At 40.7% G+C, this 141,594-nt stretch overlaps 3 protein-coding genes across 5 annotated transcripts; 1 reads left to right on the top strand and 2 right to left on the bottom strand.

Annotated features, from left to right (window-relative positions):
• Positions 1 to 3,299: 3,299 nt before the first annotated feature.
• Positions 3,300 to 51,989, bottom strand: LOC149313082 (inorganic pyrophosphatase-like). 3 transcript variants are annotated; one of them, XM_089526031.1, is made up of 12 exons: positions 51,750 to 51,989; positions 50,092 to 50,156; positions 45,592 to 45,636; positions 43,935 to 43,988; positions 40,240 to 40,359; positions 38,601 to 38,687; positions 36,751 to 36,877; positions 27,004 to 27,131; positions 23,110 to 23,195; positions 20,756 to 20,825; positions 13,803 to 13,842; positions 11,328 to 11,625 (listed from the first exon to the last, which is right to left on the bottom strand). In XM_089526031.1, the coding sequence occupies exons 1-12, from the start codon at positions 51,958 to 51,960 to the stop codon at positions 11,597 to 11,599; spliced, it is 1,062 nt and encodes a 353-aa protein (XP_089382157.1). In that variant the 5' UTR covers positions 51,961 to 51,989; the 3' UTR covers positions 11,328 to 11,596. The 3 variants fall into 3 exon arrangements, with proteins under 3 accessions (XP_089382158.1, XP_089382155.1, XP_089382157.1); XM_089526029.1 differs by lacking the exons at positions 11,328 to 11,625; positions 13,803 to 13,842 and adding an exon at positions 3,311 to 3,580; XM_089526032.1 differs by lacking the exons at positions 11,328 to 11,625; positions 13,803 to 13,842; positions 40,240 to 40,359 and adding an exon at positions 3,300 to 3,580.
• An 11,494-nt stretch (positions 51,990 to 63,483) lies between these two features.
• LOC149313081 (rho guanine nucleotide exchange factor 38-like) lies at positions 63,484 to 112,985 on the top strand. Its single transcript, XM_089526027.1, has 14 exons — positions 63,484 to 63,794; positions 72,856 to 73,046; positions 78,074 to 78,197; positions 81,396 to 81,543; positions 83,852 to 83,869; positions 91,278 to 91,477; positions 93,340 to 93,473; positions 98,781 to 98,885; positions 99,615 to 99,737; positions 100,820 to 101,140; positions 102,781 to 102,921; positions 105,912 to 106,110; positions 108,254 to 108,513; positions 109,237 to 112,985. Exons 1-14 carry the CDS (start codon positions 63,590 to 63,592, stop codon positions 109,420 to 109,422), a joined length of 2,355 nt encoding a protein of 784 aa, XP_089382153.1. The 5' UTR covers positions 63,484 to 63,589; the 3' UTR covers positions 109,423 to 112,985.
• A 4,093-nt stretch (positions 112,986 to 117,078) lies between these two features.
• On the bottom strand, positions 117,079 to 132,964 carry INTS12 (integrator complex subunit 12). Its single transcript, XM_089526028.1, has 7 exons — positions 132,793 to 132,964; positions 130,373 to 130,536; positions 127,509 to 127,661; positions 125,196 to 125,383; positions 121,426 to 121,585; positions 119,894 to 120,046; positions 117,079 to 117,772 (listed from the first exon to the last, which is right to left on the bottom strand). Exons 2-7 carry the CDS (start codon positions 130,526 to 130,528, stop codon positions 117,194 to 117,196), a joined length of 1,389 nt encoding a protein of 462 aa, XP_089382154.1. The 5' UTR covers positions 130,529 to 130,536; positions 132,793 to 132,964; the 3' UTR covers positions 117,079 to 117,193.
• Positions 132,965 to 141,594: the final 8,630 nt, after the last annotated feature.

The following is a 141,594-nucleotide window of genomic DNA, read 5'->3' as shown; positions in this document are numbered from 1 at the left end:
AAGGTCAGTTTAGATCCATTTTTCTTACACAGCTCATGGTTTGCCCTTCTATGAGTAGAAGTCCACTCTTACAGGCAGCATCTTTGTATTCAACCCACTGTCAACTGCCAAATAGCTTGCATACAGAGGAAAACTTACTTTGGATTGGTGGGAGGGGGGATCAATCTTGTAAATAAGATTTGTGATTTTGATGTACAGAACCCTGCCTCACAATAACTGAGTGCGGGAAACCAGATATTAATTTTTTTCTTGTATAGGATTATCAGGTTGACTATAGCCATACTTGAAGATGTTTCTGAGTGGTGTCAACTTTACTTGAATGGTTTTTCTTTCCTTCTTGATTGGCACACAGCAGTGTTAAAGTTCACTTTTAAAGCTAGTGGCTAACTATTGCATAGGAAACTTTAACAGTTTGACACTAAAATAATGAACTTTTAAAAAAATGTGTGTGCATTTTCTAAGCTTATGTTCTACTGTTTGGGTTGTGTGTTTTTTTTTAAAAAAAATTACTTTCCCTCATTTTTCAAAGGTTTCTTTGATTTTGTCCATAAAAATTTGAGAATGGTTATAAATACTGTAAGTATTGTAATGTAATGAATGCAGGTTATTTGAAAAGCTGTTTTATTATATCATTCCTGATAACGCTGAAATGTGGGTGTTTTTAATAAAATTTATATTTATTTAATGCACTCTATGCTTGCCTTGTGAAAAAGTGTCTGTGTCTTAAAATAATTCAGGTTTAGGCAATCCAACACCTTCCAGATGGTTTGGACTGCAATACCCATAATCCTGAACATTAGCCATGTTGGTTCAGACTTATGAAAATTGTAGTCAGAAACTTTGGGGTCTACCAGGGTCTAATTGCTACCACCAACATGAATCAATTGCTGATTGGTAAGTCAAACTTCAGTTGCTTCAATGAGTTTGTTCTAGTTGGGTTTGTTTAAAATTCAAGTCAGAGGCCAAGGCCAAGGCCTTTTGATTAAAGCTCAAATTTACCATTCACAGATTGTGTTTTTGGAAGTATAAATGATCCTTCTTGTCCTTTAGTGGACGGAATCAATCTGTGAATGGCAAATCTAAGCAAGAATTGCCTTGCTGTATCAGTCCTTGTCCACCATTCTGTTTCCAGTAGCTGCCAGGAAATATCTCTGTATCACAAACAATGTGGCTGTGTGACCTGAATGGTGGGTGACAACACTGTCATTCTTGCTTTAAACAGAACATCCACAGAAACAGTTTGAGAGCAACCATGGCATATATATTCCACTGCTCTTGGTGTAAGGGATGAGGTCCACTGGGAGTGCCTTGTCTGAAAGTCACCAAGGACCTCTGGTTGGTATTTTCCTAGTGATGTTTCCCAGCACCTGGGACTACAAGCCCAGAATTAAGACATAGAGCTTTATCGCATTGGCTCCTTCCGTTCCGTTCTGAGCACGGAATGGGAGGAGAAGGGACGAGTGCGGAACAAGTGGGGGACGGATTTTACCGCACGCACCCGTCCCTCATTCGTTCCGTTCCCCCTCTCTTCCGTTCTTAATCTGTTCCAGAGGGGGAAATTTTTGAGAACTGTTCTGAACAGTTCTCAAAAAGCGTTCCCTCTGGAACAGAATGGGCAGGGAAGAGAGGGGGAACGGAACAAGTGAGGGATGGGTGTGTGCGGTAAAATCCGTCCCCCACTCGTTTCCGTTTCCTGCCGGGCCAGGCCGAGAACCCGGTGCGATAAAGTCTATAGTTACATAGGAAGGTGACTTCTATGAACTCAGACTATTTGTCTGTATGTCTAGACCAGGGGTTGACAACTGTTACCCTTTTGGCCTACAACTCCCATCAGTCATAGCCAGCATAATTACTGGTCAGTGGTTATAAAGCTTGCAGTCCAAAAAACTTCTGGAGGCCCCTAGTTGATGACCCCTAATCTCACGTCCAGGTCTTTCAGACTTCAACTCCCAGAAACCCTAAAAGTTTAGCCAATTGTCAGGAATTCTGGGATATAAAATCCAAACATCTGACGCACCAAATACTGAGTCCCACTAATCTAGGCCATTATATGTCTTCAATGACTGGCAAGAAGACTTCATGATCCCAAATAGAAGTTTTCCCAACACCCACTACATTAGCCTTAAAAAAAACTACAGGGATTGAAGCTGAGACCTTCCATCCATAATTCCATATTGGATTTAGTTAACATGCATATTTTTGTATTAAAATAGTTTTGTTTTAACCTAGTGATAGCTTGGAATCGTAATTCCCATTAGCCCTTCCCAGCCTGGTCAATGGTGAGGGCTAATGAGTATAATACTTCATCAACACCTGGAGGGCTGCAGATTCTCTAGGCCGGGTAACACTGCCTCTATAATTGAAGGCTACTAACAAAGTGATAGAAAATATGAGATATCTGGAACAGGGATGCAAATCTTCGATTACTTAGAACTTTATCGCACCGGGTTCTCGGCCTGGCCCGGCAGGAAACGGAAACGAGTGGGGGACGGATTTTACCGCACACACCCGTCCCTCACTCATTCCGTTCCCCCTCTCTTCCCTGCCCATTCCGTTCCAGAGGGAATGCTTTTTGAGAACTGTTCAGAACAGTTCTCAAAAATTTCCCCCTCTGGAACGGATTAAGAACGGAAGAGAGGGGGAATGGAACGAATGAGGGACAGGTGCATGCAGTGAAAATCCATCCCCCACTCCTTCCGCACTCATCCCTGCTCCTTCCATTCCGTGCTCAGAACGGAACGGAAGGAGCCAGTGCAATAAAGCTCTTAGTCTTTCTTGGTGAGGACAAATAATATAGTTTTCTTCCCACCGCAGGAGAAAATAAATATTCTTTCACAGTGGTCTCCCCATATCTAATCATGCTGAAGTATTGTACAAGAATTATTCTGTGGAGGGGAGAAAAACCTGTTTTCTGCACAGGAAACCTATTCTCTGTGCAGAAAATAGTTTTCTGCAAATAAACATGTTTTTTTTCACAGAATAATCTCTCTGCAACACTTTGGGACATTGTTTATCAAGAGGAAATTGAACAACCTTCTCCTCTTCCTCCTCATTCCTGATGGGGTTCCCAATAGTTTTTCTATACTTAATCTGGACATCAAGAAGTGATGGAGAATTTAAGAAAAAGTTGCCTATTTCTAGAATTCAAAACAGACAATATTCTTGTAAATTGAACTCGTAATTAATCAAGAAAGAGTCTTTTACATAACAGTAGATAGGAAAATAAAAGGGACAAAAATAAATGAAAGTGAATGAGGTAGTAATGACAAATTTCATCCTAGGGCTTATTAGCCAAAGTGATTGGGAAAAATTATTAATATAATGTGACCACTTAGGAATAATTTGTAAAGTTGAAACACGTTATTATAAAGCTGTTTGAAACAGCTTATTATAAAGCTGGAAAGCCACCCGAAATGATCAAGAGATCAGAGCACCTTCCATATCAAAAAGGAAGAAAGAGAATGATGAAAATTGTGCAGAAAATTCTGAAGTTCTAAAGGATGCGTTTGCCAGTTAAGAATCTTGCAAGGTGGTCAAACCGTTTGGCTTTCATCTTCAGCTGGTGGTCCATGGTTAGACCCTAACAGAAAAAGAAAATAATTAATAACAAAATTAATAGTGCATAAAAAAATTAGTTCCCAGAGAAGGAATATAATTAATAGTGTATATAAAAAGTAGTTCTCAGCATTCTATCATGTCCAAAAAAATGGAATTTAGGAAGTAGATACAGTATGTACATATTTCATCATGCCTATTACGGACAAAATTAGAGCTGCTCAAAAACTGGATTCAGTAACAACTAGCATGGTCCACCACAATATTATAGGATTCATCCCTATCATAAAGTGAATGGCTTCTTCTTACTGAAGGTGTATAAAAGCACAGATACGTCAATCCATATTGAAACTAGAGTAGATCCCCCAATTCATTGAAACTAACCAAATTCTCACAGATTCAATTGGTCTGCTCTAGTTGGGATGAACAGTTGCAATCCAGACAAACGTTTAGGGACAGCTCTTTGATAGTGGTACCAACACCTCCAGCAAGAGATACATTGTACATTGACATATAGACTAGGCATATGCACTTATTCTCCTTCATATAGAACGAATATATGTACAAGGCTGGCTGACTACATGCAGAGAGTAGTCAGTCAGCCCTGCCAGAATGATCCATGGTATTAGTTTTGCCTTTGTTTTATTGTGAAAATACTGAAATTATTAGAGTCCCATTCAGTGCCACCTGAATGGACTTCCCACTCACTGGCTGCGGTTTCCCTGTCCTCTGCCCTCAGCCTATTGCACAGGGCTGCCAAGGCTACTGAAACAGACATGACAATATGCAAGAGGTTGAAGGAGAAAGTAAATCTTTTCTACCAGCTTGAGTTCCCCTCTACTACTGGATAGCTAAATAGTAAATAATTGTGCTCTGTGTGCTTGTTTGTTTGTGTGCGTACATCCCTTCAAGTCACCTGTCAGCTTATGGCAACTCCATGAATTTCATAAAGTTTTCTGAAGAAAGGAATATTCAGAGGTGGCTTTGCCAGCTCCTTCCTCTGAAATATCAACTACAGCATCTGGTATTTGTTCGTGGTTCCCATCCAGGTCCTAAACAATGCTGACCCTGCTTAGCTTGCAAGGTCAGACAGAAGATGATGCCTTTAGGATATTTAGGTCCTATAGTTATGTTGTAGTAGTGATATTTTTTTAAAAGACCTGGGATCCTGGAACATTTGAGGGAACAGATTTTGCAAACTGCTCAATCAAACCTCTCAAATGCCAATGATAATATTTGGCAAGACCAAATTGAAAAGTTGATTTTAAATATTAAAACCACTCAGGACTAATGGGCGCTCCTGGTTCATTCAACAGATTTGTCATGCAGTCTTAATGGATACAAGGACAAATCTAATTATAGATGTATGAAACAGTTCTGTAGTGACTGTCACTCAGTTCCGTGTGCCTGTTTTTAAAAGGGCTATGTCCCTATTAATGTCCTAAAAGACATGGCTAAAGATTTCCAATATGTGCTTAGTTATGTATTTGTTAGGGTGTTCCTTTTCTGCTTTAGGACTAGGAACACTTGTTCAGACCAGAACCATTAAAGTAAATGGAAAAACTGCTCTTGCTTTGTTTTTAGTGCCGTTTGCAGCTGTTATCACTTTCTGGAAACACCTGAAGTTAAAACGTCAGAGTAAATCCCAGAGCAGATTCACATCTTCACTGACATCAGGGGCCATTAGCTCCTGCTTTTTCATTTTAATCCTATTGCACTGCCTGCAGGACCAGAACCTAGTAAGGATAGTTTCTCAAACCCTGTTCAAAATCTGAGTTTTTGTGGGAGGTGTGGGATGGAGGTAACACTGAGAGGAAGATATGTATATAATACTATTGCCGTTTATCTTTTTTCCATTTCAGAGAAAGTGTAGATGAGAGCAGCTGCACAGCATGTCTCGTAAATTTGTTTTAGTATGGGGAGAAAAGCAGTGAGGAAAAGAAGCATTGATTCTCGACCTCATGGACATCAGAATCCCAAATTGCTCCGAGTTGCCATTAATGGTCTTTCTGCTGTGAAGCCTGAAAGGAGCAGAGTAGCTGCTCATTCGGGGGCCGACATAAAAGCAACAGAGGATGCCAAAATTACTTTTTTGAATTTCCTCTCGCTGCAGTTATAATTGGGCACCCCAAGGTATTCAGTTCTCAGTCACAATGATCGCCACTCACATCTGCCATTTTATTTCACCTAGCTGACAGTCCAGACCATTTCTGAATTGGTTTGTTACAACATAGTAACAAATAAAAAAAAATGTTATTGCAGCCTGCTGAATTCTATATGCATGAGAAATGGGCTTCCCCAAAAAGAGAAGACAAAAAGGTGTGCCTTTGCTCTCTTGGCAGGGGCAAAGTAAGACAGCAAATCTGTTAGTTCCTCACTTCTAATGATGCTATCCATCATCCTTCACTGGTTTGCCTGGTGGTAGAGTTACCAGAATTAGGTTCTTGCTGACAAAATGTCATGTCAGTAAACAAGCGTATCTTGTCTTTGCAATAAAGTCTAAGGCAAAGAGATGGACCTACAGCACAGAATATTCAGTCAGCATCTTATCCTTTCCAGCTAACCATTGGGGGGGGGGGGGGGGGAATGATACTGAACAAAACATCCCATTGTGCCAAAAAAACATCCCTGGGCCTTCTGCATGAGCTAATTGTCTTGATTAAAACATCTCCACAATGCCTTCCAGAGACTGAACTACAAACAAAAAGCACGTTTAAGATCTCATTGCCAACTCAACAGGGGGAGGTCATTAACTACAAAAGAACCAACTTGAGTTATTTTGTAGATTGCAAGCATGTGGTCTCCTCAAAACTGTGTTCCGTTTTGGACCGCAGATTTAAGTATGTGCCTACCATGCAGATGAAGCCACTTCATCATGAAGAAATGAAGCTTTGTTTACTTGAAGCATAACAAAGTATTCCAAATTATTAAACAGGAGAAATGTTAAAGACAAAAGTTCTACAGTGAAGGCAACACTGAAGTGGCATGTATTCTCTGAGTAAGGGTTTCAGGTTGGTTTGGCACACCAGTGCCGTAGTGGTAATCTTTTGAAATGCTGGCACTCACCAAATAATTCCCATAGTTATGCTCTAGTGATCCACACCTATCTATGCACATAACACACAATCATCATCATCATAGTTAAAAAGATCACTTTCCTGACCAGATGGTAACACTCTCAAAATCATATTTTGGTCTTCCAGATGTTTTGGACTTCAGCTCCCAGAATCTTACATCATTGACCATGCTGACAGAGGCTTCTGGGAGCCGAACTACAAAACAGGTGGAAGAGTTCTTACTTACTTACTTACTTAATTTATATGTTGCCTTTCTCCCAGGCCAGCTTCTTTTCCCAAATATTGTTTGAAAAAATAATTTGAAATCCTTGTAAGAATACAAATGTCTTAAACTGGAACTTGTAGACCACAGGGAAATTTTTTAGGAAAAGGTATTCCATATCTGGATATCATCATAATTTTTTTTTAAAGGCTTGTTGTCTGTTTGGCTGCTAATGGCAGTAGCATTCTGGCAGAAGCTGGATTAGGATGGATGCCATTTTTAGATGTAAAAGTCCATCCCTTCATAAAGCTGTAAGGAACTTTTCTGAATATTAAACAACAGCCAAGTTAGACCTTGGCATTTTGGGTGCTAGTGAAGATCCTGATAATTCCCTTCAACTTCTACCTAGTAAGGCTATCAGACACCAAAATAAGTTTACAAAGAAGGCAAAATCATAAATATTATTGAATTGTTTGGCTGATAGCATTGAAATATGTCAAAATGACCTGTGCAAATATTCACTAGGTCCTGGATGCATTCTCCCATCTACCAGACAGATTACAGATGCCCACACTAGTTGAAGCATTACTTTGGGGGGGGGGGGGGGAGATGCACTAGCGGCTAGCCCAATCTTCCTATTTATCCATTTCTATTTAGTATGTCACTGTATATTAAATATACAATGAAATAAAGACATGTCCATGTATACTAAAGTTAACTTTGCCCGTGCCATCGTTTTTCCAATTTCTATGTATGCTTCACCTGGTCAGTGAAGAAAGCTGATAGACAATAATCCCTTATGGAATGTGCTGCTGGAGAGAGTTATATGGACACTGTGGACTTCAAAAAAGACAAATAAATGGGTATTAGACCAAATCAAACCCAAAACTCTCCCTAGAAGCCAAGCTGACTAAACTGAGACTGCTGTATTTTGACATATCAGAAAAAGACATGACACACCAGAAAAGGCAATAATGCTTGGCAAGGTAGAAAGCAAAAGGAAAAGAGGCCCATGATCCAAACAGAAAGGTTACTTTCAATCCAGTGGCAGGTTGAAGCATCCTGTCCCCTCCCCCCCCCCCCCCCAAAGCAAACCACAGATTGTGTCTTTAAAAAGTTCTGTAAACTGAAGGCACATAGAAATGTATTTACAGGTTCACATCTTTATGACTTGTAACATGCTTTTAACAATGGCTTCTGCACCTTTTGCCTCTAGCAAGTCAACATTTAATGTATTTAATCTTTATTTTAGATTGTCCCTGAAAAAAGGATACTGATCAGAATCTTACTGATTAAGCCCAATTGGAATAAACCTATTGAACTGATTGTTAAATAAGTCAACAAATAAATAAATCCAATTGGTTTTATGGGCCTATTCTACCAGGGATTTAGGCCAAGATTTGTCCAAACGATATTGGGCAGCTCTAATAAATGCAAGCACTTAAGGAACTGAGTTTCTCTCATGATATTTTGTCCTTTCTAAAGCATGTGATGCTCAGAATGGCAAGTAAACCCATTAGCCAGGATATGAGATAACTGGTAGTTGGAACTCTTCCTCAGGCACTTGCTCAGTATGGTTTAGTTACCTGTCCAGACAAACAGAAATACCAATGAATTATTTCTTCCCTGCTACTTCCTGTCTTGTTTAAAGTTTGATTCTGTAAACAACTGCCACGGATTTAACTTCAAACACATTTCATTTACTTCAGGACCACACAAGCAGGCATGGGGTGGGAGAGAATGGTTTCTTACTGATGAGGTCCTTCTTCGAACAAGTCCTTATTAGACTCACACCCTAACCTCAGATGAACCAGAAATCTATGTAAGTAACATAGAATCATAGAATTAGAAGAGACCTCAAGGTCCATCCAGTCCAACCTCCTGCTGTACAGGAACACACAATCAAAGCACCCCTAACAGATGGCCATCCAACCTCTACCTAAAAATCTCCAAAGGAGGAGACTCCACTACCTCTGAGGGAGTGTATTCCACTGTTGAACAGCTCTTACTGCCAGGAAATTCTTCCTAATGTTTAGGTGGAATCTCTTCCTGTAGTTTGAATCCACTGCTCCAGGGCCTAGTCTCTGAAGCAGCAGAAAACAAGCTTGCTGTCCTCAATATGACATCCTTTCAAATATTTAAACAGCACTACCATTATCACCACTTCACATTCTCTTCACCAGGCTAAACACATCCAACTCCCTAACTCACTTCTCATAGGGCAAGGTTTCCAAACCTTTCAACATTTTGGTCTCCCTCCTCTGGACACTTTCCACATACTTTTGATACATACCTTTGAATGTTAGGCCATGTTAACTAAACAGCACTCAGAGCCAAAGTGGTTTAATTCTATTTCCTTTCTATGTTGTATTTTTTAAAATCTCAATTGGGAATCAGCATGGTGTAGTGGTCTGATTGCTGGACTAGGATCTGGGAGACCAGAGTTCAAATCCCCACTTAGCTGTGCAAACCCACTGAGTGAGCCGGACCAAGTCACACTCGCTTTTTTAGGCCTTAGAGAGTAGCAATGCCAAAGTTCCTTTGAATAAATCTAGCCAAGAAAATTTTAGGATAGGGTCATCATAAATCAGTCAAATGAAAAGGCACATAACAATGAATGACTAGATTATTATTTTTTTCACCTTCACAAGTGTAGCAAAAACATCACAAGATTGAGCAAATTTATTATTACTTTTTATACCAAGCAATACACTTGAGTATAATTTGAACTCTTTCACACCCTGATATTTCACAATTTCCCCAAAAGTAGGCAAGTTTTTAGTCACTGTGGGGACTATCACTGATGGACAAGAGATAACACAAATGATACTAGTTGGTAATGTCTATTCCAGAGAGGGAGGCAGTATCTATCTTTTGAAATTTCAAGGCATGGTTTTTCAAAGTGGGGTTAATGTAAGTTAGTGAGGTTGCCACTATCCCAAAATACATTTTAAAAAATCAAGGCTCTGCTTCTTACTGACATGAATTTGTCAGATATGCATAGGATTTTCAGTTACTGATGTGAGGACCAAACTGTTGTCAGGAACTGACAACACATGCAGCCTTGATCCACAGAAAAAGCATGGTTGAATTCAGAAAATGTAAAACAAGGTTTGTGCTAATCATTGCTTACTCATTAGGAGGACTCTATATAACACCGGTGGTCCACGTGTGGACCTAGGCCAGCATACAGCTGCCAAAGGATGTTTCTCTTGTTCTTAATACCTTCAGAACTCCCATACCACCCTTTTCCTGGCTGGCTGGCTGATCCATTAGAGTTTAAACTTTGTGTTATGTGTCTTCAAATTGACTTTGACTCACGGTGACTGTCATGAGTTTGTCTTGGCAAGATGCATCCAGAGGTTTGCCACTGCCTTCCTCTTAGGCTGAGAGAATAACTTATCCAAGGTCATCCAGTGAGTTTCCACAGCTGAGTGGGGATTGAAACTTTCTAGATTCCTAGTCCAGAATTCAAATGACTACAACATGCTGCCTCAGAACTGTAACAACAATAACAACAAAAGCAGCTCTGCCGGATCAAACAAAAGAACTACCTAGTCCTATTGGCCACAGTGGCCAGCCAGACACCAATGGGAGGCCCAATAAGAAGACATGAGTCTAATAGCACCCTTACCCTTATCTTGCCCAGTAACTAATACTGAGGCATGCCAGAAGCCTGGTTTTGAAAATCTTTCTAGCACTTTGTTTCTGGTTGCTCTGGCCTCCACAGCCAGCCAGCCAGCCAGCCACAACCACATTAATATTTTTTATTTAAATTGAAACATTATGTCACACACTATTTTGCAAAGTTTTTCAAACCATGATTTTTATTCTAGCATGCCAGCTTGATCATAACCATTAAACACTACGTAAAACCATAATTAAAATGACAACATACAATGTCCCAAACATTGTTAGTCCTGACTACGTATAAATACAATAGTGAATAAATACTACTACAATATAAATACAGTACTGAATAAATGGGATTTACCTATGTTGATTCACTCCTCAACAATTTATTCAGTGGGTCTACTCTAGTTTGGATGAGAGCCAGCATGATGCAGTGGTTTGAATATTGGACTACAACTCTGAAGACCAGGGCCTGATTCCCAACTTGGCCATGAAACCATTGGGTGACCTTGGGCAAGTCACATTCTCTCAGGCTCAGAGGGAAGCAATGGCAAACCTTCTTTGAACAAATCTTGCCAAGAAAACCCTATGATATGGTCGCCATAAGTCAGAAATGACTTCACACAATACACACACGCTCTAGTTGGGACTAACCAAAAGGATGACTCTTCTCTTAATACAGTCCTTGTCCTTGCACTGGCACATACACCCCAAACCCACAATAATCACTCACTCTCAAAAGACAGGATCAGAAAGTTTCTGTCTTCCATTAACCATTTGTTAGAGCCATCAGGTTTATTTAGGAAGGTGGAGAAAATTTATTTGGGGGAACAATTAAAATTTCACACATACACAGAAAAGAAACTCTTAAAAATCACTTTTATTTACATGATAGAAAATTTGCATTGTTTATAAAGATTTTCATTTTTAGAATCCAGTCATTGGTGACTTTGTATGTCTATATTCAGACAAATAAAAGTGTGTGTGTGCGCGCGCACATATATGCATATGTGTTTGTATGAGTGAGAAAGAGAGAATACATGTGTGGGAGAATGTCTCAGTGGCAGAGGGGCAAAAAGGAAGTAGTTAGAAGACTTCACAGTTTAACTTCAGATAAATTTGATTGTCCTCATTGGCCAAGAAAATGCCACTGATCAACTAGAAGAAAAGAGAACAAATGTTATTCATTGCAAGGAACTAAATTCATATGAGTATCCAAAGCATGAATCACTGATGCCCTTTGTGTATAATCAGTATACACATACAAACCTGACAGTGTTATTCTGAGTTATTTTGTGATGCTCTACTAAAAGAAATTTGATAATACATACCTAGTGGTTGCCCTCTCTTACAAGGAAAAAGAAACCTCAGACAATAATGTAGGAAAACTGTGAAAAACATGCTAAAAGATATTTGGAATGTCATACAAGTAAAGAATCTGGTTTTTTTAGTGTCTTACTTTGAACCCTCAAGTCACAGAAAATAAATCTGTAAGAGGACAAATTATTACACAACCATTATATTCAGTGAAAACTAAGGACCAAACTATATGTGGCATTAAAGCATATAGATTAACTACATGCACTTCTTTTTAAACAAGAACCAGCAGTCATGGAGAGGGTGGCAAGGCTATTAAGAATGAGACTGTGGCACAAGGCAAGGGATTTAACTCTTCCTCCCTGCTGTGATTTCCATGAAACATGCTGCTACAAAGTTAATATTTGAAGCATGTGTGATCGAACTAGAGGCAACGGGAACTTTGCTCCTGATACAAATAGCACCAGCAGAGGAATGTGTTTCACTGGACAGAAAGTAGAAGGGGAGGTTAAACTTCCTTTTCTCGCTGCCCACAGTCCCAATCTGGATTCTTATTGCACAGCCCACCTTGGCTACAGGTTGGTATCTGCAGTTATAAAAGATGCATGCAACATTAAACCACATTTATTCTCATCAGTAATGTGGGCCTAGAAAAGTAATTCAAGATGGCAGCTCTGTGCACAACTATACCATCAACAATTCAAGTTGAACAGGAAGTAGTGCTTCCCAATGTGCGGCCTTGTCTGCAATTTCTGATCACCTCTGCAGGTCCTATCAGTAGAAAGGAATTTGTGTATAAACAATCTGTATAGGAATTAGCAGCTCCTGTGTTGCAGGTGAAGTGATTTAGCAAGCCTGGCACACACCTCTGCATGGAATCATCTTACAGATATATTGTGGCACATATATTGCCTAGTCCAACTAAAATCACTGCAACCTTTGCGTAAGAATGAGACATAGGCCTAATCTGCATTCCAGAAATAATACAGTTTGATACCAGTTTAACTCCATGGCTTAATGATATGGAATTCTGGGGTTTGTAGTTTTTGTGAAAAATTTAGCCTTCCCTGTCAGGGTGCTCTACTGTCACAATAAACTGTAATTCCCAGAATTCCATAGCATTGAGCCATGGCAGTTAAAGTGGTGTCAAACTGTATTATTTCTGCAGTGTAGATGCAGCCATAAGCTTGCCAACATGAAAAGAACACTACTAATAAATAATACATTCTAATAAATAAATGAATAAATAAACTCTAATAAAGGAATTTTCACTCAAATGGAAATAGTTCTATAGAGTTATTATGAGAATCACTCCTGTAACAAAACTATACTTTGAGCATTAATACCTTATTTTCAATAGCGCCATGTACAAAATGGAATATCTTGCAATATAATCTAACTTTACATAATGTTTATCACTCTATAATATGAATGGATCTTTGAAAACTCAGTAATCAATTCCAACATTTAGCAAAAGAGCCTTTCTCCTAAACCTCTGTCCTGAATTATCTCTTTTGCATGTCAAAATACTTCATAATTTGTTACATTTTTAATTCTATCCTTCCACCAAGGTATTTTCTTCCTCATTTCATCCTCACAACAGCCCTGGGAAGTTAGCCTAAGAAATAAGAGTCTGGTCAAAGGGAGACCAGGGAAATTTCATGGGTGAGTGGGAATGTGAACTTTAGTATCCCAAATTCTGAACAGACTCACTACCTCTTCCATTCTGGTGCCTTATTGATCTGCCCAGTCACAAATGCCATCATCCCCTGCTGGCCAGCTGGCTGGCACTATGCTGGGAAGGGCTGCATGACACTTCTAGCTCATGATATTATGCAGAACACTAGAACACACCATTATAAGCAACTTGCTGGAGGCACAAATCTGAGGATACTGACTTTGGCTGCATTCCTCTACATGCCTATTTAGGAATAAATCTCGTGGGATGCAATAGGGCTTACTTCTGTGATTCTTTCAAACTCAATTTACTTTTGTAATATATGTACAAGCAATCTTACCATCCTTGGAAACAGAACTCTCTTCTACAGGTGGCGGAGCCTATAGAAAGAGTGGACATTTATTCATTTCATTCTATCAAATGTGCACAGTGCTATATAAAGTACAAAAGGGGAACTCTCTATCCCAAGAAGCTTACAATCTAAAATTTGATATGGGAAGGAGAGGAGAGGGAGTCAGGATGAGCAGGGGAGGAAGTTACATATAGTTAGTGTCAGCTGCATGTTAAACTACAATTCCCAGCTTGAACAAGGGCCATATTCATTGGGGTTGATGGAAAGTGGAGTCCAACGTCAGGACTGTAGAAGACTGAACTACAGCACAAGAATTTTATGGTGCCAAAAGTACAATCTAATTACATAATACATAATACAGTGGTCCCCCGGGTTACGAAATTAATTCGTTCCGCTGCCGCTTTCGTAACCCGGAAGGCTTTCGCAAGCTGAATTGCCATAGGCGCTAATGGGGAAAAGCCGCGATTTCGTGCGAAATAGCGCCGAAAAGCACCAAAAGTTTTTTCGTAACCCGAAAAAACTTTCGTAACGCGGAACAGTTTTTTTAATAGGATTTTTTTCGTAACCCGGAAATTTCGTAAGGCGGCGCATTCGTATCCCGGGGTACCACTGTATGGGCAGCAGACACAAAAGGGGAGACCGTTCCAAGGAGCAAGGAGAACACCTGATTGATGACGATGGAGAGCTGAAGAAGCAAATGTCACTGGTACAGATTTATCAAGACTTTAAGATTGGAGAGCCACTTCTGCCTAGTTTGTGGGATTGTGCATTCCCATCTTGAACTAAATGATTGATTCAGCAATTTCCTTTCAAGCCGTGATGGCTTGGAATCTTAGAACTGTTGTTTTTAAAGGAGCTGTGATGTAAACACTGTTTTGCACCATGCTGCAGAGTTAATGCAGTTTGACACTGGTTTAACAGTCATGGCTGCATACTATGGAATCCTGGGATTTGTAGTTTGTTGTGGCACCAGAGCTTCTCTAACAGAGAAGGTTAAATATCTCACAAAACTAAAAATGCTAGAATTTCACAGCATTAAGCCATGGCTTTTAAAGCGGTGTCAAGCTGATTAATTCTGCACTGTAGATGCATCCCCCACCTCCCAGGCTAACTTCCTTCAGAAAGTGATCATGAGCCTCAAACATGATAAGCCCAGACTGAATTAAAAATTAAAATAAAACAGAGCCAGCATAGTGTAGTGTTACGCAAACTGGCAACCTGCAAACTGGTGTCAATCAACAAGCCATTCGCTTTTGGTTTAGGGTAGGTTTCCTGGGTGCTACGGGAATATAATAATATGGCACAAGTATGATATTGATCCTTGGTTACAGCAGAGGGAAAATTACTAGTCCCTCAGCGTGTCCAGAGAAGGGCAACCAAAATGATAAAGGGTCTGGAAACCATGCCCTATGAGGACAGACTTAGGGAACTGGGTATGTTTAATCTGGAAAAGAGACAGTTAAGAGGTGATATGATAGCCCTGTTTAAGTAGTTGAAGGGATGTCACATTGATGTGGAGCAAACTTGTTTTCTGCTGTTCCAGAGACTAGAGCACAGAAAAATGGAGTCAAGCTACAGGAAAAGAGATGCCACCTCAACATTAGGAGGAACTTCATGACAGTAAGAGCTGTTCGACAGTGGAACACACCACTGTGGTGGAGTCTCCTTCTTTGGAGTTTTTTAAACAGATGCTAGATGGCCATCTATCAGGGATGCTTTGATTGTGAGTTCCTGCATGGCAGGGGGTTGAACTGGATGGCCTTTGTAGTCTCTTCCAACTCTATGAATCTATAATTCCTTTCCCTTCCTTCCTTCCTTCCTTCCTTCCTTCCTTCCTCCCTCCCTCCCTCCCTCCCTCCCACCCAATGGTCGGAGTTTAGAAAACTTAATTGTTTGATCACAATTCCAAATCAGGGGTTGATGGTCCTGCAAAATTTCCAGTGCTGGCCCTGCTGGCCAGAAGGTTTTAGGAACCGTAGTTAAAAATAAATGAATGAATAAGGAGCCTTTCCAAGTTCTGAAGGAAACTGAAGGAAATTTTGAAAGAGTCATCTAAAATACATCAACCAATTTCCTATAATAAATGTGAGGGAGCATGAGTCACTGAGAGTTTGGCTTTTCAAGCCAAAGTGGATGTTGTGTTTGTAGCCGCTATGGCTGTACAACTGCCACAACTTAATCTTATCAAGCAGCCACTTTAACCCATTAATAGTTTTTAAAAATCAGCTTTCTAAATAGCTGGGATTGCTCGGGAGTGGGGGGAGAACCCTCTAAATAACTGATGCAATAGATGCAGCTAGCAAAGCAGTTTACAATTAGATCAGAATGTAACGTTTCATGTTTAGCAAAGAAGCAGGTATCTATATTTTTAGTTCCTTTGCTCAAGTCTTTTGTATTCATGAATGAATGAATGAATGAATGCAACATTTATTTATCTGGGGCGAAAAGGCAGCATATTTTCATTTCTCCTCCCTCTCTTTTGTCTATCTTTCCCATGACTGTGTGCCCACACAATGTTCCCTTTTCCTGCAAGATGAATTTAATTAGACAAGGTGGTGAATAAAAGTACGCTTTTAGCAATTAGACTAAGACTGGTAGTCAATGAGTTTTGCGTGGTAACTCATGGCAACAGAGTAGAACAAAAAACAAAGCAGAGTACAAAGATGGTAGGTAGGCTAGATACAAACTGGCCATCTTGCCATTATTCAGCACCAGATGATGAGGGAAGGGCTGACTCCTGCATGATGAAACATTTGGTGAAATAATCAAACGTGAGGAAATGCAGTTAGGTACATGGCACTAAAAATACTGCCCGTAGGCTCCGTCAAGGGATACCCATACCCATGAGAAAACTGGGTTCTACGTTTAATTCTGAAGCCAGATCCCTTTTTGCATTTTACCAGGGGACTTTCCAGATGTTTTGCCAAAAGCTCCCACATAGCTGTCCAATGGGAGTAACAGGTAGAGATGTAAAATTTCTAAAAGTTTTGAAGCTATGAAAAAAAAGTTTCGGTTTTTTATAGAGCAGGGATGGAAAAATTTGGAAATATTGAAAAAAATGCAGTTATGAGCATCCTTTACAGGCTGAATGTCACTCGGTTACTTTAGGAACATAAAAGGCACAATGGATAATTTAGCTTAGGCTGGGTACAGACAGCAGAAAAGGGGCGGTCCGCAGCCACCCCTTTTCTTGCCAGGTTGGAGGCAGGGCAGCCTCACCAGCAACCCCTGCAGCTCCAACCTGGCACTTTTCCAGGCCATGGGGAAACGGCAAAACGCCGCTTCCCTGTGGCCTGGAAAGGGGTGTCCATGGGACTTCATGTCCCATGGACACCCCAACAGGCACAGCCAAAGGAGAAAGGGGCCACTTGGCCCCTTTCTCCCTGGCTTCGTTCTTGCGGAATGAGGTGCCCTCCCAGAAGGAGCTCCGTTTCTCGTGCCACAAATAGGGCATCCTAAGCGCCCTCCAGCGGTGTGATGACATCATGCGCACCAGTCCATTTGGATGCAGCGCGCGTGTGATGGGATCGTTGCCGCTGCGTATGGACGGCGCCATGCCAAGATAGTGCTCTCCATACGTAGTAGGGCTGGGGAGCATGCAAATGCTGCGTGCTCCCTGGCCTGACTTTTGGCTCCAGCATGGCGCTTTCGCACCGTCTGTGCTGGGCCTTAGTTAAAAAAAAAGGATTATGTCTGATATATTAAGGCCCCATTCCCACTGGCCCAGTTAACGTGGGTGGAACTGGGTAGATCTGGATGCCCCTCCCCCGAATCTCTCAGTGAGCGAGTGACCACTACGATTGAGGGGCATTTTAACCCGAATGCCTTATCAGGTTTAACTTGAGGGCGCCTGCTGTCAATCAAGCAATCGTCATAGGTGACGTTTGCAGGGGCATTGGAAGTGTCCTCCCCCCTCCTTTTTTTTAAAGAGCCATGCACAAAATGCCCCAAATTGAGCACATTTTGTCAAATAAACCTCTTTGTGTGTGTGGAGGGGTGCAGGTTATGATCTCCCCCTGGCCCCATTTTCAACCCCAAAATGCAAGTTAATGCATTCAGCATCCCCCATTCCTTGCCACCCCAGAATGCCTCATACACAGGTAATAATAATAATAATAATAATAATAATAATTCCTCACCTCGGAATGCCAGAAAAGGATGCTTTTTTTTTGCTCTCCCTAGGCTACCCCTGAATTCCTAGCAAAAGCTGTATCAATTTGTCAATTTACATAATTGGAAAGAGAAGCATTACATTCAATTGGTAACATTAACCCAGCAGTCATTCCAAAGGAAATAATAGCCTGCCCTAGCAAATGCTGTATCAATTTGCCAAGTTGCAACATTACATTTGGTTTGTAACATTCATTCGCAATCCAGCTGTCATTCCAAAGGAAAGACTATGCGCATAGAATAGACAGAGAAAAATAATTTTAAAAGAATACACATCAAAGGGAAAAGGTCCCTGGTGGATAGGAGAGACTTGTCTTGCTCTGCCCCCCCCCGCCATGAAATGACCCTTGCTTCTGCTCACCATCTATCTATCTATCTATTGCCAAGAACATGTGCATTTCTTGCCAAAAATAATTTTTAAAAAATACACATCAAACGGAAATTATCAGAAATAGAAGAGGCTGCTTCTGCTGCAGCTGGATTTGCCTACATGCCCCAGCGTAGCCCCACAACCCAATTCCCACTGGAAATCCTCCTCCTTCTCCTCCTTCCTTCAGACCCTCTCCTTCCTCAGGGATGCCCATTGACCCTTTCCCCCAGCTCCTTCATCCTCCTCCTCCTCCTGCTCTGTTTTAGAATCCCCTCCATGGCTCCTTTCCTTCCACGGCCCCTTTCTCCTCCTCCTCCTCCTCCTCCTCCTCCTCCTCCTCCTCCTCCTCCTCCTCCTCCTCCTCCTCCTCCATCACTTTCTCCACCCCCCACCTCTCTCTGACAGCCCTCTGCAGCCCAAAAGTCACCCCTTTGCATCCAGATTCCCCTTCTTTGGCTCTTTCCTCCTCCTCCTCCTCCCTCCCTCCCTTCTGATGATGGGAGGGAATGCCCTGCCCTTTGCCCACCCTCTGACCTAAATCCCTCCCTCAATTTGCCCCAGTCATGATCGGGGGCAAGTTCATATTCCACAGAACCTGGGGTTTCTCAAAAGAAACGCTATTTGCGCCGATTTCTTTTAACCCGCTCTAAGGGGCATTTGCCACAGAACGGGTGTGCAAGCCTCTGATTCGCTTGTGGGGGATTTGGAGTGAATATGAACTTCACGTGCAAGAATCGATTTCAGAACCAGGGTAAATTGTAATGTGAATGGCCCCTAAGTTTATTCAGAACATAATTACAAATTGGAGACAGATGTTCCTGAGTTCTAACAGGGGCGTGTATGGCATCTGAAGTTTGACGGGTTGTCCATCTCTTCATTAGTTTGACAGGGTTCCCCATGACATTCTTGCAAACAAGCTAGTGAGATGTGGGCTTGACAAAATAACTGTTACATGGATTTGTAATTGGTTGACTGACCGAACCCAAAGAGTGCTCAACAATGGCTCTTTTTCATGCTGGGGAGAAGTGACCAGTGGGGTCCCACAGGGTTCTGTCCTGTGCCCAGTGCTATTCAACATCTATATCAATGACTTGGATAACAGAATTGGGGGCATACTTATCAAATTTGCAGATGACACCAAACTAGGAGGAGTAGCTAATACTCCAGAGGACAGGATCAAAATTCAAAATGACCTTAATAGATTAGAAAGCTGGGCCAAAGCTAAGAAAATGAATTTCAACATGGAGAAATGTAAGGTACTGCACTTAGGGAGGAAAAATGAAATGAACAGATATACAATGGGTGACACCTGGCTGAACGAGACTATGTGTGAAAGGGATCTGGGAGTCCAAGTAGACCACAAGTTGAACATGAGTCAACAGTGCGATGCGACAGCTAACAAGGCCAATGCAATTTTAGGCTGCATCAACAGAAGTATGGTGTCTAAATCAAGAGAAGTAATAATGCTGCTCTATTCTGCTCTGGTCAGGCCCCACCTGGAATATTGTGTCCAGTTCTGGCCACCACAATTTAAAAAGGATGTGGTGAAATTGGAGCGTGTCCAAAGAGCAACTAAAATGGTGAAGGGTCTGGAAACCATGCCCTATGAGGAACGACTTAGGGAGCTGGGGATGTTTAGCTTGGAGAAGAGAAAGTGGTGATATGATAGCCCTGTTTAAATATTTGAAGGGATGTCATGTTGAGGAGGGAGCTAGCTTGTTTTCTGCTGCTCCAGAGACTAGGACCCGGAAGAATGGATGCAAGCTCCAGGAAAAGAGATTTCACCTCAACATTAGGAGGACTTCCTGACAGTAAGGGCTGTTTGACAGTGGAAGACACTCCCTCAGAGTGTAGTGGAGTCTCCTTCATTGGAGGTCTTTAAACAGAGGCTGGATGGCCATCTGTCAGGTATGCCTTGATTGAGAGCATGGCAGGGGGTTGGCTGGATGGCCCTTGTGATCTCTTCCAACTCTATTATTCGATGATTCTATGATTAATACAATCGGTCCTTTGTATCTGTGAAGGATGTGTTCTGGACCCCCTGCGGATGGCAAATTCCACAGGACCTTAAGCCCCATTCTCTTCAATGGCGGCACAACATATATACAGCTGTGTTGGCGCAGCACGTGTATGCACTGCCACTGAGCAAAACGGGGTAGGGCCATCTGCAGAAGCTCCAATCCACTGATGGCATGCCCTGCAGAAATGAAGAGCCAACTGTACATATGACAGAAATTTGTATACCTCCAAATGTTGGACTATAGCTCTGATCATCTCTCATCATTAGCTATGCTAGCTAGTGCTAATGGGGGTTGTAGTCCCAACAATATTCGGAGAAACACAATTTGCCCACCTGTGTAGTTATGACATGGGGGTGTGGGGAAAGCAAATTTTCACTTACTGACTGAACAATTGCTTCTATGTCCTCTTCATTACAGCAATAGGGACTGGTACCCACCAGAAGGTTAGTGCTAAAAATTAACAACAAAAGAGAAAGAAATATATTAATACAAATTTATGAAGGAACAAGTGAATAAGAAGTGAAGGCACCCTCAATCCAGGACTCCAAGAGTGCTGGACATTCTCCTAGAGATACTGGGAGTCCAACATGTCTGAAAGGTACCAGGATACTGGAGCCCTGGTGTATACTGATTGTCCAGTTTACACACCCACACATACCTACCCACCTATCCTTGCATATGAGCTGATGAATGCCTGCCTGGGGCTATAGTGTAAAATCTGAATGGATATATCATAGCCGGTGATCGTGCAACAAATAGATGGCCTAGTTATAGTACCACTTAACTGGATCATGGATTGGCATTACATGGATAAGTCTGGAGGAACATTACAGAGGCAGGGAGGCATTTTTTACCCATTGTGGGTACCCATTCCACATGGTAAGCAGCAGAATTTGGAAACATTCTTCTTTTGGACTACATCTCTCAGACTCCCCTAGCCAGCATGACTGCATAGTTCTTCATACTGGACCATCCTGGGGTTTAGCTCTGGCTAGCAACAGAAAAGCAGGGATTATTTACTATTTGAGCTCCACAAGTTCTAACAGCTATGTCTTCTGCTTTTCCTTCTCTTCATCTTCTCTTCTTTCATCAACAGATATGTCCTAATCAGCTCACTATAAGTAAGGGGAGGGAAGTTTTGTTTTTGCAATGCTTTTACTCTTGGCTATAGTCAAGATTCACATCACAATCATATGCTTGTCTACTGCATTCAATGAGACATAATCTTCAGGTATATGTGTATAGAGGGATAGGCAATGTGGCCCTTCAGATGTTGCAGGACTGCTATTCCCATCAGCCCTTGCCAAAAGTCATCATATCTGGATGACTGGAGGATTCCGAGCTCCAGGTACATAGGACTGAAGACTAGCAGTATAAGCCTAGGCATGTTTACATAGAAATAAAAATCTCCAGTTCAATAGGACTTGCAATCCTTTAATGAGTTTGGAGAAAAATGCTATTTTTGGACTTTTGTTGTTGTTGTTAACTGCACTCAAATTGAACCTGACTCAGAGTGACCCTGTGGATGAGACATCTCCAAGACTCCCTATCCTCCACTGCTCTGCCTAGGTCCTGCAGACTCCAGCCTGTGACTTCCCTGATTGAGTCTCTCCATCTAGCATTTGGCCACCCTCTCTTTCTACTACCATCCAACTTTCCTAGCATTATTGTCTTTTCTAACAAGTCATGTCTTCTCATGATGTGGCCAAACTATGACCACCTCAGTTTCATCATTTTGGCTTCCAGGGAGATTTCAGGCTTGATGTGTTCAAGGATCCATTTGTTTGTCCTTTGGGCTGTTCACGGTATTCTCAGCACTCTTCTTCAACACCTCATCTCGAATGAATTGATTTACTTTAAAAAAATAAAAACAAATTACTTCTTATCCACTTTCTTCACTGTCCAGCTCACACATCCATATATGGTGTTAGGAAATACAATGGCTTGGACGATTCTGACTTTAATGCTCAGTTATATATCTCTACTCTAGGATCTTGTCTAGTTTTTTCATAGCTTCCCTTTCCATTCCTAGACTTCTGATATCTTGACTGTAGTCTCCATTCTGATTGATGACTGATCCAAAGTACAGGAACTCTTTAACTATTTTGATTTCATCATTTCTAAACTAAATAAATCCCAGAGCCATCATGGATTCTGGGAGATGTAATCCAAAAGAGTAACTTTTCCAAGTTTTGATTTTTTACCTTTCTTTCTGGCATTAAACACAACTTAACTCACTCAGACTTGCTCATAAATAGTCATGCATAACCTTTTCTCTCACTATTTTATACTAATATAAAATTAGTATAAAATTAGTATTAGTATTATACTCATATAAAATTATAGAGAGAGAGAGAGAGAAAGCGAGTGCTACATAGCTACAACACTGCCAAAATCAAAGCATCCTCCAAAAGATTTAAAGTTACAATTTTTGTGAGCATACAACAAATGGGGAAAAGAGGCCGATTTATTTTTGGAGCTGATACTAAAGCTTAATTACTAAGTAATCCCCAGGGCTCACTCAGTCAAATGAATGAGTGTGTGTGTGTGTGTGTGTGTATACACACAAACATACATACAGACTCACAAATGCATGCATGCAATATTACCAACAAAAACAGGCCTAAGAAATTTTAAAGAACAAAACTACTACTATCAAAATAGAAGCCACCCAAGATAATTTAGCATTAATTCACAAAGGATTTAGATAAAACACTGTAAATTGTATGCCTACCATTTTATGGCTCCTCCATCAGCTTTTTTGTGAACCAAGGCTTTCCAGTATTCATGTGTAGATTTAATGATTTCAAACGCAAATGCCTATTTAAAAAGTGAAATTGAGATGTGATTTTCTCTCCCATTTCAAAAAGGACAACAATGGCATGTCATTATCTCCAGGAAAACTGTACTTTCAACAATAGCTTGGAACATTCCAATTCAATTGCTTTGTGTGTGCAGCACTTGTGTTTGTGTGTGTGTCCACACCTTCAAGGCAACCCCATGAATTTCATAAAGTTTTCTGAAGAAAGGAATGCATATAGCCTACAGCACCTGGCATTTGTTGGCAGTGTCCAATCTAAGTATTAACTAGGGATGACCCTGCTTAGCTTCCCAAAACAGCTCTGGTACTTAAGGCATTTAACCTAATTCAGTCTTTAAACCACTGCACTTAAAAAAACAACAGGAATCTTCTATAATTTGTTCTTACAAAAAATATCCTAGAAAGCTTCCCAAAGTAGAATAAACACTTCCACCATCATCCAAGAATGACAATGCATGTTTCATAATAATGGAACCTCTTGAGCAAAGCTATCTATCATGTAGGACATGGGAAACAAACCATATTTGGGGAAAGGAGAGACTTTTTAGCATTCCTGTAACTGCTCTGAGAAGCCTTTCCAAGCCCATTCAAATAGAGAGCTAAGGAATTTAGTTCAGGCTTTGGCTCTGTTTTAGGCAAGCATTTCAGCATATGCTTAATTTTAGAATGCCAGCTGTTTTGGCTTCAGTCGTCTCCAAATCTCACTAAAACAGTTGGAAAGTGTCTAATTAAGGTCAACAGAAAAGCTGGGCAGGCAGCTGAAGCCAGAAGCATTTTTCCAAGGGGTGGGTGGAAAGGTAGGTTGGTGGCAGTTGTGATCACTGTTTTTCTAGAGAGATGAATTTTAGGGAAAGGAAAAAAGGAAAACTTTCATCAGACACTACAAGAAAATGCACTGCAAAGATTAAGACTTCTTTTTCCTCCAAAGGGAAGCCAGCACATATGTTTGTATGTTAAATGCTTCCCATGGATCAATGGGGAGCAACTTATTGCCCTCTAGATATCACTGGACTACCATCCCCTTCACTACTTACTACTGGCTATGATAACTAAAATCTATGGGAGCTACACTCCAGCAAAATATAGGGAAGTATTAAGTTGCCCAGCCCCTGACATAGATCTATATGGTACATGTGACAGAATCTGCAGCAATAATTCTATGCACACTCAAAACAGTTTGAAACCTACAACCTTCCCCCTCCTTCAAAGCACATCTGGGTCTGGTTGAGATAAACAGCCTGCCTCTTAAATGCTGCAACGACATCAGCCTTAAACTGGAAATAACCACAAGATCAGTAGACAAGTATAACAGATGTGGAAAATTGCTTTACTGTCCAAGAATGAAAGGAACATCTGAGTAGTCTTTTAACAAATGCACTAGGCACTTGTTAAAGGAAAACAGAGGGGTAGAATCTAAGCAAATGAAGAGGAATAAGTGCATTCATCATACTATTTTTTTTTAAAAAAAAACCTCTCCTAGTAATATTGTGCCTTAGGGGTCACCCAAGTTGGAAATGACTTGAAGGTACACAACAACTTGTCTCACAATTTCTCAAGAACTAAACTGTGACCAGTCCTCTTCAGTAATTCTAAATTCTACAAGACTGTCAGTCTGTCATTCCTCATCTCCACCCCAGGTTATCACTTCCCTTGCCCTCTAGACAGGATAAGCAACTTTCAGAAGGCAAGAGTCTCTTTAACCACAGAGCCTTTCCATTTAGCTGGAAACTGCATGGAAAGCCTCCACAGATAAGACGTAAGTGAACACTGCACAGAGTAGGGCTGGCCTGTTCCATCTTGTGTTTAATCTACATGGGTTTAAAATGGCTAAAGAGCTGCGTTTAGTGTACTTGAGTTTAGAATAGCTAAAGAGTCTAAATCCATTCCAGTGGATATAGTGTGTTGGACTCTGATTCAAGCCATACTCACAGTAAATCCATAAAATCAATGTGCCTTTAAATAGGACCATAAGTTAAACTGTTTTCAATAAGTATACTCCGACAATAGCCAGCATCCGATTAGCGACATATATAAGTGTCATTCAATCTTACATCTGCATATGCAATTCTTTGGTTGTTGTGGAGTCACCTAATCCACGTCTTACAGGGATCACTGTGTTGCTCTGATAACCTCCTCCTAACAGCCATTCTGTCCCTGGTGGAAAGTGGAGATTATAGAAAAATCTGGCTGTTTCCATAGTCAGATGCAGACTGATGGTATCATCTGTTGAGATCTCTGGAGATCCAGGTGGATCTTTGCACAAGATGTCCTCAGTCTATGCCTGCTTATGGGAACACAACAGATTTCCAATCCTACCCACTCTCCACAAGCCAAAGAATGTCCATTGTGCTCGGCCTAATGAAGTTACACAGTGAGTCCTGGGGTGTTGCCTTGAGCTTCCTCTGAAGCTGAGAGAGTGTGACTTGCCCAAGGTCCCCTGATGACACAGCCATGAAACGGAGATGTTTATCAAGTCACTAATGACTAGAATGATCACCAGTGCAAATGTCTATGAGGTATCCCAGTTTTCTGGAACCTGATACCTATATTTCTCCACCCCTCTTCAGTCCAAAATCTCATAAAGGAATAAATCAAAAAGTAATTCTTAATAAATAACACTTTACCATCTGAACCAAAACATAATATGGTACACGTTGAGTATCCCTTATCCAGATTCCCAAAATCTGAAGTACTCCAAAACAATTTGAGCTACAACATAAGTAGCGTAATACGTACTTGTTGTGTATTTGCAAAGACATGTGAAATGGCAGAAATCCACATCTCCCACCATTTCACACTTCCCACCATTTCACTATGTCTCTCCAGCCTTGTTATGGGGCTCGACAGACCACCCGAAAATGGTGGACTGGAGGCTCTCTTTTTAACTCCGGAGGGATGCTGCAGCAGCCAAACTGCATGGCATCCCTCCAGAGTAAAAAGAGCCTGCAAAAAGCAGGTTCTTTTTGTGGCATGCTCTGCATACCATGACTGCGCCTGTTGCACATCCATGATGTGAGCTTGGCACCCGGAGGTGTGGACACTGCACCGCACTTGCATCATGCATGCGTGCCCCATATGGACGGCACTGCGCAAAGATGGAGCGGTCCATACATGCTAGGGTTCCAGAGCGTGCAGATGCTGAGCGCTCTGAAACCCTAGAACTGGCCCCAGGCCGCCACAAACTGTATGTATAATGAGTCTTGAAGGCACACAGCATACACACACACACATGTATATGCAAATACAGGTATTCCAACCTCCTCCCCCCCAAAAAATAAAAATAAAATCTGAAATACTGAACACTTCTGGTCTGAAGCATTTCAGATAAGGGATACTCAATCTATACTGTATTATTATGTGGTTGTGTTAAAAGAGAATGTTCAGTGTATCACAATATTTGCATTCTAAGATCTTGCAAAAAGTGTCAAATTTTAAACTTTACTGAGGTCAGTTATGGCCTCAAATTTAGTTGGCTAAAAGGTACATCCAACAATGCAAGTAATTTTACACTCATGTAAGAAATATTACAGTTTTGAATACCATTACAAAAGTCTCCCCCAAACGCCTGGATTTGGAGACTCTGATAAGATTTAATACTTCTAGTTCCACAGTAAAAGAAGCTACAATTTGGAACACTACATAGACATTGTTAAAGAACATTTGACTTATAGTATGTTTTTTCTCTTAAGTCTCCCACTTGCTGTCGTCTCGAATAAAATAACAGAATTCATTTTGAAACTGAGGTTTCAGAGTACATTATTGAAAAACAACTATTAGTACAGTTTACCATCTTTAACAGTTCTTCACCTTGTCTTTAAATGTGCCATTGAAAGCAAACTGATTCTCTGGCTTTCCATCTGGGACTTTATATAATCTGAACCAGTTGACTGTAGCTTCAAGGTAACCTGGTTTGAACTTTCTGACATCATCAATATCTGTGATGAATTAGAAAAATATAGACATATGCACAAATTAGTGTTGTGAACCAATTTCCCCAGCCAACTCCACCTTATCTATAAAATAACAGAACTTGGATCTTAATTAAATACATTTCATAGGCAGCAAAGGTTTCATTCATCTCTGTGTTCATAGCTGATACAGCCAATTCATCACATATGCCAAACTTCTGGTGACAAGCCCCTCCACACTTATGTAGCCTGGTCCTCAGATGGCAGAATTGCAGTCCCCCACCAGAGCCATACTTAAAAGATGTATGGGCTTGAAAGAATCCACCAAAGCTTGTTTTCTATTGGTAGAGCCTTTAGGGGACCAGAGCATGGGTAGGTAACTGTGAAAGGCTTGGGGGCTGAATTAAGCTGTCCCCCAGTCCTTAGACAACCACCCTCACCACTACTCTTAAAAGAAATAATCAAAAAATGTGTCCTCAACCATCTTCTAGGGAGGGGGGCATTTTCATCATGTTTTGGGGTCTTCCACAGCTATTTCAGGTCTAGGAAGAGACCATTTTATAGCAATAGGAAGTAAGTTCCTTACTGTTTCAAAAAAAAAAGTTTTCTTCTGATTCTAAATTGGCCCAGTCCCTCGCTAAATATAGTGGATATGTCCCCCACAGTTGCGAGGGCATTTGGGGACAAAAACAGTTGGGGGTTGGAAAAGACTCCTGGTGGGGTCAAGAGACCCCCAAATATGATAGAAATACACTCCACATAACCCTATACAGGCATTTTAAGAGTATTTGGGGCATTTTTGACCCCTGAGGGGGTCCTAGTGGCCACAAAAATTGCCATCAATGGCCACTTTACTCACCATTAGTCTAGAGTTGCCTACATACCATAAAGAAACAGAGACCTTATGGTGTTATCACAGCAACTGTGTCATGTTCTAGAAACTGTTCAGTGCATTTAACAGAATCTTGATTATGTACATTGATTTCATGATTAAGCATTAGAGATATAAGTACAGTACAACCCCTATATCCACAGGACTGGTACCCACAGTTTCACTTATCCTACTCTGAAAATATACATCTCTCTAGGCATCTGGAGATCCTTCAGCACATCTCTATGCTCAACTTTAATAGGAAATATAGGGTACACTATTTTCCACAATTTTCAATATAAATCTGAGAGCATATCCTGTGTGGATGAGAAGGGTTGTACCATAATTTCTTACACCAATGGATTTTGAAAGGCACAACACCGTTTATCTCATTTGACAGGCCTTTGATCAACAGCATAGGCTTATGGAATGTGACCCAAGAATTAGACAACAGTGTTTCCCTCATGTAAAAATTGTCCATTGTTTTTGAAACTCTAAAGGCAAATAATTTCCATCACCACAAAAGAATCAACACACATGCAAAATAGTCACTCTTTGCATCAGGGATTAGCAATGAACAGTTTGTAGGTTACATATGTGTCTCTACTAATTCCTGGGTCCTCATCCCACACCACTGCTGGGCAAGAAGACATGTTTGTGTGTGCCAAAAATGAAAAATCATATTCCTAGAAGTCTGTAGAAAGGATGACTCTCCTATATAGCCAGGTATGCCCTTTTTAAAAAAAAAAACCAAGTAAGCTTCTAGTCCCGTGATGGCAAACCCGTGGCATGGGCGCGGTTTCGCCAGGCATGGGGGGCGAGGGAGAAGGCGGAGACAGCGGGAAGCCAGAAAATGGCGCCTGGGAGTAGGAGACAGAGGTGCGTGCGCGTCTGTCTCCTCCTCCCAGCCCTCTTCCCTCCCGGCTTGCCTTGGCTTGCCGGGAAAGGCTCCGCAGAGCCCTTTCCCGGCTAGCGAATGCCGAGGAGGAGGCAGCTGGGACGGGTGCCCAGCCGCGTCCTCCTCCTTCCAGCTTGGGAGGAAGCCTCGGCCTGCTCCCAGGCCGGGAAAGAGCACGGGGGCCGCCCGTCATCGCGGCGATCGCCGCGGTGCCAAGGGGCCTCCCCCTCCTCCCGGCTTGGGAGGAAGCCTCGGCCTGCTCCCAGGCCGGGAAAGAGCGCGGGGGCCGCCTGGCATTGCGGCGATCGCCATGGTGCCAAGCGGCCTCCTCCTCCTCCGGCTTGCCTTCGCTCGCTGGGAAAGGGCTCTGCGGAGCCCTTTCCCGGCGAGCGAAGGAAGGGCGAGGGCCCTTTCAGGGGCCTGCAAACGCCGGGGGAGGAGCCAGAGGCCCCTGGAGGGCAGAAGCCCCGCCCCAGCACCCACCCCCCATCCTGGGGGTAGAAGCCCCACCCCCGGCACGTGACCTCAAAAAGGTTCACCATCACTGTTCTAGTCACTTTTAGGGGGAAAATATATAAAAGACAAAATTTTTGCTCTATTACATTGTTGGGGGGACTTTAAAACTGGCCTCCTGGCTCACCAAAGTTATCTACGGTGCATTACAGATGGGCCCATGAGGCACCGTCATTACGCACGAGGGGCGGCGCTTCCTCACACGCATAATGACTACATCAAAATGGCCGCGGTCATCCCACACGGCCGCCGCCATTTTGACGTAGCGGATGCTCTGCGTCCACACGTTGCGTGGCAGGAGTGATGCCGCGAGTGCATGACTAGTGCCTCGCGGCGTCTCTTCCGGGGCCGAGGAAGGAGCGCAATTTTCGCGCTCCTTCTTTGCTGCGTCCGGGAACCGCACGGTTTGGATGCTGCGGTTCCCGGACACAGCAACCAGCAGCGGCGCAAGACTGCCCCTTCTGGGCCGTCTATAACGCTCCTAAATCTGCTTGTACTACAACAAAATAGCTGCTGGTACTATAGTAAATTGTATGGCAAGCAGGGCAGAATTGGACAGCCATGCTTCACCATCCCAGATACTAGATCATAACAAAAAGTAGGAAGGTGAATTCCTAAGGTTGTACAAAAACAAATATTTTATTTGTCCAACATACTTTAAACAGTGGAGCTCAGTAGAGTGAGGAACCTATTCTGGGTTTTAATCTGAATTTGAAAGCTAATGTCCAAGGTACTGAACTCTATCTCCAAATTAGGTTCATCACTTTACAGTTCAAACTAAAACACAGAGTGGATTCATTCTGACACTGGAGCCACCAGCTTCCACTGATTTTAAAACGCACTTCTCCAAAAGCACTTAAAAGCTCATCACTGGATTCTCTGGTGTGCTCTATAACTAAATGGATCATACTAGCTACAGGCCTGGATGTCACTGCTTTCAACACTACAGTTAAAGCCAAGCAAAAGGAACAAGCTGCCAGTTATACCACAGGAAGCCCAAGATGGTTTTGTTGACTTGGCATGGAAGCTCACTAGAACAAAATATGTGCAAATGTGTGCCAAACATTCATGGCAATGACTGCTCAGTGCTTGCCAAAAAGCATGAGGGATGCTTTACACATGACTGCAAAAAAGGATGCTTCATCCCTTAACATCATGTTTGAGGCAGCAGGGGCACAAGTCTAACACAACAGGTATTCATACAGCAAGGAGCTGTGGTTTTCCGTGATTTCCTGGGAACTGTACAAGTGCCACAAACATGAGAGTGTTCATAAAAAAGCATGTGCAGAAAGCAAGAAATTCTGTTTCTGGCATCTCCAGTTAAAAAGATCCCTAGGTACGACAACTGGGAAGTCTTTGACAGCTGAGAGAAAGAAGCAGTGATCAGTGACAGCAAAACTCCCATCAAGATAGCCTCAAGGGAGAGGGCCTCAGAGGAGGTTTCTGCACACCAACTATCATGGAAACAAATGGGGAACCCCTGTGGGCCACATCTGGTGGCCAGAGGATCTTCTCCTCTAAAATTGCGAGACTGAGCTGTATGGACCAGTGGTTTGATTTGGTACAAGGCAGCAGCATCTGTTTCTAATTAACACATGAAGCCGCTTCAAGCCACTGGGAAACAAAACCTTACTGTATTGAAACTTGTACCAACAGAAAATGTATATAAGCAATTATTTTTTTTCTCCCATGCAACAGATACATGCTCTCATTTCCCCGTTCTCTCAGCCAATTTATGGCAAGCATCCTTAAAATGTCTGTGGAAGAAGACACATGTTTTTAATGACAACTTATAAACACTCACAGGAAGCAGCAGCCTCAGTCCATATTAAGGCATTTACTGTCCATTTGCAGCTGGGGATTGAGGGGAGGGAGACCTCACACATGAAAAATATTAATGTTTTCCCCAAATCATTAGAAAGCATTCACCAACTCCTTTGTTAATCTATAGATAAAATGCACTCACCTGCCCAGAGTTTGGAAGTAATAAATCAGAGTAATGATGGGTGGTTTATTTGCCTCTGAAAAAAAGGGTGTGGAGTGCAAGTGGCAGGGGAGGCAGCATGGCATAGTGGTTTGAGTGGTGCACTAAGACTCTGGAGACCAAGATTTGATTCCCCACATGGACATGAAATGCACTGGGTGACCTTGGGTAAGTCACATGCTCTTGACCTCAGAGGAAAGCAAAGGTAAACCTCTGATCTTGCCAAGAAACCCCCATGATAGGTTTTCCTTATGCTTTGGGGTCACCATAAGTTGGAAATGACTTGAAGGTACACAACAACAACAACAACAACAACAACAACAAGCAGGTGGCTGCAATGTTAAATTGAGTATGAATATTAGAGCCAGCAATGTTAAATTAGGACTGCAGAGGCATGAGTTCATACCCTTTCAGGGTCATGAAGACTTGTGTGCAACCTTGGCCCACAGTCTATTTCTCAGCCTTACCAGGATTCAGTGTGAGCCTGGGGCAAGGAAAAGCATTTGGGGTATACTTTCCCACCCACAGTGTAATGACACATTACTTTTCAAACAGATTAATGGGAACAAATTACTTTTGAAACCTTAGACTTCACATACTTTTAAGTAACTTTCCATGTTCTGCATTCACATGTGGGAGGAAAACCAAGAGGCAAGCAATAACCTTATTGGCTAAGGTTGCTCAACTGAAAAACTGGTTACCTACTTCAAAAGGGCATTTAATTATAATGCCTCATTTATCATATGTTTCTCCCAATCTTCCTCCAAAGAGCTTAGGCTGATGAACATACATTTATTCTATTTTATCCTCACAACATACCAATGATGCATGTTTAAGCAAAGAAATGGTGGTTGGCCCAAGGTTGCAGTGCACTTGATGGTTAAGGGAGAATTCTAACCTGGGTTTCCACAGCCTAGACCTAATGCTACAGTTTGCAGGTAGGCAACCTTTGCCATTAACCCTAATTTCAAAAGCCGTCTACAAGAAGTCCAGCGTGACTAGATGTCCTCATTTTTCAGGACATGTTGTACATTTCAACCTTTTGTCCAGGAGGAGAATCAAAATGTCTTCCATTTTGAGCATGACTAAGAAGCATGAATTTATATTTAGATGAATGTTTTTAGCTTTTATTTTGTAACACCTTCAATTTTTCTTGAATGTCCTACATTTGTGATGCCTTGTCCTCCTTTGTGGTTACCCTGATCAGACCTTTGGCAAGGACAGTATTACTCTTCCCTAGCAGCCTTGTCGAATCAGGAAAAGAGAAAGGCACAAGGAAGGTGTTATCCACCCACTTTTGATTCTGGCCAAACCCACCACTAACTTTTGGCCCTGCCCACGATCAACATTCACTAACAATAAATTATTCAGTCCTTGATATAAAAAACAAGTTCTTCATTTATGAAGAAAAGTAATCTGTTTTGGTCTTACAGCTGCATCAAATATGCAAGGAGAGCAGGGTATAGAATATGTAGTCTTCCACTTATTTCTGCTACACTAGAATGCATACAGGGATTTCTACCCTAGATTTCTTCTGAACATCTAAATTTTTTGTCAAATAGGAAACTTCTGGCAGTGGACACCTTATTGTTTGGAAACCCACTACTTCATGGGAAGACTGTACAGTGGGCCTTTGGTGTTTGATTCCAAGACTCCCCATGGATAGCAAACTCTGTGGATGCTGAAGTGCTTTTAAATATAATGGCATAGTAAAATTATTATCTTACATAAATGGCAAAATCAAGGTTTGTTTTTTGGAATTTATATATATTTTCATATAATACACACACACACACACATTTTCAAGCCGTGTATGGTTGAATCTTTCAATGCAGTATCCATGGATATGGAGGGCTGACTGTACTATGTGCCCACCTGAATGAAAAAGTGGCTTTAGTATTTATTTGTTTCAAATATTTGTAAATTACTTTTCTGCATGCCATGAAAATATACTACAAAAATAGAACAGGGACAAAACATTATTTTAAAACAGACAAAAACTGTTTTTAAAAGCCAAAGGCATGTAACAAAACAGTTCCAATTTGATGGGCTGTCAGAAGCTCAACAGAGAATAGAACCAGTCTGAGAGAGAGATAGTCGTCTGAAGTTCCTCATTCAAATACTGTAACTAATTTAGTCCTAAATCATCTTGAAGAAACACATGTGTTAAGGATATTCAAAGTCCTTTCTAGAGGATGCCAGGTGCCTTTTGGGCACTGGCTCAAGTTCTTGTCAGAGGCATAGTTACAACTGTGAGCTACAGCTTTCTCAGCACTTGAAGCAGAAGAGTGCACTAGGCAGGGATCCAATTTAAACAAGCATTTATTCAAAGACAAAATTAAGTCATGAATAAAAAACAGAGAAATTCAACAAGCATTGGTCAGATATTTATTGGTTACAATGAAAAAAGCTGTTGGAAGCCCACCACACTTGTACAAATAAGTAAGAAAGTTCAAGTGGGATCATTTGGAGATCCTGGTATGAGATGTGGATTTTTTTAAAGGGACTACATTACTTTCACAGGCTAAAAATGTGGTTTTCCAAGTACATGTTTATTTTTATCTTTTCCTACCAAAATGTTGCATTTTCTAATTTTACATAAAACTAAACATCTATGTGCTACATTTAAAAAGAACATAAATACATTTTGTATGCACATGTGTGCATGTCTTCAAGTCGCCTGACAATTTATGACAACCCCACAAGTTTCACGGGGGTTTCTGAGGTAAGAAATGTTTAGATGTGGTTTGACATTGCTTCCTCTGAAGTACAGCCTACCATCTGCATCAACAGACCTGGTATTCTTTGGTGATCCCCTATCCAAGTACTGACCTTGCTTAGCTCTCAAGGTCTCAAGGTGGTGCCTTTTGGGGTATTTAGGATTTTTCTCCAAATGTTATTACAAACAATTACTAAGTGGCTAGCACTGGGCTCAGAAATCACAGTCTGTAAATGGAAAACTTTGAGAATAACATCATTTCCCCACTAGCTCCTACAATGAACATCTAGTTAACTGGCATGAATATAAATAAATGGTGTGGTTTTGGTCTGGAAAATGAGTGAGGCAGTCAGGAGGATTTTTTTCCAGGTGGGTTTAATTTTATAAAAAACAGTATCTCTAAAGGGCATGGGTGGAGATGTAATGGAGGTTGGAGGGCCATTTCTGGCACCCTCAACCCTGAGTGTGCCACACCATATCACCATAAATGGGAAAGTGCCAGACGTATGGGAAGGGAGAACCATGTGGACAACAAACCAAACAAGATCCCCCCTTACTACAGGGGAACAACACTGTAATAATATGAGTAAGAGCTTAGGCACTCTCTTAGTCAAGGTCTTTATGAAGTATATTTATTCTTTTAAGGATTTAAATTTCTGGGAATGGGACAAACGTTCTTACTAGAATGATAAGATCTTGTTAAGAAGATAAATGGATTGGATATTGAGGATTGGAACTCCACTACTCCCCTACTCAGTTTAATGAGAATGTGGAGTTCTGCTTTAGAGTTCAGATTTTCCATATGCTCTATACTAGTAATGTCACTATGATTATAATAGTGTAGTGTTTTGAACATTGGACTGTGACTCTGGAGACCAGGGCTCAATACCCAATTCAGGCATGGAAACCAACTGGGTCACCATGAGCAAGTCACACACTCTTAGCCCCAGGAAACTCATGATATGCTTGCCTTAGGGTCACCATAAGTTGAAGGCACAAAATAGCAATATAATTTTTAGAAAGTCGTACAAATATTTCCTGGCCAAAATGTGTAGTTTTTAGAATAAAACTTATAAGTTACGCATGCTGAGACTCTGTCTCTCTTTAACACCCAGCTAGCATTTAAGCCAGGCTGCTGACTGCAATCAACCTGGCTTATAATTTAAAAAATTAAAATTAACTTTACAAGTGCTTCATAGCTGCACAGAATTCAAGTGACCCAATTCCCTAAAAATGATACCACCCGTTAAATTAGCAATGCTTTACTCTGGAACCGTTTACCCAGATATTTTTTCTGTTACACAGCTTTTTTTCCAAAGCCTCTTGTAATATTTGCTGCTCTTCTCCTCACTAACAACAACATAAATAGATCCAGATGTGAGTGAAACCACAAAAGTGAAAATTCATCCATTGTTAAATTTGGCAGCAAAGGTAAATGTTCACAAAACATGAAGTGTTCCTCCTTCAAGGTACAGCTGGAAATGTTGCAAGAAGGGCCCTATGTCAGCAAGGCATGACAGCAACTCCTCTCTCACTTTCTCCCAACAGCCACCATTACTAGTAACTTGTAATAGGCTTATTCTCCTTGAATTTGTCTAATGCTTTTTAAAGAAATCTAAGTTGGTCTGCGAGTTCCAAATTCAATGGAAACAAATTTTGTAGATGAACTATGTATTATTCCTATTGTCTGTCTTGGATCTCCCATTAAATCAGCTTCATTTGATTTTTTCTGATTTTGATATTATGAAAGGATAAAAAACCTCCTCTCTACCCAGTTTCTCTGTAACATGAAAAACCAATAATGATATCCCTCCACTGAAAAATTCTGGGAGGTCTAAACCAAAAGGGTACATTTCCCATGCTATGATAAAAATACAATGGATGTTTAGACAAGACAAATGTCACACAATTAAAAAAATTAGGCCTGTTACAGACAGGCCAAAATAAAGCTGCTTCGAGTCACTTTGGAGGTATGGTATTTCAATGATGCCAAAAGCCACACCAAAGCTGCACTCCAGTCATTAGGACCAGAGCGTGGCTTTGGTGCGGCGTTTGGACTCTTAGGATGCATGCATCATTGAAATACCATACCTCCAAAATGACTCGAAGCAGCTTTATTTTGGCCTGTCTGTAACAGGCCTTAGTTAATAGTTTATGTTACTCATTCATATACACTCAGATTGCACATGGCAACCCATACAAAATCTATTCAGGAAATCTAAACTAGTTCTGAACATCTTTAATTGTCAGCATTCCCTAACCTCCTAAAACTCTGTCCATTACAAACACATGCAAGCTGAGAAATCTATGGGCCTGTACAGATGGGCCAAAATAAAACTGCCTTGAATTACTTTGGAGGTATGCTGTTTAAATGATGATATGTCCTAAGAGTCCGGAAGTTGCGCCAAAGCCACGCTCCAGTCCTTAGGAGTCCAGACTCTTAGAATGCATGCATCACTTAAACAGCATACCTCCAAAGTGCCCCAAAGCAGCTTTGTTTTGGCCTGTCTGTATGGGGCCTATATTAGCAATCCTCAGCACTTTCAGAGTACCATTTACACCCCTGAAAGTGCCAAAAAGAAAAACTGGTGACAAGTTAAAACAAATTAAGTTTGTAGTCCAGGTGAAAAGGATAATTTAATAGAGGGTTAAAATACTTGCCATGGATTTTTTGGGATTCTGGGTCATCCACACTGATTGCAATGATCTTCCAGTCAGTTTCACCTTCATCAATAAGACCTAGAAGTCCAAGGACTTTCACCTGAATGACCTCACCAACTGTACGAACCTGAAAGCACAGAAAATCTCTGAACTTAGAAACATGTACTTTTCTCATTTATATTAAAATCCATATGATATAGTGATTCTAGAGTGTTGGACTGAGACATGGAAAATCCCATTGAGCCATGAAACTCACTGTGGACTCTTCTGCACAAGCACTATTCTCGCAACAGTCGAGCAAGCAATAATATTGCAGGGGGAGGGGGCACTGACACCATGTCAATGGCAACTGCACAATTGCCCCAGGAATGACATTTCACACCTGATTGCCAGGTCATTCACAGGTTTTCCCGATGACTGAAAATGAATAGTTTGGGGACAGGGCATCTACGGGTTGAATGTGGTAGCATGCAATAAGTTTCACTAAAACCACTTCCCAGTGAAATCATGGTTTAAAAGCCGCATGTAGTAAAGTCCTGTGATATTCAGCCAGGCAAACTTTCTCATTCCTGCCTCAGAGGATTGTTGAGGATAAAAGGGAGAAACAGAACCATGTGCACCACCATGAGGTCACTGGAGGAAAGGTGGAATATAACGATAATTAGATGATGGTGGTGGTGATAGTTGCCTTCCAACCAAATAAACTTATAAACTGCTTCTACTGGATATTTTTCTGTTAGACAGTTTCCAACAAGGGCTTTGCTATTTGGGCCTAAAGGCACTAGATCCTGTCTTATCTCGGAAGCTAGGCACGGTCAGTCCTGGTTAGTACTTGGATAAGAAACCAACAAATACCAGGTGCTATAGGCTAAAGTTCAGAGGAAGGAACTGACCAAACCACCAAAAGTGCCAAGAAATGAAACATTGAGCCTTATTACATGGAGGTTTTTGCAGCTCAGAACCGACGTGACTGCGGGTCAAATGATGCAAATTCACACAATAACGTGATGTGTTATCACACATGATTCCTTTCTATGGGGGCTCCTTCCTTGGCGCTTCCCCAGTGATTCCAAAGTGACCCCTCATTTTGGTGAAATCAGTAACAAGCGAATTCACAGAAATCACTTCCAAGATCACTTTGATTTCACTCCGAATTGGTCTGGTGTGGAATGCAACATTGCTTCTGCTCTGGTACACCACCGCAAACCCCCCGGGCTGCAAATTTCCCATGATGCAGCGCTGCAATTTCCTTTTGGTGGTCCTTTCACTTTCAGGGCAACTTTCAGGGCAACTCATTTTTTGGGAATATATATATGTGTGGATGTGCGTGAATGTAAATATACAGATATGAATCTATTTATCTATCTATCTATCTATGTGAGTGTTGAAATTGCTGAAATGGAAGGGAAAATAAAAAAGGGGGATGAAGAAGACACAGAAATATTCAGGAGGCAAATATTCACGCAATCACACAATTACACAAAACAGGGAACAAGAACTTGCGCCCCTTTTCACCCCAGAAACGTACAAGGTCACAATGCGTTCAGACCCCCACTGAGCAAGTGCAAGGGTGCTGAGCTGAATCGTTGAATCTCACCGGTGTGGTAATACAATTTGCACTCACTCTGCTTTGCTTGAATCTGCATCATGTGACTTGCCTTGGATTCGATTCCTCCTCAATTTGGAAGGACAATGTGAGGGCAACCAGGTGTGATAAAACATTCACATTATAACATGAATTCGCATAGCTGAACCAGGAGTCACCCCGGATTTGAGCTACAAAAACCTCCGTGTCACAAGCACCATTAAATGAATGTCCAGAATAAAACTTGGTAATAATTAAGACAGACCTGAGAACCAATTTCACAGACATCAATAGGATCATTGTCGCCACAGCATCCTGTATTGTCATCTTTATGATTGGGATCTTCCCAAGTCTGTTGCAGGAAAAGAAAAAAGAAAAAGAAAAGATCAAAAAATTAAGATAATTGTTTTCCTTGTTATTAATCTGAACAGATTACTGAAACTTTGAGGGCCAAGAGCCAGGTCCCTTGTATGGTTTTAGTGACTATAATCCCCCTTAAGAGAGCCAATGTGGGGTAGTGGTTTGAGCATTGGGCTGTGTCTCTGGAGTACAGAGTTCAAATTCCCATTTAATCATGGAAAGACTGGGTGACCTTGGGCAATTCATACTTGCTCACCCTCAGAGGAAGACAAAAGCAAACTCCCTCTGAACAAATCTTGCCAAGAAAACCCTGTGATAAGGTTGGTCTAGGGTTGCTGTAAGTCCAAAATGACTTGAAGGCACATGGCAGCAACAACAACAACAACAACATAATCCCCTGGCATCACCACTGCATAGTAAAGGTTCAGTTTATTTGTAGGAGATGTGAAAATCCTGGGGACTCCAAAAGTTATTTATTTGCACCTCCCAGTATTCTCCACCATTGGTTGTCCTGACCAGGGCTAATGTGGAGGGTCACACATTTTCCATGCATTTCTTTCTTTCTTTCTTTCTTTCTTTCTTTCTTTCCTTTTTATCGATGGTGTTTACATATCTCCCAAACTGATACACAACTACAATGCTAAATGTCATGGTGCCATCCCATGGATTCTTGGGATTGGCAGATTAGGGATGGGTATTTAAAATTCTCAGTCTAGTGTCTCACCAAAGTGCAATGCAGGATGCCAGTACTACTTTTAAAAAAGGTCCTTGAGGTAGCTGCAATGGCAAGTTTATCTGCCTTCGCCTTTTTTTCTGTTCTGCTGTCACACACGTTCACTTAAGGATTCTGGAGGCAGCTATTATTTACCTTGCCTGTTGTAAGAAGGCACACACAGTTGCAGGAGGACTGGTTAGAGCAGAATCCCATTCTTTCCCAACTTAAGCTTTGTTGGATTTTTTTACTACAGATATCTGTGGCAACTCAACACTGTAAATATATGTTTTAACAACTCTGCTTTACTGCTTTGCTAATTATGCTGCTGCCAAAAAGCAAAGGGCAAGAAGAAAAAGAGGGACTGGCAGTATAACAAAACTTTGTAAAAAGGAACCTCTTTTCCAGAGCCTTTGTTAACTAAGGTTTGTATTGGGGGAGGGGGGGGGCATAGTTATTTACCCATGGTCTACAACAATCCTGGATGACTTGCATTTCCAAATGACAGAGAGAGCAGTCACATTACACCGACGAATCTCCTTTTCTCCCACCATAGCCTGAACTCAAGGCTTTTTTGATAGCACAAAAACAAGCTGCATGCCTGATTTTTCCAGAAACATATGTTTGAGTTATAAACACAGATTCATATAAAAATTTATGGACAATATTGCTATAATGTCTCCCCAGCCCCATCACAGCAGTGTACCAAATGCTATTGCCTTCCTTGTAACTGTTTTGCATTCATAAAATACACAGGATTTATGAGGGGACTTTGCTGAGGAGACAGAAAAACTTTCTTGGTTTTGACAGGCAAAAACAAAAGTGATGTTACCTGAGGAAAGGCCCCATAATTCCAAATATAGCCCTTGTGAGGAAAGATATTTGCCACGTATCGCAGCTTGCCTTTCTTTACGTCTTGCTTAATGGGATTCAATGGCTCCTTTGTGGCAATCTGAGCATGTTGCAAAACAAAAAGTGGGGATCCAGGAGGAGAGAAGATTACTGCAAAATGGCTCAACGAATTACTCCCATGACAAACAACTCAACAAAGCTTCATGCTTTATATTTAAACTTGCCTCATCTCCAAAGGTGGAGTAAAAGAGAGCAAATAACTCAGAACACTTTGGACATTTGTAAATGATAAAACCTTAATGTATCTGGAAATAAAAAAGTCCCTTGACACTGTGGCCTGACAAGACACAACATCAAGTGCAAAGATGAGCGCAATTTTTAAATGCAAATAGCTGTAAAGAGATGGCAGACAGGCTGATAATTATGGAGACCATAATAAATATGGAAGGGCAGATTGGGATTTCTTCCTAATTCAAATAGCAGCTCTAAAGGATTGGTTTTCATCAGGATCACAATAGAAGAGGAAACAGTTAAAAACTCCTCTATCCTGCTTGCTGTGATCCTGATAATTAAGTCCCAGCAGCAGCTGCTACTTACCTTTTTTTAAAAAAAAACACACACAATTTATATATTCATTGAAATATTTATCTCCCACTCCCATCTAGACATCTCAGGGCGCGGTACAGACAATAAAATAACCCAAACCATTATAAAACAGTTCAGAGTAATTTGACAGGCTAAAACAATGGACTGAGATCCAAAACCCAAGAGATAACAGCCAAGCCACGGTTAATGGGCCCTAAAAGCAAAGAGATATTTTTGAAATTAGCACCAAGACAAAAGGAGACCAATGTCAGTGCCAAATAACCTCCATGGGAAGGGCATGTTACATACAAAAATTCATTTAACATCTAGTTTGGCCTCAGGAGTCTATACCAAGTTATAATTACTGTTGCTTACCACTCACACTCTACTTGCATGTCAATGACAAAATCCAAGTCGCCACCCTCAAGTAGCATCAATGTTTCTGCTTTATCTAATGCTGTGTCTATGATATCACTTGTGATAAGATGTAAGAGCGCCCTCCATATGTGCATTAATACACAGAAGGGAAACAGATGGTTTCCCCACAATACCCATGCATTCAAGATGTCTGAAAGAGCTTTGCAACATTTAGATATCCCTTTCAAATTTGGTGTTGAATACACAGATGTTACAACATGGTAGCAATGCAGAGGAGTCAGGCCTGCTGTGCTTTTCTCTCCTCCATGAGTTGGTTCTGTACATGCAACTGTCATCTGAACACTCATACTGTCTCTTTTCCAAGCAAATATGAATTAATCCAGGCTGTAAGAGCATCCCCATCTTATGAATAAATGAAGCATTCCAGGCAGCAAAAAGGAATAAGGCCTTTGTGGTGACTGCTCCCTTATTGTGAAATGTGCTTCCTAAAAGAGCCCATAGGGTCCACTATGTTGTACTTATAAGAATGGCTGCTTTTGGAACAAACTTTTCTTAGCAAGATTACTGCGGCCCGTTACAAATGGGCCATATAGTACACGCAGAGCGCGTACTAGGGTTAGGAAGGGGCGGTGCTTCCGCACCCCCCTAACCCTAGTACGCGCTCCGCGCGCACAAAATGGCGGCGGCCGTTCCACACGGCCACTGCCATCAATACATAATGACCACGCCGCCTCCAAACGAGGTGCGCGTGGTTGTGACGTATTGGGGCCGCGCCACGGCGCCTATGGCACCCTTTGCGCGACCCCGGAAGGAGCTCCATTTCGGAGCTCCTTCCTGCTTTGTGTCGCTGGGCGCAGCCTTCTTACGGCTGCGCCCAGCGACACAAGGGAGAAAGGGGCCAAGCGGCCCCTTTCTCCTCCTCCCCGCCGCCGCGGGGTGTCCTTGGGGCTTGAAGCCCCAAGGACACCCTTTCCAGGCTGCAGGGAAGTGGCCTTTTGCCGCTTCCCCGCAGCCTGGAAAGCGGCAGATCGGGGCCTCGGAGGTTGCCGTTGTGGCATCTGAGGCCCCGATACACCGGGGAAAGCAGCGCCTACAGGCTGCCTCAAAGGGGCGGTCTGTAACGCGCCTGCATTTATCCAAAGAAACAAGAGAGGTTTCAACCTATTAAGTGGGAACTGTGTGATTTACATGAGTAGAGATATTCAGGGGCAAAAAAAAACAAAAACCCTTAAGGGGGCAGGAACAATAACACTGCACAAAGCAGGCCTTCGATGAGGACTGGGCTGACCTAGTGAAAACAGTACACTAAGTATTCAATGAGGGGAAAAAGACAATGGAATGAATCATCCTTAAAAGAGGGCATGCTTGGAAGGCTGTCATCCTGTACACATGGTGGCTGGTAGCTTCCAGGTCAACAGTTTTAATCCAAATTTTGAAGGAGCTGAACCTCGATGTAAGTTCAGCTCCTTTGACAGCTTTGTTACATCTGGACTAATATCTGGAATGGATATGCCATCCAGCTGACAATGGAATCACCTGAGGCTACTGTTACACATGGCACCATTTTGTTATAGTCTCACTTATTCTCAATAGTACTCAGGTCAGTTTAGAAGCAAAATAGGGAAGGTCCTCACCAAAAAAGGTAATGGTTTCTACATACTTAAGAGCCTAGCCGTGTTACCAAAGCTGTGAAATTACAGCAAATGAATATACCATCTGACAGCAACCTGTTATCTATAAAGCAACATGAGGAAATTGAGTATATAGACTGCACAAGGCTCTCAGGGCTGTTAGTGTGGCCCCTTCAGTGTCAATAAAAAAAATTGGTCCCACTTACGTTCCCAAAATTCTCTACAGGGCATGACGGGGTTATTTTGCTATGTTTATGGCTCCCTGGTCTGCTTTAGGGCAGGACTGCTTTCCAACAAAAAGTGATTTTGAAGGTGACTTTCATGTTGCTTCCTGTTGTTTAAAAGGGACTTCTCCTGAACCTAAACAAGCTCAGAGAAGGCCAACAATATGCTTCCCATGCCTCCTAAAGGACTTTTGAGCAATGTTTGAAGGCATTAGAGGGTTAGAGGGTCGGGGACTTTGGGGCTTTTAACTGGATTTTTTAAATTGTATGTTATTCTATTGCTGTAATCCACTTTGATTCCTTTGAGAAAAAGCAGAATATAAATAAATACTATTATTATTATTATCATTATTATTATTACTGGGGAAGCCAATGCAGCCCTCTAACCCTTGACAGTTGCCCACCCCATTATAGAGTGACAATAGTACATGAACCTGCAGACTATGGACAGGAAGGAGATGACAGGACAGGCGGAAGATAGAAAGGAACCAGAAACCTGAGTATGAGAGTTTACCTATGTAATCTATACCCGTAAGAGCGCTGAGACACAGATCACTGTGTGGCAACTGAACACAGCTGGAGTGGTGATTCTGATCTCAGTTTTATAACCACTCCAGAAGCTTCTGATATTGAACCCCTGTTGGAAATAGAGTCCAAGACCTGGATGGTCCCTGAACAATCTGGAAGATCTATGAGAGGTGTAGCCATAAAACCAAGAGTCAATATGCTGCCTACACCATGGTTTTGAACCCTGAGCTGGAAGACTTCTGTGAGGTGCTGAGGGTATGTTGTATTGCTGAACATCCCACTGTTTGCAAGCTGTTTTAAGAGTTCTGGTTACACATTTTTGATGCTACCTCCATTTTAGCATTTGTCCAGCGAGGCACTTCGACAATCATGTTAAAGATGATCTTCAAACAAAGAAAAAAGGAACAAATCAGATTGGAAAATGAAACAAAAACATATTAAAACAGGCAATGAAAATGGCACAGATCCTCTTTAGAGGCATCAAACTGTTTCCTAGCTAACAATGGCATACCAGCTGAGAAAGCTGCATCTGACTGCAATTATGGAAGAAAAAGGTAGAATCTGTTGAACAAAGGGGTAGCTGGGGAATTCCCAAAATCATTTTGCTAGCCAGATTTTCTACAGTGATGGGGTCAGGGTTGAGCCACAAGCAGCTGTAAGAGTGGAAAACAGAAAGTGAGGGAGTCACTAAAAATGGATAGATGAGAGGGGGAGAATAAATGTCGAGACCTACACTAAAGTCTCTTTCACGCTATTTAATTATAGCACTTTGATATCACTTTAACTGCCATGGCTCTATCTTAAAATATCCTGGGATTTGTATTTCTGTGAAATATTTGGAATTCTCTGCCACGGGGTTCGACTGTCTCACCAAACTACAGATCCCAGGATGCTGTTGAATACAGCTATAACATCGAAAATAATATCAAAGTGCTATAATGATGTAGTGTAAAAAAGACATAATAGAATTTGGTTGTAGTTACTTGTAACAAGCTATTTTTTTTGGAGGGGTGTTCAGAAGAGCAATACAAAATTACATCCCAAAAGTTACTTTTAGTTGGAATGAATGAGAAATAGTAGGAGATGCTGTCCAAGAATGTCTGAACAGCCCCAGCTTACCCAGCCTGTTTTAAAGCCTGTATGAAATAAATATCTTGGCTACATGAAGGGGAAGGGGGAGAAATCAACTGAGAATAGTGAAGACCTCCCTTCTCTAGCTGGCTCCCTTCACCCTGCAGATGAAGACCTGATTTCCACTTGCAAAAGAAAAGATCCTTTGATAAGGCCATTGGGATAGTGTCTGGAAGAGGCCGCTGTGAACTGGCATGTAAGTCACTTAGAATGAATGAGCCTGGTTCTCAGTCATGCTTATGGAAGTACATGGCCAAGTTCTATTAATGGAAAACTATTTCAGTGAACATCTTTTGTCTTCCTTATAATTCTTTCTCTAGCAGTTTAGTTGCTTATGCTTATCCTTCATCAGAAATGCCTACAGTACTAGCCTTGTACCCTTCCTTTGGTAAAATGGATGGCTTTCAAGCCTTGGCATTTATATCTTGAAGGATTTGGCAAAGTTGGGAAAGTTACTTTCTTAGACAACAGCAACCAGAAGCCTCCATCATCATGGCCAGTGGCCATTCTGGTGACAGAATCCTGAAGCTTTAGTCCAAAAACATAACTTTTTAAAACATTTTCTTATGGAAATATGATTCAAATGCCCAGCAAGAGTGGTAGATTTTGGTGAAGTTTTTGAATTTTTAACTGGGAATTCACCATGTAGGTGCAAGGAACAGAAAATATCAAAAAACCTCTTTGACCTCTAGACCTTTCACATGACTCTACCATGAACTACCAAGAACAAGGAACTAAATAAAGCAGAGCTCTTCAACACTCAGCTGTTCTGAGTTTTAAAATATGTCCCCCCCTACCATGTTGCAACCCAACAAATCAAACACTGCACAGTAAACAATCTTTCTGTGATCATACCTCATTTCCAGTAGTCCTTGATCTCTTTGCAGGAATCTCCTTATCCTGTCCAGGAAAAGATAAAAAGCACTGTACAGTTGGCCCTCATCATTTGCAGCTTTTGGGGATTTGATTATTTGTGGATTTCATTTATGTGTTCTCTCTAGGAATCTCTAAGTCATCCAGCAATGCTCTTCTGGAAGTTGACCACAGAGTCGCTGTGGAGGACCCAGAAATTCCTAGAGAAAACATATCTCTGGGCATTTGTAGGTCTTTCAACATGATTCTATGGTTAACTTTCAGCAGATGTTGACCACAGAGGGCCAGAGCAGATAGGCAGGAAAAAGGAGCTCAATTCTGGGTTTTCTGAATGCGGGTCAAAATCCTGCTGTCTGCACAGCCTGCTCTGAAAGCAGGCCAAACACCCATGGGCAGACGCACCATGCAGTGCCAGGCCATGCCACTGTGTTACTTGTCTCGTCTCCCCACCAGGTATGTGCACCAATGCACGAACATATCACCTGTGACCACCAATTAAATGCCCCCTTTCCCCCACTTCACTTGATACCCCCTTGTGGGACTGTCTGGTGTGTGTTTGTTGTAATTACATCCATTGTAATATTCGCAACCTGCTGTGTTTGTTATACAGTTGTGTTATGGGTTGTGTGACAGCTCAGTGGTACAGCTGGCCACGAGTGCACAGGCACACTCGAACACCCCATACGGTAAACAATGGTACTGGTGGCTGGTTCCAGGGTACATGCTCCAGACTGCTTCCATACACTGCCTTGCTTTACTGCATTCCTGCAATGGTGCCACACTGTTTATATGCCGGTGCAGTGATGTACATTTTCTATGTTAAGTCAGAGTATCAGAGCTTCTTTTCACTCAGGTTTTTAGCTGCTTCTAGAATCCTTTACTGAGCATGCATGAACACCAAAACAGAGAGAAAAGAGAAAACTAGATACACCCACCGCACCAGCTAACACACCCGCATATTAAAGAAGCATACATCTATATGTTTGGCTACCAAAATGGAAATCATAAGAAAAGTGGATGCTGGTGAAAGAAAACATAATTTCTGGAAGCATTTTGGAAGACATTTTCAAGCAGTCTCGAGAATGTTTCAAATGCTTTTTGTTTGAAAGGTTCAACTCACTGGTGACTGCATTTCCAATGTTAGTTTGTGCATATTGTTAGTTTTCAATAAAAAAAATGCTGAAACATACAGAATTGCTCTTTTTTGTGTGGTGTAGAAACCTATCCCTATTTTTTTCTACTTATTTCTGGTACCACATTTTCTGTTAAAGAAGTCATCTCCAGGATTTATTTTGTTCATGGAGATATACCTGTAATATGTTCCAGGACTTATTAATCTGTTTTAAACATGATTGAAGGCTGATATAAAAATGTTATAAAGAAGTGAATAAGGCTCTCAAAGCCATATGCTTCCTTGTAGCCTGTAGAAATAAACAGCTGCCTCCTACTCATGAATGCAAGAAGCTTTATGCAAACTAGAACTTGGGGAAGTTACTTTTTGGACTACTGTTCTCCAAATACTCTGGCTGCAATCCCCCAAAGTACCATTTCCAAGCTATGATAAGAATATAAGAGTTACGCTGGATCAGAGCAATGCCTATGTAGTCCATATCTGACCAGATGTTTCCGGGAAGGCCACAAGCAGAACATGAGTGTAACAGCATCCTCCTACTCGCACTCCATAACAACTGGAAAACGGGGGTATACTATCTCTTATACTGAAAGTAATACATAGCTACCATGACTAATAGCCATCAACAGCCTTAACCTCTATAACAATGGTAGCTTCCAGAGTGAACAGAAAAAGACTGGTCTCCACATGGTTATTGATGGTCTGAAAAGCCCATGCTTTTCAATATTTACTGGGGCATCCATGGTGAATGTGCTCTGCGTTTTATTTTGAATTTCAAAGGGTCTGTCTGAGGTACCAACCTTACCTCAGGGAGAGGATTCAACCCCATGAATAGCTCTTCTGAAACTAAAACCCACTGATACTGCCTGCCACTGCTCCATGAATTTGTCCAGCCTTAAAGTCAACCAGTTTGGTAGACATGCTTACATCCTGCAGCAGACAAATTAATGTTATAATTATCTGCTGGATGAAAAAGTCCTTCCTTTTGTCCGTTTTGAACCTCCCACCATTTATTTCCATTGTTTTTAGAACCACAGCAAGGTAATTACTCTGACCGTTGATGATTCTCCGGAGTCCTCCCCAGCCTTACATGGCAATGCTGTGGATTGGACTGGGAACCTCGTACACACAAAGCATAGTGCTCTATAACACAGGGCTACAGTGAATCAGACTGTTTGGACACTAAGACTGGCAGAAGCTCTCCAGATGCTGGGGATGAACTTGGCAGTGTCTGAATGTAATGCTCTGCCACACATTATCCCCCACAAAGTGGCTATCAAATTCAAGCTGGCTCCTTTCACTGCTCCTCCTGTAAGTAGTCCAGACCTGTTCAAAAATATTATGAGTGAAATGACTAATGACTATAAGTCCACTGCTCCAGGTTTGCCAAAAGTGACACCTGCTTATAGTCTGGAATCTAACCAACCAGATAGATGTTACCTGGATTAGCAGTTCTCCTATTTCAAAGCAGAGACTGATGCAAGGGACAGGAATATGGTAGAATCAGCAGACTGTCATTTTGGAATTTTGTGAGGGAGAGAGTCGAGAGTTACATAAAAGTAAAGCAGCTTCTCTTTCGTACTCAGAATGTGGAAATAACTTGTTAGAAGTAATGCCATTACTTCATTTTTTGAATCAGTGCCAATGCTCTTATTTCAGTGTTAAAATGATGTTATATTTTAAAGTAATGGATTGTATCTATCATCATTGTAGCTCAATATTGTGGAGAAACTGGTGTGTATAATGGGGAGTGTTTTTAGTATTCTACTTGTTTTTTAAATAACAGTATAACAGTGCATTATTAACAAGTAAAATAATGTTATTTTTTTAAAAAATGGATGGCAATGATAACACATGACCTAATTTTTGTTGCACATTAAAAATATTTTGCACCTGCAGAGTGTTAAATATGTTGTGAAAATCAAGCAGAAATAATGCTAATTAAATCCATTTTAACTGCAGGTTGTAGCATAAAAAATCATGCAAAAGTCAGGTGTGTGTGTGAATTCTGTATGGTCTCCAAAATACATTTTTAAATCATGCTGATTCCTGTATTCTGTTGGCCCTCCACATCTGTGGCTTTGACTTTTACAGATTTGATTATAAGCGGCTTTGATTCATATGTTCTCTCTAGGAATTTCTAGGTTCTCCAGCAAAACTCTGCCAAAAGTTGACCATAGAATTGCGCTGGAGAATCTAGAACTTGCTAGAGAAAACACTTCCCTAGGCATTTGTAGGTTTTCCAGCATGATTCTATGATCAACTTCTGACAGATGCTGACCATAGAGTTGCACTGGAGGACCTGGAGATTCCTGGTGTTCTCTTAGGTTAAAAGAATAGTATTTCTTCATCCCTAACCCCAGCGAATGTGGAGGGACCATTGTATTGTCATGGGTTCTTGCTGTTCAACAATCACACAGGGCTGGTGTTGACCCAGCTACAGTCAAAATACTCTACCACAAGGGTGCATAAAGTTTTGAGCTCAGAGGGTTGCATATAGACATGCACACTGTCGTGTGTGTTCATAGTAGTGAATAAACACCAGTTTCAGAAGCAATCTGCTGGGGCTTGGGAGAAGATTTCATCAGTTGCAACTGAAACTACTGTGTATGCAAAAGAAATAACAGCATCACTAGAACAGTGTCTCTTGTCCAAGACCATGGAGTTTATCACACGAAGGAGATTGGGAGTTTATCCCGTGAATATCCCTGGGAAAATCACGTAATTACGCTTAACGATTTCACACGATGTCGCACAAAACCCGCCATTAAAGTGGTCACAAAGAAGCATTAACAGACATCTTTTTACTTACAGGATTTCAGCGACAATGCATTTCCGATATCACTTTATTTGCACAATTGCATGTGATAATCATTTGCGCAATTACTCGCCATTTTTGCTTTATTTGCGGGATGCTTTAAATGTGCTTTAATCTCTCTTTAATGTAGAAATTAGCCCCAGTGTGATAAACTCCTAACACAGCAAAGAGGGATGTGGGACCAGATAAAACTGAACCTGTCTGACTCAGACTCCCTTTGACTCTACTACTTGAACGTACAAAAACCCACCCAACAGTTACTGCGGTGAGCTGTACTTTAGAAACTCGTCCAGATTTAAAAAGGTCTCCTGACCTCTGCCAGTTTGAGATTACAGTTCAGAAAGTTATTAAACCCGGTTCTCAAAACTCGACGAGGCAAGAGGGCCTGAAACGTGGATGAAATCAAACATTAACTTTTATAATCTTTACTGACCTGTGAGTGAAAACAGAAACCATTTTTTAAAAACCCTTAGTAGACCTCACCTCCCGAGAGCTTCGACAAACGAAGAACGTTGTAGTATTACATAATTACCTCATTTGAGCCAGCGCACAGAGGGATGTCATGGAAGGGGGAAATATATTTTCCTTTCGAATTTTCTACAGGATTAAAGAAAAAATGTGTAAGCAAACATATATAATAAATACACAGAGATTTTGCACATTATCTTGGTGTTTGGGTAAAAAGAGTAGAATGTGCCTTGCAGCTGCATTTGAATGAACGTGTCTCAGGCTGCATCCACACTGCAGACATAATCCGGTTTGACACCACTTTAACTATGGGATTCTGGGAATGGTAGTTGGTGGTGGCGCCTCTGGTGTTTTCAGCGTTTATTTTGCCACGTCCCACGTTTTTCTTGAATGTCCGTACCGCCAAGGAGGACAAGGTACCGCAAAATGTCAGACATGTGAGAAAAATGTAGGACATGACCAAGTAACAGGTCAAAGCACTCATATAAATAGCCGTCCCTCCACATCCGCGGATTCCTTATCCAAGGAGTCAACCATCCGCAGCTTGAAAATATGTTTTAATATATACATTTCAAACGGCAGACCTTGATTTTGCCATTTTGCACCAGGGACACCGTTTCACTACTGTTTCATCGTAGTTAATGGGACTACATCAAACCCCAGCAGACTCCAAGGGGGCCACTGTATACATGCTTCTTAGTCATGCTCAGAATGGAGGACATTTTGATTCTTTTCGGACAGAAGGTTGAAATGGAGGCTGTGTCCTGGAAAAGGAGGGCATCTGGTCACCCTTCTAGGCATCCACCTTTTCTGGGACATGTCCTGCATTTCAACCTTCTGTCCGAAAAGGTGGATGCCTAGAAGGGTGACCAGATGTCCTCCTTTTCCAGGACACACCCTCCATTTCAACCTTTTGTTCAGGAGGTATTCCAAAATGTGTATTATTATTATTCTTATTTTCACACATCCCACCTTTCTCCCAATACTGTATAGGGACTCAGGGCATGAGTTTATATTTCTACCAGCGTTTTTAGCTTTGATTTGGCTGTGTCCTCCATTTTTTCTGGAACGTCTTACATTTTGTGGTGCCTCCTCCCTTGTAGTCATGACAGCTAGTCATACAGTGCGCCCCTGACCTTCCACCAGTACAGTACACAGTAGTTCCCAAAACCACTGGGCTTCAGCTCCCAGAATCCCACACTATTAGGCTCCTGGGAGCTGAAGTCCAATTAGAGGACACAGGTTGGGGGCCACTGCTCCAGTAAGTTTTATGCCCCACCTAGGATTCGAACCCTGGACTCCTGGGTTATATACTATAGTGCAACGCTCAAGCCATTATGCCACCACGGCTCTAGCTAGCTACCTAATTCCCATAATCCTGCAGTAGAGGTTTCTATGTCCCAGCCGGGATTCGAACCGTCGCCTCCCCGGCTCCCAGTCCGACGCTCAACCCACTACGCCACACGGAGCGCTGGACTCCCGCTATGTCCTCATTAAATAAAAGGCAGCCTGGGAGGGTGTGGCCTCCTTAAACCCCGCCCTAGGATGTACTGTATGCATTTATTGCTGGCGAGAAGCCCAGGCCGATTCTCGCAGGCCCCGCCCCTTAGAACGCGGCGGACCCAAGTGGCGCGCGGGGATTCCCGCCGACGTTCCAAAAGGCGTGCACGCGCGAGCGAGCGAGCGAGCGCTGCTGATTCTGAAGCTGCTGCTACTACTTACTGAAGTAGAGGCGGTAGTCCGGCGAGTGGGGCTGGCCGCGCTGCTCGCTCCCATAGTGAGCCATGATGAGGCCGCTTTGCCAGCGGGCGCCCCCTGGCCACGGCTGATGCTGCCGCTGCAATAGGAGCCAAGCTGGTTGCCGCTGCAGCTGAGCCTTAGCAGGGAGTCCCAGCAGCCGAGCAAGAGCCCTGCCAGCGGAGGCGGCCTGCATGGTGCCAGGCCTTCCGTTGAACCCTCCTCCTCGTTTCCTCCTCCTCCGGAGTTGGAGCATGCTCAGCGGAGCCGCTGCTTGGCCCTCCTTTGTTGACTTGGCTGGGAACTGGGCAGGCAGCCCAAAAGGCAGCAGGAGGCGGGGGGAGAGAGCAGGCAGGTGGCTACATCCACACTGCACACATAATCCGGTTTGAACCCGCTTTAACTGCCACAGCTCCATGTGATGGAATTTTGGGAACTCTAGTTGGTTGTGATACTAGAGGTCTCTGACACAGAAGGCTAAATGTCTCTCTGCTCCCCCCAAAAAACTGTAATTCCCAGAATTCTGTAACTAAGCCATGGCAGTTAAAGTGGTGTCAGACCCGAATATTTCTACAGTGTGGATGCATGCAATCTCTGTTACGCTGCTGAATGGAATTTAGAGACATAGTCAAGTGAAGTCTGGAATATCAATAATCAAAGGGATCCTGTAGCACTTTTGAGTCTGACCGTGCAAAAGAAATACGCCACGACTTCTCAGTTTAGCTCCAAAACATACTTCAGAAATAACCCGTTTGAGACTGCTTTAACTGCCCTGGCTCAGTGCTAGGGAATCCTGGGAGTTGTAGTTTATTGTGGCACCAGAGCTCTCTGAGAGAGAAGGTTTAAATGTCTCACCAAACTACAGTTCCCAGAATTCCCTAGCACATCCAGGGCGGTTCAAGGGGTCCCAAACTGGATTGTTTCTTCAGTGTGTTTTGGACCCTAGTTACATTTAGAAAGTGAGATTTTAAAAACATACAGTAATTAACACAAGTGCAGGGGAAAGGATATAAAAATAAGAGAAGGGTAAATGTGCAGCAGTCGGCAGGATTGTAAACAGTGGCAGAAGAGGTGAGTTGTGGGTTTGTCAGTTCTAGTGAATTTCACAAGAGCAGCACATTGCTTCGAACTGACCAAGCAGATGCAATGAGAAAAGGCTTGAGAGCACATTTACCTCCTTTTCCTGCTGCAGTCCTCCAGCAACTGATATCCAAAGTCAGGCTGCCTCTGATAATGGAAATAGTGTAGAGCCATCATGACCAGTAGCCACTGATTTGTCATGCACAAAAAGTTTCCAATGGCTCCAGTTTGCCCTGTAACAAATGGCCCAGGCTCCAGTCAATGCTGGACGCATTCCTTTGTGAGCAAACTGGAATTTTTCACAGCATGTGCAAAAATGTTCCTGGCATACACATTAAAATATGGGAAACATTTAGGGGTCGCTGTGTTGGCCATTTAACAAATACAAACAAATCCATCAGTGATACCTTTATTGGCCAACCAAAATGCATACTATACTTGTTGCAGGCTTTCAAGGCTCCACAGGCTTCTTCATCAGGCCAGATGTTTCAGTATGCTATGCATTACAGTGTGTAGGTCAGTAGAAAAACTGACAACCCAAACGAAAGAAATGCTCCAGATCACAAGTAGATTTAATTAATACCTTTTCAAGAAGAAAGGGAGAAATTCCTTTTGCTTTTCCATTGAGGCCATGTAATTTATGCTTGTTTGTGCACTTTCAAGTTGTTTCCAGTTTATAGCAACCGTAAATACCCCCAAAAGGCATAAGATCTCATCTTGGAAGCTAAGCAAGGTCAGTCCTCCTGGTTAGTACATGGATTGGAGATCACCAACAAATTCCAGGTGCTATAGGCTATATTTCAGAGGAAGGAGCCTGCAAAACCACCTCTGAGTATTCCTTGCCTAAGAAAACCCTATGAAATTCATGGGGTTGCCATAAGCTGACAGATGACTTGTAGGCACATATATACGCATACACAGGTTGCAAACTTACCATGGTTTTCCCCCAGCATGGTTTGTTCAGAGGCCATTGCCTTCTGAGGCTGAGAAAGTGTGTCTTGTTTAAGGATGCTCAGTGGGTTTTCATGGCCAACCGATGTCTGCAAGAGTCCTAGTATAATATCCTACTGTACCATGCTAGATCAGTTATAAAGTTTACTACTGTTTTGGTAAATCGAAATAGCCAGGAGGCCGAAAGGGAAACCAGTCAGACCAGTTCAAGACTAGCCCATTATTCCTGACCAACATTTCATTTGTCAAAAAAACTTGTAAAGCTACAAAAACTCTTTTATGGGGCCCATCCATTTCTTCTCAGGAGGCAATAATCTGCTCATACCAACTGAATGAAACGGATTAAATGCTTATTCGATAGGAAGTACTAGGTTGATAAGATCCTGCTTGGTCTAGTGGTTTGGAAACCAGGATTAGATTCCTTGCTTAGCCATGGAAACCTACTGGGTGACTTTGGAGGAGTCACATACTCTCAGCCCCAAAGAAACCCCATTATAGGTTTGCCTTACAGTTGCCATAAGTCAGAAATGACTGGAAGGAACACGTTAGGTTGATACCCAGATTCTGTAGTTCAAGTTTACATTTTGTTCTCAGTAAACAGATTGCAGCTAGTTAGCCTTTGAAATTGGGTGGGTTAGATTAAAAGTTTAAGATTACATTTATAAAATACTTGAAGGAAAAGGTTTGCCAAAAATGGCTGTGTGATTCTCATTAAACAACACACGGGGTGCAGGGAACTTAGGGAGAAGATGCTGGACTCATGTCAGACTTTAATCCTGTATTTATGTGAATGACTGTTGTCAGGTTCTAGGGCATGATCCAGTTTCAAATAAGCATTTCTGAGTCTCATTTCTTCCATTGGGTAAAGCACAATGGACTCCTTTGCCAGTCCAGAGGATTACATATTCTGCACATTTTCTTAGATGCAGATTTATAGTGCCGCTGCAACAGAAAAAAATCATATCTTTTCTCGATACTGACTTTACTTTTACACAATGACCCCCTCCCCAAAGTCATAATGACAAAATATGTTTCTGCAAGCTCTGCTAATAAAATGCGCCATTACTTTCTTGAGGTCATTTGGCTCCTCCAAAACATGCAAATTGTCCCTTTCCTTTCTTGACTGTTTATTTTGAAAATCTAGTTACCTTTCTGTCTGCACATAACGCACTCATTTTTTGTGTATGTATAAACTCAAGACTCCCCATTTTTGCTGAAGCAAGAAAAACACGTATTACTTCTTGCTGGGATTGCTGATCCTCCTTGTTTGAATTACCTCTTCTGCAAAGTCTCTAAGGATCATTAAGGGCATATAACTTAATTAAATCAATCTTTCACATAAACCTTTCAGCCATAAAATGAAGGAGAGGTTGCTTCAAGCCATCTGTCCACCAGTGATGGTTTGCCTTTGCTCTTTACTCAAAAACAGCAACATGCCAGATCAGTGATATACACCATGTATATGCCTTCAAGTCATTTCAAATAAATACATTTCTGACTTATGGTGACCCTATTGCAAGGTTTTGTTGGCTTTTTTTCTCCAGAGGGGTTTTTCCATTGCCTCCCTCTGAGGTCACACAGTGGGTTTTGAAGGCCAAGTGGGTATTCAAACCCTCCTCTTAAATATAGCCTAGAGCACCATGGTATACATTGATGGTCTCCCATCCAAATACAAACCAGGGCTGAGTCTCCTTAGCTTCCAAGATCAGAAGGGATCTTGTGCCTTAGAGTATTTAGGCCTCAGTTACTGTGTATTCCACCCACAATCTTAGCTGTGTGCTTTCTGTTTGTTTTTTCTTTATTTGGTAGAATTTACTATCACAATTTGTAAGCCGCTCTGAGAGCCTTTATGGCTGAAAAGCGGAGTGTAAATACTCCAAATAAATAAATTTACTTTCACAATGCACTTTGTGGGCATTTGTTTTGGCATAGTTCAGATGCACATACTGAATAGATGCATTCATTTTTATCATTTTGAATAGCACTTGGTGGATAATTACCAACCTTGTACATAAGTACAGCTACTAATTTACCAAACCTAATTTTGCTCTGTTAACTAGGATGGCCAGGAAAATGACATAGAACAAAACTCTAGGGATTTCATATTTTGGAACCCCACAGTTCCCATCACTGTCTCTCTCACAGCACTTTTATTCTCACTGAATGATAGGCATAGTTTTAGTTCTGTGTCCTGTCACCTGCTGATATCTGTGTATACTGTAGAACTAAACCGGGACCCAAACCTCCCACACCCACCTTTCTGGCCACCTGGTTACCTTGATCACACATGATCTGAAACAGGATGAGCCAACCTTTTCCGCATATTAGAATGACCAGACCTCAGAGCCTGGGCTTGAGTATCCAGTTTTTATGAGTCATCTCCAGGGGAAGCAAGGGTACACGTTCTTCTGTTTTGATGGGCTGAGTGCCAGACGAGGAAAGGGCTGAGTCCAAATATCCAGCTCAGCTGAACAGCAGTTTGCTAATATTTGCAATGCCAAACTGATTTGTTGCTTAAACAGATAAAGATTCTCCAGTGTTGTTTAATACAGTACAGTTGGCCTTTCAGATCCATGGATTCAACCATTCATGGATCATCACAGCTCATAATAAATCATCACAGTGGCAATGCGAATGCAGACATACTTAAGCGTGTGCGTTCATGTCACTGCCGTTTAATAATATGGGGCATGGTTATTCACATTTGTTTGTTTTTGCTTCAGCAAGGATGTTACGGAACTGAACCCCTCCAGATCCAAAGGGCCACCTATATTTACTTAGCTTCCTCCTTCTCTGACTGTCGTGCCAGGGCCTACCCTCCACTCTGCATCCATCTTTTGGATAAAAGCAAGTCAGATAGATTAAATGTTGCTCATCCCATCTGAGAACAGCCACTTTAGCTAAGATTTATGTTTGTTATATTTTATTGCTTTGAATTTTAATATGTATGAATATGTATTAACTTCTGATTGTTTTTCCTACAATGTACGCTACTGGCAAGTTTATTTTGTTTTATTCACTTTTAATTGACTGTATGTACAGCGCTGTGTAAATTTACAGTGCCTTATAAATAAAGGTTAATAATAATTTATGTCTTAATTTTCAGACAAAAATACAGTGCACGTCTCTCTATGCGTTCTGTTTGAATGACAAGCTGCGAGCATCTGTGGTTGGTACATATTACATGATGCTTAATGACATCAACAGGATTTCCTATGTCTCAGGTTTTGGCCTAAAAACCTCAGGACCTGGGCTAACCCTGAGATCGCAGCCCTATCTAGTATATAGCAAGTCTTTGAAATTTTATAAATTGAAATATTTGGTACTAGAATTGAATTACGTTGTAGGGCATAGACAAAATGGAGCAATTAAGATTTCCATTATATAACGAGGTGTGCCAGACTCAGAAACTGAATGGAGGTTATTTGCCTATTCCACTGAATCACTTCCTTCATATAATAAGGTACTTATAACACTCTTCCCCCCTTGATGTATAATGGAGAGTTTTAGCATTGGCTACTAGCAAGTAATGCTAAAGAGTTACTAGCAAGTAACGTTTACTCCTTTAGTTATCTGTATTTTTGTTGTTGTTGTTTTCATCTTGGGTCTGTTCTTATCTTACCGTTCTAATGGGAGAAATAATGAAACAGTCCATAAGGGCAATGTTCAAAGTTTTCCCAACACAGTCGTTATTTCTTAAATCACTTGTTTCCAGCTCATTGATCCCTCCCTTTGGAACTCTACTGCCACCAAAGGCCGCTCAGATAAGACTCCTTGATAAATGTGTCTTTAACGTGAGACTCTTGCAGAGTGCTAGAAGTTTAAAAAAACCTGAAGTGTTTGCTTTTTCATCCATTCAGGAACCATTCATTGCCAGTATCTTTGGGTGGCAATGCTCTTCAGTCTTCCTGTAAACCCATGAATGACTGTGTAAAATTGAAGTTATCATGTGTGCAGTAGTAGTGAGGGAGGAGGAAGACTTGTACCACAGCAACGGGGACTATGGTAAATCTTTTGTTTATAAACAGTTCCAGATCTCATTTTAGGCATCTCTCCTTAGCATGAGCTGCAGAAAAAGATGTAAAAGGAGCATTTCTGGGTCAGCCAAAGTCCTGACTAGTCCTGTCTAAACAGTCCAACAACCTGTCTCCTGCCTTGGTTCCCCATTGCCATGTAGTCAGAGATGTGATAGTGACAGCCTTCATCGATGCATCTATCTCCTTTCAAAACTAACCAGGTTGTAACCACTCCTCATAATAGAGTTGCTCTTGCCCTTGATCATTTTGTTTGCTCTTTTCCCCATGTCTCAGTTCTAAAAAAAAAATCACAACTCCCAGTCAGTCTTAGAAATACTGGGCTCTCTCTGACCATTGATCCAATACAACAGGCCAACTCCTGATAAGTCTTGATAAATACAGTGGGCCCTCCACTTTTGCTGGGGTTAAGGGCACAGGACTCCCATGAAAGTGGGAAAACCACAAATAAAAAAAATTACTGGGTCTTCTCTTTCTTTCTCTCTCTCTCTCTTGCCTAAGAAAACCCCTATAGAAATCTCTAGGACCTCCAGTGCTACTCATCATCAGCCAGAGGTAGACCATAGAATCACTCTGGAGTGTTTTCTCTAGGAATCTCTAGGTATTCCTGTGTAACTCTTATTGTCAACATCCAGCAGAGTCACACTGGAGGACCTAGAGATTCCCAAAGATAACATATCAATCAAATCTGACATAATTGAAGCCGAAAAGGTCAAAGCCGCAAATGTGGAGAGTCGACTGCATTTCTTGGAAACACTGATCACCAATATGATGTAGAATCATAGAGCTGGAATAGACTACAAGGGCCATCCACTGCTGTCAAGCCAGGTGTCACACATCCTATTTCTGTGCATTTTGTTTTTACTGCCCAAGTGTAGTACCTTACATTTCTCTCTATTGAAATTTGTTTTGTTAGTTTGGCTTTCTAATCTCTTAAGATCACGTTGAACTGTGGTCCTCTCTTCTGGGGTATTAGCTATCTTTCCTAAATTGGTGCTATCTGCAAATTTGATAAGCATGCCCTCTGTTCTATCATTCAGATCATGTTGAATAGCACTGGGCCAAGGATAAACCCCAGTAGCTAGTCACTTTTCACCAGGATGAAGAGGAGCCATTGGTGAGCACCCTTTGGGTTCATCTGGTCTACTAATTGCTTTTTTACAATTAAAATTTTGATACATATCATTTCCTTGCCCCCCCCACTGTGCCTTGAAATGGCATTGCTGCTTACATGTTTTAAAACCCTGTTCCCTCTATGATCCATTTTGAAAACCAGTTCCAACATAGATTTTGAGGAGGTTGTAAGGAAACATTATTGTAATTGTACCCTGTGATTTCACATCAAACACATCCATGATGCAGTGGAAGTGAAAAATGTCCTTAATTCATCCCAGCCCACTCCATTTTTCTTCTTTGCAAATTCTGTGGTTTAATGGGAAAAGAGAGAGGGGGGGAAGAGAGAGAGAGAGAGAGAGAGAGATTTATGAATTATAGTGGCCTACTAATAATACGATTTTTAAAAAAATCATGATTTCATAACTATATCTCAGTTTGCAAATGGAATAATCAAACTGGAATCATTTTAAAAATGAAGATTATATGCTTGCATGATCTATCAAAATATTATTATCAATAGGTTATAAAGAAATGACATGTCCCAGTGACAAGGAGCCAGGGACAAGGAACAATGTGTTTACTTAGCAGCTCCCAGGGGCATGATAATGCCTTTGGCACAGTCATCACTGGAGAAGCAAGAGAAAGATTAACATTGGCCGCATAACAATAACCTCTGATACGCATCTAATATTGTTGCTTGGGAACCCAGAACCAATGTTTTGTATGTGGAGATTAGCACCTGTTCCCTCAGCCAGGAAAAATATGGAAAATTCATATGGACATTAAGATCAGGGAGGTTGCAGTTAACATGAGAATAATGTGTGCTTGTGAATTGTAAGGGGAAATGCATGGTTTGTATTTCCACTCTTAAAGGTAAAGGCTTAGGTTAAAGCTGGTTGACACATCTTTCAGTGTACCTCATTTTATATTAGATTTAAAATATTTTATTTAGTGCCATCCATTTTATTATCATTCTTCTAAAGGAAATGATACATCTTTATCATTTACTCTACATCTGAAGTTTCTAAGCATCGTATCAGCCAATTCTGAATTTTGTATCTACTGAATTGTTCTTTATTTGCGCAAATGCAAGACTTAAACTTTGGGTAGGATTGAGCTTTAGGTTGGCTGGTATGTAAGCAGCACTAAAAATTTGACTTTCCTTTCCTCTGTCCAACAATCAGTTAACAAATACAAGAATGTTTCAAAGTTTGAGGTAAATATGTACCTATTAACTATCCTGTTTAGTTATCCTGTAACTAACAGGGAAACTAAACAGTAAACAGAGTTAACCATATAACTAATCCGTTTAGTTGCTCTGCAAAATTTCAATGAATAAAACTCTCTGGACAAAAATAATGTACTGAACCAAAAATAGATACGAATTTGATCTTGATATGTGTTTATCTGATGTAAAACAAACCTATAGTTTATCTGATGTAAAACAAACCTATAGTGGGATTTGAAATATCCAGATTCAACAGAGACTTGAAATTCACCTTTTGCTCACTGCTTCTTGGCTTGATCTACCATACAAGGTTGTTGTGAGGATAAAATGTGAAAAAGAGTCATATATGCTTTGAGCTCCCTTGAGAAAAAGTGAGGCATAAATGTAAACAATAAATAAATAAGTATTTTACTCCAAAGAAAGATGTTTATCACACAAAGCAACTTAAGGAGAACTTAAGTGCAGTAATAATTGCATCTTGCCTAGAAAACTCCATGGTAGGTTTGCCTGAGACTTAAGAAAAACAACAACTTGAAGACACACAACAACAGCAAATAGGTATAGGATTGTCCAGTCTAGTCACTGTCCTATAAATGTTTATTTGTAGCAACCCCTGTTGAATACAGTGGGATAATCCTCTAAGAATACTTGCATAGGATTGCTCTGAGTGCTAGAGGATCAAGAACCAAGGCACACAACAACAACAAATACAGTATGTGACAGTAACAGGCATCAGTCCATATTCTTCTAATTCCTTATGCAGGCATACATCAGTTAACAGAGAGTCTGTCAAATAAGCTCCTTTTCACAAAGTTCCTTTATATTGCCAGCCTGCTTCTCTTCCTCACCCTCTGTATAGTCGGAGGCTTTTTAAGCAGCATTGGCATTAGGGTAATTTTATCCATGCAAATTCTTAGTTTTGAATGAAAAGTTTGGTGAAGCACATTCAGCTACTCTTTGTGTGTGTTTGGTGTTATTTCTGTGTTCTTCTGGTATCAATTTTTCTGTTTAAAATATAATCTCTAGGAACACATCTACTTTGTTAACAGAGGTATGCCTTTATGAAGGAGGGGAGGAAAGAGCTGGAACATATGCCAAGCAACCCTTGTGCAGCTGGGCCAAGATTTTAAATGTTCTGATATGGGTTAATTCTGGTTACAAACCCCCCTCCCTATGGGAGAAAGTGGCAACAATTATAATAATGTTGGAGCAAAAGTTTTAGTGGGTTCAATTCCTTGTCCTCTATCAGCCCATTCATGCTGCACTTCTACAGACTTAATTTTGTACATGGGACTACAGAACAATCAAGTGTGTGATACAGTAGTTGTTTGCATGATAGAGAAGGATCAGGTAGACCCAGGTTCAAATCAGCCACGAAGTACACTGAGAGACCTTAAGGTCATGACTGTCTCTCAGCCTCACAGGGTCTTGTGAAGACAATATGGCCAGGAAATCTGGAATGCTTCCCCTACCTTTAAAGAAGAGTCAGGATTCTTCAGAAGGAAGAAAAATGAATAAAATATTTTGGCTCTTACAATGAAGCATAGGGCTGGGCCTTCTATTCAACAGGATGAGTCAATTGCTTCAGGCAACTGATTTTGGGTGTCATGGAAGTGCAGCAATGTGTTCATAAATGTATGTATAATGGTTTGATTTTTACTGCCAGAGAGCAGATAGAAATATGTGGGATTTTCTGCGTCACTTACCATAATAAGTAACTTAACTGGTCCCACTATTTACCTTGACTGGAGGGAGGGGGTGGAATTTGTTGCTCCATGCCAGCCCTGGCAACAAGGTTCTCTTGGGCTTCTCCTATACATGTAGTTCTTAAGCATGAACATGGAGGTCCTCTTATACTTGCTCTTGCATAACAATCTTAAAAATTCTTTATTTCCTGGAATACATAGCCAGAAGGAGGAGGGCCCCACCTTCATTAATATCCCTCTAAAACCATCTGAACTGAGAGCAGCCAAATTTTGACAAAGTACAGGCTTGGGACTAACATCGTCTTAGTTTTTTTTCCCACTTGTATAATTTTTAATATCTTTGCCTGAAGAAGCCAGCGAAGCTTTGAAAGTTTGCAGCATGTATTCTGTGCATGTGGGTTGGCCCAAAAAAACGGAACACTGTTTTGTGGAGCTCAGATGTTATTGTACTTTTCTTCATGGCCAACATGGGCTACCCTTCGATAAATGACTCAGATTCCCACTAACATTCAAGTGGAAATATCTATAGACTCCCCATAACTTAAAGGGGCGGGATAGGGTGTACTGGGTGAGCAAACAGTCTTACAATCCCGCTGCTGCTGCTGCTGCTGCTGTGTAAATGTCCAAGATACCGCATTTTAGCAGTCACAGGGGAATCCTATAGAGAGAGCCAGAGCACTGGGACCTTGCCATCTGAGACTTCTGCCTCCAACAAAGGTAAATAATTTTTTTTTCTAATATTGGAACTGATTTAGCATGCTTTGCCTCTACACCACCTAAAGTTTTCCTGGTGCAAAACATGAAGACCTCTTGAGAAATTCAGAGTTCTCCAACTACATAGGAGCCTGTGGCTTCACAAACGAAGGAGGCATGCTGGATTCCAAAGAAACATCTTCTTTAAATTGAAAATGGACTTTACATTTCCTTGACTTTGAAAATCTCCCAGTGACTGCATGGCCAAAAAAAGGGGGAGGTGCTAACCTTGCAGATAGCCCTCCCTACCATATGAACTAAGACCAAGAACAGAAAAGGCAGGCCTATGACTAACATCTTACATTTCTTTCTCTTGTTTGCCTGATGAAGAAGCCAGCATGACTTCGAAAGCTTGCAACATGTAATTGGGCATTTTGATTGTCCCATTAGAGGTATCAAAGAAAGAAACTCATGCTGCCAACTTCTTTCTTTCAGTTATGTCTCAAAGTTGCTACAAGATCTCTCTGCCTACTGAGTCTGGTAGAATGTGAATGGCCCCAGGTCACCCAGTGGGTTTCCATGGCTGAGCTAGGATTAAAACCCTGGCCTAGGCACTTGTATTTTACTTTAATTTTTTTGGCAGAAATGTTAAAAACAGGGACATGTCTTTGATTTGCAAATCAGCAAAAATACAAGCAGAAGATAGCCTATGGTTGCAAAAAGGGTCTGGGGAGGAAGAGCTTCCTTGGCTGCTCTGCCATGCCCTGGGCTCCAAGTCTCTCAGGTAACAGGTGTCTGGTTCCCCAGTCAGTGTACTAAAGGATGACTTCATAGGGGTGGAGCCCTGCTGGGCTGCAGAGGTGGCAGTCAGGTGAGCCAGGTAAGAAAGTGAACCAAGGCAGGCCTTTGAAGGAGACAGCTGACAAATGCAAGAAGCCCAAGCAACAGGCAGGCACAACACACCACCTCTCCTGGGGATCAGTTGAGCAAGTGGGGGGTGAGGACCAGAATCTGGAGATGGAAAACAAAGATCCACCTCTTGGAAAAGAAAGCCTGGGGGCCAAGAAAAAGAACCTGCCCTTCTTAAGGCAGAGGCTGTACATGCTGGAGAGGAGGAAGACAGACACAGTGGTGGAAAGCAACCTTTCTGGGGACCACAGCAGCAATGGGACTCTGAGGAGGAGTCAATCTGACAGGAGTGAATACAGCCAGAAATTACAAGGTAAAAAATGAGGAGGGCAAATGGAGAGGTGGACTGCATTTCCCAATGATGAGTGTTTCACAGCCATCTCATTGTATTCAAAAGTTTGCATGGTAGTAGCAGGTGTTGTCTTACCTGGTGGAAGAGGCTGGTGGGCAATCTTCAAAAGACAAATGCAACTGGGGATGGGGGAGGGTTGCAGAGGAATATTTTCTAGTAAAAATCCAATTTAGTCTATCCACTTGACATTTATTTAATTGTAACATCATAAAATAAAAGGGTCTTTGAGGGGCATTTAGTCCATCTCACACTGCAGGGGGGGTGTAATTAAACTCACTTTTACAAGGTCTGCAAAGCTGGACCCACTGCATTACTTTAGTGGAAGTAAAGTTCCCTTTCAAAGGTAAAAGTGAAATATGCAGAATTTTTAAGATCATTGAAAATTAAATAATTGGAAGTGACCACATGAATGATAATCTTCAGGAAAGTCTTGCTTTGGTTTGGATATCTTCTTGTTTTGATCTTAAACAAAGGCTCCAAGGCAGCATTCATTTTCCTCCTCCATGCCCTTGAGAACTGGGCATAAAGACATTTTGTCTTCCATATATTCCCCTCTGGAAGAAGTATTTCATCTCTTGAAAAAGTTACCTGATGGTACTTTACTCTAAAGCCATCCCAATTATTTCTCACAAAAATCTGTTTCTGCAGATGTACCAAACTGCATCACTTACTAGAGTTATCTAAATTTAACTACAGCTGTAGAAGGTGTTTGTACTTTACACAACACACACACACATTATTACGTTGACTTTCTAGAAGATCAGTAAGCCTCTATAAGTGGGCTAAATTACAGGCAACCATTCTGCTTCTTTGCATGTTTACTTGGATGTAAACTCCACTGAGTTCAATACTTCTTATTTCCAAATACAGGATTGCAACTAAAATGTTTCAGTGCCTACGCACAGTGGCTGCATCTACACTGCAGAAATATGCCAGTTTGACACTGCTTTAACTGGTCTGGCTCAGTGCTATGGAATTCTGGGAACTGTAGTTTGAGGTGGCCCCAGAGCAGTGTCAAACTAGATTATTTCTGCAGTGTGGATGCAGCCAGTCTGATTTCCATTCACCTTGAGGAATGCACTATGTGAAAGTACAGTATAATACTGAACCGGTCTAGTTACACTGCCCTAAAGCCATATCTTATTCCTTCCTCTTTATCCTTATTCCTTATCCCTTCCTCCAGTGAAAACTACCTCTGACAAACAATAATGTGTTTTGTTCTCTCCAGCCTTCCTTCTTGCCACCTTCCCCCCAGCCTTTATAAAGGACACTGTGGTGTAGAGTAAATACTGGATTTCCTTATATGCAAAGCCTATCTGGCAGAATGCTTCAGTCATACAGAACATCCCTGTAACGGATAGGCGAACACCATGTGCATAGTTTGTTGTGTCAAAACTATGTACAAGACCAGCTCTAGCAGACATGCATTGTACTCTTTCCCACCCCATGTCTATTCAACAGTTATACTCTCTGCTTTCTCACAATAGGATGTACTTCCTGGTGCACTCTTAACTATGTGCCAGTACTTATCTGATCATTAGACTTTGTTCCAATTGCATGGGAACTGGATTTTACCATTTTGCTTAGTGTCCTACTGAGTTTTCTTATATCTAATTGTCTTTGTATTTAATGAGGCTGAAGTTCATTCTTTATCCCTAGTCATCATTTACAAAAGGGTAGATAATCTGTAATGTTGTTCAACATTACAACTACAGTACAGCTTTACAAATACTTGGCCATGTGTCCTGCTTTACAGAGAATAGTCCTCTCTTTGAAAGCCTGAGCTCAGTATTTGAAGTTCAAATCAATCTGAATAATAAGAACTATAATAAGGGAGAAAGGGGAGCTGAAGATGCCCACCAAGGAAGGGTTCACAGTAAGAGAGCAGACTGGGTGCCTAGTCACAGCCTTTCTCACTATGGTGACTTAATTTTGTTTCTACTTAACTTGGAATAATTACTAATATATTTGTAATTATAAATATATGCAAGTATATGCAATCCTATGACCTCTAATCCTTTTTTTAGGGATACTTTCCTATTTTTTGCCACAAGTGCCTACTCTGTGCATTGTTGTTGTTGTTGTTGTTGTTGTTGTTGTTGTTGTGTGCCTTCAAGTCATTTCTGACTTATGGGGACTCTAAGGTGAACGTATCACAGGGTTTTCTTGGCAAGTTTCTTCAGAGGGGGTTTGCCAGTGCTATTGTCTGAGGCTGAGAGAGTGTCCAAAGGTACCTGGTAGAAGGTCTGCAAGTATCCCAAACTGCTATGTTTAACTTTTAAAGAATAAATAAATAGCTTCCCTTAAATATACACCTGTCCCTCCCTTTTTGTGGACTTGGAGTCCACAGTCTCGCTCTTTTCACTCTTCGTGGGACGGACAAGCAGGGAGGGACAAAATGGCAGTGCACATGCCATTATTTTAAATAGGATTCGAATATCTGCAAGTCGACATTTTTGCGGGGTGTGTCCAGAACGGATCCCACGTGAACTGGGAGGGGCTACTGTATAATGCTTTCAGAATAGTGACATCTTAGGTTAAACATTCCATGGCCGCTCACCAAACTGACTGTAGAGCCTTGGAAACTGTAGTCCAAAAAGTAAATTTTTCAAGCTCTGTCTTTACTTTAAATAGAAATACAATAATCTGACATTGTCATATCAGAGATTATTGTGCTTGCTCGGTTTGCTTGTTCAAATACTCAGATGGGAAAATTCAAGGCCCATGTCCTTTCTTTCAGTTCTTTGTCTTTAATCCAGAAGTGGACTTGACACCTCTTCAAATGCTGTAGAGGACTGTCATATGTAAGTCAGATAAAGCAACAAAAAAACCTCTACATGTGGGACTCTCTTCCAGTAGTAATTGAATATGTTCTGCTAAGCATATTCTTTTAACATATCATCAAGACTAAAGTAAGTTATAGGGCTGGTCTACACTGGCAGGAAACCCCATACAGTACATGCCCTGTAGTGGCTGAGACCTGGGCACATAACATTTCTCAAGATTTGCAGGCAATGCAGGACTTTTCTTTGAAAACCTAGAGGAGAAAAGAATGCCCCTTACCCTGTATTTGTCTGGAAAATCCAGATAGGTGGTAAGGATACAGCTGTGTGCTCGGAAGTACAGGCCCCTTTGCAAAATGCACAATAGAAGTCAGTGGAGCTTTGAAAGCTCTCAACATGTATATTGTGCATAGATGTTAAATTTCCTGGACTTTGAGAATCTTCAGGTAGCCACATGGAGGAGGTGTCAGCCTACAAGAAACACTCTGGGTTAGTCTACACCCTGTAGCTTCAGCACAGCTTCCTGGTCTACAGCTTGGTCCAAAGACCCCTTATCCTGATTGCTAACTGGGGCTGGCTACAGGGATCACACAATTCCCTTGCTGCAATGGCTCCAGTGGCTGCTGGTCTGTTTCCAGGCACAATTCAAAGTGCTGGTTATGAAGCCCTACATAGCTCAGGTCTAGGTTATTTGAATAACCATATTCTCCCTTACTCCCATATTCACCCTTAGTGATCCAGCAGTAGGTTTCAGCTTTGGGCTACAACTCCGGAGAGCAGGTTCCAATTCCTAGCTCAGCTATGAAACCTGCTTCGTGACCTAGGGCAAGTCACACACTCTCAGCCTCAGAGGAAGACAATGGCAATTCTCCTCTGAAGAAATCTTGTCAAGAAAACCCATGATAGCTTTGCCTTAGGGTTGCCATAAGTTGGAAAAGACCTGAAGGCACAACACGCACATTCCCCCTTACAAACCAGCCTTGCTTTGAGACTGCTGGGGAGGCCTTTCTCTCTGTCCCACCACCTTCACAGGTGAGAACATGGGACAAAGCCTTCTCAGCGACTGCCCTCAGGCTCTGGAATCTCCTTCCAGAGAAGTTAGACTGGCATCCTCCCTACTTTCTTTTCACAATTAAAGACTTTTCTATTCAGAGAGGCATTTGAGTGACTATGTAAGGCCCATCCTACACAATATGCTGGATATTTGTAATAGCTGTGCTGGTTTGTGAGTTGTGTGTGTTTTAATGATGTATGTTTTAATCTGGTTTTAATTTTTTCATTGTTAACTTTCTTTTTTAATTGTTGTAAAATGCTCTGGGTCCCAACCTAGGATAGAATATAACAATAATATTAATAATAGTAGTACAAGTAGCAGTAACAATAATAATATTCCTCATGGCATCAGAGTATTGGGCATTTGGATTTTACTGAAGAATTTGTGTTGAATAAATTTTGTGACTATCATCCTTTGGAGATAATGAGAAAAGAACCCCATAGCTTTAAAAAAGCCTAATGGATGCAAAGTCCAACCTTTGTTTATTGGCATTAGAAATCAGCATAATATGGAAGGAGAAAATGCTCATGAGTCCACCAGAAACAACTCACAGACAGAATATTATTCTTTTATCCTTGGTAATTTTTCTCCCCTCGTGAAGCTTTCAGCACTAACTAGAGTACTCATATAACTGTTGAAAGAAGCTAAAGTCAGGGGACTGACATCAGATCTTTCTTGTAAAAGTTAGAGTCCTTTTTAATATCTATTGCAAAAAGTAATTCATCAAAGAGCCAAATCAAAGGACTGGAGTTTTGGATTACCTAATCAGAAATCTGTCACTAAACTCGATAATAGCCAAGCAGTCATAGATTTTCTCCTAGTTCCCTCAAGGTCACAGGGATTATATTTACAGTGTATTATGTTCTAGTGCACTTGAAATTGAGAGATCCCCAAAACTATCTTATGCTAAGAAAAATACTCTCAATTCCGATATTCTGTAGGAGTTGGCTTTTGCCTAAACCTAACAGGAAGAACAGGATTTTGCCTTCTCTTCTCCTTTCCTCCCTGCTGAGTTGAGTACAAACTGCTTTTTCACTTTGAACTGGGTTTTCAGCAAGGGAAGTAAGCTGGTGGCAAAGTGGGTTTGGGGGGAGGGATGGAAGGAGGAAGAGAGAAACTGGGGCATTTTCATAACAACTGAAAAAGTGGACCAACAGGGATGTAGCCAGGATTTTAGGAAGGAGGGGGGGTCCAGACTAAGTGCCACCATTATAATGGGGCTTGGGCGCAGCGGCGCAGCAGCACGCACCATTCATTTTTCTAATGGAAGGGGGGGTTCGGACCCCAAGGACCCCCCCCCCCCGGCTACGTCCCTGGGACCAACAGGGTATTCATCGGAACTGTCCCTGACAAATCAGAACATTTGAAGGATATGTAAACTTTCAACAGCGTAGCCCAAACAAAGAAGTTAAGTTACTTTTTTTGGACTACTAGAATGCCCAGTAGCCATGCCGGCTGGGGAATTCTGAGTGCGCTAGTCCAAAAAAGTAAAATTTTCAAGCTCCAAGTAAAATAGTTTCCTTTGGATTTCCATGACAAGTATCAGTAGCCATGCTGGCTGGGGGATTCTGGTTGTACTGGTACAAAAAAGGTAAACATTAAAAGCTCCAAATAAAGCTGTTCCCTTTGGATTTCCATGACAAGTATTAGTAGGTCTCTTTCAAAAGACATTGGGAAAGAGTGACTTAATATACAGTATATGTAATTCTGCACTCATGATCAGAGTTTAAAGATCAGAGCATGGTACGTTATTTTATGTCGAAACTCTGCACACTGGAGGCTTCCTCTGCCCCTTGAATGGAAGCTCCTTCTCCAGCTGACTCATTCTCCCAGTGGAAAGACTGGAAAATCCACACCTGGCTCTGGACCCTCCTCTCTTCCCCCAACTTGTCCCTTTACTGTCCACACCTCCTGCCCAGTGATTGATTGGCACACAGTTGCTGCCAGTCCATAGAGCAGCATTGCTTGCCTAGGGCTTTACAAACTCACATAAATCTATCCTAAAGCCTCCTTTTGGTCAGAGAGAGAGGAGAGCCCTTTATACCTGTGGAGGTAAGTGCAGAGATTTATGGCTTGGTAGCCTTGTAGTTGAGGGATGGTTTTCTTTTTACTATCACATTGCTCTTTTTCACCCTAGAGATTTCAGCTTTGCAAATGACACAGGTAGCTCATCTGGCATTGGCAATGCCATCCCTTGAGGAGTGCCTTGCAGGCAGGTAATCCAACACCTTCAAGGACAAGCAATCTTAGCTCCTGTTGTATTGTGTGATGGCACAGAGCCAAAGCAATGGCTTCCCCTCCACAGAACTGTAGATGCAAAAGGGACTGCTTCCCTGGGTTTGGAAAATGGGCTTGGTGATATTCATCCAACTTTCATGCCACAGCTATTTCAGCAATGCTCATAAAATGCCTGTCATAAGACATACAAGCTCTTGACTGATCGCTGTCTTTTTAGATTTTGGATGACACTGTACTCTGAGGTGGTAGGTTCCGCTTCATAGAAAACAAGTGAACATTAGGACAGATCCTTATAGCCAGATGTGAAATTGTATATTTAACAGGATGTAAATTAAAGGGAAGGCTTATTTCTCCTTGATAAAGATTACTACTGATAGGTTTGTTACTTGGCATCTGCATTTCCCAACCTGTTGTCTCTTGCTTCTGATTTCCTTTCATCCTTAAAATATGAATCCCATAGTAAGCACTGCTTGGCCCCCACTCTGCATTTCTATAAATGAATAATTATAATGCAAAAAAACTTTAGTGATACCTAACTAGACTTAATCCACTCCAGTGCCAGCATACTAGAGCCAAAAGAATGGAGTGCAATGCAATTATATTTACATTTGAAATTTTTGCAACAGAAAATGATAATCTACTTGTGATCATATTCTCATGTTTATTTGTGCTTACTATTTACATTGTTGCTTCTGTAGGAGAGCAACAAATACACGTGTGCTTTGTTGTTATAGTTGTTTGCCTTCAAGTTGTTTCCAACTTATGATGATCCTAAGGACCCTATTATGGGGTTTCTTGGCAAGATTTGCTCAGAGAAGGTTTGCCATTGCCTTCCCCTGAGGCTGAGAGAGTGTGACTTGCCCAAAGCCATCCACTGGGTTTCTATGGCTGAGCTGGGACTCAAATTCTGGTCTCCAAAGTCATAGTCCAGTGCTCATGATGTTTGACATCCTGTGCAGGAGATTATGTGTTGTGCATAACCTTTTTGGGAACATGTATTTTGTTCTGAAACAAGGTTCCCTTAGAAAAGGTGGATTTTTAAAATACATTTAGGATACTGAGAATGACTACAGACATTGCAATGGTATAATATATTGTGTTTTTTACTCACTTATTTCTTCTTCTTCGTCATTTTCTTCTTCTTCTGATGATGATGATGATGATGATGATGATGATGATGATGATGTTAATAAACAAATAATGTTTGGTTTGTGTTTTTATCATGCATTTCTAACATTCAGCAGATGAAAATAAACAGATTTATCTACATTGGCCTGATCTGGCAAGAGTTCAAATTTGGTTAAGGAACACCAATCCTGGTATCTATAATTTCCAAATACAGTAAGAGGAAGAACTCTGGTTATTTAACACAGGAAGGTTTATTTCATTACACATCAGGAAGGGATGGGGTGAAAATGGAGTACTCACCCACAAGACTTGTGCATATCTTGGTTTATTTGCAGAAATAGCTATGTCCCAACTGGGCCATTATGTCAGAGCCCATGTCGGAAGTTTCTGGAGTTTTGTGCAGGTACTCCATGTGATAAACTATTGGACTACTTGTTCCAATTGCTGCATGAGACATTTAGTACTCCTGGAGTCAAAAGCACATGCACCCACAACATATTTTAAATTTGGCTGGCTCTGGACAGTAAGGAATGTAGAGGTTTCCTGTTTTAACTGAGCCTTGCTTCAGGCAAAAGGATATTACTGAGCTCTGGTATGTTGCAGTACCTGTTGCTTATTATTTGTTCCTGACTTCTCTTTATTTGCTCCTCTCTCTTCCCACCACAGCTCCTGGTTCCCAGTTTTTGGTTCACTTCAAATTGCTTCCCTCGATTAGCCCAATCCAGCTCCTCATAGTTGGGTGTGAATAAGTGGCTTCTATGGTGGTTAGCAGCCCCAGCACCACCTGAAAAATAAACTAGACTGCTTAACTAGGACCAAAACTGGAATGTGGTTGCCACTTTTTTGGCCTAGGGAATGATAGATGTTTCATCAGCTGATGCAAAACATGTACAGGAGTATTTAAATTAGGAACAAGATACTTATTTAACTAACAGAGAGGGGAGCAAGTTTTTTAGATTGGGTGATTCACAGGATGCATATGTATTGTAGAATTAATGCAGTTTGACACCACTTTACCTGTCATGTCTCCATCCTACAAAATCCCGGGATCTGTAATTTTGTGAGGCATTAGCACTCTTTGGCTGAGATGGCTAAAGACCTTGTAAGACTACAAATCTCATGATTCCATAGGATGGCTACAGCATTTAAAGTACGGTCAAACTACATTTAAAGTGCGGTCAAATTGCATTATTTCTACAGTGTAGATGCACCCACAGCCCTTCAGGGGCTGCAATTTCCTCTACTGAGGTCAAATCGGCCATTGAAATTTGCAGCAACTCCGATGGCACCAGGAGCGGGAAGAGCTCCTTCCTGTGCCATAAAGCGTTGCAGGACCCTGGAACCCAGTGGCTTACAAGGTTCTGTTGCAGGATCAAAAAAGAGCCTTAAACATTATAGTAAGAGATTAATGTGGTTGCTTACTGGTGGCTAATGTCTCCGCGATATGTGTTTGTGGTAGCTGGAAATGAGGGGGAGAGGCTGGCAACCATGAAAAAAAAGGGTTCAAGGAGTACTTGCAGTCCATGGGCTACATATTGCCCACTTATGGATTAACTATATCAATATGTATCCAGAGGTTCCTGTGTGGCCATGTTGCGTAAGTACAATAACATCCAAAATCTGCAAAACAGTGATACCAAGCTTGCAACATGTATTTTGTGCATTTTGGTTGGCCAATAAAAGTATCACAGTTTTGTTGATTGTGGGTGTTACTATATTAACTTCTTTTCATAAACATGTTAGCATAAGGGGTTTGTTGTTGTTGTTTGCATGCTTGTTATTTTTTTTAAAAAACAAAACTCTTTCTACATTTGTGCAGAAAAAATGGCACCCCAAGCAAGGTCCGCGGGACCTGTTGGTTCACCACTGGAAAATGAAGAAGAGCTGAATAAGCGGATGATGGCCCGAAGGCAAAAGATAATTGCAGAAATGGTTCAGACAGAAAGAGACTATCTCAGTGATCTGGAACTGTGCATCAGAATAGTAGTGGAGCCCTTGAGGAGAAAGCAGGTAAAGAAATGCCAGTTGTTCAGGGAATGGCAGGTTTTGATCAGAATACTGGTTCAGTGTCCCTCTGGCAGAGATTGGAAATGATTGCCCAGTTTACACAAAAGAACTTTCTGTGTTCCGGTGTGGATGTAAATTTGAACACTGCAACCAAGATTTCTGATAAGAAGAACCCCCAATATGATTCAACTAAAGAAAGTCATCTTCCTGACACACTGAATCTTAAAGGCTTTGCTTCACATTGGTGAAACACAGCAAATATGAATGGAGAGAGAGGGACTTAGGGAGTGGCTAAACGTGTGCCTCACAGCTTACAAAAGTTACTTTTTGGAGTATAATTCCCAGAAGTGGCCATTCGAGTGGGGGGATTCTGGAAGTTTTTGTTTAAAAATCTTCCAAGCTCTGCTTTCTTTTAGGCCCCTGTTTCAAATACAGTTGGCACATGGTATCATTTAAGACTAACTGCTTTTTATTGTTGCATGAGCTTTCATGGATATAAACCCACTTCTTCAGATGCTTACAGAGTGATAATAAATGCTCAGGTATAAAGCATGTATACAAAATTGTGGGAGTGGGATGGGATGTCATCCGATCCAGAAGGATGCAAACCATGACCCTTGCCCTAATTTTTCGAAGGGTTGTGTATGGAGATAGAGGTCTTTCGGATCTTTATAGCAGTCAGTTAGTGTTGATGTGTGAAATACTGCTAGATTTCCCAAGCTAGTCCACATCTGGGGTTTAAGTTACTTGGCTATATGCAGCAAAAAGAGAGAAAAACTGAAATATCTTCAGATTTAAGAAGCAGAATGGTTTACAAAGGAATAGACCAGGAACTTGAGATATTAATTGGCTAAAGCCAAAGTCAAGGTATCGGTATCTGTCCTGGGAGAAAGGTAGAATGTAAATAAAATGAATAAATAATAATAATTAAAACATGGACATAACCAAAAGGGTGAGCGTATGAATGGAACAAGCTACACAGCAGACATGTATAGTGAAGTGGCAAACATTTAAAATTAGACTAGGTCTGGGATAGGAATTTGAATAATTATTATTTTGGTCTACATTTTTTGGGCAAAAATCCCAAATTTTATATTTCCTAATTATATTTCTAAACTCTGGTCTGGGAAAACCAATGGGCCATTATGGGTAGACCTAATGGCCCGTTACAGACGGGCGTAATAGTACGGACTGGGTCCGTACTAGAGTTAGAAAGGGACGTCACTTCTTGACACCCCTAACCCTAGTACGGACCCAGTCCGTACAAAATGGTGGTGCCCTATACAGATGGGTGCCACCATGACTACGTCACCACCGCGCTGCCTCCAAACGAGGCAGCACAGTTGTGATGTCGTCTTTCCGTGTGAGGGCGCCTAGAGCGCCCTTTCCGCGGCACGAGAAGGAGCTCCGAAACAGAGCTCCTTCTGCAGTTTGTGTCGCTGGTGCAGCCTTTAGACGGCTGCGCCAGCAACGCAAGGGAGAAAGGGGCTGAGTGGCCCCTTTCTCCTCCTCCCTGCCGCCGCAAGGACACCCATTTCTAGGATGTGGGGAAGCAGCCTTTTGCCTCTTCCCCGCGGCCTGGAAAGCGGCGGATCGGGGCCTCAGAGGCTCCTGTTCTGGCAGCTGAGGCCCCGATCCGGCGGGGAAAGGGCTGGTTACAGGCCACCCCAAAGGGGCGGTCTGTAATGCGCCAATGTCTTCCTTTTCCTGATCACTTTTCTTTCTGGAGCTGCACCGAAAGGGCAGCAAGTCATATTGTCATTTTTGTGTACTCTCAAGTCATTCCAACCTATGGCAACCCTAAGGTCATGAGGATTTCTTGGCAAGATTTGTTCAGAGGTGGGTTACCGTTGCCTTCCTCTGGAGTTGAAAGAGTGTAACTTGCCTAAGGCTGAGCAGAGATTTGAACTCAGGTCTCCAGCATCCTAGTCCAACACCATATGCCAATACTTAGTCCAACTGTGAGAAAATACTTTACAGAGAAGCAATACAACTTAAGCTAATAACCCTAGCCTAGTCCAACACACTATGCCAGCACCCAACACTCTAGTTCAACACACTATGTCAAGGCCCAACATCCTAATCCAACACACTAAGCCACACTGGTTCCCTAGAAAGTCAAGTTTTTGACCCACACTTGAGCTATCCCACAGACAATATGATCTTTCAGTATGCAAAAAGCATCTTCTGAAACCACTGCATTGCTCAGATAAAGTCACAATGGCTCTGTGAATAGTAACTGTGAGAAAATAGTTTGCAGAGAAGCAATACAAGTCCCAGGAGATTGTGTTTTAGACAGCGAAACTAATGGAAGTGCTTACTACAATTATATCTTTTCATGCAGATTTTACTTTGCCATTCTGTTCGGCTTCAAAGCTGCCTGGTTACCATTTAGACAGCACGTGCGGCCTCTTTTTCCCCCTGAGCTACTGAGGTAAAACTACTGGGAATCATAGGATGCTCTGCAGGCAGCAGCCTTCACCTGTTGATGTGCAACAGGTGTGACAGACAAATTGCAACTGGTCAGTGATCTGCATCACAGTTGCCTTCTTATGTCATACTCCATCTTGAAGTTTATGGAGATCATAGCTGCTGCTGTGTCATAAAGCTAATGAATCTCTTTCTTGTCCCAACTTTTTCCAGTTCATTTGGGCTTCAGAATAACACCTGAACTGAGTTTGTTTGACCAAAGGAAACACTGTTTAAAATGCCAGTGACACAGTGCAGCTTTCCCAAATGTGATATTCTTAAGAGGTTTTGAACTAGAATTCCCATCAGCCTTTCCCAACGTGAGCCAACAAGAATATTGTAGTTCAGAACAACTGGAGAACACCATGCTGGGAAAGGCTGGCTCAGTCACTGAATTCCTTTTCTTTGGGCCAGTGCAAAAGTGGGTTGTTGTTGTTGTTGTTGTTGTTGTTGTTGTTGTTGTTGTTGTGTGTCTTCAAGTCATTTCCAACTTATAATAACCCTATGATGGGGTTTTCTGAGAGTGTGACATGGCTAAGGTCACCCAGTGGCTTTCCATGGGTGAGCAGGGAATTGAACCATGGTTCATGGTTTAGTGTTTTGATATGGTCAGTTGACTAATCAATAAACTTTTAACTAAATGGGATATTTTAAGAAAGAGTTTTGGGTGTAAATCTGGGAACATGGAGGTAAAATCAGAACAAAAGAACTGGAAACTCTAAAAACTTCCAGAGACATTCTCCCTTTCTAGATGAACCAAAAGTAATGAAGTCTGAAACTCTATACTTGAGTATACTACTAGTGTAGTGGTTTGAGTGTTGGACTATGATTCTAGAAACCCGGGTTCAAATCCCTATTCAGCCATGGAAATCCCCTGGGTGACCTTGGGCAAGTCACACTCTCTCAGCCTCAGAGGTTGGCAATGACAAACCCTCTCTGAAGAAACATTCCAAGAAAACCCCATGATAGGTTCACCTTAAGTTTGCCATATGTTGGAAATGACTTGAAGGCACAGAACACACATACAGTTCTATACTTATTCATCTTGCAATGTAGAATGTTGTGGTATTAGAAAGGGCAAATTTTATCTGATAGATGTGCAAGTTACTTTTATTTTAAAACTATCCACAATTGTATTACAGTGGGCCCTTTCTATCCATTGGGCTTGGGTTCCACGACACCCTCATGGATACCAAAATCTGTGGATGTTGAAGTCCCATTGAATACAGTAGCATAGTAAAATGTCATCCCTTATACAAAATGGCAAAATGACAATATTTTCAAGCCATGGATACTTGAATCTGTGGATAAAAAAACGTGCATCTGGATGGATGACTGTATTCCAAAGATGAATGGTTTTTAAAAAATCTGTTAAGATTACTCCTAAAAGGAATAACAGAGTTGAGTTGGGAGTGCTTTATAATACCTAACACACCAAAAATGTTACTGGTCCCTATAATCAAAGATTGCCTCTACCAAGCAATTATTACATGATTCTCTTCCTGTTAGTATAACATGCAATTTGATTCTTTGGGTCTGTTTTCTGTAAGCGGCTGGGTAAATACACAGTTCTGTTGCTAATGAATACTAATAGATGGAGATGTTTGAAGGTACTCACTCACATGCCAAAATCAACATTGTTGTTAGCTTCACACGTTACTCCCTGCTGGGTGTTCTGAGATTGCCACAGACTCTCATTGTTCTTTCACCTTATAAGGAAACAGCTATATATTGTACCAAAGAAAAGGTGGGTTTTAAAAATGATTCAAAAGGAACCAGTTTTAAGGAACAGGAGCTATGCCAGTTTTGTACCTGTGATTTGTCTTGCAGATGATAGCATTTTTTCCCTCGTTACAAATCTCTTTAGATTTACACGTTCCTCTTTGTATTGATTTTAGTCTGTGGGTCTTTAATTTTCATAAAATAGATCCATTTGTCTGCTGTGTAGATATAACCTCTATAAAAAGGATAATGGATGTGTATTTTAAAAGAGATGGCCCTTAAGGAATAGAATAATCAAGCAGATCATGTGCACACACCAATTATTCCCTTTGGTTTCATCTTTATACAGTATTTGTAATAAAAGTAGAAGCAAAAATTAAATAAAGAGGAAAGCTCTTTTAACTGTGAGGCTGCTAAACATAATTGTAATATATTATAAGATTTCACTTCTAGATGAAGAGTTCAAAATGAGTTATCTACACTAGGCTTCCCCCAACTTGGTGTTCTCCAAATGTTTTGGACTACATGCTGCCTGGTGATGAAGGGTCTGGTGACCATGCTGTCTGGTGATGATGGCAGTTGTAGTCCAATATATCTAGACAGTGCTAAAATGGTAGAAGGCTGATTTACATGCTTGTTTAAGAATCCTTCACTGAACTGTATCAACCTAAATTATATTCTCAGAAAGAAATGCAATGAAATATAGATTTTGTTGCAAATGAGGTGGCTTTCTGGAGTGAAAAGCACACTGTGGAACAAAGTGGCAGAGCAAAAGAAAGGTAAGCAAGAGTGTCCCCTTATTTGCTGACAATGGCTGCCCAATGTTTGTGTTTCCTCAGATTACCAGGTTTGATGTGGATGGCTTATTTAGCAATGTTGAATCCATCCATCAAATATCAACCAAACTGCTATCGTTATTGGAAGAAGCGACAACAGGCGTGGAACCGACCATGCAAGTAATTGGTATGTTTGCAGTCTGCTTTGAGCTCTACGAAGCCTCACGGAATCAAACTAATGGCAATAAAAGGCCCATTTGCCCCAACCCACTTCTTCTCTTTTAGTCAAATGAACAGATGATGGGGAAGAGATTATTAGTTTTGTACAGCACTGCAGTGCCAGCTATAGATTCATGAGTAGAAGTTAACTCTCCTAGATGCTAAAGGAACCAAGATTACAAGACTGTTTTCCTTGCCTTCTGATACTTTTCACTGAAGTTATCTAAAACAGAGGGGGAATATGCATCCCTGCAAATGGCTTTAGATTTCAGATCATATCACATCTCATGGTTATAGGTTGTGCTGACTAGGACTGATGGGAGCTGCAGTCCAACAGCATCTGGGAAAGTGCATGGTCCCTTGTTGTTTTGTGTGCAAGTAATTTCTAATTTATGGCAACCCTAAGGTCAACTTATTACGGGGTTTTTGTGGCACATTTTTTCAGAGGGAGTTTGCTATTCCCACCCTGGGGCTGAGAGAGTGTGACTTGCCCATGGTCACCCATTGAATTTCCATGGCTGAGTGCAGATTCAAACCCTTATCTCCAGAGTCATAGTCCAACCATAGTTCAAACCTTTACACCATGCTGGTTCATAGTCCTTACCCCTAATACAGTGGAATTTGTTTGGCCAGGAACATTCCAACTATTGCTAAAGAAGAAGCCCAAACAATTCTGATTTCCATATTTTCAAAGAACCCAATTTCTCTTCTCTTCTAGGTTTCTTTTTATACCAAGCCCTCCCCCAAGTTTAATGTGTAACATCTGCAACAATGTATTTTAAAAACTAGTGAGCTTTTTCTTATCTTGCCCAGCAACATCCCTTTCTCTCTGCTGCTTCCTTTTCTGTTTTTTAAGCTTAACATCTAGACTGATTAAGAGTTTCTGTGAACTCAAAAGCTTAACTTCTTTGTGACATTTTAGTCAACCCTAGTAAAAGGATTATCCTACTATTTTTTTCCAACTGCCTTTTTTTTGCATGGAATCCCATGGTGTAATGGGTTGAGTGGTGGACTTTGACTCTGGAGACCAGAGTTCGATTCCCAGCTCAGCCATAGAAACCCACTGGGTGAGCTTGGGCAAGTCACATGCTCTCAGCCTCAGGAGAATGCAATAGCAAACTTCCTCTGAACAAATCTTGCCAAGAAAACCCTTTGATAGGTTCGCCTTAGGGTCCCCAGAAGTCAGAAACAACTTGAAGGCGCATAGCACACACATACACACCCATGCCCTCCAGTACTTCAAAGATGAAAAACAGAACATGTGTGGCCAAGCAGCATCAGAGGGTGTTCAAGATGGCAAAATTTATTAAAGAGTTAGACCAGATGATCTAGGAAAGACTTCAGCAGTTTGCTTTTGTCTGAGCTTACTGGAAGGCAAAATCCTGCCCCTCTCCTCTTTCTCCTGCTGATTTAACTGAGTGTTTCACTTTAAACTCAGTTTGTAGCAAGCTGAGGACAAAGGGGAAACTGGGACATATTCAAAGTAGCTGAAAGGGGGCATGACAGAGCATTAATCAGATCTGTCCCTGCCAAATCAGGACAGTTGGAGGATATGGAATCCTGTTCGATGTCATATAAATGTATAAGTCCCTTTACAGGTGATCGTATTTATTTTGCCTGTATTCAGTTCTTGGAAGTATAAGCAAAGATTCACAAGTGTAACCATTTCCCATGGGCCTAAATTCTATTGTTAGAATGATAGAGTAGGGGTGTTGAATCAATTGGACTTACCTTCATGTTGACTTACCATTGAATGGTTGATTGACTGGGTCTATTCTCATTATAACTAACAAACAGGATTATGTTCATCAGTCAGCTTCACACATTCTTACATGACGAGTAACTGTTCAGCAGTGCCTCCAGTGTACCACTTTATTCACTGGGATTGCAGGAAGAGGTGCTGTGCATTCCCCATTGCACAGTGGGACAATACGTTGCCACAATGACAGAGGGACTTTGGTGGGAAGGTAACAGTATTTGGTTTAGTCAGGCTGGCCACATGACCACCAGCATCATCCTCAGACAACACTGGCTCTTTGGCTTAGCAACGGAGAAGAGACCACTCCCTACATTTGGTTATGATTAAACATTCATGTCAAGAGGAAACCTTTACACTTTACCTAATGTGTGATTATAACTTTTATAATGTGAATAACTTTTGCTAGCCATCCTAAGTGAAAGGGCTGGGTATGAAATTGAACATCCACACATGCTTCTGCATGCTAGAGTGACACATTTTCAGAAAGGCTGTGCCAATGCTTTCCAAATATTAGACATACGTTTGGGTCAAACTTTTGAGACAGACAGGCTCACTTTTATAATCCTGGTTTGGTGAGAAATTTATGTCCAGCTACAGAATAATTGCTCTTTTGCAACATCTGAGAACAGTTTGATGAATTGCCCCAGAAAATGGTTGATGTTTTTGGAGATTTTTTTTTTAAAAAAAGGAAATGGTGAGAGCAGTTTCGAGACAGAATGCTCTCTTTGCATTTCTGAAATATAAAGGACATAGCTCCATTTAACCATATCCATATACACATCATCTTTGTGAAAGAAGCACACTTAGCCCTTATCAATGAGGTCCACCTGTCTGTACTTTACCTTCATCTTAGTCATTTAGATGCAAAGCAAAATCAAACGTAATATACTATGTGAAGTACTACACATGTAATAGGAAATAGGTGCATTCTGTCCAAAGCTGGTTTCCTCACACAGTCAAACAGCAGGACTGCCATTTTCTTTCTATGTCTTCTCCTGAGACTTTAGCAGAAGCTTTGTGTGAAGAAACCAAGCAGGTGTTTTCTGTGTGTTAGGCACTGAAGGAGGGAAGACACACATTGGCCTTAGAAATTCAAAAATGAAGTACAAGTACAATGAGAATGTTCAAAATTAGATGCAGGTGTAGAAAGGAGAAGTATAAGTATTTTAACAGGTATGAACTTTCTGTAACTTCCTAATACAAAAATCTAAAAAAAAAAGAACACTCAGCTTTTCTTCCTCTTTCTGTACCTCTTCTTCTTTTTTTTGCTCAGAATATAAGGATGTAGAAGAAGAAAAACAGGGTATCTGAGGCCAGCCATAAAAAGAGATGTGTTCATATATTTTGAAGTGGTCCCTAAAATATCTGACAGTCTTTGGCTTTTGTTTTTGCTTTGCATTTTAACAGGGCGAGTGTTTTCACAGATTAAAGAGCCATTAGAAGATGCATATAAGGTCTATTGTTACCACCATGATGATGCCCACATCCTGCTGGAATCTTATGAAAAGGATGAAGAAATAAAGCAACATATAAGAGATTGTCTACAGTCATTAAAGTAAGAACTTTTCAAATCATTTGTTTATTGCCCGGCATGAAAGAGCTGTTAGGGCTGTCAATGAAATATTGCCTATAAATCCAGAATTTTATGGGATTTACTAGGACTGCATGTTTATGCTGCTTTCCTGGAAACATGAATACATTTTTCTGCCTTTAGATCTAAAATGGGGGGGGGGGGGGGCTGCTACAAGATAACATCAAAACAGGCTTTCTTGAGAGGTTGATTCAGGCAGGCTTCATCTAAAACTCAAGTATTCCATCTTTTTAATGTTCCCAATATATCTGTATCTGTTTTAAATTATCACCATACTGAAATACTTAATCCCTTTTATGGTAAACTGTATATAAATACTTAACCCCTTTTATGGTAAACTCTACATCAATAAATAAACTTTCCCTCCCTTTTTTTCCTTCTAAAATCTGTTTCATTATGGTTTTTCCTGTTATAGATTCCATTTTTGGGAAGCTTTAGGAAGAGATTTATCTAGAGCTTTAGTCATCTGTGTATAGCCTATAAGAATCTAGAACATGTGCAAGAGATGTTATTAGCAAGTTGCCTCACAGTGAATATGGTCCAAGAATGCTGCTGTCTTAAGCATTATGTGTTGTTTTATGAAAGAAATTACCCCTTTTTTCACTAAGCATGTTTACGGAATCTCACTGGACTGTTTTGGGCATAAGGTTCAATTTCAATGTAATGTTATAAGAACTGGTGAGCTTTGAGCTCACATACAGAATCTCCTCTTTTGGTACATAATTTGAGAGCCTTCACTGTAGTATTACATTAATTGTACCTGTAATAAACTGACTGCAAGAAACATATTACTCATTATGGAATTTGGCATTTATCTTACAGTCAACTTAGCTGTCCCTATATTTGAAAAGAAGTGGGATCCTAAAATGAAGACAGAGAGATTTATACCATCTTAAAGTGGGATTTTATTTTTAGAGGGATTTTATCTCCATTAAAAAAAATCTATCCAAATTGGCTTCTAATTGGCTGGGTTTGTCTGTTCCATCACCTTAATTTGTCTCCACCAGTATAGTTACTACAGTTGTCTTTCTGCAAACTTTGCACCAGGCAGTGACAGGTTTCAGGACTGGAGGAATTCATTTGTATTCTCAAATGGAGAACCAAATTTTATGGCTCTGCTTTTATCACCTTTCTTGCTCTTGGCAAGCCCATGACAGTTGTGCTATGTGTGGCCTGATGAGCCTAATATAATAGTTTGCAGACCCTTCCTCTCATACCATCTGAAGACATGTGGAGCATGTGACTCTAACTTCTTCACTCTTTCATCACCACTTCCCCTGTAAAATTTCTGAAATTTCTGATGAAGGAATGTTTGGTTTCAAAAGCTTACACAGAGATCATTTGCACAACCATTTTGGTTGGCCTAGTAAAGACATCAATTACAACAACTTGGACACTTTGGAATGCAGCTTGCTCTGTCATTCAAATGCAACAAACTGAGGTTAATATTAACTGTGATTTGTTGAAACAACTCAGTGTCATTCAGCCATAGTTTCAGCAGCTGCCTTGTTTTAACAAATCATGATTAAGATTGGTTGCATTTTGGCTTTGGTTGTAACACTGAAATCCTGTCTGCATGGTCCAAAAGGCCCATTCTCCTCCCTCCTGTTCTGGTGCTATCCTGTTCAGATGAAACATGTCCCAAATTTCAGCTCTGATGTGAGCAGTCTGGATGACATCCAGAACATTCCACACCAGAACTGGTGGATAACACCATTAAAATGATTTTAAAACATAACTAACTCCAGATCTTCCATCCCTGTGCCATGATGGTTATCTGCACAGGCATTCCACTGAACCACCTGGTGCATCTGCCACCATCGTGGGTCACTCACTTTGAGGTCAGAATGAAATGCCCAGACACATCATCAAGGCTGGGCGCCTCATTCTGACCTCAGAAGAGAGCAACCCATGGCAGCAGTAGATGTGCCAGGTGATTCAGCAGGATGCACTGGGCAGATCAGCAGGGCACCCATGTCCACAGAATATCCTGGCCCATGAAGACAAAGCTTGAATTATGATAAACTGAAAATGGAGGTGGACATTTCTGATCTCCTAACTGCAGCTGCACACAGCACCAGAGACACTAAGTGGAGAAGCATGCAAGAAACTGAGGCTTGTTGTGGCTTATCTTTATAACGCTAAACCATAGTTGGGCATTATGTGCAAATGAGGTCACCAAGTTCAGTGTAAACAGATTTAGGACCAGGTTGTCGATGTCGCTTTTCTCAAGAGAATGCTAATAGCTTTGTATTTTTTCTTCTATTGGCAGAAAGATATATGAAGAAAGGTAAGTACCATATTTCTTTTTATTTATTATATTCCTGTCTTTCCCCCTCATCTGAGAAGCTGCATATATGGCTTACTGCAGAGTTTGAAATATTATTCAAAGATTGAATATAATGGACTTAATTATTAGTTTTTGAAATTTATAAAATATTAACAACACACTGAATGTAATGTGTTATTTAATTTTTAAAAATAAGATTTAAAAATAGAAAAATGATTAGTTTTTCCATGGCTATTTCAAACACAAAAATTTAGGAATAACATATAGTAAGTGTGTGAAAAGAGAAGCAGACCCTTTATGTCAATTTATGTGGATTGTGTAGGTTTCTGTAGACACGTGTGTATAGGGAACACTCCCCTGTGCCATCCTATCCAAGCGTGGCTTGAATATTTGCAGTTTTCCGATTTGTGGAGGGGTCCAAAATGGATCTCTTGCAAATCAGGAGAGACAACTGTATATCTATGCTCAGCTTCATGCCCACGTCCTATCTCTAAAATGACAACTATATTGACCTGGCTCAGTGTTATGGTACTTAACATAGGGGACAGTGTTGTATACCTATAAAAACAGTTTGGAAATATTACTGTTTTGGACTACAGTTGCCAGACTCCTCTAGTCAACATGATCTCTGAGATCAATGGGTCACTCTACAATTTAAAATCTTTAAGGTCCCAAAATGTGCTATCATGCACAGCTGTGTCTTCACTCAAAGCTAAACACACTGAAAGCTATTGAAAATAGAATTATCTTGTAGAGTACTCAAGTCTATCCCCCTGACTTTAGTTTCAAAGCTCACCCAAGTGCTGTCTTCACTACAGAATTAAACGGATTCTCCAGGCTTTCTCTTCTCAGAGTACCTTGATCCCTTTTAAGTACCTCACCAGACTACAAATCCCAACGTTCCTTAGGATGGAGCTAGGATGATTTAAGTGATAGGAAGCTGATATTGAAATTTTAAAAACACTATCTAACAGTGCAGGTCAGCTAATGATGTAAACAGGCATCAAGTGGTATGTCTAGGTTCAAATTAAGCCCAGGTGGCTAGAAAATGCGGCAACTCTACCTTCTATTGTCTTTATTTTCTTATCCCTTATCCTTCCATCTCGGTTGTTCATTTATGCTTTACTTCACTTTACCTGACATTTCAGGGAGCAGGAATTCTCTTTTCCTCCTTCAATGTGTTCATGCATGTATAACAAAATACTTGGGTTGATATTCTATGTCATATGAATGAAATATAATAATGCATCAATAGCACAATTGCACATACATTGCTCCCTCTCAGGCAATCTCCGTATACCAGGTGTGATGCAATGGCCACTTAATGGATGGAGAAGTATAGCACGAAACCACCCAGTCAGCATTTGGCTGAGAGCTAACATTGCCCTCCTGAATCTTTGCAATGTTCAAAACAGGACATATGCATGTATATGACTAAACACAGGCATGTCGCAAGCAGGATTCCAGTCTTGAAGTCAGAAACTGGCAGAGTTAACCTGGCAGTTATGGATCCTTTATTGTTCCAGTAGTGAGATGGGCCAAGATAATAACTTGCTTCCCTGCTGTTCTGCCCAAAACCACTTGCAAGCATTTGGTGCTTGCAAAACTACTGCAAGCCTCCCTTTTCATATGTAATTGAAATTAATCAATTTTTAAGATAAAATAACTTTATTAGACCTCTCTCAGAGTTCTCTTAGCATGCTCACCAAGTTCTTTTCTCAGGGGGGAGCTTCTTCTGTGTTTGGAAAAGTGACAGTAAGGCCCGTTACAGACGGGTGTAAAGTATGTCCCCAGGACGTACTAGAATTAGGAAAGGGCGTCCATTCCGGATGCCCTAACCCTAGTACGTCCTGGGGATGTACAAAATGGCGGCGCCCATTCTACATGGGCACCGCCATCTTGACATCGTGGACGCCTAGCATCCACATGTCACGCGGCAGAAGTGATGCCGCGAGTGCGCGACTAGCAACTTGCGGCGCCACTTCCGGGGCGCAAAAAGAAGCTGCTTTTTGCGGCTTCTTTTTGTTGTGTCCGGGAATCGCACAGTTTGCATATTGATTTTTCAGATTAAAATGGCTATGCCTCCAAATGTTATTGTTATAGATTGCCGGATTGATATCCTTCCACAGAGGTGGAAGGTGAAGTAAAATAAACCATGTAGGCAAGTGTTTCTGGAATCAGTTAAATAAAATTTAGAAATGGAAGACAGAGATTCTGTGTCAAAGATGTACGTGAAGAAACAATGAAAAAACTGTGTTCTTGTATGTACAAAAGACAGAAAGAGATATTGTGAGTCAGAACAGCACAGATGCACCACAAATTGCTTGTGCTGCATTCTTATAAATTAATGTGCACTTATCACCTTCAAAAATAGATGCCATAAACTGTGAGTTGTGCTCAGAATGTAAATTGGTCAATAATTCATAAGCAATTACCTTTCAGAGGCCAGTTTGCGAGCAGTCCCGTTCTGGCTGAGCAAGGGGATGCATGAAACTTTTCAGCCTGTACAATCTAGGGACAATAATAGCCTCTGTTTCTTTTTTATACCAATTCTAATGAGCACTTCAGCATGTAGATTCCTGTACTGGAAACACATGGCTGCAAGACATTTCAGCTTAACACTAACCCTTTCTCTGTGCTCTGCACTGAGCCATAACAGAGAGAGTATGTTAGCGATTAGCAGAATAAATACCTCCATGAGATACTATAAATAATTTTGATTATTCAGTCATTCACACATGTACACACATGCATAGACACACAGAGAGGCAGGAGCAACAAAACTAGGAATTTTTGATTATATTTTTTATTTGTATTTAAACAGGGAAATATACTTTATTATGAGGTAGCAGCTCCCCCAAGCTGTCAAACTGGCTAGCTAATTTTAGCAAAGTGCTTCAGGGATGAATTGTCTCATCCAAAATATTCTTCAGCACTTGTCCCCAGTGAGATTTGTTCCCTACACTAATATAATGTGCCAGAAAACACATTTCAGGTGGGGTAGATGGGGAAGCTATAGGGAAAGGGGAAGGAAAAGTAAGAGCATTGATACTGCTAAGAATTCACACACACCCCAATGAAATTTTCAGAGCCAGCGTCATATAGTGGATTGAGTGTGGGACTATAACCCTGGATACCAGGGTTTGAATCCCTGCTCAACCATGGAACCCAACTGAGTGACCTTCAACAAGTCATACTCTCTCAGCCTCAGAGGAAGGCAAAGGCAAAAACCTCTCTGAATAAATCTTGTCAAGAAAACCCCATGGTCAGTTTGCCTTAGGGTCACTATCAGTCAGAAACAACTTTATTAAACAAAGGGATATTTTCTTCTGTTTTGTTCGTCTACATATTTATCTGTCGTATTTTATGCTCCTGCCTAACTGACCGTTCTCTGGGAGGCTTATAATTAAAAAGCATAAAACAATTTACATACAGAATCCAAAAGAAACCCATAAGATCATATCCATCACAAATGTCAACAATAGAACAAAGCTCGCACTTCAGAATGAAACGTGTTGCTTTTAATTCTGTTTAATTAATTGCTTTAAAAGGCCTGGATGCACAGAAAGGTGTTTTTCTGGAACTGTTAACATCACAGGAATATTGCCAGGTAGAAGTATTTGAGAAGAATGTTTTAGAATTGGGGTGCTTCTGCTGAAAAGCCCCTCTTAGTCACCCACTTTGACTCATTTGGTCAGGAGGCTCCTCAGAATAGGGCCTCTGAGGAAGAGCATTCCTGTTCTGTGGAGATTTATCACACGGGGACAGGACGGAGTTGGGAGTGAAGCAGATTGTTCTCCTGTTCTTATTCTGCCCTTACCATGATCGCGCAAAAGTGTTGTGCTTTGTCCCGTTATTTACGTAAGTGGAATTGTATTACTGCAAACCCCTGTTAATACAAAATGACAGGACATTTCCATTTCAATGACAGAACAATGACAGGATAAGCATGATGTCATGTGAAAGTGTTTTGTGCAATCGTAGTCAACTGTGGTTCAGTGACAGGACAATGACCAGATAAGTGTGACGTGGTCTGTAAATCTTTTCACGATTCAGCAATAATGTGGGAGAAGGATGTCCTTTCCCCCGTGTGATAATCTCCTGTGAGAGCTGGATCAGGCATTATTTGAAAAAAAAAAACACAATTAACAGCTGCTCTCTTTAAGCATCTTTTCCTCTTCATGTACATGCAGGGGCCCTCATCTGAATTGGGATGCTGGTACAGAAGGGGCTGGACTGTACACCTTTTAGGATCACGGAATCAGAAGAGACCACAGTGGTCATCCAGTCCAACCCCTGCCATACAGGACGACACTCTCAAAGCATTTTCAACAGCCCTCATCCAGCCTGTCTTTAAAAAAATCTCCAAAGAAGGAGACTCCACCACACTCTTAAGGCAGTATATTTTATTGTTAAAGAGCTCTGACTGTCAAGTTCTCCCTAATGTTTAGATGGAATCCCTTTTCCTGTAGTTTGTTGGTCCTGATCTAACTGGGGCCCACTACACTTTCTATTTACATTGCAAAACAGCAATCCTCGTAATTTTGAAATGTCAGTTGCAAGTACCATGAGCATGACTGGATGTTACATCTTTAAAATAATGTCTGCTTTAGCATTGAATCTTTGTGAATAGAGGCACAAGATAAGTGCATGTGTGTAACATACCAAAGTATATAAAGAGAGGATTTCAAAGAGTATATTAGTGAGTTGGCTTTTGTATGAATATATCATTTTTTATCTTTTATTCCCATTCCATTTTGTATCCTACCTTGCCATCAAGTTGCAACAAGTAGGGGTTTAAACCATTGTGCAGTTCTGGCTGGAAGGGGGAGGCAGCCTGTATGTTGGTATTTTGTGTGTGACTTCAGTCTTTTTCGCCTGCCATCTGCAGTAGGAATGAGATGCTGTTAGGATTAAGTCATATGCATTAATTTGAGCATAAAGGAACAACCATGGCTTGAATGAGATTAGACCAATTACTTTATGGCCTTTGAAAGGTGATGGAATTCACGTGAAGATGCAGTGACTGAAGAAGCATCATAAATGAATTATGACCTTAATTTTCTGCACAATAGATGTCACAAGTTGTTACACATCTGTTTTAACTTTGGTGTTGAGACCACTTGCTCCTTCTCTCTCCTCTCTTCTTCTCCCTCACTATAGTGTAATGCTAAAGGATGTGTGTTAAAATTGCAACTAATCTAAAGAGAATGGTTATCCCAGGATAATCTGACTGGACAGAATGAGATGGGCTGACCTTAGTACCGTTTAATGCCTTGTGGAGATATTTTATCTCCTAGCAAACCTACTATCTTTCAGACCAGATTGCTCGATTGTGTCACACAGAAATGCAAGCAGAGAGCTGTTTATCACTTGGGCAACTATCCAAAGAGCAAACTGTGGAAACAACGATACCGATTAAAGTTTTACATGCACTGGGATTTTCTGCAGAACACAATAACAGTTTCAAGTTTGGAGAAAACCAGTGTTTTATATATGATGCAGCATTATGAATCTTTAAAATAAATTTTAAAATGTGTTTACCAGGCAGATTTTGCCCCCCAAGATCCTCTATATGTACAGCAGCTAGGTATACTAACATAAAGATTTCTTCAACAACATAAGCAATACCAGCCACACATGATAGGAGGCATCAACATAAGTACAATAGAATCCACACTAAAATTGTACTACGGACAGAAAGTAGGACACAATGTTCATACAGAACATGTAGGTAATGCAAAAGTTGCCCCACTCATTATTAATGTATACATACATATAAGACCAGATCGACACATCCTCCCCTATATTCTCCAGGTTTGAGAAATATGCATTGTTATCAGATTGATTGGAAATATAAAAATGTCCCATCTAAGACAACTAACTGGGTGGGGGAAAATCTGCCATCCTGCTGTTCCACCTCTAATGAGTACCTTCAGAAATCAGAAGACAACATTTTATCAAATCACAGAGAGAAACACTGGCAGTTAATAATGTCTGCAAGTCACACAGCTGTCCAATGCCTAGGAACAGGAGGTGTCCTCAAGGTTGGTAATGCTAGTTTCATTGCATTAATAACCAGTGTAGTTATATTTACAAACTAATCTAAACCAGTGATTCCCATACTCTGAGCCTACAGGTGTTTTGGACTTCAGCTCCCAGAATTTCTTACTGTTAGCCAAGCTGGCTAGGGCTTCTGTAAGTTGAAGTCTAAAACCCCTGGAAGGCCAAAGTTTGGGAACCACTGCTCTAAAGTTCTATGGTGGTAAACCAGTTTAAAGCCCATAATAAAGGCAAAGGCCACACTTAGTACCTTTGGAGTGGTATCAGATATTTTCCTTCTGTATAATCACTAATACTTGCTATTCAGTCTAGGGACTAGATGACCTCAGGTACAGCATCCTAAAGACCATCTAAGGGCTTGTCTACATGGACAAATTTCTCCTGGGCTTGCTGTTTACATGACGCAAGACCAAATATTCAAATTGGAAACGGACTGTCTTCATGATGCCCACAGCTGGTTCAGGACTTCATTAAGTAACTCTCCTTTTCTGTGGGTATTCAAGTATCTTTGCAGTGACAGTGGCTGTTGCCTTCACTCATGGTCCCTGCAAGCTGCCCAGTGCCTGAGTTGCTCTGAGGTTTAAACAAGGAGCCTAGTATCAATAAAGTGGCTTGGTGCCTCATTCTGACCTCTGTAGGAGTACTAGGCAACCAACAGGGATTGCGTGGGAATCATCTGCTGTGAGAGCTGAAAACCCACGGCAAAAGAGAGTCAATAAGGGGGGAATTTGGAGGGAATTCAAGATCAGAATATTCAGGTACGTAAGGGAGTTTAAATGACAATTGGAACAGACCTAGACAAAAGTAGAATAAGTGCCAACTCAGGTTCATAACTAGGAGCTTCAAGAAGTTAGTGTGAGTGTGTGATAAATCCAGTTGTTAGTAATAACTAAAGAAAATCTACTAAACTGATGGATTCACTATTGAATTACAGGTTCCATTTATTTGGTGGGTCTTTTCTAGTTGTGACCATCCATTAAATTTACTGTTCCCTGCCTCTGGGAATTGTGGCAATTGTAGTCCACCAAGGTAACTTTTCTACGCTCTGGTTATAATGTCAGATGCATGGAGACCTTAATCACATATTACATTAGCTGAAAAAGAATGTTGTGCATTAGCCAGTAACATGTATGACTTTAGTTTTTGTGACTGAACATTCATGCTAACAGTTGTTCCACCACTCTCCACAAAGTGTATGCATTCTTCCAGTGGCTGCATTTGTAATTGTAAAAGGAGCCATTATGTCTAATGTGTGCAAGGTCTTGTTGCAAGGAAATACATTCTTACTCTCTTCCACTTTCAGGAATTCATTTGTTTACTTAATAAAGGTTTGTTTGAATTTCAGGGAGAAACCAAATCTACTGGACATGGGATCTCTGATGATCAAACCAATACAACGGGTGATGAAATATCCATTGTTACTCTGTGAACTCTTGAATGCAACACCCATGTCTCACCCAGATCACCGAGCGTTGCAGGATGCTTTGGTTGCTGTGAAAGCCATGAATATGAACATCAATGAACTTAAAAGAAGAAAAGATATAGGTAAGAGAAGATTAACTATGGCCCTCTCCAGACGGGCCCTTTGTGGCGCGTCCATGACGTGCTAGGGTTGCCTCGGGGCAGCGCGTGCACACGCCCTGCAACCCTAGCACGCCGTTCTCATGCCACCGTTATGCAGCGCCTTACACACGGCACGCGTAACTGTTACGTCACAGCTGCACAGCTTCCATACGGAGCTGCACAGCTGTGCAGCTGTGTGCCGTCTTTGGTGCTTTGCGGTGAAGCAAAAAGGAGCTGCTTTTATGAGCTCATTTTCTGCTGCGCAGCTATGCCGCACAATTGGTATGCTGCAGCACAGCTGTGCAGCAGAGAGAGGTGCTGAGGAGGTGCCTTTTCTGGGCGGTCTGTACCCCGCCTATATGGAGCAACAGCAAGGGATAATACCAAGATACATTCAGAGGATGTCTTCTGTTTGTAGAAGCTTGATACATTAATCTGACTGTGAAAACATTTGTTCAAATTATTCTGATTGTGATGTATAGGAACTAGCTATTATTAATATAAGTATATTCAAGGGCAACATAATTGTGAAATATTTGGGTTTTAGCTTTATAAAACTAGTGTTGAGTGTTTTAGACACTTGTACATATTAAATGGGATCTAGATGTAGACAGACACAGACCTACTGGAATAAACTAAATAGGCAGGGAAATATCCAGCCTGCAGAATTAAAACAGCTGGACAGCACTTTAACTATCATGACTCTATCCTACAGAATTATGGGATTTATAGTATGGTGTAGTGCTTGAACATTGGACTACAACTCCAGGGACCAGGGTTTGATTTCCCACTTCTCTCCCTTCCTCTGGTATCGCTGTGAAGTGACTGGAAGCTTCCAGTTCCATTTTAAGTTAACTGTAGTTTAGTGTGCCATGTTGATATGTTTTAGATAAACTATAGTCATGATTAACCACAGTTTGTTGAACGTACCCCTATATACTCGACTATAAGATGACCTCATGTATAAGTTGTGGGCAGGTTTTTAGGGCCAAAATTGTGGATTTTTATATGACCCGTGGATAAGTCGAGCATTTTCTGTGAGACTTTGAAGAGGTACTTCAGTCTCTTTTAAGTGGGGAAAATTTCTACACAAACTACCAAGTGATGGCAATATGGTGAAAGAATTGTGACAGTGGGACCTCAGAAGACCTTTATTTGCCCCCAGGCCCCCAGTGGGACCTGATAACTGTATTTGCTCTCTTTTCCCTAGTGTTTCAAAAGTAAGTCATGAAGATGATGGTCACCCTTTCATTCTGGTATCCAAAGATGCTCTCCCTCTGTATATGGCAGGTTGTTTTGACCATATGGATAACTAAGCATTATTCCTGAGAAGCACAAAATGACTTTTTATTAACTTATTCATAGCGAAGGAATAATTAAATTCCAGAATGAAACAGTTAATTTCAGTCCCATTTTACTAGCTTTATGTAGTGAGAAGTGGTCTGGAATTTTAAATTTGTTTCAAGTCCACTATTTGCATTTCCTTAGGGCACATATCAAACTTAGGTGTATATGTGTGTCCCTGTGTGTGTGATGTTTGAGCATCTTTCAGGCAGGCTCACTAGGGATTTAGACAGCAAAGGCATGGAAATAATTATAAAACACAGGATTGTGTATTCTACAATAAATACCATCAAATGGTGCTACTGCAAAGAACAGGAGCAAGTAGAGATATTTCTAAAAGCTTATATGGCCATGAAAATTGTCATCATCTTTACTATTTCTTTAAGTACAAGTGAGTGGGTTACATGCCTTGTCTGTTGTGAAATTAAAGAAAAGTCGTGCTGAATAAGTACCCAATGAAAACAAACTCTTATTAGTGGTATGGTTTGTTTAATTTGCAGTGCTGAAATATAAAAAAAACGATGAAGATGAATCTCTGAAAGAGAAATTTTCAAGATTAAACATTCACTCAATTAGTAAGAAGTCCAAGAGAGTCACAGGCCACTTGAAAATTCTGACTGGAGGAGAACTTCAGGTATTCCTTTTGTGCTGTTTAACTTTACTGAGGACTTTGAGAAACGACTGCAGGATTATTCATTCTGATCCATAGAAAACTGTAGGTAGGTAGGTATTTTCATGTTTATTTGAAAATGTTTACTAGCTAGCAAGTAAACATGAAAATACTTACCTTCCTACCTACATCTGGTGATTAGCTAACCACTCTAATGTGCTGCCCTTTTGCTTGAACACTTAAGAAGGTTTACATTTTATTGTTAGGAACAAATACAAAAGAAAAAAAGAATGAGGAGGGAGGAGAAAAATAAAGAAATTCAGGTGCAGGTTGAGTCTCCTTTATCTGGAATTCCAAAATTCGAAATATTCCAAAATCCAAAATTGTCCACATGGGTGGCTGAGCTAGTGACACCTTTACTTTCTGATGGCTCAATGTACACAAACTTTGTTTCATGCGCAAAATTATTAAAAATATTGTGTATCAAATTACCTTCAGGTTATGTGTATAAGTGTGTATGAAATATAAATTAATTACATCTTTAGACTTCGGTCTCACCTTCAAAGTATCTTGTTAAGTATATGCAGATATTCCAAAATCAGGGGAGGGGGGGGGGAGATCAGCATTCAAAACATTTCTGGATAAGGGAGACTAAACTTGTACCAGTATTTTTATACTCCTATATAATTAACTGCTGTTTAATAAAGGAGAACCAGTATGGTGCAGTAGTCTGAGGGTTAGGCTAGAATACTGGGATACTAGGTTTCAAATACCCACATGGCCATGAAAACCCACTGGGTGACCTTGGACAAGTCACATGCTCTCAGCCTCAGAGGAAGGTAATGGCAAACCTCTGTGAACAAATTCCATGATAGGCTTGCCTTAGGAATGCCATAAGTCAGAAATTACTTGAAGGCATACAGAAAACAGAGACTGGATGGCAACTTGTCAGGGAGTACTTTGATTGTGTATTCCTGCATGACAAGGGTTTGGCTAGATGATCCTTGTGATCATTTCAACTATGATTCTATGAACAACAACAATATAGTGAAGGATCATTAGATGATCCCTGAAAAGTGTGTTCTTGTCCCATTAGAAGGGCATTTTTGGAATTACAGCTCCCAGAATTCCCTGGCTAACACAGATAGTAATTAGACAATTAAATACACAGGGAGCAATCTTTTACTTTTAGTGAGAAAATGGTTTATGTGCCTTATCTTCCTTTATTAGTGAACACGATATCATCTAAATCTTCTGCTGTCACAACCTTTTCGCATACACAGAATGGTACAGATCAGTAGTGCTCCACAAAAGCAATGCTTAGACGAAATGGGATGCACTGACACAAGTTATAGTAGTTGTGGAACACAGTACATTATTTACTCTGCCTGACTACATAAATATCGATGTGCTGATTATTAAGGCCAACGAGTTTTCCCTTCAAGGCAAACTGCTTGTAATGTGAAAACAAATTTGACTAGCAGCCAAGCAAAAAGAAAACCCATGTTTCTGTGACTTGGTTTCTCCCATTGCATAGGAACAGTTCTGCTCTAACCACTGAGTTCATAACATGTGGTAGTGGTAAAATGGGATCTCAGAATAAGTTGCTACAACAACTTATAGGTATAGTTATGGCATAGTAGCTCCTAAGCCTTACTGAGGCCAGCTACCTGTGATTCAGAACGTAGAAAACTTACTTTCTTGAACTATAGGTTTCAGGCTCCCTCAGCCAGCATGATTGGTCATCAGGAAGGTTGGGAGATTTTGGGGGTTGGAGTCCAAAATGTAACTTCCATGTTCTTTGGTCATACTGTCCCTGTACTTGCTCACTCAAGATTCTCCATGCAGGCTTGAACTTCTGCCTTTAGTAGATTCCTCATCATAGGAGAGGGCCTGAGAGCAGAACATGCAACATCCATTCTTACTCCTCAGCACAGGTTGGCTCTTTGTTATACTAAAATGGAGACATGAGGACACATTTGCAGTTGTGGATCTGGAAAGCCCCTCCTGACTCCCACTTACACCCCCTCATGGGTCTACTGAAGAGATAGCATCAAGTCTACTCATAATTCATCTGTATAAGTTTTTAGCAATGTAGAATAATACCAGTCCTTATAGTTTTACCCCATCCCCTTATATCCAGACCAAGCATGGGCAAACTGAAGCCTTTGGACCCAATGTTTTAGCCCTTGAAGCTCCCCAGTAATTCCCATGGTCCTCCAAACCCTCCTCCATATTTTTTAAAAACTTTTTGGCATCATTTTTGGACAGTCCCACCTCAGCCCCCCACAACACATGGAAACATGAGAAAATATCCCCACCTCACTCCCATAAACATGTCTGCATTCCCATACTGAGGTGTATAGGATAAGCAGCTGTGTGGGAATGTGGAGTCAATTCCTCCAAACTATTCGCCACTGGCCACCACACCTCACAGCAAACTAAAATAGCAATGTTTTTATCTTTAGTTCCTCTCAAAATGGTGACAGGAGGTGACATTGTATCACTCCCTGTTTTGAAGAGGACTGTAGAGGAAAACAGAATTACTTGAGTTTGTCGTGAGGTGGGGCGGTCAGTGGCAGGGGGTAGTTTAGGGAAATTGACCTTTCATTCACACACAGTTGCCTATACTGATCTAGACCATAGGCATTGAGACTACTGATACAGTGCTCCGGAGCTGTAGTGTGAGGGCTGTATGGAGAAACTGTATCATTTCCACTTCCTTCCAAACAATCTTTGGATTTTTTAATGGTTCCCACCCACCCAAATGCAGGTGCTAACTAGATCTTGGTAACATGCACAAAATGCCAACACATTTTTTAATTTTTTTATGTTGAAGGGTAGTTGCTTCTATTCAGAGAGAAATGCCTCTGTCTTTTGGTATTCCTTTTAGCAAACACTTTCTAAACTCAAACACTGAAGAAGTACTTGAGGAGTGGGAGAAAATAAAATGCTTTTTTGAGCCCCTGAACATCTTTTTCTGCCTTAATTAGTGGTTCAGAGTGGCTCACATTCCCCATCTCTGACATTTGCAGCAACTCCTTCGGCATTAGATGAGAAGACCAGATAAGACATTTCCAAGGTTGCCTTTTTGTTGTTGTACTACACAAGGAAAGAAAACAGGAGTGGGTAAAAATACCAGTCACTTTTATCAAATCAGAGCAAGTTTGGGTCAGCCATATAAATAAAAGGTGTCTCTCAAATCCTGGTGCACATATTAACTGCAGATATATAGTAATGAGCACAGGGACAAACAAATGTATGATATAAAATGATGTATTGCTCGTATTCATTTTTATGCAAGCTAAGAGAACATCATAAACATGAAAGCCAATGTGAGCATAATAAAATAGACTCCATACTTCTTTACTATGTTGCTGGTCTTTCTATCCTAGTAAGTAATGTCTGTCAATCCTTTTAGAAGTTCTTTTTTCCTCTTAAGGCTTTTAAGGGTATTCGTGTTTCCAAACCAGCATGGTGTGCATCTGGGCACGCTTGCTTGCATGCACAGAAAGGACTAACAATCCACACTATTTTCTGTAATCTGTCACTATTTACATTCCACTTCCTGCTTTCTTATGCAAACTCTTGCAACTCATTAAAGAGGTTCAACTTTTTGCATGGCTGCTTTGAGCTAGATTTTTGTGCTGCCTCAGCTCTGAGGCGATGTCCCTCCCTCCGTTTCATGCTCCTCCATGATCACAGTCTTATTTTTACATGACTGTGTGTGCTTGATTTATTTATTCTGTCATTCTATACAAAGTATCCGAGGTGGCTAACAACAGCGCATAAAAGAAAATTAAAGCAGGACAGCAACATCACAAGAATCTATAAACTTTAAGATGAGACAGCAGTAAAAAATTATAATAATAGCACCAGAAGAGCAAGTTCTAAAAAAATGGCTGAGGAGGACTGTTGAAAAGACATGACTTGGCTGCTCATAAAAAGGTAGTCAGTAAGAACATTGGATGAATTTGCTTTGGTAGGGCATTCTACTGTTTTAGCACTACTACAAAAAGGCAGGAGAATAGAGAATTCTAAGTAGTATGACAGTATATATAATAGAGAAAAATTAGTGGGGCATCCTGGGTCACTGGATGGAAAGAATGTGGCCAGTGCGTGCAGGTTGCCCATCTGTGGAGCAAGTCACAGTTAGGACTAACAGTAGTTTCCAGTTTGGACAAAACAACTGATTGTGTTTAGTTAAAAGCTGAAAGGAAAAGTTATGACTTCTTCCATGCATCCTATCACAGAGAAAGAGGAGAAATAGGATTACAGGAAGTAGAATCATATATACATATGTGGTGGCAATGTAAATATGTACAAACATTTTGGGAAATAGTAATATTAGAGATAGAAAATATTATGAATATAAAGATAGATAGAAAACCAAATATAGTATTGTTATCAATATACAATGAAGTAGAATGGAAAGAAGAAGAAGAAAAAACCTTGTAACAAATTTGTTTACTGCTGCGAGATTAATCATAGCGAGAAATTGGAAAACAAAAATAAATGTGAAATTGGAGGATTGGTATAAAGAGGTTTGGAAGTTAGCAATTAATGACAAATTAACATGCAAATTGAAAGTAAAAAAAGGATTATGGAAAAGAAATGATTTTGATAAAATATGGAAAAAAAATATTGAAAATGTATTAAGAAAAGAAGATGGGAAATTACCTCCACAGGAGGAGTTAAAATTTTGGATGGAGTATAAAGAAGGGAATGGCTCCGGGGGGAAAGGGGTGCACTGAGGAGATATTTAGGATTTTTTAAAAAAGAAAAAATGAATAAGATGCAAAAGTACATGTATGTATGGAAAGAATATTAAATTTGTTTTGTTTTGTTAAAAAAAAAAAGAAAGAAATAGAATTACAAGCCAGAGGTTTCCAAGGTTTCTTCCGTAATAGTTATGGTTTGTTGTTATGTTCAGAGTCTTAAGAGCAACAGCATTTTACACCATGAATGTAGGGTTGTAGTATCAATGGAAAGAACACAGAAGTGTGCTATTCAGTATTTGTTCTCTACTGTCCTAGAGGGTAGGATCAGGTCTAATGGTTTTAAATTTCAAGAAGGCAGATTTTGATCAAACACGGGAAGGTATTTCTTGACACTAAGAGCAATTTGTCAATGGAACCATTTACCAGATATCTGCCTGGCATTGCTCTAGCATGTATATTCTTACATTAAGCCAGGGACTGGAATCAGTGGTCTGTGGGACCCCTTCCAATTCCATGATTCTATGGTTCTAATATTTCTACTAGCATTAAGAATATTCTACCAATTACTGATATGTGTTTCTTACCCTAATCATGTTATCTTGCATTTTAGGTGAAAGATGAAACTTTTAATAAGGAAGAAAAGTTGTTCAGAAGTTTAGAAAAGACAGTCAAATTCTGTCTGAAGAATATTTCATTGTCTCTGCAGCACCTGGAGGTAAGTATAGCAGAGGAATTTCCCCATCTCAGTCCCACTTGCTGCTCACAAGTTGTAAGCAAATATCAGCTACCTCTGGAAGAATATGAAATGTGTTCAGAATCCTCTTGTCAAGGATTTTTTAAGTTCTCCCCTGCATCTACAGTAATATTTTTTTGCCAAAATATAAATTGAAAAATGTCATAGACACAATTATAAGATGAGCTGCCAATCTGTGTAATGATGTGGAGATTAAATTTCAGTTAATATGACTCCTGGAAAATTGATGCTTTTAGGGTTGTATATGTCCTGTGTGGGTATTGTACTGTGAAATAATTTGAGACACACCGGTGCTTAACCAGGAAGTATACATTTGTTACAAAAACAAACAAACAAAAACACTTTACATGTCACAACAAGATGTAGTTCTGTTTGTTGAAATCAGGTTGTGGTTTGTTAACCAGCCACAATCTGAAACCATGTTTTAGGGTTATGAATTCCAGTTTGTTTAAACCATGGCTTTCTGTGACAACCAAAATTACAATAATGGCTTATTTCCTCAGTGCCTTTCCTGAAAAAGAGTTGAGAGAAATAAGCCAGAAATGGCAAAGACCAGCAAAAGGGTGTTTTGGGTTTTTTTGTTCATCTTAAGCAACGAACCATGGTTAATATAAACAATGGCTTATCAAGATGTGCCATTTTGTGTATGAGCTTAATATTTTTCTCTTTTGCTCATTACATTCTTTTCAGGACTCTACAGTTTTGGCTGAAGCAACTGTAACTGAACTTCAAGATCTTCTTTATGAGAGGGAAAATGGGGAAATTGGTTCTTCAGAGGCACTCATTAATGCTGAAAACCCCAATGAAGGATTTGTATGTTCTTGAAATTTACTGATTCAAAAGCTAGAGATACAGAGTTCAAAGAAGCTGTGTTTCATTACATATTACTAAAATTGCATAACAAATTTACTAGAGGTAATTAGGTTTTTAACCCAATTACCAAGGGCCCTTATTTCACTGCATATCAAAAATCTTCCCCAACATACCAGAAGGAGAAAAGACCAAAATAATAATAATAATAATACCAAAATCCCTGAATGCTTAAGTCCCATTAAATACAATTGCATAACGAAATGGTGTTCTTTATATATAATAGCAAATTCAAGGTTTGCTCTGTGGGATTTATATCTTTTTGGAATATTTTCAAGCCATGGATGGTTGAATCCATGGTTTAAAAAAATCCATGGATATGGAGGGCTGACTGTATTTACTGGATGTTTATTTTCTAGAAACTACTGTATATACTTGACTATAAGTCGACCTTAATGTATAAGTCAAGGGCAAGTTTTGGAGCCAAAATTATGGATTTTGATATGATGCATAGATAAGTCGAGGGTAAAACTTAAGGAAATGTAATAAGGTATATAAAGGACAAAGCAAAAAAGATGATGCCAAAGAATACCACCATTTTCCTGCCCAGGCTTTAAAAAAAGCCAGAAGCATAGCAGCAATGGTGGGAGCAGAGGGGGCTGGTGCTTCTTTTAGTTTCTCCCAGGATGGACTAAGCTCTACTCAGAGAAGGAGATAGTTTCTATTTTGAGAAGAGTTAAGATACAGTACATACACTGACCCGTGGATAAGTCATCCAATTTTTTTGGCTTGATTTTCTGACTTATACACAAGTATATAGAGTAAGCTTTTTTTTTAACTGCAGTCTTTTAAACATTTATTTAACACAAGTGAAGTGCTGCAGCTTTGGTAGTTTCTGTGTTGGAAGAGAGCTATATCTGACGATTCCTGCATTCTTCATTTCTCATTAATGTAAGTGGGTTATAGTGAGTAGTATTTTTAGCTTACGCGAATGAATATTGGATGATGCTTCTTTGGTGTAAAATATTATTTGTTCTGATTTTGCCTCCTTTGCTTCCCTCCCCTCCCATTCTGTACACATCAAGGCAAATCAAGTAAACAAGATGGTGTTGAGCCCACTGTCTGCATTGCAAGCCTTGTTCCTGGGGCCTCAGAAGCTAATCCAGAAACGTTATGACAAACTGCTGGACTATAATAGCTGCCACCCAAAGGCACCAGGGGATGAGAGGGATCTTGCCAGAAGAGAATATGAGGCTCTTAATGCACAGCTTGTGGAGGAGCTGCAGATATTCAACAGGGCAGCAAAAAGAATTGTGACAAATTGCCTCTGTTGCCTCATCACTCTTTTGAGGGACAGGATGTCATCCTCACTGCAGTCTTTTTCTGGGAGAGAATCTTATGTGACAGTGAGTACAGACACATCCATAATCACTGAGTTGTTGTTGATGAAGATAATGATAATTATGCACTGTTATATGCACATAACCTTACCTGTAGCCATCTTTAAAAAACACAACTAGAACAGTAACAGAGAATTTAAAGAATTCCATCCAGTTTGTACTTAGATAAGACAGTTCACACTTGCTGAATTAATATAAAATCTATAATTGAACAGTTATCCTTTGATATTTCTACATCTCAGAATTTTTTAGTATCATTCTCCAAACAAGAAGATAAACTCAATATGTATTCAATTGCACACATACAGAAGTGAGCTGCACAGGTTGTTTAACATGTTGTGTGTTGGGAAGCTTGCCCCTGCCATCCTGTCCCAGAAACTCTCCTAGCTCCTAGTTGCTTCTTTCTTAGCACAGCTCTGCCAGTGTGTGGACAGTGCTCTCTAGTGGCATCATTTTTAAACTTTCTTAACCAAGTTTTGTACTATTTAGACCATTTAGAGGTTTTTCTCCTTCTTTGAGTCAATATTGTTGATAAGTAATATGTGATGATAATGTTCATGTGCTGAAATAAATTTATGTTTTAATCAACTATATTTTCATTCATTTTCCAGACACTAATTGTCTCCCTAAACAGCCCACATCAATAAAATTGAAGGTGGGAGCAGGAGGAGGGAGAAATCTTGCCAACCATCCTGCAAACTAAAAATACAAAACACATATTAGAAGAGGACTATTGGGAGAAAAAAGAATAAAAAGATCCATTCTTTAATACTAAACACGGTGTTGATTGCTACATGAATACCTAAATATGTTTCAGGCCAGGCTGATTTTCTCTTGGTGATGTTCTTTCTCAAATAGCAGTTAGTGGCTCCTGTTCCTTTGGCCTGTTGATGGGGCCACAGATGGTCCTTTTAGTTCTGCAGTTGGATGGCTAAATGCAGTTGGAGCTATGTGTTTTTCTTGAAGACATTAAGAAAGTGAACTCCTTGCACCTTCTCTTCTTGATTGATGGGTCAGGTTAGCTATATAGTCTTCCTTGAAGATGGTGTGTCCCTGAACCTTAGGTTCCACAACTGATGGGAGAACCAGTTATAGGTTCATACAATACTGCAAAATATGGTTAATCAAAAGCAAAAGCTTCCAGACTTCTCATTTTGTTTGTGCAGATAAGAAATATGTGAAAACAGAAGGAAATTAGGGTCATTCATATATTATTATTATTATTATTTTGTTTGTTTATATCCCACCTTTCTCCCAGTACAGAGACTGAAGGCAGCTTACAAAAACTAACCATAGCTAATGGAAAATTTAAAAGTACACAGGTTTAACAGTGTTCCTGTGATGTTAATACCAGATACATTTCAGTGCATCTGAAGAAATTAATTCCAGCATGGAGAAGCTGCAAAGGGAAAGATGTTAATTGCTCAGTTTGTGTCAGAAGCCCTGCAAGGGGAAAAGTGGCATTTTCAGTTTAAGAGCTGTTAACTTCCCTACCAGAGTAATACAGAAATGTCTGTATATATATGTGTGCATATATGTGTGTATCTGCTTGCATATGCATGCATACATGCCTTTCTTTCTATCCATCTATCTTTACTCTTGTATGTGACTAATTATGAAATCTCAAATGTTTTCTGTATTTGCAGCTGTCTTCTCCTAATATCAATGAAGTTCACCATCAAGTGCTTGAAGAGGTATACAATCTTAATTTTGTCAAAGAAAACAACAGCATAACTTTCATTGAGAGAAAGCTAAGCTTTGAAAAAAAGAAGTGCACGCCTCTCCAGGTTTGTAACATATCATTGGTAATGAAATACCAATAGAAGGAAATTACATGCTTACAGCAAATGTGGGTAACTAGTTATGGGCTGATGTTGATGTGTGTCTTCAAGTTATTTCTGACTTACAGTGACACTAAGACAAACCTGTCATTGGGTTTTCTTGGCTTTAGGTTTTTTAGCATGGTTTGCTATTGCCTTCCTTTTGGGATAAGAAAACATGACTTGCCCAAAGTCACCCAGTGAATTTCCATGGCTGAGTGGGGATTTTAACCCTGGTCTTCCACTGTCATACTCCAGCATTCAAACAACTAACCACATTTGCTGTTATGGATGAACAACCTTTAAAATCAATCCAGAGAAACTTTGCCATCTTTAAAAATATGGCATTACACTTAAGACTAACTGGTTATTATTTTAACATGAGCTTTCATGAAATGGACCCATTTCTTTAAAAGGAGTACTGAATGGTATTAAGGCCTCAGGTATAAAGCATATTCATATAGTTGTAGTAGCGGGATATAATATAATAGGATCTAGCAAGATGAAAATCATGTCCCCTGACCTAAATTTTTTTAGATTATTTTTGTTACATGTGTTACTGCAAGTACTCTTTGTATTAATAGATGTAGTGTACCATGGATGTAGTGTGCCATGAAGCTCATACCTCTGCATAATCTGGTTCGTCACTTTAGGAATGGGAGATTGGACTAAACAGTACTTTTGGTCCAATCAAATAGGGTTAGTCTTACTTTGTAATAGATGGGCTCATGATAACAAGTCACTTCTATTCTGATTCTATGTGTGATGTCTTGGAAACAATTCTCAAAGAGTTTAGTGAGGCTTATGACCAAAACTGATATGTCATGAGAGATCCATGAACTTTATCTCATCCATTTAAAAGAAGAAGTACATAGCAACTCAGAAGACTACTGATTCGGACTGGGATGAAGTTTTGTGGAAAACAAAATATATTGATAACTGGAAGTTTTCCTTCCAGGGGTGGGGGGGTGGGTGCTGATAATATAATTAGGAGTGAGGTAATCAAGAAAAAAACGCACAAGGATAAGAGATTACACATTCTATCTTTCCTCATCCATACTATATAACAAAAGCATTAATATAAATTGTCTATCCAGTCCTACACACTATTGATACCTTAAATAAATAAAGCATGCCACAGTGTACATGTTTCTTCCACATTCTATATAGTCTAGCTCTCAGTCCCAAATTAAAGTGCATGGATCCTCAAGAAAACAAGGGAAATTCTTTGCTGTTTCTCCCCCAATGAACCTGATATTCCTTTCCACAGTGCTTGACTATGCCACTGCTGTAAGCTTTACTTCAGATTGTGAATATCTGCCAATACATTTTCCACTCAACATCTGTGTAATGCTTACTAATCTTCCAATGTATTTTTTATTATGTAGGATAACCCTACGTGTCTTTAATAGTGATAGCATGCAATTTTTTAAAAAAAAGACCAAGCTCAGATTTAGACATATCTAGTAAAAATGTAGCCTCAAGAGCCACAGCCATACAGAAGCCCTTCTTGTCCCATATCTGTAACTTGTCACTCCATATATAAAATAGTATAATCCATGGATTACTGGTTTTTCATGTCTGGTCTGCTGATGGGGGCTGTTATATATATCCCTGTCAGGTTGGGAGATGACTTCAAAATGGTTTCCTTTAATTGACACTAGAAAGATAAGTGCATTAAGATGGGAGAGGCAGTCAAATTTCCTTTACATGATTATTCATGGGAAACTAATCTTACAGACTCCAGAGGAAAAGGAACAAGCACAGGGACACTGGACCATCTGCTATATGCAGTAATAAATCTTAGTGAATTTTGATATTTTGTATACAGCTTTATGTTATATCCAGAGTGACACTGCAATCTTATCAAATAGTTGTCTGCAAACCAGAGCTCTTTTCCATGAATTATTGTCCTGGAATGCAAAATAGTGCACAGTTCCATGTAACACTTTCTTGGGCTGCAGAATAGTTCTCAGTTAAATAGTGCCCTGTATCTGACCAATAAATACCAGGTGCTGTTGGCTATATTTCAGAGGACGGAACTGGGAAAACCACCTCTGAGTATTCTTTGCCAAAGGAAACCTATGAAATTCATGGGGTTGCCATAAGTCAACAGGCAATTTGAAGGCACATACACACACGTATCTGACCACTAATCAGTGGTCTGCACAAGAGGCCACAGGCACATGGGGAAGACCTCCAGGCTGCGTCCAGCTCTTTGACCAGAGGATCCTCATTCCTAAAATACTCCACCCTGACCATACAAATTAGCATCTTATTTTTGCAAAATGCTTGCTTATACAAGTAGTTTATTTGAGGAGTGTTAACGTCGGAACTTCATACTCACATACAATCACATTTCCTCATTGCCAGAGGGCTAAACAAGAGATAACATTTTTGAACATATGCTTGTTTTAAAAAACACGAATAGTAACGGAACCCCTGAAGTGGGAGCAGTAATTATTGGGATTATAGCGGGTACAGAGGGAGAGTTTAAGTGTTTCTTTCTGGTCCGTAGATTGCCTCTTTTGAGGCCGACAGCAGGGAACAAAAAAGTTCAACTCACCCTTCCTGCCTGCCTGCTGTGATCTAGCAAGTATCAGAATACCATCAAACATATACAAACATATATAGCAGGAGCAGCTACTTACTTTTTTAAACAAATGAGCAAGTTAAATGTCATATCACCTTTGATATTTTGACATTAGCCCTAGTTCCATGTTGACTACTAGTACACATGTGCTTATTTAATTAAAGATAATATAAATTTGGACATGGGCCATCTAGGTTTAAATCCCAATTTATAGTCCATTCATGCTTACCCAAGGAAGTGTGAATGATATCAGGATTGCAGAAAAGATTGGTGGGATTGATAGTAACTGAATGTGCTTGTCTGTGGCACTGTGTGGTACTGTAGTTGGAACTGTGTCTGAAATAGCTTTTTGTTTTGCTTCCAGCCTGAATTTCCACGTCAGACTGAAAGCCACCGGTCAGTGATACTCTCTAGCTACAACTCAGACTTGCTGTACCAAGCTAAACGCAAATGCAATGCCACACAGGAATTGGATATTGATGTTTATGAAGGAGAGATAGTAGCTGTGGTAGAGCAAAAGGATCCTTTTGGAAGTACCAGCAGATGGCTTGTTGATACAGGAAGTAAGTCCATGGTTCTGACATCAGAACAGCTGACATGTTTTAGCTGTACAGATTATAAAATCTAGGTGTGCTCATTCTGTGGCATCAGCTGATTTGTTTTCCTTCCTTCCTTCCTTCCTTCCTTCCTTCCTTCCTTCCTTCCTTTGAATTTGGGGCAATGAGTCACTTCCTGAGAACATCTGAAATATTTTAGACAGCTTGAATCTTGAGTACGATGGCTGGCAGTCCATTCACATTTTGAATCTTCTAGAGACCATTTGAAGGATTTTCCCAAAAAGTCTCAAGGAATGATATGGTTCCCCCCTTTTCTTTCTCTTTTACAAGCCTCCACTTTTCCTATGACTTCCATTTTGGTGGCTAGACTTGATAGGTCTATGCTTCTTTAACATGCTTGGAACAGCTGGTAAAGCATTCTTACCCGCTTTCCCTTTTTGATTTTGTCTTAATATTCATATATGCTGTTTAAGAGATTTTGAAGGGAACTGCTGTTTACCTTGCCAGCAACAATCGGATCAACTACAGCAGAATCCCATTCTTTCCCAGCTTCCCTATTACTGCATTATTTACTGCTGCAACCCAGCACTGAAAGTCTGTGTTTCTCCAGCCCTGTTTTCACCGTCCTTCCAGTGCCAATGCTGCTAAAAAAAAACCCAAACCTTCCAGCTAGACAGGTGGCAAGGAGACATAAAGGGCTAGTACTATACAAAGACTTTGTAAAAAGGAGTTTCTTTGTTAGAAGGTTTGTTAACTGCCCGTAGTCACTATCCATGACAAATGCATAGGTTCTATGCCATTTCTTACCTTCTTTTAAAATTAATTTATTTCATTTTATTTTACATTTTTTACTTATGCCCCACCTTTCTGCTGAGATGGGATGCAAGGAGACAAATGCATGCCATGATATTGATCTGTGGTGACCCTAACTGTGGCTGTAGTATTTGTTTTCTACTCTGTACATGCAATCATTTGGCTAGTTGTTGCTGGTATAGTTGTACAACTCATTAGAAATCCAGGGTAGCAGAGATACGGCATCTTCACTATTTGGTGAGATGCTGATGACCTTTTGCCATGTGTATACCTACAAACTCTGTGGCAGGTTACCAGTTAGTAAACATTCTATGCATTCTGCCATAATTAGAAGCTATTGGGAAGAAACATGATGGAGAAAAGCCACAAGAAGCATATTCAATGTGAGCTGATTGCTGAAAAGCCAGAATGGGATTCTACTCAGAAGAGACTAAGTACACTTGTTCATTCTTCACAACTCTTTGCCCTGGATCCTAGTCAGTCTCTCCTGACCCATCTTATAGATCGTTGAGTCCCATCTTTCAACACTGCAGTTGTGTTATATTTGATGAAGTTAGAATAATAATATTCAAATAGTCTAACAATAATATTCTGACATTATGTTGTGTCCACATTGTCAACTTTGGAGCCTCAGTGTCATTTTAGAAGAACGTTCCCTTATATGGAGGTTGGCTTGTGTCCAGCAGCCAAGCTAATTTCTACGCTGGCCTAATAGTATGCAATCCATTGTTCATGGTCCCATCTCACCTCATATTGCCTCCATGACACACTTTGAAACAGACAGACTGTTGAACTATCTGCCACCAAAAGGAACAAAGAGAAAAAATAAAAAAGGAAAAGAAAAGAAAGTTCAGTCTTTGCTGAGATTCTTTGTGGACTCTTTTGCCTAACCCAGAAGGCAGCTATGACAGAGTCTGTTTAGCCACCCTATTTGGTTGTTTCCTCTCAATCATTCTGGCAGGGTCCTACAGAGCTTGGAAGTATTCTTGCTGGTTCAGTGAGCAGTTGATGATTCACAGTGTAATCTGCACTGTCATGGATGCCAATAGCTTTAATAAGGATTTGACACCGTGGGTGCTGGACACAATAATTTTCACTATGATGGAAATTACTAAATTACATAATTTATGCTTAATTAATTAATTAATTAATTAATGTTACATCTCTAATTTATCTTGCTTCTATTGGAGTTCTGTGTTACAGAGGTCTGGGTCTGTTTAGTTTTTGACCTGCAGTAATTTTTTATAAAGGCCATGTGGATGAAAAATATGATATAAAAATATAAAATGTAATTCTTCAGCAACCATTCTAATCTGATATTTTTCTTTACATGCAGATTTGAAAGGATATGTTTATTCCTCCTTCCTGAAACCCTACAATCCAGCAAAATCACATAAGGATGCAGGAGAAACTAGCTTTTGTGATGGCGATTTTGATAATATTAGCCTTTTTGTCTCTTCACGACAACTGGATGACAACAGCACCAAACCTCCTGGACACAAGAGAAGTGGAAGCAGCTCTTCTCACAGTAGCCTCTGTGAAAAGATATCAGTTAATGGGACAGAAATTGATACCTTTTATGAAGATGACCAACAGGTAAGTATCATTTCTTGTCACATTTTTAAAAAGGGGAAAGCTGTACTCCAATTGCTGAGACCCACAAACCAGGTAAGTGTAGACATATTTAATATCTATATTAAGCCAATTGCAGTGAAGCCTGTGCAATATGAGCTTGCAGTGGAGACAGGAGAATATACTCAGGATGTTCTTATAAGGTAGAAAAGAAAAAAATTACATTGATTGTTACAGAATATCCATCTTGGGACAGGAAATATTATAATATTATAATAACTTTATTACGGCCATTTGACCAGCACAATGGGACAGGAAATGAGACAGAACAAACAAGATTTGCTGTTGTGTGCCTTTGTCATTTCCGACGTGTGGCGACCCTATCATGGGGTTTTCTTGGCAAGATTTGTTCAGAGGAGATTTGCCAGTGCCATCCTCTGAGTCTGAGAGAGTGTGACTTGCCTAAGGACACCCAGTGGATTTCATGGCCAAGCATGTTAGCATTGTTGCCAGTTAACACTTGACACAAGGAATCCCCACTGTAAGCTGATTGTGTGATTCTGAAAAAACAGAAGTTCAACAAATCACCTTAGTTTACCTTTCTAAGATTATACTGTACGTTTTTCTTTCAGTGTTTGGTGTTTAGGATGGATTTGAATACTTAATTTGGGATAACGTTGCATGCTGACTGAATGGCTAAGACCAAACATTTATTTTCTGTTCTCTCCTTTACTACCCACCCTCCAGACTTTCTATGCAGTTCATGAATTTCAAGCAAGAAGTCAGCAAGAACTGAGTCTTCAGGAGTACCAGCGGGTTCGAATACTTCGTTTTTCTGATCTGAGTGGCAATAAAGAGTGGTGGTTAGCTGAAGCAAAAGGACAAAAAGGATACGTGCCAGCTAATTACCTGGGGAAGATGACATATGCATAAGTATCAGAAACATATAAAGGACTTCATTTCCCAGAACATCAGTGCCAGAAGAGTTTCATTTTGTTAGCAGCAACTATTAATGGTCTTGCATTTTCTTTATTCCTAAACTTTAATTTATTGGGCTGGATGAGGTCTCCCCTACCACATGGAGTAGATCTCTATCACATTTAGGTCAAAGTGGGCATAGTTCTAGGGCTGGGGTGAGCAACTTCCAGCCGTTGAAGGGGATGCATCTGCTCCCAGGGCTGGATTCTCATTCCCCCCTTTACAAAAAGTGGCCAGTACTTTTCTCCATAGCTTCCAGTGGAGTTACAGACCTGAGAGTGGATATTTTTGTATGGGTAAATGGATCCCAAAGGCCTAAAAAAAGGCCCAGACAGGTTCCAAAATGGCCAATTATACCACCCAAAGATTTATTGGATACTGTTGACCAGTTTTTGGGTGGAAAAAGATTAAGGGGTAAAAACCCTGAGGGTGTGTGGGGCTTTTGGGATGGTGTGCAGAAAAAGCCTTGGGGAATAATCCCACCCATGAACCACACTTTCTGCACCCCTTTTCTAGGATGCTAAAGGCACTAAGTTTTTACATTCACATTCATTCACATTTGGAGACTTGTGCACATGTAAGTCACTAACTGGTTTCTGGTAAGTAGGTGGCTGCTGTGCTTCCTGGAGGCAGTAAAGAGAGACACCAAAACAAGGCTGCAGAGATGTGGGGATGTGTGAAATGGTGGTAATGTGGAATATATGCCTCCTGTCTTTTCTCAAATCCTTATGTCTCTCTTCCCCTTCTCCAGGGAGTATGCCTGCCGCCTATTTCTGCCTCATGTGCTAGCAACCTGTTAACGTGCACAAATCTCCTTCTGGACAGGGCACAGAGGCCTATTCTCTTGCCCTTGTTCTCTGTCCAAAAACCTCCTTCACACAAAAGTCTCAAGCATCAGAAGGGTAGATGACACCAAGGCCTGGCCACCAGGTATGCACTCTTCATGACCAGGGAGCACTCCAGCTGCAGGCTTCTGCCTGTTTGTTCAAAAAGAAAGGAAATGGCTGGCAGGCTTCCTGGAAGTGGCCTGCTGCCACCTCCACTGTTCTTTTGGGACTACTACTCAACCTGGCTAGACTAGAGCTCAGGCAGTCTACAGTCATTCTTTTTCAACTAAAGTATAGTATTTTCTTATTTTTAGTCTCACAGAACTGGCAGAGAGCATGAGCATCAAAGTTACATCTGTGGGACTCCAAATAGGGACTTAATAGGGACATGTTTTGGTATCTGCACAGAGTCCTGGAACCAACCCCACCACAGATACCTAGGGCTAACTGTACAAGAGTCAGAATTGTTGAACTTCATGGGACTTATTCCCAAGTGAACATAGGATTATTTTGTAAATAGCCTATAGCTTATTTTTTGCATTACAGCAGGACAGAGGACATGCACTGTTGGCGCTGCAATGACTGGGGTGATCTTAATACACTCCAGGAGCAGAATGCCACAGCACATTTCATGAATGATTGCTGAAATCCTCTTGGAAACTTACATCTTTGTAAGTGGACTTACATCCCTGGGAATTAGTTTTGGATAGTTCCATAACATCTGTATCCAGAAAAAACACCTACTGTTATGTTCCTACATAGGGAAGCCAGGAAAATGATCAATGTATATTGGTCCCATTGTGCATTGGGGCACCAGTTAGGAAGTGCTGACTCTTGCTATGTCCACTTACGCATCTTTGCAATTCACTAACAGGGTTGCTTTGCACTTCTGCTACATAAGTAAGTATGCATAGTTACATAACATACACCCTGATAAATTCAGACTATATTTTAGAATTTTGGAATTATGGAAGATAACATCCATTGACTGTAAATGAGGAAAGGAATGGACAACTAAGTGGTTCTCTTTGACACTTTCAAAGTTTTGTGTTTTGTATAATTTGTATTAGAAACAAAAAAACATTCCCTGATTTTATCCCCAATATATTAAGGATTAGCAAAGTGAAAACAGAGCACTGAAGATAGTTTGCAGATATTATCCAAGATATGCCTTGCAAGATACAGAACTTTTAATCACCAGACAAAGATCAGGGCAATAATGCATTTGTATTACTTCAGGTGGAAGAGTTATTCAGTAGTCATTCAAAATGCCCTAAAACCACATTTGACTGCATTCTATAATGATGAGGCATACACAGACTACGAGAATAACCGGAGATTTATTCATTAGTCCGTCCATTTATCTCATGCTCACATGCACACTCCAACCCTTCTCTTGCAGATACATTGAATTTTCTGTGACAATATAATGCTCACACCACTGACACTGTCACAAGACAGTATCTTGTGATAGTAAAGGTCACAGCAAGGTTGTAAATAGTACTTCCTGTCTTTCAGATTAAGAAACAGGCATAAAATGAAATGCAATTTTAAGGCTTTTCTTAGCCCTGTTGCAGGTCATGCAGGTTAATGGGGTTCATGTGTTGAGATGATTACTCCTATATGTTGCACTATTTTTTATTTACATAAAGTTTGTAATGAAGAAAAAAAATCCTTTCATGGAAAGATTTCTCACCCCATCCTCTTTTGCCATGCTTTGTATTCAAACTGCTAAAACAGATCTCTCCTCCTATTGTAGCTGAATTATATGGAAAACACATACGTTTTGTCACAATAGAATATAGAGGCATAGAAAACCAAATGGGACAAATAGTTGATTATTGGTTTACTTGTATTTACTATTGTGTTTTGTTGCGAGAAAGAGAGAATTGCTGCCTTGGAAGCATTTTTATCTTAAAAGGCATATCAAGGACACCAATGACTTTCAGGATCTGGCTTGAGGTGTCTGAATCCTATAGGCAGTATTCTACATCAGCTACTTAGTGAAGAATACATTACTAAGTCTCTTATTCACTGGTGCTTGGATCTCTGGCAGCATAGACTTCCTTTTCCCCATGCAGCAGATGCCCAGTAAAGTAGGTTACTAAGGAGAGTTAGGATTGTGGGAATAGTATTACAACTGTACATAGTGATCATGAATATGAGGCACTTGTTGTTGCCTTCATCGTTTCTGACTTATGGCAACCATAAAGTGAACCTATCACAGGGTTTTCTTGGCAGGATTTTTTCAGAGGTGGATTTATCTTTGCCTTCCTCTTTGGCTGAGGAAGTATGATTTCATGGCTGAGTAGGGATTCAAATCCTGGTTTCTAGAGTGGTAATCCAACACTGAAACCACTCCCCCACTACACCTCTACAGAATAGTTACAGATGAGTAACTCTAGCTAACTGTTCTGTATTCGTGATTGTTAGTTACAAATGTGACACTATTGCCACTATCGTAACTTTCCCTTCAATCTATTTTACCTGCATGGGGAGAAAGTCCATTCCGCTGGTGATCAGAGCACAGATAAATGAAATTTTCACCAGATTGCTTAAGTAAGTAACTGATGTAAAATACTGGCCTGTAATCTTAAAAAAATTCTGATTTTCAAATCGCTTGTCATGTATTTAGCTCACACTGACAACAAATATCTACTAGCAAGTTGAAGCAACTTTGCTTTGTACATGTCTTTAAATTACAAAATAGACTTAGATGTTTTTCAAACTAAATTATTTTTAAAGCTATGTATTTTTAAAGCTATGTAAAATGACCATTCTCGTAATTTTAAAGACATTTTCTCCAGCCATTAACACAATACAAAATGATGTTTATCTTCTCAGTATTCATTCTTATGAAGTTGCATTACGCATATCAGAAGGCACAAATAGTTGATCATACTTATGTACAATGAAAGCGGAAGTAATTTAGCAAAATGAATTTATATTTGATAGAGTGTGCAGATTCTGGGAGCTCCTATTAATTTCCAAATTGTGGAAAGCAAATTCCAAATATGTAGTTTATCTATCATTTCCGCAAATGACAAAATATGGGAAAGTCCTAAAAAGTTTGTTTGTCATAAAAATACAAGCCCTCGTGGAATCCAGCAATGCAAACTTATAGTACAAACATTCTAAGTAAATGGGGTCATGATACATCACTTTGTACTGAAGGTTACCTTTGGGGTTATAGTACTTGTTTCTTCCATTTAAATTCTATTTAATTGTACAAGATGGAGTCCTGCTGAAGTGAATAGGAACAATGAACAATATTCCAGCTCTGATCAGCAGAGTTGCAGTAGTTGTTCTCAATGTTGCATTATGTGCTGCAGAATAATTTCAAATGTTGACATCAAAATATTATGAATCACATTCACTTTTGATCTTTGCAAAGTAATATCTGTATATATTTTCTTATTTTGATGAAATATGAAGAATCTACTGAGCACAGAATAATTTATTATTATTCTTCGTTTGTACTCCAACCTTTTTGTGCGATTTCACTTTTAATAAAAAAAGAATGCCTTGACATTGAAAAAGCTTTAACAAAACACAAATAAAAGGCTTAATTGTTACAACTGTAAAACTTGTAATGACAAAAGCTCTATGTTGTTGTAGTGTGCCTTTAGGTTGTTTCCCAACTAAAGTTTTATTATTGTGAACTGTAGCTACAGATGTATAAGTGACCTGAAGATATTTGTTTTTAAATTACCTAATAAATACATATTTTTATAAATATTTATTATCTAAATGTTGTTTGTCTTTGAACCACCTCAGCTGCCACTTCAAACAAAATAAATCAGGTTTCCAGATATTATCATAACATAAAATGTATGCAAAAGACTGAAATGGAAAGACAGGAATTTTTAACAAAGACCTTTAACATTTTTGTATTTTCCTAATTGTCTCTTTTATATAGCATTTACTTTCTACACATCCCATCCCATTTATATAGCAATTACTTTCTACACATTCCACCCATTTCTCCACCATAATTTTACTACTTAATTAGTCTGATTTAAATAAATAAAATTCAAGATTATCTTCCAGTGTAAAATATCCAGTTAACTGGTCAAAGTCAGAAATACTACCAGTGGGAGACAAGACAGACTCTAGCATATTTAAACCATAGCAGTTTCAATATTGCCCAAATTCTATTGCTTTGTTGGTTATAATTCTCTGTATAGACTTATCTCAGATGATTAATTTTGATGTAAGTAAGGTGATGAAAGATATTGCATAAATTTTAGATCAGTGGGCTTAAAGCCAAGGTAAAGGTAAAACAATTAAAAGGAATATTGTATCTAGATTTATTTATGTTGTACATGGAATTCCTCTACTTATACCTTGCAAGTATTTTCAAAACTAAACATATTGCTTAGGAGATAGTAGTGAGGTGGGGGTGGATGAGGGAGGAGGACCCAGGGGTGGAGATGGAGGCGGAGTCAAGAGCCCAAGGGGCGTATCTAAAAGTGGAGGGAGAGCTGAGCGTGGAGTGGAAGGAGAGACACGGAAGACTTGGGCATGGAGAGGCGGTTGGTAGAAGGAAAGGCGTTTCGAAGTCCCAGGAGAGAAGGACGACCAGTGTCTCTGCAGGGCTGTCACGGGTTAGTATGAGTGGGCCCACACATAGAGGTGAAGCTGTGGGACACCAAGGAGGAGGGAGACTTCAGGTATCCCCAGGGGAAGTGGAGGAAGAAAGAAGGTGGCACCCTGGAAAAGGAGCGGTGGGACCCGAAGGGGGAATGCTGGGAGCAAGCCCCAGTTTCTATGGAGTGGGACAAATCAGAGCGTGAGCCCCAGGAAAAGTGTCTTGCTCCCCGAACCAGGTTGGTTGAAGACGAGCTTTGAGTTCAGTGTCGAGGGATAACTTTGTTGGTGTGGGGACGTTGGGGAAAACTGTTTGCTGTTGTGTTGAAACATAGTAAAGTTTGACTGCATTACACTTCTGGAGTTGGCAAAGTTTATTTCCCACGTGGAGGATTAGAGGACGCCCGGCCAGGATGCAGGCAGGGGCACAGGCCCCGTCCACTGGGATTCTTCTAGAATTTCATGAAAAGGTTTCCACTCAAAGAGGGAAGGTTTGGCCTTCCAAATCTTCTTACATACCATCAAGGGTATATTTTATCTTGTATTAATTTTGAGGCATAACCACTGAAAGTAAGTAATCCATCATAGTCAGTCTTAGAGTCTTCATTTCTGGCACCTCTATTTAAATGGATAGTCCTTTGTTCTCATTTTATTTTTAAAAAGGGCAGTATTTTTCCGGCAATTTCACTGGTTAGAACTGTGTAGCAGAGAATACCATCTCATCAACTGCAATTTGACCCATATGCTCAAATTGATTTTATCTGAAAATTGGTAAGGAACTACGTTTATGGAAGGTGTGGGCAGATAATGGGATTGTTACCTTAAACCAGATATTTGGTGTTGATGAGCTTTTGCCCTTTTCAGTTTAGCCCAAGCAGTTTACCTCTATCAGTTAAATGACAATATTTATAACTGAAGTATTTGTTGCAATCTAGATTTTGGTACTGCAGCTTTAAGTGCATCTGAGATTACCTTAATAATAGAGACACTGAGACCAACCACATACCCAAGCCAACAATTTACATGCATACATTTCTGTTATCAATAAATAAAAATGACACACAAGGTTTACAGCAAGAATGGAATAGAGCATTGGAATACCCTATTCTGACTAATCAATGGCCATTGGTTTTAACATCTATAAATGGTATGACACTAGATCTCTGACTGCATCTTATATAGTAGAAATTGCTCTTTCAGACGTATTGGTCACCACAATGTCTGTTAAGGGCTTTCTAAATCAGCACACTGTTGATGTAATACTCCTAATGCTTTATTAACATTTTGGAGTTATCTCATGGTAGCTGTATTTGGAAGGAGTCACAGGAGTAAATATGGTATTGGAAAATTCCTTGATATTCAAGGACATGCATGTTCTTTTGAATTATTTTCTTGGAAATTAACAATTGGCCAATGGGAGTGAATTTTTGCACCCTTATGACTGTTAAAAGATCACTACTTCATTACTGGAGAGATAATTTCCTCCACTTGTGACCCAATGGATGGAAGATCTTGCAGTGCTTGCAACATTTGGAAGAAAGATGTATTGACAAAATTTACAAATGGACTTATCACTGGATGTTTGGTCAGTTTACAGAAATTTATGACTAATGTAGTCATTTTCCCTCCTTGTATGTAATAAGAACCTTTTGTATAGAAGTTTTTTTTAAAAAAAAAAATCCTTGGCAAGTAACCCACAGATCGTCAGAGTCTACAAGGAAACTCTTATATCTTTCTAAGGAAAAACTGTTTCCTTATTATAGTTTGTATCTGATAGTGAATTTAAAAGAATATTAACAACTAGCTCTCTCGCCACTCTGCCATATGCCACATTGGTAGCTTGTATATACATTTGTATAAACATTTCTGGTTTAAGCTTCAGTTATTTGTGCCCAGCATAGTGATAACATGAAAAGGGTAAAGTGTGCTTTGCTGGCAACTGTGTAACAGCAAACAGCTAGCGTAACAACTACTGTAATGAACCTTTAATGAGTTATGAAAGTGCTTGTATAAGCAGAGTCAAAGAACTGGACTGGACATTTGTGCAAAAAAGAAGATAAAAATTTCACCAGGTTATAGCCAAATAATACCTTTGGATATAATCCTGTAGGCCTAAAATACTTTCAGAATAAAGTATTTGAAAATTCAATATAACACACATCCCAGCTACTATCGCTAAATAAAGACATCTAAATGTTGTTAATTGAATTTATTACTTTTTTTCCAACTGAGGCTAGAGTTTAAAGACATTTTGTGCTTCAAAGACAGAAGAGTTTGTTAAATAGTTCTGTTATGTCATCTTATCTGTATTACTTCTTTAACTTCTTTTGCGCGGCTTTCTTTTTGACCATCTGTAATCTTTTCATAGCATTAAGCTGTGATTCTTGAGAAGTAGGACCTTTCAGAGACGGGGACTGATTACCAGATTCTGTACTTGATTTACTGCTGCTACTCCCACCACTGCCTCCTGCTCCACCACTTCCATTTCCACCTGCAGCTTGGCTGCTACCTGGGGCTGAACTGCTTGGACTAGGAAGCCCGACTTTGCTTACATTGTCACTGCTTATTGAACGACAAAGACCAGTTTTCCCCAGTGTGAGAGGTGGCAGGGGCTTCACCTGGACAGGGCTTGTGCTGCTATTAGGAGATGCTATTTTTGACCCTAGCCCTGCCTTAGCAGATGCCAGCCCTGACAAACCTACAGGCTTCTGATTACTTGAGACTGCAGCAGGCTTGCCACTGGTGCTCTGGGTTGTAGATCCCAGCTTGGCTGTTGATGGACCTGCAGAGGAAGTTTTTGCTGCAAAAGCTGCCCATCCTGTAAGGCCACTTGTTGAGGAAGAAGAGACATTGGCACCGCTTGAGTTACCAGATATTGTAGCTGAAGTCTAAAATAAAACAGAGACAAGCCTTACATTAGTCACAACATAAAGCAGCATGAATAATGGGCTGGCCATGTGTTTCACATTCTTACCTTAGTAAAAATTAGTATTTTATCTCAAGTTACCCTGATTAAAAAAAAATTATCCTGGTGTATCTTTTAATTCACAGGTAAGGCAATAACAATTTTTCTTCTTTCCTAAGAACTAAATAAATGTAAGAAGGTATAATCTCATGTTCACATTCAGCTTACTAGATGAATTCTAAGAACAGATCCTTTTCACTGAAATCACAACCAGCTGTGACAATTTTTTAAAAAAGTAATGGTTTCCATAGCCCATATTTTATGTACTATGATATGTTAACAATGTATTCCTTAGCCATTGATGCTTGTTCAATAGACAGTAAGGAACAATTTACACTGTTTTGGGTTCCATGTTGGGAGAAAAAAATATAAATTAAACAAAATAACAATAAATAATACATTGTATTAAAGTACTGACATTTTAATATGGCAGCATATGGCATTGTTGTGTACCTTCAAGTTGTTTCTGACATATGGCAATCCTAAGGTGTCTAGATCAAAGGAAGCAATAGTGCCACTCTATTCTGCTTTGGTCAGACCCCACCTGGAATATTGTGTCCAGTTCTGGGCACCACAATTCAAAAAGGATGTTGAGAAACTGGAGCATGTCCAAAGAAGGGCGACTAAAATGATGAAGGGTCTGGAAACCATGCCCTATGAGGAATGACTTAGGGAGCTGTGGATGTTTAGCCTGGAGAAGAGAAGGTTAAGGGGTGATATGATAGCCCTGTTGAAGGGATGTCATATTGAGAAGGAAGCAAGCTTGTTTTCTGCTGTTCCAGAAAACAGGACTTGGAACAATGGATGCAAGCTACAGGAAAAGAGATTCCACCTCAACATTAGGAGGAACTTCCAGACAGTAAGGACTGTTCGACAGTGGAACACACTCCCTTGGACATTAGGAGTCTCCTTCCTTAGAGGTCTTTAAGCAGAGGCTGGATGGCCATCTGTCAATGTGGATGCTTTGATTTAGATTTCCTGCATGGTAGGGGGTTGGACTGGATGGCCCTTGTAGCCTCTTCCAACTTCTCATGGTATTTACTTGGCAAGATTGATTCAAAGGGAGTTTGTCATTGTGTTATCCTGAGGCTGAGAGAGTGTGAATTGCCTAAAGCCACCTGGTGGATTTCCATGGCCAAGTGGTGATCAGAATTTTGGTTTCCCTGAGTCCTAGTCATATCCTTATAGCACTCTGGCTCTAAATGTTGTTAACTCTTTTATCAGGTTTTAATTCCTGTTTGTTGTGTGCTTTCAAGTCATTTACAATTTATGCCAACACTAAGGCAAATCTATCATGAGGTTTTCTTGGCAGTATTTGTTCAGAAGTGGCTTGCTTTTGTCTTCCTCTGAGGATGAGCGAGTGTGACTTGTCCAAGGTCAACCAGTGGATTTCCATGGCTGAGAAAGGATTTGAACTCTGGTCTCCAAAACTGTAGTTCAATGTTCAAACCATTATACTAATCTGGTGTAATTCCTGTACATTGCTTTAATTCATGTTATGAGTGGCCTTGAATCCTGCTTGGGTGAAAGGCAGGATATAAAAACAAAAGAAAATGAAATAATAATCTTATGAATTATTTTATTAGCTAACCTAGTTTTAAGGAGAAAACAAAGAAGAAACTAATTATTTATGTTCTTCAAAACAACTTTTAATTGTTATTCCTATATACCAATCCAAGATAGAGTTGGTTAAAAATCTCAATATAAGTACTTACCAGATATTTCATTGTTTTGAGTAAATGGAAGGAACATTCAAAACCTTATAGACATGAAATTATTATTACACTTTATCTGTTGCTAGAAAGAATGCAGATTATTTATGACAAATTACTAGAAAAACAGCTAACAGTTCAAACCATTTTAGTGCATTTTGAACAATATTTTTCTACAATAAAATGTTTTACCGAGGACTAGTACCTAACCAAGATATGCAAGACAGAAAACTAAGTATGGAATAAAAGTGTATTAATTTTGGATTTTACTTTTGCATAAAATACAACAACAATGACAAAAAAATTTCCAGAGAATATTTTATGTACAGCACCTTGACCTCTGTCCTCTTAAATGCTAGGAAGGCTGGTGTAGTCTCCAACTTTTGCTTAATTTCTGGTTTCTTTATGAGTGGATCTTTCACAACTGGAGCTACCGAAACTACAGCAGGGGCTGGTTTCTGGGAAGGCTTCTGTGTTTTCTGAGCCTGTGTGAATTACATACATACTCCCATATTAACATTTAAAAAGAAATTAAATCAAAACTAAAAATCTTAGCAATATCATAGCTAAGGCTATCTGCTGAACCTGTAAGTAAGATCCAAAGCACACAGCAGAAATAATCCATTTTCAGACTTTAACTGCCTTGAGTCAGTGCTAGGGATTCCTGGGAATTGTAGTTTAATGTGGCACCAGAGCTGTCCAACAGAGAAAGCTAAATGTTTCTGAAAGCTACTGTTCCCATAATTCCCTAGCATTGAGCCAGGGCAGTTAAAGTGGTCTCATACTGGATTATTTCTGCAGTGTTTTGGACCCAAGTAGCACATAGAAATTAGATTCAGAAAGAGTCAATATGATAGAAGTCAAAATAAGGATATGTGTGAAATTTGAATCTGCATGGGAATTATTGCATTGGGAGTTTAAGTCTGATGAAAACAGACTGCTAAAGAAAGGGAAAGAACAAGTGAGATAGGTAGAAATTTTTAGCCAATGGATACTTGAAACAGGAATTTTCGAAAAAGTGAATTCTGTTAAATATTTATTGTCATATTGACAGAAAAAGTCATCATGTAGCAAGAATTGATTCCTAATGTGGAAAACAAATACAACAAATGAGAATAAACTATTAGTTTATAAAGTAAGCATTTAAAATAGTGGATGTTACAAAAATATTACACTGATGGCAGTACAATCTATGGGAAAACGTTAGTTTTTTTGTATTTCTGTCAAAAGAGATGTTTTACCACACATTATCATCTAAGTTAAGTAGTACAATTTTAAATGGGAAATGCAAGAATAAAACTGTTCTTTGAATTATTCTTTCATCATATTTTTAAGGCCTTGCATAGGTTTCTACTAACCAAATTTTGGTATTACAAGAACTGCAAATCCTTTCCATTGGGAAATCAACAAACAAATCAAATAAAAATAAAGACATGTGCCCAAGACAAAAGAGATGCAAGAGAAATCTCATCTTTTATTAAAGATGTGTTAAAGATGCTCACTCTGGCTCAATATTTGTCACTCCCTTATTGAGAAAACAATTGGTTCATGACTTTTGTCCACAGAGGAGGGGATTTAACTGATCATATATTTATTAAATCAGTGATATTAATCTAGATTGATATTTATTAAACTAGATATGGTGACCCTAAGGTGGATCTATCACAAGGTTTTCTGTGGCTGAGCGTGTGTGACTCGCTCATCACCTAGTGGATTTCCATGGCTGAGCAGGGAATCGAACCCTGATCTCCAGAGTCATAGTTCAGTGCTCAAACCACTACACCATATTGGATCTCAATTCTTTTCTTAGTTAGATCTAATTATATTTCTCTTAATCCAGGAATGATTGCAGAAAAGAACTTACCATTTTTTTCATTTGCCTGGTACATCGAGCACAATACCACACAAGGCGAGGATCATTCATCTCCTTGTCTGTTACTTGAGGCTTGTGGCAATCTTGGTGGTACAGATTATGACATTCTTGACACTCAACTAATGGATTCCCCGAAGTAACAGTCATTTGTCTGTGAAGCAAATTGTTTTCATCCCAAATCAGTATCACTTCTTGAAATAGTTTAGACCATAGCCAGTTTGTCTATACATGTTTAGACCATTGGAAGTTTAGACAACAGGCAAAGTTTAGACCATAACAAGTTTGTCTTTACAGAGCCTATCCATGTGACGACCTGGAGCAAAACCCTCAAAGCTAACACAATTATAAGAAATTTACAAGAATGTCTGAAACTGGACAAAAAGAAAAAAGGAAAAGGAAAAGTACAGAATATGCATGGTAGATGTCTTCCAACAGACACTAACAGTGGGCTTGCTACATATTGATCCATGTCCATCATAAATACAGGGCCCCCAAGCACAGAATCTAGTGTGCAAACCACATGGTTGGTAGCGCACATAGTTTAAAGAATAACCATGCTATTTGAGTATATGTGTATTTTAAATCTTTGCATCGATATTCATTGGCCAGCCAGCTGCTCAGTTGCTGTGACCAAGATATCAGGGCACAAAGGGGGCCAGCCAAACAGCAACCAAGAAGCCTCTCACCTGTGCTGGCCTTAGCCGCAAGGCTGGCACAAGCGAGAAGCTTTTTGGCCACTGCTCAGCCAGCTACTTGGTTGCTGCTTCCAAGATGACTGGGTGCCAAGATTGGCTGTTTTGAATTTGCAGTAGTAAAGATAAATATTTTCCCTTGACAAGATTGTTTAGGCATGTCCGACTGTAGAGAGTGGTGCTCATCTCCGTTACTAAGCCAAGAGAGCCAGTATTGTCAGAGATGATTCTGTGGTCATGGGACCAGAATGACTACATGGAAAGAACAGTAGACTTAATGTTAAAAAAAATGGGCTGCAGGGAGCGCTAAGGTTGCTGCTCAAAAGGAAAGAGGGCGGTAGACTGAAAAAGTTTGGGGACTACTAGGTCTAGATAAAAGCTGATGGCGCAAAAAATGTTACTCCTGCAATTATATATTAAAGGCATAAAATTAGAGTAAAAATAAGAATGTTTGGACTTCTGCTGGAAAAAATGTATAAATAACAATTCAATGACTACTTGTGAATAGAAATATGTCTTCATATTAGCCAAATTTTATTTCCCTAATGATTACTTCTTTGAGATGACAAATTTAATTGCTAGGCTGCTCTTCCACATAGCCTTATAGTACAGGTATGTAGGTAACCATGGAAACTCTATTTGCAAATGGTTGGGGGAAAGAAGTATGCAGTTCTTTTACTTAATAGAAAAATAAAGACTGGAGGTATTGGCCAGATGGCTTCAAGAACAGTTATTTTTTTAAAAAAAGACTGGTTTTTTAAAAGAAAATAGGAAAAAAGCAGAAATCTTGGACCATATGGTATATAATTCCAAGCAGATTTACTCAGGAGAAAGCACCACTGATACTGCAGCTTTAAATCCAAAATACAGTTTATGGACTTTTAAAAAATAATAAACTGGATCAGAAAAAGTGAAGATCTTCCAATGATATCATACAAGGAAACAGTTTAATCTTCGTATTTTAAACACTATGTACAATGATGATGGCTAGAAACCAAGTGGAATATATGAACAAAAATGTTCAGAGCCTCATTTCAAGCTAAGCTGCTTTTTGAAATAGAAACAAAGTAAAGTCAAAGGCCTTCATGGCCAGCATCCATATTTTTTGTGGGTTTTTCGGGCTATGTGGCCATGTTCCAGAAAAGTAGTTTTATGACTTCATTAAAAGAGAAAGAATATCAACTTTTAGTGGATACAATTTAGTAGAATTTTTGAAAGGTGTACATGGACCAATTAATCCTTCATTTTGATATGATTAAGTGTGATTTGCAATTTGAATATTTGCTTTTGAATATTTAGATTTGAAACATTTGTTAAACACAACATATCTTTCATATCTTCTTGCCATATAAGCCACAGTGACCCATATTTGTATTCATTCTGCTGCTGGTAGAGTAATGCCTCTAGTTAGTATGGATTCCCTAATGTCAATGAAATGCTTTGCGAACTTCCAAAGTGCCACTGAAACAAATTAAAGTGCTTAACATGTGCAATAAAGTTACAATCTTTAATATTTTTCTGACATAGGTTTTATGGCTCCTTGGTAAAAATGGTGGTTATCACTTTTGGAAGAGCCTCCAAGTGAGTTGTAGAGCAAATGCTTCCCACTGGTAGAGGAATACTGAACTCAATGACATAACTTCTGTACTTAATATTAAAGACCCACACATCTGATGTTATAGAATGCCAAGTTGTCAGACTCAATCCCCTGTCAAAGGTTATAGCTGTACCAATGGGAAGTTGCATGATGAAGGATGCAGAGGTTGGGGAAGACATTGTTAGAATCTATCTGCTTTTCTAAAATGGGATATGGAGGAATTTCTTCAGGAATGAGGAGCCCTGAGATAATGTTTTCAATTGTCAACATATCTGGCAAACGGGAAAATTGCTTGATTCAAAGTCAATGGTACCTGGACTGCTGTTTGGATTGTGAAGAACTTTGAGGGCATATATCATATTTTTAGCATACAGTATAATCAAGGTCCATAATGCATTTTAGATGAAAGTAAACAAGGCTAATAATAGGTTCTTGATCCTAGCCTCTCAGGATGTGTATAAGAGTGTCTGTCCCATTGTAGTAGACATAAGTAGACTTCTCCTATTGTGATGGGGATCACCTAACTCGTTATGGGATGAGGTTATGTCTGGCATTAGATATTGGCTATCAACATGTGATACTTTAGGTGCATGAACTAGCAAGAGGAAAAGTTTATCCAAGATAAAAAAGTAGGGAAAGGTGGGTAGAAAAAGAAAAAAGAGAGAGTGAGAAAGCCAAAAGAAGTCAAGGTTTTTAAACATGCCACTTCGTCTCCAAAAGGAAGAGGTTTTCATGCTTCTGCTTCAGTTGCAGCAGCCAAAAAAGACCTGCAGAATGTTCGCAGCACAGGCAATAGATCAAGTGTGATGGGAATTCCTACGACAAAGATCAATCAGGTCTAGAAATTTCTGAAGATGGTCGGTGCAAGTGCAATGTGAGCCAAATATGCAAGTCACAGACACCATGAAAAAAAGTTAAGTGGTAAGGTATGCAGTATATTATACACAGACTATATAAATCTAAGGCACTGTAATATTTGTAGTTAAAGAGGATAGAACTTTTGACCTAAATGAAGAATTTGCTTCAGTTTATTAAAGAAGGGATGTACAATTGCAAAGGGGTCAAGGGTTTAATGTTCTTCTTTTAAAAGGCTGTTTTTCTTCACTTTGGGAGGTTTTGTGAGTTTGAGGTGCTGGTAAGAGGATCCAAATAATCATGAATTTGTGGCACTAGGTGCTTTTGTGGGATATTTTGACTGAAAGAAACAGCAATTTTTTTTAAAAAAGGGGGGGAGGTCAAGCTCTTTGGGGGCTGCAAAACGGACCCATAGAATTCACTTCCCGGGGTGCCCTTTTATTGTCCTATAAATTTTGAAATTAGGAAATCTACAGAAAAATGTTGTGATGTAATGTGAGCATGTTTCCAAGAAATAAATCTAAGGGATAACAATCCACTAATGTTTAGAAGGGACAACAAATGATCAGCTGCTAGTTGTCAACACTGTTGCAAAAACAACATTTTATACAACTCACCGGCAAACAACACAAGCCAGACCCATCTCCATGGCAAAATCATCAGCACTGGTTTCTTCAAAACTAGACAGGTCTGCCATGGCCAAATCTTTACTCGTCTGCACCGTGATTGGAGAAGAACGAGTATCTGGCTTTTCTAGTCTTGGTTTCTTTGGAATGTCAACTCCTTCACTTATTTCCAGTTTTATCTATTAAATCATATGAACAGATTGATGGTGAAAATGTTGAAGCTTTGAGAATGTAAATAGGAAAGAAGTTTAGAAATGAAAAACAACAAATACTACCATGCAAACTAAAATGTTATTAATGAATGTTATTATACTCAATAATCTCAATATATCTAATTAAGCAGAATGTAAAGGTTATGAATATTATAGTTCAGAAATAATGGGAAATCAATTTATTATCATTGTGATGAGAACAAAAATGCATCGACAAATTAAAATCTCAACAATTTGGTTTTTTGTTTATTGCATCTGAAAGATGCAATGCAATGGTTTTCTTCTAGCAAATTCCAATTTGTTTAATGTTTAATATTAACCTGATCTGTGCCCATTATGGATCTTAAGATCCAAAGACTACATATATTATTCATGTTTTGCAACTGTAACTTGTAAAATAATTTTCAGTACTAAATGTATCAACAAGTTTTCAGATGTGTTAAGCAATACCACATTTAGTTAATAATAACAAAATATGTTTCCTGACATATTCAAAGTATTTTGTTTTTATAAGAACTATGCATACTTTTCTGTTACACTTGTATGTAAAGCAGAACAGTATTAATAGCCACATTACAAAGGTTGAGAGGTAATGGTTTAAGGTTGAAAGGGGGGTCAGCAACTTACATGAGTCTTGGAGCAAAGGTGTGCCCAGTAAAACACTGGTAATCCACAATCATGCCCCTCTCACACGCTCCTTCACCCCCCCTCACCCCATGCCCCGTCTTGGACTTTTTGGTTTGTGTATGTTGTACTTATAGCTGTTGGAGATGTCATGCTTTCCCTTTTTTTGCATTGCCATCCTCACCGCTTAAAGACTGCAGCTCTGTTCTTTTTAAATGCGCACCTGCACTGGTGTATTTATAAGCAACTTTAGGATTAGGATTAGGATGGAATGCCCCTTTGGTCTCACATCGGGGAGTTTATATGTAGGGTTGACCGTACGCACCTTCTGGCTTAGAGCAGATTATTTCCGCTTCTTTTCAGTCCAGCTCTTCCTCTGTTAGAGCAGCCATGGTGCGGTTTCTGGCTGCTTTGGAGGCGTGTGCCATCTAAACGCCACACCCCCCAAGCAGCCTGAAACCGCTTCTTTTGGCACATCTGTTTGACTCCTTTGTTTGCTAGCAGAAAAAAAGGAATGTCAACCAAACTTCTTACAGGTTGGAGTTTCATAGCAGCCGTTGAAAAGGCTCTCAGATATGCTTATCATAGTGGTGGAACCTAGACAAAGTCTCCTCCCAAAGATCTTAAAACCTGGATGGGATACACAGGGAGAAACAGGCCCGAAATGCATAGGCCAAAAATAGCAGCTTCCAGGCACTTTGAGGGCATTGCGTTTAGACACACGCCCAAAGCAGCTGGAAGCTGCTCTGGTGCTGCAATCTGGTCCTTTGAACCGGATCATAAAGGAGCTGGAATAATCCGGCTCCTGGTGGCGGCTAGATTGGGATGTGGCAGCGGGTCACTTTGGAAGCTCCTGGTGCACTGCCTGCTTTTCCTCAGAGTTATTCAGACAGTCTGGACCCAAATCATGCAGGGCTTTCACCACATTTTGGCAAGAGGAGAGGATTGGGAGAGGTGAAAATTCTGTTGCCTTTGGTCCACGTTTCTCATTGCAATCTAAGGTCACCCATGTGACTGCACTGACTGAGCTAAGATTTGAACAAGGGCTTCCAGGGCTATCACTCTTCCATTCCAACAAGAGAAGGATTCAATTAGAGCTTTGCATTAAATAGAAGCCCTGCAGCCAAGTAGTTTTTAAAAAAATGGTGAGTAAAATGAAATCGAAAAGGGAGATGAAATAAACAAAGACTAAGCAGAATTAACATGCTTCCTTATCAGCACGCAGCACTGAGAAGGATCTAAGTAACATGTACAGGAAAAGGGAACCCTTTGAACTAAATGGCCTGTGCAGAGAAGAAAGTGTGCAGCTCATAGTTTTGAAAGCAGACAGCAATTAACTGAGTAACATATGGTAAAACACAGCTAGCAAACAAAATGCATTGGTACTTATGGATTAACGCCACTCAAGAAAGAAACAATACATTTCAAATCCCCCTAATAATGATTTCAGTCTAACAATGAAACTTACTTTATCAGCAGATCGCTTTTCCATTTCCTTTTTCACCTTTTCGGCCACAGTGGGTTTGCCATTATTGCCACCTGTAGGGAGGCTTGAAGAAGTCTTAATGTCTTGTTTAACAGAAATTGGTTTTGCAATAGATACTTTAGGTTGATCTACTTCCTGAGTAAAGTAGAACAAAAATGTTACATTAAATGTAATGCTGGAGACTGTTGCTATTTCTGAGATCATAAAATTAAATAAACAACACATAACTTAAAATGTAATCCTCTCATATGACTAAACAAAGGAAGGAGAGGCAAGATCCACTGCGAGAACAATATAGGCCAGTGCATCTCAATTTATCTGAAATGGGGGACTGGCAATAATTTCCCCCGCCATTGACAGGGACCAATGCCACATTTGAGACCATTGGTATAAGTGTTTCTTTCTTTCCTGGAAACTCAGCAGGGACTGGCACCAGTCCATGGGCTACTAATCTGAGTATTACTGGTGTAGGCCACTTGCCACCCATTCCTAAATATGCTTCTTATAGAAGATAGTGAAAGTGGTATCTGCATATCTACTGAAATTACTGGCAATCCTGCTACAGTCCAGATGCTGCAAATGAGAGAAACATTGTGCACTCCTGGATGAGACACTATTAACGGGATTAACTTCCTATCACTTTGTTTAAGGATCTATATTTCTTTTTTCAGAGTATTTATAAGCTATATCTTTAGGACAAAGTTCTCACAAGTTAACACAAAGAAAATGAGGATGTGAGATGCATTATACACGTTAGGGAAGTCTACAATTAGTGTACAATTATAGGAAGCCTATCTGACTCAAAAGGCCACTTACACACTTAAGAGAGCTTTGAATTAAAAAAAAACACCACTGTCCCTTCACAGGGATTATTTTATACTTTTTCAAAATATATGTAACACATGTATTACATTACAGTTGCATATTATAAACACAAGCAAAGATCTATTCGTCCTATTGTTTTCTGTGCTTTCAAACATACTTACTATAGATAGAGATGATAATAATTATAAACAAATTCTGCATTACAAATGAAACAATTAAGGTACAGGTAATTTTTTTTTTAAATGAGAGCTAGCCTTTAAATCTGGGAGCAATGTTTTATTCCATTTCAAAAAAATGGATTTAAAACAACTAAACTATCATAAAAAATTAAAACCAGATTAAAGCACATATTAAAATAAACACACACAGGCACATTGATTAGGAATATCCAGTGCATTGTGTAAGATGAGTCATATATCATTGTTCATCGAATTCCTGTAGGAACACAAAAGTCTTTACTTGTCTGTGAAAAGATAGCAGGGAGGGTGCCAGTCTAACTTATTGTGAAAGGGAGCACCAGATCCTGGGGGTAGCCACTGAAAAGAACTGTTCCATGTTGCCAGCAGATGTACCTGTGAGGGTGGTGGGACAGAGAGAAGGGCCTTCCAAACAGATCTCAGAGCACAGGCTGGTTCGTAAGGAAGAATAAGCTCTTTCAAATAACCCAGGCCTGAGACATGAGGGTCTTAAAGGTCATAACCAGCACTTTGAATTGTGCCCAGAAACAGACCAACAGCCAGTGAAGCTGTTGCATCAAGGGAGCTGTGTAATCTATGTGAAACCAGTGGGAGAGGTTCTCCAGAGTTTTGTGATACGGTGCTACCAGTATGCTGATGACATGCAACTCTATCTCTCCATATGATTCCAAGGAAACTGTCTTGGTGCTAAAGCAGTGTCTGCTGTTGTGGACTGGATGAGAGGCAAACAAACTGAATCTTAATCCATAGGTTGGATATTGCTTGGACAGGTAACCATACAGTTTTGAATAGCTTTGTATGGAAAACAGTCTTTTTGTGAGGAAGAATTGTTTTATTTTGCATTGAAACAATGATTTTGTAGTTCCTTTGTAAATGCACCCTTCAGTAATAGAAAATGTTGAAAGATATCAGAGATGTTTGTCTCCAAATCAAAAATGGGAAGTTTGTGTGTGTGTCCCTCGTCACATCTTGTTTGAAATCTCAGCTCCTATCAGCCCCACTGATGGCCAATGATGATGGAAGCTGTAGTCCAACTTGAAGAAGGTTACAGGTCTCTAACCTTGTTCTAAATTAAGATGTGAGGAGCCTAAATATTCTAAAGGCACGAGATCCCGTCTGATCTTGGAAGCTAGGAAGGATCAGCCCCAGTTAGCACTTGCATGGGAGACCACCAATGAAACAAGACACTGTAGGGTATATTTCAGAGGAAAGAACTGGCAAAATATCTGAGTGTTCCTTGTCTAAGAAAACCCTATGAAATCTATGGGGCTGCCATAAGTTACCGTAACAGGCAGCTTAAAGGCAGGCACACATGCACACCAGCAGCAATATTAAACTTGACTTCCAGAATGTCAGATTTCTGGTGGCTGGACAGCCATTCAACAACACCTTTCCTGTATTTTATTTTAAAGGGATATGGCACATAGTACCACTACTTTTTTCTCAGTTGCCTTCTTGGGACACGCACACTGCTCACAGACTAGTGCTTGCCAACCTCTATTTTACAGACTCCAATTATTCAGAATAGAATTCTAAGGCTTCAGCTGTAAGCATGAGAAAGTTACTCCACTAAAGTTACTTAAATAACTTAACTCTAAGCAAACATGCTCTGAATGAGGCTGTAAATGTAGAGAGAGAAATGTAAACAAATGCTTACTGCTCTAGAATTTGTTTCTAAAAAAATTATGACAAACAAACCTCAGTTTTAGGGTGTGTGTGTGTGTGTGTGTGTGTGTAGATAGATAGATAGATAGATAGATAGATAGATAGATAGATAGAGAGAGTACAAAACATCTTATAGATTTTATTTATTAAAGGAAGTACCTTCTGTGATGGGCGATAGCTTGAATCTATCCCTCTAGACAAAGATTCATCAAGCAGTGCTTTGAGTTTTTCAGCAGAGTCTTTGCTTTTGGAATGCAGAAAACCCAAAGCTTTCAAGAAGATGGGGTCAAGTTCCAAGTTCATAGAAGCAGCCATAGTAGCATCTTTAAATGAAAAAAAAGATATAATGAAAAGGCAGATTCCCCCCACAATTGGCTACTGTAGATATGTACACAAAGAGATGCACTCTGACAATACTTGGGAGGCGACCAGTTGTCTATGACTGAATTACAATCATAAAATCATAGAATCACAGGTTGCAAGGCTCCTGTATCCCATTCTGGCACAATCCCACAAAAACACATATCTGATTCAAGTAAGAGCAGAGACTGAGGCTGTATCCGCACTGCAGATATAATCCAGGTTGACACCGCTTTAACTGTCATGGCTCAATGCTATGGAATGCTGGAAACTGTAGTTTTGTGAGACATTCAGATTTCCCTGTCAGAGAGCTTTGGTGCCACAACACACTAGAACAACCAGAATTACACAGCATGGAGCCATGACAGTTAAAGCGGTGTCAACGTGGAATATTTCTTCAATGCAGATGCAGCCTAAAAAGCTAAAAAGGGTCAATCCTGGTGAGTACTTGGATGGGAGACTACCAGCTGCTATATTTCAGAGACAGAAACTGGCAAAACCACCTCTGAGGCTGCATCCACACTGCAGAAATAAACCAGGTTGATCCCACTTTAATAGCCACGGTTCAATGCTATGATATTCTAGTAATTGTAGTTTTGTGAGACATTTAGCCTTTTCTGTCAAAGAGCTCTGGTTCCCAGAATTCCACAGCATTGAGCCATGGCAGTTAAAGTGGGGTCAGCCTGGTTTATTTCTGCAGTTGTTTACTTTTACTCAGTTCCCAGCTTGGCCATGAAACCCCACTGAGGCTGCATCCACACTGGAGAAATAACTTGGTTTGGCACCACTTTAACTGCCCTAGCTCAAGACTATGGAATTCTGAGAGTTGGGGTTTGTTGTGGGGCCCAGAGTGTCTGGGCCACAACAAACTCCAACTCCCAGAATTCCATAGCCTTGAGCCAAGGCAGCTAAAGTGGTGCCAAACCAGGTTATTTCTCCAGTTTGGATGCAGCCTTAGGCTGCATCTACACTGCATTAATAATCCGTTTCGACACCGTTTTAACAGCCCTGGTTCAATGGCTGCATCCCCACTACAAAAACAATCTGGTTTGACTCCACACCATTTTAACTGCCATTGCTCAATGGTATGGAATTCTGGGAAGTGTTGTTTGTTCCGGCACCAGAGCGGAGCAAACTGCCCTTCCCAGAATTCCACAGCATTGAGCCATGGCAGCTAATTGAGCAGAATCAAACCGGATTATTTATGCAGTGTGGATTAAGCCAATGCTATGGAATTCTGGATGATGCTGTGGCACCAGAGCTCTCTGACAGAGAAGGCTAAATGTCTCACAAAACTACAGTTCCCAGGATTCCATATCACTGAGCTATGGCAGTTAAAGTGGAGTCAACCTGATATGGCAGTCTGGAGTTGCGACAAACTATAATTCCCAGAATTCCATAGCTAAAAGTCCAAAACAGACTGCAGAAATAATCCAGTTTGAGACTGCTTTAATTGCCCTGGCTCAATGCTATGGCATTCTGGGAACTGTAGTTTTGTGAAAAACATTTAGCCTTCCCAGTCAGGGAGAGCTCTGGTGCCACAAGAAACTACAATTCCCAGGACTCCCTAGCATTGAGCCAGGGCAGTCAAAGCGGCCTCAAAGCGGATTATTTCTGCAGTGTGGACACTAAAGCTGTGCCAAATTATTCCAAGACTGGTTGACCCTGGGCTACAAGTCACATATTATCAGCCTCGGGGGGGGGGGGGAGGGGGAGGCCATGGCAAACCCTCTGTGAACAATTTGGGGGCGAGAAAAGCCCATGACAGGTGGATCACCTCGCTGCAGTCTTATATAAAGACATTTATATGAATAGATATAAATGTCTAATTAACAATTTGTAAGCCGTTCTGATATCCTTTTGGCTTTAGAGCGGGGAATAAATAATAATAATAATAATAAATTATTATTATTATTATTTAGTGTTGCTATTCCAGTTTAACTGCCTCCCGTTGCATTCTGGGACTTGTAGTTCAAGGAGGGGGCATTAGAACGCTTAGCCAAGGAGCTCTTAGGCCTCAGTGAACTACAAGTCCCAGAATGTAACGGGAGGCAGTTAAACCGCACTGCCGCGTAGCAACTGCCTCCAGTTGCATTCTGGGACTTGTAGTTCACTGAGGTCTCAGAGCTCCTTGGCTATATATATATATATGAGTGTAGCGCGGCAATGTGGTTGAAAACAGAGGCACTCCACAACAAGAACCAATCTTTTCTCTTTACCTCAGGAGAGGCAGTGGCCTGGGAAACCCCGTAGGTGCCCCTCGTCTTCCCGCCAAGCGAGGTCTCTCTCTGAGGCGATGGAGGGAGCCCCCTCCTCGGCGCCTCACCGGCTGCTCTTCTTCTTTCTGGCAACCGCCGGAAGCGACGAGGGGAGGCCATGACAGAGCGGAGGAAGGGGAGGAGCCTGGAGGAAGAAGGCTTAGTTTCACTTTTCCTGTGACTGGGGGTGCATCCACGCTGCAGAAATAATCCGGTTTTGACGCCACTTTAGCTACAGAATCATGGGATTGGTTGGGGTTTTTTGAGGCACCAGCACTCCTTGGCAGGGAAGGCTAAAGACCTGGTGAAACTACAGATCCCAGGATTCCACAGGAATGGCCCAGTGGTTTCAGTATTCTTGTATTCTTTGAAATGGTCTGGAAACTTATTCAATAAAGATTTATGTGTGTATCAGTGCTGGATCACAGTTATTTTTATTCCCCTTATTTATTTATTATCTTATTTATTTATTATTTTATTTATTTATTTAAATTATTTTATTGATAAATGTAAATATTTTATTTATTTATCTATGATCTTATCTTAATTTTTACTATATTACTAATTCATTTATTTATATTTTATTATTTTATTTATAAAATGTAAATAAATATTTTATTTATTATCTTGTCTTACTTTATTATTTATATTTTATTTATATTTATTTAATTATTTTATTCATAAAATGTAAGTAAATATTTTATTTATTATCTTATCTTATTTTATTTATATTTTATTTATTTATTTCAAAACACCATTGGGCGACCTTGGGCAAGTCACACTCTCTCAGCCTCAGGGTCCCAGACACACTGGAGAAATAATCCAGTTTGAGAACGCTTTCAGTGCTAAGGAATCTTGGGCACTGTAGTTTTGTGAAGCATTTAGCCTTCTCTTTCAGAGAGAGCTCTGGTGCCACCACAAACTACAATTCCCAGGATTCCATAGCACTGAGCCAGGGCAGTTAAAGCGGTGTCGAACTGGTTTATTATTTCTGCAATGTGTTTTGGACCTCAGGGGATGGCCATGGCAAATACTCTCTGAAGAAACTTGCCAAGAAAACCCTCTGATAAAGTCACTGTAAGTTTTCAACAACAATAACAACAAACAGCAGTTAAAGTGATTTCAAACCACATTATTCCTACTACAGGGGTTTGGACTTGGTGGCCTTTGTGGTCTCTTCCAGCTCTTATGCTTCTGTGAATTGCTATAAATTGGAAATGACTCAAAGGCACACAACAACAGAAACCACCACAATTACAGCAATTTGATGCTGCTTTAGCTGCCAAGGATTTGTAATTTTTAGACTTCCAACAACTTTACTCTCAAGTCACTCCCAACTCACAGTGGCCCTGTAAATATCTCCTATCCTCCACTGCTCTGCTCAGGTCCTGCAAATTCATACACATGACTTTCCTGATTGAGTCCATCCATCTTTCTTCTGGTCTTCTCTCCTTTTTCCCCTCTACCTTCCCTAGCATTATTGTGTTTTTTTTAGTGATCTGTGATGTGACTGAAGTATGACAACCTCAATATGACCATCTTGACTTCCAAGGGGAGATCAGACTCGCTTTGTTCAAGGACCCATTTGTCTTTTTGGCTGTCCAGGGCATTCTTGACATTTTTCTCTAGCACCACATCTCACATGAGTTTCTTTTCCTTCTCCTCCACCTTCTTCACCGTCCAGCTCTCACATCCATACATGATCTGATGGGGAATATAATGGCTTGGATAATCCTCACTTCAGTGTTCAGTCGTATATCTTGGCTCTTTAGGACCTTGTCTGGTTTTTTCATAGCCGACGAACTAGCTATGATAGATATATAGGCAAATCTATCACAGGGTTTTCTTGGCAAGTTCCTTCAGAGGGGGTTTGCCATTGACCCTGAGGTTGAGAGAGTGTGAATTGCCCAGGATCACCCAGTAGGTTTAATGGCTGAGTGAGGATTCAGACCCTGTTCTCAAGAGTCCTAGTCCAACACTCAAACCATTAACAGTGGCTAATTGGCTACCTAGCAGGGCTGGCCTAAATCATTTTGATCTTTGGGTCAGATCAACAAATAGTGCCCCAAAGGTATATGACACTGGAAGTGATGTGAGTTATTTTGACACACATAAAAGCAGGCCATCCAAGCATTTCTCCTTATCTGTGGCCATAGAAAATATGATCATAACATATTAAACAAAATGAGTCTTTGCTTCCCTTTCACAATATCTAAAAACTGCACCTGAGAGATTTGCCTTGTTCTACACAACGGTATTGCTGGCCTTGTTACGGATCTTCTCACCTTTCTGTTTTTCCTTGGGTGGTCACTAATGTATAATTTAAAAAAAAGGAAGTGTACTGCCAAAGAAGACAGCAAAAGTGTGTATACATCAATGTCTATGCAGAAAGATAAAGAAACAAAATTGTTGTTTCCAATTTACTATAATCCTAAAATGAACCTATCACAGGGGTTTCTTGCCTCTGTCTTCCTCAGAAGCTGAGAGAGTGTGAGAGTACACCCCATTATGGCTGTATAGCCAGTGACTATGGGATATGTGTACTTCACTTCTGCTGTTCCAGTGCTACTTGACGATGGCTCTTTTCAAAGAGTGCAAGGCTAAAGAAGGTGAAGGAAGTGACTGCTTTAGGTATACCAGTAACTCTCTCTTAACCCAACCTACCTTACAGAGTTGTTGGGACGGTAAATGGAAGTAGAAATCCACCCCTTGGAAGAAGGGTGAAAGTATGTAGTAAACATTTGTGTGGATCCTTGAAGTGAGATAAGACTTGGAATAAGCTGAGGCAAACCTTCCTCTTACTGCTGGCCCTCATCCTCTTCCCCTCCACCACTCCCTTCTCCTTTTGTGTCCTGTCTTCTTAGATTGTAAGCCTGAGGGCAGGGAACCGCCTAATTAAAAGATTGTATGTACAGCACTGTGTAAATTTACAGCGCTTTATAAAGGTTAATAATAATAATAATAATAATAATAATACTTCCATTGATGTTTTGTTCATCTGTCTCTCTGTTTCTTCCTGCTCAGGGCACCCCTGTGTTTTTGGTATCTGGGATGGCCCAAACCAAGACAAGAGCTTTTACATATGTGGAGGAGTCCAAGGCCAGCAATATGTGGATTTGTGCTCCATACAAATTATAAACTGTCTCTTAAGGGCTTGTCCTAAAAAACCCAGACTGACAAATGAATAAATAAGGTAAGTTAAATAAATAGTGAAACACCTGAGAGGAGGCTGAGGATGCCAAAGGGAGTGTTATGTGTATTCATGCTTAGTATTGATACCAATATCAATGTTCGTGCAGATTGGCATCCATTCTGCAATATGCAGCTAAGAGCCAGAGATAAAATATTTTGCACCAAGTTTCCACACTATTGAAAGGATAATAGAATCTCATTTATTTATTTTTTCTCTCTTTCTCCTATTTGATTTTTAACAACAGTGGAGCTTTGAAAGTTTGCATCGTGTATTTTATGCAGTTCGGTTGGCCTGACAAAAAGGTATCCATGTTATTGTACTTCGCTGTATGACCAAAATGGCTACCCCTGGATATGTTTTATGGGCATTTACGTTTTACAGATGGACTTTCAGTGACCCCTATTTCTTTCCCTTTCTATGACTGTGCTTTAGTCCGTCCCCACAAGGGTCGCCATAAGTGGGAAACGACTTGGAGACCCCCAGTAACAACAAAGGGCCCTACAGACAGGCCAAAATAAAGCTGCTTCTGATCTAGTCTAAGAAGAGCTAGGGAAAAAACACTGTTACAAAAACCAAAACAAAAAACCAAACCTGCTTCTGTTAGGGTTTTTCGTTGCTGTTTAAACCCATTTTTTAAAAAAGTAATCATACGTAGGACCACCTAATATGGGTAGTGACATTAATTGAAGGTGTTTCTTGCGCTGTAAAACAAAGGGATTACATAAAAAGAATCAACTGGGACTAGATACTGTCTGGCAATAAAAATGGCCAACAAACTGTTCAGGTTAAGATGCTTAAAGTCAAAACAGCCGTTGCTCCAGTAAGAGGGTTGGAAGATAGTGGCAACAGCCAGACTTTTAATATATGGGTACTGCGCATGCTCCTTGGAGCCCAAGGCCTGCTGGGAAGTGTAGTCCTGCGACCTAAGCGTCAGGCTGCCTATGGCTGGGCACAAAATGGCTTCAGGCTACCTATAATATTAATTACACAGAGTGGTAGCGCAAGGCTCCGGCTCTATGCCTGTGAACTTGGGACTCCGGGGGAGCAAGAGGGAGCGTGTTGTTCGCTGACTGACTCTGAACAAAGCCTAAGCCCCCGCATTGCTGTGCTAGCCCCGCCCCCTTCCTCTACGTCATCGCCGTCGTCACTCCCCTTCCCTGCGGATGACTGGAGGACGAGTCCCTCCCCCGTCATAAGCCCCGCCCCTCTTTCGCGTCATCGCCGTCGTCACTCCCCTTCCCTGCAGCTGATTGGAGGACGAGCCCCTCCTCGTCATCAGCCCCGCCCCTCTCCCGCGTGAGACCCGGATGTAAAAATTTGTAAAAAAAAACGGCAGTGCACTCCCGCCCAGAGGCCGGGGCCTGAGGGCTGCTCAAGCGGGGAGTGCAGGGCTCGGCGTTCCTCCTCTCCTCCGCCCCCCTAAGGCCTCGGATGGATGGGAGGAAGCCCTCTCGCGACTGCCGGTGCGGTGCTCCCGAGGGAGGCGACGGGAAGCTAGCTCCTGGCCGCTGGCCCCGCCCTTTGCGTCCGGCTGTGCTGCCTTGCTCGGAGGACAGCGCGGCAAGGCCAGGGGCCCAAGAGGAACCGGGGCTGAAGGCCAAGGGCGGTCGGACGGGGAGCGGAGGACCCTGTGGCGCGGCACGGGCCCCGCCCTACCCTGCCTCATGCACTGCCTTCCCCAGGACCCAAGCCAATGGGGGGAGAAGGGTGACATCGAGGGGGGAAGCAGGTACTGGAGCACCGGAGCCAGTGTGAGCAACCGACCCTGGTGGCAGTAGAAGTACCACATGCCGCGCTGGTGGGCCTCCTGCCCGCTCCCCCTCCGAGTGCCTGGCGCCTCCGGGGGCCGCCTGGGGACAGGCCAAGCGGCAAAGGGCGGGTTCGGAGCCTCTTCCTTCCTTCCCGTGGCCCCCTCTGGCTGCCGTCCCCTCCAGGGGAGCGAGGGGAGGGCAGCCCCCCGGAGGAGCAAGAGAGGCAAGGCGGCGGGCCCCCCTCCGGGGAGGAGATTCGGGGCTCGCCGCGGCTAGGAAGGCTGCGTAGGGCCGGAGGGGAGCCAGGGCTTCAAAGGCTTGGAGGTGTTGGGGAGGCTTGAGCACCCTCCCCTCCGGCCCTGGCCCCTCCGGCTCCAGGCAGCTCCCGCCGGAATGGGAAGCAAGGGCGACGGGTCCCCGCCTGCTCCTGGCTCGGAGGAGACGGGGAGCGCCGCCGGCTGGGAAGCTCTGGCGTCGGACGGAGCCAAAAGGAAGGGGCCGCAGCCGCAGTGGCAGGGAAGGAAAGGGCCTCCCCCGCCGCTGCGCTGAGCCTTGGCGCCGCTCCGCCCCGGAGCATCCCGCCTCTGCCATTCCACCGCACGGCTCTCCCAGGCAGGGTCTCGGCCACCAGGGACGCCCGCAGCGCCGCCCCCGCTGGCCGGGCCCAGGCCGAGAGTCTGGCCGGCCGCCTGGAACCCTGGCCGGGAAGCTAGCTCCGCCGCCTAGCCCCCTCTACGGCTTCCCAGGAGCGGCAGGCCGGCGGCCCAGGCTGCGCTGCCCGGCCAGGGCTCCAGGAGCCTGGCTCATGAGTCCGTCTCGCCGGAGGAGGGAGGAACAGTGTTGCCAACAAGCCTTGAAGATATTCCCCGGAACCCCCTCCAATGTCCCTGAATATTCAGCCCAAATCCCCGGAAAGTTCCCAGAATGTTAATATGAGTGTAAACATAACTGAATAAAAATAATTGTGACTTATTTCAACTCTCAAAAGTATCATTAAACCAAATAAAGAATCTTTCAGTCCTTCTAATACAGTTATTTCTTTTGTCATGAGGAGGGTTCAGGAATCTTTGTGCCAAATAGAAACCTGTTAGGCTGCATCCACGTTGCAGAAATAATCCAGTGTGATGCCATGGCTCCATGCTATGAAATCCTGGGATTTCTAGTTTCTTGGGGTACCAGAGCTCCCTGACAGAGAAGGCTAAATGCCTCACAAAAGTACAATTCCCAGGACAGCTTAATCTGTGGCAGCAAAACTAAAAATAATATTTGGCGCCTTCAAACATTTAAAGCTATTTCTTTTACACAAAATTTTGCGGGCATTGATTCAAAGTGGCTACAAGCTACATATCCCAGGATCCCATAGCATGGAGCCATGACAAGTTAAAACGGTATGAGACTGGATTGTCTCTCGAGTGAAGATGCAGCCTGAGTTGGCTCCAAGATACATTGCAGAAATAATCCAGTTCAAGACTGCTTTATCTGCCCTGGCTCAGTGCTAGGGAACCCTGGAAATCGTAGTTTTGTGAGACATTGAGCCTTCTGTCAGAAAGAGCTCTGGTGCCATAATAAACTATGATTCCCAGGATTCCCTAGCACTGAGCAAGGGCAGTTAAAGTGGTCTCAAACTGGATTATTTCTGCAGTGTGTTTTGGATGCTAATTATTAACTAACCGCCCGGATTGGTTTGCCAGAGGGCGGTATACAAATAAATATTATTATTATTTATTATTATTAATTATTAAAAATGCTCAAGGCCCAATCCATATTGCAGAAATTATCCAGTTTGAGATTACTTTAACTGCCCTGGCGCAGTGCTGGGAATTGCAATTTTGTGAGAGAGTTCGGGTGCAACAATAGACTACAATTCCCAGGCATCGGGGAAGTACGCTTAAGTCTAGGAAAGCTCATGCTGCCAAATTCTTGCAGTGAGTCTCAAAAGTGCTACAAGATCTCTTCTATTATTATTTCCAAATGCACCCGAGGAAGTGGACCTAAGTCTAGGAAAGCTCACTCTGGCAGCTCCTTTCTTGCAGGGAGTCTCAAAGGGGCTACAAGAGCACTGTTCCCCCACTGAACCATGTGCTGGATAGTTTGTGTGAACATTTTCAGGCCTTGCACTTAGTTCAAAAATTCCAAAGTAGTTTTACCCTTTAGGCTTTGGGACTTGAAAAGTGGTATGGAAGAGGCATGTATTTTGGGACAACTCAAATTGACTTTACAAGTTAAGCACTTGTAAGTAAATTTACTGTGTAAATAAAGTGAGAAAGGCTTAACTGCTTAGAATGTGTCCCATTTCACTCTTAAGAGTCCTTTCTCCTATTAACAAAATCCATCACTGACCTGTTCCAAACAAAAAGGCATTCCTAGTGTCTTCTTGAAAAGTATACTGCTTTTCAGGCCAATGGCTTCTTAAAAGAAGCTCTTAGAGAGTTAACCACAAATTGATCATGTCAATGCCCTGAACAGAATCTGTAGCATAAGAGTAAATTATATGTCTGATACAGCTAAGTTACCAGAAGGAAATGCTGTGATATCTCAGATTTACTGTATATCTTACCAGATTTGCCAATCAAACCTTACATTGTTAATGGTTTCTCTGAAACCTTTAGATTCTGCATGCAGAAATACCTTTCCATGCTGTTTGGTGGGAGATGTAATCAAACATCTGAAGGGCATCTAGCTCAGGGGGCTGCCCTCTCGTGTGTTTCAGCACTTCGGAAGTTGTAGTAAACATACTTACTTTTGATGGCCAAGTCTGGGTTTTAAAATAAATTTTAGATAATTACATCAAATCACATATCAGAAACCTAAAAAGCATATGTACAGAAGTTAATAGTATTAATACCATGCCTTTATTTGAACAAACGTTACAAATCTACTCAGAGCTACAAAATGCTGCATAGATGAAGATAGCTGTATCCAGAGAGAGGGAGGCAGTGCAGTACAACAGGGCATTCCTGATTCCTCTTTCCCAGCCCAATTCTGAGAGAGAAGAGAACTTCTAGAGTGGTGCTGGGGTTTGGGTGTGTGTGCAAAAGGATGAGGAAATAGGAATTGGTTGGTCTGCTTTACACAAGTGTAATTGCCCTCTGTTCATGCAATACATCTCTGGATTCAAATACAGTCATCTACCTGAATAACTTTGGTCATCTACATGAACATACCTTTTGAGTTGAAAAAAACAGAAATGCAATTGAATTTGAAGATAGCAACCATGAACATGCAGGCATGACCCACATGCAAAAGACAGTGCAAGAAATCCAACACCTTCACTTAAGGCTTCAGGGTTATGTTTCTTGAACAGTGGTTTGATTCTTGTTGGAAAGTCAACTCAGTTAAGGCACTGAGTTTTGACTTTCCATGGATTTCTTTCTGCATCTTACTGGATATGCGCAAATGGGCACATCAAGGAAGATGTACCCTTCCAGCACATGGACTTTGGCCCAAATGTTTTCTAAGGGATATCTATACATTTAGATGGTCAGTACACTGAGTTTTTCAGTAGTATGTCATACACTGGAAGGGCTGGATTCCATGAACACCCAAGAATAAGCCATGTTAAAACAAAAATTAGACACTTGTGAATAAACGTAAGTAGAATCTTTTGTTTCAGATTAAGAAAGTGGGTATTTGGCATGGATTAATTCAATTTATTTCCTATATTGTTCTTTCATGTGTTCATGTGTTTGTCTTCAAACTCTTCAGTTTTTACTTAATGCAGATGATCTGAGCCTAGGAAAAAAGCAAAAGGGGTTAGAGGCTATCAGTTACAATGGCTATGCTTTGTAATACCTGAAGACATTCTGTCTTCTGTAACAT

Source organism: Sceloporus occidentalis, unplaced genomic scaffold (genome assembly GCF_023333645.1).
Source record: "Sceloporus occidentalis isolate IW3139 unplaced genomic scaffold, rSceOcc1.0.p SCAF_5, whole genome shotgun sequence".
Lineage (NCBI taxonomy): Eukaryota > Metazoa > Chordata > Lepidosauria > Squamata > Phrynosomatidae > Sceloporus > Sceloporus occidentalis.
Note: the sequence above shows the minus strand (reverse complement) of the source record. Positions and strands in the feature narration are given on the sequence as shown.

What these genes read in the sequence shown, in the direction of transcription:
- LOC149313082 (XM_089526029.1), bottom strand. Translation starts at nt 51,960, where the DNA reads ATGCAGGCCGCCTCCGCTGGCAGGGCTCTTGCTCGGCTGCTGGGACTC. An exon ending in ATTATGGGGCCTTTCCTCAG is followed by an intron (nt 38,688 to 40,239) that starts GTAACATCACTT and finishes TTCCTGCAACAG; the next exon opens with ACTTGGGAAGATCCCAATCA. An exon ending in AGAATCCCAAAAAATCCATG is followed by an intron (nt 27,132 to 36,750) that starts GCAAGTATTTTA and finishes AATTCATCACAG; the next exon opens with ATATTGATGATGTCAGAAAG.
- LOC149313081 (XM_089526027.1), top strand. Translation starts at nt 63,590, where the DNA reads ATGGAAAACAAAGATCCACCTCTTGGAAAAGAAAGCCTGGGGGCCAAG. An exon ending in AGAAGTGCACGCCTCTCCAG is followed by an intron (nt 102,922 to 105,911) that starts GTTTGTAACATA and finishes TTTTGCTTCCAG; the next exon opens with CCTGAATTTCCACGTCAGAC. An exon ending in ATGGCTTGTTGATACAGGAA is followed by an intron (nt 106,111 to 108,253) that starts GTAAGTCCATGG and finishes CTTTACATGCAG; the next exon opens with ATTTGAAAGGATATGTTTAT.
- INTS12 (XM_089526028.1), bottom strand. Translation starts at nt 130,528, where the DNA reads ATGGCTGCTTCTATGAACTTGGAACTTGACCCCATCTTCTTGAAAGCT. An exon ending in GCTATCGCCCATCACAGAAG is followed by an intron (nt 127,662 to 130,372) that starts GTACTTCCTTTA and finishes TACTTTACTCAG; the next exon opens with GAAGTAGATCAACCTAAAGT. An exon ending in CTGGCTTGTGTTGTTTGCCG is followed by an intron (nt 121,586 to 125,195) that starts GTGAGTTGTATA and finishes TTTGCTTCACAG; the next exon opens with ACAAATGACTGTTACTTCGG.